The sequence below is a fragment of the Rhineura floridana genome, chromosome 15, assembly GCF_030035675.1.
Source record: "Rhineura floridana isolate rRhiFlo1 chromosome 15, rRhiFlo1.hap2, whole genome shotgun sequence".
In the NCBI taxonomy this organism is placed as follows: domain Eukaryota; kingdom Metazoa; phylum Chordata; class Lepidosauria; order Squamata; family Rhineuridae; genus Rhineura; species Rhineura floridana.
This window is the reverse complement of record NC_084494.1, coordinates 25,955,449-26,094,669: the sequence shown is the minus strand read 5'-3', so window position 1 is coordinate 26,094,669 and position 139,221 is coordinate 25,955,449. Positions and strand designations below refer to the sequence as shown.

Sequence of the window (139,221 nt, the reverse complement as noted above, 5' to 3'; positions counted from 1 at the left end):
AGGTTCTAAGGGCAGAAGTGGAAGGTGTAACTGCAGCAAGGCATCCTTCCTCACCTTGCTGCTTTCCAGAAGTTGCTGGACTCCCCATCAGCCCCAGTCAGCATGGCCCATGGTCAGGATGATGGGGGTTGTAGTCCCAGCGACATTTGGAGGGGCACCAGCTTGGGGACAGCTGCAGTAGAGCAATGTCTGGAAGGCGGTGATAAATAATGCAGCCCTAACTGAGAGGCTCGCTAACCATGATTTTGCAATTCCCCCGGGGCCTATTTGTTGTCTTTAGCAGCTGCAGCCAGGGATATTATGGGGAAGGTTCATTTTGTACTCGTCTGCTGGTGTGTGGGTTCCCAGCCCAGCCAAATGCACAACGCGCTCTGATAAGAGGCAAGGAGTAGGAGATCTTTCTTTTTTTATGGGAGGAAATCGAGCCCTGCCTTTCTTTCCTTTTAAAATGAACAGCGGCAGCTTGAGAGGTGGAAGGGATGAAACTGGCCTTGCAACACGCCTTTGGCCCGGTCCTTCCTACGGTCGGTGCAAAATATTCACACTGTGCTCAGCGTGCTGTTTGAATTCAACCAGGGATGCAGAAGGCTTAGCCCTTTGGATGTTGCTGGTCTACAGCAGGAGTGGAGAACCTCTGGCCCTCAAGGCCTTGTTAAACTCCCAACTCCCATCACCCCTGACCTTTGGCCACGTGGGCTAGGGCTGATGGGACGTGGAGTCCAGTGCCCACTGAGACTCAAAGGGTGGATGGCAGGGAGCCCAATGTTAAGTGGAGTCAGAGCCAATGGCAGGCGGAGCTGGAGCCTATAATAGAGCTAACTAATTCTGGTTCTGTTCCCATAGCCCATCCCAGATGAATTCTACAAAGCCAACACTGAGGCTAAAGAGGATGAGACCGACAGCCAGTATTGCCTACTGGACTGTTAGTAAGTAAGCAAGCAGGCAGATGAGATTCTTCTTCCCCCACCTGCTTGGGGGAATTCACTGCAATTACCTTGCTATTTTCCTTTTTTTTTTTTCAATAATTTTTATTCAGATTTTCATAAAACATACAAGACAAAATCATAAAACATTCAAAGACAAAAAACAAAATCAAAAATAGTTAAACAAAAAGAAAAAAAGAAAAAAAAAAAAACCAAAAATAAAAAATAAAGAGTAAAATATTGACTTCCCATTTGTCAAAGATCAAATCAGTTATAAGTCTATAATATATAACAATCCTGTCTCTTAAGTCATATTATAAAATCACTTTCCTCCAGTAGTTATCTTACTTAATCATCAAATCTCATAAACATTACTTTATTCTTTCCACAAAAAGTCAAAGAGAGGTTTCAATTCTTTAAGAAATATATCTATCAATTTTTTTTTCCAGATAAGCATATCGATTAATCCATCTCATTACTAATTATGATAATCTTATTGTCATAACCATAGTCAAAATAAACATTTCAATTAATCCATCACATCAGAATCTGTTAGGTTCAATAATTTCAGTAGCCATTGTTCTATTATCTCTATTAGTTCCATTTTCCATCTTCCATCTTCAGTAGTCTTGTTAAGTCCAGTAATTTCAATATCCAATCTTCCATTATCAGTATTCCATAATAATCTTGCTGTCAAAGCCATAGTCATATAGTAAGAGTCTGATGGGAATTACCTCTATCCCAAATATTTTCTTGCCATCCATTCTGAATAGGTTGCTGAAATACTGCTGTAAAATCATATCTCTGTTCTTTTTTTCAAAATACACTGGGTCATCTCTTAAAAGTTTTTCCATTGTCACATGGCTGCAGTTAATTCCATAGATTTTCTCTATATTGGGCTCCATCACATCATTCCAGTCCAGAAGATTATCCATGCCATTGATAACTTTATCTCTAGAATCTTCATTCATTTCTTCAGAGATAACATTGAGTTCCAAACAATAGATTTTATTTCTAAAGTCCATAGACTCCAAATCTTGTTCCTGTTCCACGTTGGTTCCAATCTCCGGGATCTCCTCTCTCACAGGGACCCCTATTCCAGTCTCCAGGGTCTCCTCTCTCACAGGGACCCCTGTTCCAATCTCCGGGGTCTCCTCTCTCACAGGGACCCCTTCCAGGGTCACCTCTCTCACAGGGACCCTTATATCTTTAATCTCCTGCTTCATTTTACTCAATTCAATTTTCGTTATCTCAATCTCATCCATTATTTTCTGAAACATAGTTATTTCCAGATTTTCAGCCACTTTCTTAATTGCCATTTTAAAAGAAAAATATAGGAAAACCACTTCTTATTTCAGCAACAATTGGGTTAATACTCCAAACTTGGTGACATCACAGTATAAACAGAGCAGACAGCCTTATCTCTCCAATAGTTAAGTAAACAAAATGCAGTTCCCAGGATCGAAACAATTAATGGCAATCGTCAAGAAACAGATTCGTCAAAATAAAATAGACCAAAAAGAGAGTAGTCTCAAAACAGTATAATATTTTTCAAAATAAAAATCTGGAATAGAAATCCCTCTTCTGTGTATATCTTTAGAATGCAAATCCAGGACAGCTTTTTGCAACAAAAACAGAGATAAGCTATTAATTAGTGCGTAGCAGAGAGAAGTTATGGCTCCCCAGTGAGATGTCAAAAACTGATCAATCTGGCAAATCTCTTTTAAACAGCAACAATTTAAGTCAAATAAAAGAAAAATATAGAAAGAAGGGTGCTTGCCTGTTAGTGCGTTCTCTCTTAGAAGATAAGATGAACGTTCGCTTTAACAGATAGAGCTTGCTGTTGAAAATCCGTCCCACCTTCGTCGGCTGGACCTCGTCCCATAAATTAATGAGATCTGGTCGTCCCAACAAAAATAGGCTTTGAGGTTAATCTCTTCGTTTCTCCCTACCCGGGAGAAGTTTAATCAGTCAAAAAAAAAAGAAAAAACTGACTGATATATCTGAATAAGCTTCTTTTGAGGCAGGAGCCCGTCTCAAAAGCAGGCACAGGCTAAGTCACCCTTCCCGGAAGTCACCTTGCTATTTTCCAAGTGTGGGGCTTTTGCTGGCAACCCACGCTGTTCTAGGTACATCCCCACACCAAATCTACCTTCAGCATCTCTGGAAGCCATAAAAAGATCACTGCTAAGGTCCCGTAAATGCAAGAGCAAAGTAACTATGCTGCCATTTGTGTTGACAGCTAGCTATGCTCCCCCCCAGAGGCAGGCAGGGGGAGGATAGCTGAGGACACTGGTGGGGCACCGTCCCCTTTGCCCTAATCCACCAACCTCTACTGCCAGCAACATCTAGAGGGCCTCAGGTTCTTAGCCACTGGCCTACAGCTCCCATTGTCCGTGATCATTGGCTATACAAGCTGGGGCTGATGGGAGTTGGAGCCCAGCACCATCTAGAGAGCCACAGATTTGCCATTCCTGGCTTTAATCTTTGCCTGTGATACAGCAACGCGGTCTGGCCAGTCTAGCTATGTACACACCATACATTTAAAGCACATGACTTCCCCCAAAGATTTTTTGGAACTATAGTTTGTTAAGGGTGCTGGGAATTCAGCTCCATGAGGGGTAAAATGATGTGATTTTAATATATGGTGTGTATGCAGCCTGGATCTGAAAATCTGTATCAAAACTGGAAATCTAATCCAAGTGAGGATGCACTGCATAATAAACCCAGAGATAGAAAGTAGTTCCTGCTTTTGTCCGTGGCGTTGGGTGTGATATGATAGAAGCATAGTTAGTTGCCCATGGTGTAGGCCCAGTCCTTTGTCCCTGCACAGCCTCTTTCACCAGAGTTAGCAGTAGGCTGCAAGAAATGGATGCATACATTAATTCCTCTGTTGTATTGCCTTCACCTCTGTCAAGAACGACTGTCTCCGAGTTGTGAGAGACCTTGGTGTCACCTATTAGGCTTACCAGCTTTCTTTCACAACAGAGCAGTTTGGTGTCTCTCCAGCAGAGGGCAGTACCGCAACATTGACCTGCACAATCGAGGTTGCAGTGGAGCAGCTGTCGGTGTGACCTGCCAAAGCTTAATGCCTGGTGTTCTCCCTGCTGTTGGTCCTTAGGAAAACTGTCCACCGAGCCTCATTCTCATAGTTTGGCTGACCCCTTGGTGTGTTTCTGACCTTTCTGAGCCTGGCAAGTCTCTTCTACCACATTAAAGTGCTATTTTCTCCAACCGCTGTGAGATGCCAGGTTTTGCTCTGTGCCAGTGTGTGTGTGCTCATGCTTGAGCATAGCTACAAAGACATGGGCAATCTTTAAAGGAATTTTTCCTACACCCACCCTATGCTTATCCCAGTTGCCTTGCTAGAAGCTCACCGGTCTTTTCTCCTCAGTGTACCAAACTGCTGTGGAGAGAGAGGTATGTGCCCATTTCACCATCTGCACCTGAAACATTTGTGTAATTGCTGTTGCTTCCCCTAATGCAGGGATGGATCACCCACAGTTTGGAGGCCTAATCCAACGCCCTAGCCATTTCCACGTGGCCTGTTTATTGAGCATTCATAGCAAGCTGCCTTATACTGAATCAGGCCATTGGTCCATCCAGCTCAGTATTGTCTACACAAACTGGCAGCAGCTCTCCAGGGTTCCAGACTGGGTACATTCCCAGCCCTACCTGGAGTTGCCAGAGATTGAACCTGGGACCTTCAGCACACAAAGCTGGTGCTCTACCATTGAGCAATGGCCTGTCCCCCAAATCATCTTGATATGTTTGCAGGGAGATTAGGTGACATCGACTATATAGTGAACATTGTGGGAAGGTGACACGATGTTGTGTCTTCGCATGTGTTTCCCTATTATTGCAAAAAGTCCAAATGTTTGGAAAAGCAGGTTTTCGTGTGTGCAAGACCTCCAAATCATCTATAATTGTGCAGACTGAAGTTGCTGCTATGTGACTGAATCTCACCCCAAAATAGCGACCGTTTAGAAGAACCCTTGGAAGCCTCCCCTCAGGTTCCTGACTGTGATCTTCAAGACAAAAATGACTTTGGTTACGTGGCTACTGAATTGGGTTTTGCATAGGCATTTTAGTTATTTATTTAAAAATATTTCTATCCTGCCCTTCTACCGTACAATAGGGCACTCAGGGCGGCTACAACAAAATAGCACACATATATAATAAAATACACAATAAAAACACAAACATTACAGTAAATTAAAATGCATTCAATACTATTAAAATGCATTATGCATACACATATATATAGGCATGCTGTGAAGCACAGTGCCAGGAAGACTCCATCTTAATTTGCTCAGAGTTCTTTATCTGCATCTATGCATATTAATTAGCATATGCAAATTTGTGGCATGGGCCTGTGCCTTGAGCCTTTTTCAAGGGTTTGGCAAAACCCCTGAAGCCTGCCTAATCCAGCTGTAACCATCTTTCAAATAGCAGAGTTAATGTTGCGTAGATGCTGTGGACTGTTGAGCTGTGATGCTTGAGAGATGAGCACAGAGCTATGGAAAAAGACAGCATATGTAATAAAAGGGAGGAATCCTCTGTGTGGTGCCTTCACACCCTGGCCTGGCCAGCTTCCCCATTTGATCCAAGCGGTGGCTTGCGGCAACATTTTCAGGATCTCTGATGCATCAGTTTGTGATCAGACCGTGTGACCCCACTTCCCATGAAGCACTGGACAAAATTCATTGGTTCGCACATACTTATCTTCTTTGAAAGCTGCTTGGGCACATCTCTCTCGTCCCAACATGTTTGGTTGGTGTCTACTTTAATCCTTTTTGAGTGAGGGTTAGTGGTGGAAACTCGACACCAGGCTTTCTTAGATGAGATGGATGGTGTAGGACTGTGGCTCTCAGCAGGACCAGCCCTACCATGTCACAGAATGAGGCAATGGCTTCAGACAGCAGATGGTGGGAGCAGCTCCCTGGCTTTTCCTCTTGAGCCCCCTGACTGTACTCTTCTGTTGGAGCTGTGTGTGCCATGCGGCCTGTCCTGCACCCCCATAACTAGTCTACTGCCCTCAGGAGCATTGGAGGACACAATCCCATTGATGCTATTGAAATAAGATTCATTCAGCTGTCAGTTCAGTTGCCTTCTGTACATGGAATCGTGAGAGTGCCATCTTATCCTTTGCCTCAGGCAGCAAAATGTCTTGGGCAAGCCCTAATCCTCAGCCTAATTTCATGCAGCAGTGATGAAGCCTGTGTTAATTGGGGGGGTGATGGAGAGAACTAAAATGAACAGAGGAGGGGGGAAACAGTGAAGGCTGGGGTATTACCATGTATTGCATTGCTGCAAACACCACTCACTTTTTCACACATTTTCCTGTGAGTCAATGGCTGTTTGGAGGAAACAGGTTTAGATCCCAGACTGGGTTCAGGTTTGGTTGGGGTACTAAAATGACCTTGGTTGATAACCTATGCTGGAAACTGGTGGCTCCATTGTCAGTGGGGCAGTGACTCTGCTCCAGGTATTGGTCCGAACTCTCAAGGAGATGTCCAAGGGGCTGAAACCTAGTCCTAAAACAGGTTCAACACCTTGGACAGCTCCTTGAAAGTGCAGACTAAAACCCAGAGCACATTCACTGCCCTTCTGACATCGGAGCCACCAGTCTCCATTGCTACAAATGGAAGCGCACCCTTGTTGGTTCTAGTGGATCTCCAATATCATTGATCATGATATGCTACCAGGGTATCTGGACACTGATCTACTCTTTTAAGGCATCTCCAATCCTGGCTCATTGGACATTGCCAGAAAGTGGTGTACAGGATTACAAGTCTATGGCTACACGCCCTTGGGCTCCCTCGGGGATCAATTCTGTGTGAAACCAATGGAAGAGGTCATTCAGAGAGTTGGGGTTAGGCCAGAAGTGCATCCTGTTCTGGAGAGGCTTTTCACTCTCCACAGGAACAGGTTTGTGGTTTGGGGGTACCCTTTGGTCCAGTGTTGCTCCTGGATTACTCTTGCAAGTACCCCTCCCTGGAGAAAGCAGATATGGCCACAATTACACCTCCAGTCTAGTCACTGCAATGCACTCTACATGGACTCGCTCTTGGAAAATGTTCAGAACCCACGGCTGGTGCAAGGTGCTGCAGCCAGAATAATTTTTGGTCTCTGCTTTTCTGACTGTTGCACCAGGAACGTAAGAAGATGCCTTATGCCAGGTCAGAACACTGGCCCATCTAGCTCTGTATGGTCAACACTGTCCGGCAGCAGCTCTCAAGGGTTCCTTGCAGTTGTCTTTCCCAGTCCTACCTAGAGACACCAGGGATCTTTGGAAGCAAACGTTACATTGCAAAGCATGAGTTCTGCCACTGAGCTACGACCCTTCCCCAAAAGTCTACATTGAAAGTGTGGGTTATAATTTTTATAAAATTACTATTGCAAGAGAAGAGGGTGGGGTAGGATAGTTACATCCAGAGGCTAAAAATGGCCTAGCTGTGTCACTAGTCTCATTTAAATGACATTGACTTGTAATTAATTTGCAGAGCCAATTATTATTGATCATAATAGATGCCTGTAATAGATTGCCTATAAAGCCCTAAATGGTTTATGCCCATGATATCTAAAGGACTGTCTCCTCTCTCATGAACCTGCCTGCCAGTTGTCATCTTTAGAGGCCCTGCACTCATGTCCTGCTTGAAGGTGTCCAGAGGCATCTGGTTGGCCATTCTTACAGTGGAAAGGTGGACTAGATGGGCCTTTGGTCTGATCTTTTGTTGTTGTATGTGCCTTCAAGTCGATTATGACTTATGGGAACCCTGTGAATCAGTGACCTCCAGTAGCATTTGTTGTAAACCACCCTGTTCAGATCTTGTAAGTTCAGGTCTGTGGCTTCCTTTATGGAATCAATCCATCTCTTGGTTGGCCTTCCTCTTTTTCTACTCCCTTCTGTTTTTCCCAGCATGATTGTCTTTTCTAGTGAATCATATTATGTGTTCGAAGTATGATAACCTCAGTTTCATCATTTTAGCTTCTAGTGATAGTTCTGGTTTAATTTGTTCTGACACCCAATTATATGTCTCTTTTGCAGTCCATGGTACACACAGAGCTCTCCTCCAACATCACATTTCAAATGAGTTGATTTTTCTCTTGTCCGCTTTTCTCACTGTCCAACTTTCACAGGGCTCTTTTTCTGTTCTTAATGCTACTGTGAAGTCACAGTTTATCTATATCACTCAAATTGGCCTCTACTGAAATAGCATCATAGACTTGGTAATGTAAAAAAAAAAAAATCTCAAGGGATCTTCTTTTAACCGCAGGTCACTGGGCCTGATTTCTCTAACAAGCTGGAAGAAGATTTAGCAAAGAGCACGATCTGTTCAGAAAGAGTCAACCTGGCTTTTGCATTAAGAAAAGAACGCCTCGGGTTTGTTTCTGGTTAATTAAACTATACAGTATTTGTTAAACTCCAATTACAAAGGAGGATGCTTTATCCAGATGACAGGTGGTTTGTATGCATGATGCTAAGAGGCATGCTGAGCCTCTCAGGTGTGTTGCTCCCCTGAGTGGCAGAAAGCTCCATGGGCAACACAAGCCAGGGTGACAGCATCATCTTATACAGCAGAGATGGGGAACTTGTGGCCCTTCAAGTGCTGCTGGGCTCCTAACTTGCATTGTCCCTGAATGATGGCTGGCCACACTGGCAGTGGCTGATGGGAGTTTTATTATTTTATTATATAGAAATCCCACCTTTCCTCCAAGGAGCTCAAGGTGGTGTACATGGTTCCCATTTTATTCTTGCAGCAACCCTGTAAGTAGGTTAGGCTGACAGACTAGAACTGGCCCAAAGTCACTCACTGAGCTTCATGGCTGAATGGAGATTTGAATCCTGGTCTCCCAGGCCTTGGTCCAACATTCTAGCCGCTACAGCAACAGAGGGGCCACAGGTTGCCTGTCCCTGCCATACAGGTTTACACAGATGGAAGTCCCACTGAGTTCAGTGAAGCAAATATGCCTTGGATCGTAGCCTTAGTTTCTTTTAAGTGAGAAAGGGCACTGGAGTCTTAAGATGCCTTTCTATATTTACATACCACCCTCTCACAAATATCAGGGCATTGCACAGCAATATAAAAACATTTTTAAAAGCATTCAAAGCAGTACAGACAGTGACAGGTGGTGCTCCATGTCAGTGGGGTGGTGGAATCTGCTCTGAGTTTTAGTCTGAATTTACAAGGAGCTGGCCAAGGTGCTGACATGAAGCCACCAGGTGCCACTGAGTACAGAATGTAAGCATATGCAGAATATAAACACAGCAGCATAAGTGGAGGCAAACTGGCACTCCAATCATTTTTATTTATTTAAAATATTTCTAGCCCACCTTTCTGCCTGATAACAGGCCTCCAAGACAGCTGATGATAAATGAGGGTGATGGCATAATAAATCTCAGATTCTTTTTGAAATGTTGAACGTTCCAGATATTTTTCACTTTCAGTCTGCAGCAAAAGCCTGCAGAGATCAACTTGGGCACCTGTCTCCTGAGACTGAACTGCCACTTTCTGCTGAAACAGCAGTGAGGAACGCTTTTCAACCCATGGGCCACATTCACCTCTGGGCAACTTTCCTAGGGCCACTTGCCAGAGGCACAACTGGGGAGAGCAATGAACATTTTTTCCCTTTGTACAGAAGGCTAGTTTCTGCACACATTCCTAACCCCCTCTCTTTCCTCCATCTAGACCAGCAAGAGGCATGATCAGAATGGAAGACACATTCCACCCAGGCAAAAGCCCTCAAGGAGTGGGTGAAGCAAGGCCAGCGGAGGGCATGGCTTGGGGAGATGGTATGGTGTGAGGAGAGTCCCGAGGGCCAAACATAGAGGCTTGGAGGGCTGCTTTTGGCCCCTGGGCCAGAGCCTCCATGCCTCTGTGCTAAACCCACCTAGAAACTTCCACTTTCTTTGTCTCTTCCAAAACCTTCAGTTGCTTTCTGTTTTTCACGTGCACATTGGCACATGGCCCTCCAGCTTCTCAGCTACAGTGGTGTTACCTTCATCAAGCTCCATTGGGTATCCCATTCAAAAACACAGAGAGATTATCAGCTAGCAGGAGACCATCTCTTACTCATGATCTGTCATTGATGAAACCTAAGCCAACCTTTATGGACTATGAGCCACAAATGTGACAAGCCCAGGCCACAAGTGCCTGCAAGGAAGAAACAGTTGAATACAGGCTTCCCTGACCTGATGCCCTCCAGATGATTTGGACTGCAATTCCCATCAGCCCCAGCCAACATGGTGTGCTGGCTGGGACTGATGAGAGCTGTAGTCCAAACCATCTGGAGGGTGTCAGGGCAGAGAAGGCAGGTTCAATTAATTCAGGCCATGAGCTAGCATACAGGGTTTCACATCTGCACAGCTGACAGGGAGAATGCTGCATCAAACAGGCAGGCACCCGACATGAAAATCAAAACTGTTTTGTTCTTCTCCACATCTTGCTTTCCTTCACTTGGACCTCCGGGGCTTGCTGCAAAAGCTTTCACAGCTCCCTAAAGCCTTCAATAAACTGCCCCTCTGCGGCTCCCCGTGCAACTTCCTTGAGCGGTGCTTTGTGTCCAGGACTTGAATGGAAAATAACCAAAATCTCAAGGGGAATGCAAGGTGCAATCTTGGGTTTCCATTTCCTCATGGCTTGAATCTCTAAAACTGGGTTTTAGTGTCCAGAGAGTTAATCATGTTAATCTGCAGCAGCAGAAAGAACAAAGAAGCTTGTGATGCCTTAAAGACCAATTGATTGATTGAATTGTGACTGGAATCCACCATCAAACACATAAAGTATTATCCTCACACCTGTGTACATAAGATGACCCCTACTGGATCAGGCCAATGGCCCATCTAGTCCAGCATCATGTTCTCACCATGGCCAACCAAAGGCCTATGGGAAGCCCACATGCGGGACCTGAACACAACCAGACTTTTCCCTCCTGGGATGTCCAGCAACTGGTATTCAGAAGCATACTGCCTCCGACAGTGGAGATAGAGCATAGCCGTCATGGCTAGTAGCCATTGATAGCCTTCTCCTCCATGAATTTGTCTAATCCTCTTTTCAAGCCATCCAAGTTGGTGGCCGTCACTGCCTCTTGTGGGAACAATCTCCATAGTTTAACTATGTGCTCAGTGAAGAACTTTCTTTTGTCTGTCCTGAATCTTTCAACATTCAGCTTCATTGGCTGTCCATCGAATAGGTTCCACACTGCTATTTTAGTCTCTCTCTCTCTCTCTCTCTCTCTCTCACTCTCACTCTCACTCTCACTCTCTCTCACACACACACATCTCTCCCTTGAAGTTTTCGTGTGTGACAACAAATCAGAGCTTGGAAAAGTTACTTTTTTGAACTACAGCTCCCATCAGCCTAATCCAGTGGCCATGTTGCCTAGGGCTGATGGGAGTTGTAGTTCAAAAAAGTAACTTTTCCAAGCTCTGCAACAAATGTATTGTTTTTATTGCTATTTAAATTTATATACCATCCCTCCTCCCAAAGGAGCCGAGGGCCCCAAACAAAAAGCAATAAAACAATAAAAAACATCTTTAAAAATATTTCCAATCAGATGCAGACGCAGACTGGGGAAGGGCTCTACTTTAAAGGCTTGTTGGAAATAGGGATGGAAGGATTTGCCAATTTTGGTTCTCTTGGTTTATTTTCCCAGTGTAAAATTCCATTCTTCACATTTCTGCTGCGATCTGTGATTTTTTAAAAAAAACAACATGAAAATTCATCAGCATTTTAGTGTGAATTTCTCCTAAGAAACACATTTTTATATGCAGTTTTGACTCATGGACAAGCAATTTCCCCAAATATAATCCATTTTTGTATGTTATTTTCACTAATAGATTTTTATGCACACTTTCCCCAATAAATGCATTTTTGTAAACATTGGCTGGAGAACTACATCACAAAATTCAGATGTGTGAATTTTGAAGGATTACTGTGTTTCTCATATTGTTTTCAAAAGTGCAAAGTTGATAGATTTGCCTTTGAATGAGAACTGAATTGAATTTCTCCCCCATCCCTAGTTGGTAGAAGAAGGTCTTCAGTAGTTGCTGAAAAGACAACAGAGACAGCCCCTGTCTAATATTTAATGGCAGGGATTTCCAGAGAGTAGGTGCCACAACACTAAAGGCCTCATTCCTATATTGTACAGAATGGACCTCCTGATAAGATGGTATCTGCAGGAGGCCCTCACCTGCAGAGCACAGTGATCAATGGTATATAAGGGGTGAGACATTCTTTTTTCCTGGTCCCAAGCAGTAAAGGGCTTTATAGACCAAAACCAGCACCTTGAACTTAGCCTAGACCTAATCGACAATGTAGCCACCTTAACAGCCCATCTAATGGTTGATTCTGAAGAGATCTCTCTTTCAGGCTGACTGCACTCCCTGTCCTAGATCCCAGGTAATCTCTGTTGAAAGAAGTAATTAACATAATATCAGACTTGGCTAGGTTGTGGCTTTCTGATCCTTTCCATCAGCACTGTCTCATCAGCAGCCTTACCTGAAAGATAACCTCTCTTTGCTTGCTCTCTGGCTGGCCATCACATGGCTTCTGGGAGCAAGATGGCACCTGTAAACTCAGTGTTACTGCCGAGACAGGAAGGTCATTATACTTCGGTCATCCATCCTTTCCTGGGCTTTTTGGAGCACCAAGAAAGAAAGAATTTCTGCAGATTATGGCTGCAGCATTTGCAATGCAATCCTAAGCAAGCTGAAATAGAAGTAAGCGCCACTGTATGTAATGATAAGCTTGTAATGGGAGATTTATTTTCCCTAGGTTTGTTTTAAAAGGGTTTCAAAAGTGATACTCCATTATATCACATCTGGCTACAATGTAAATAGATATTTGATCTGAAAATGATGTCACAATTAATCCTGGTCGTCTCAGGGTCGGTGCCAGAGGGTGGCCAGGTTGGGCCCTGGCCAAGGGCCCCTGCAGCCCAGAGGGGCCATGAAGGGCCCCTCCTTAAAGTGGGAGAGTGGTGCTCTCGTTCCATGATCTGCGGAAGCATCCCAGGCACCCCACCAATACAGAAAGTGTGGGCTTCAGTAAGCATGCACACATGCCCCATCTACCTTTCCCATCAGTGTGAATGCTGTGTGTGTTGTGCATGCATGCCTGCCACCACCCAAGAGGGCGGCGGTGGCTTCCCCAAGGGGCTGATTCTCCCACCACCATCTTGGTTGAAGGTAGGCATGCACGCTAGGCACACACACCATTCACATGATATGAGAGGTAGGTGGGGTGTGCAGGTGGGCTTATTAGCCCCGTGGCACCTGTATGGGTGGTGTTGGGCTATGGATCCCCGGGCCCAGGGTAGGCTGGTGCCCAAGGGCCCAGTCATGCCTGGTACTGGCTCTGCTTACCATAATGCTTAAAACAGCTTGAGGGCAAATGTAAATATAACAAAGCCTGCAACAGCCCCCCCCCCCCAAATAATAATACTGTTTTGGCTATACCTTATGTCAGGAGTCTGCTTCGGGTGTTGAGATCAGCAGAGGGGGCCCTTTTGGTAGTTCCACCACCCTCGGAAGCTTGGGAGTGTTGGCTTGGGAGAGGGCATTCTCTGTGGTGGCCCCTAAGTTGTGAAACTTCCTCCCCACCAAGGTGCGTCTGGCAAGCGCACTGTACAGTTTTAGGTGAATGTTAAAAATGCACCTTTTTACCCTGGCCTTTGACTGCTGAGACATATGTTTTTAGGAGCCACCCTATTTCAGGATTTTAGGTCGCTTTTAAATTGCATTTTGTGACATATTTAAAAATTGTTATAAAAGGCCCTGGGACCTTTGGGTGAAGGGCGGGTATCATCACCATCATATAACAACGAACAAACAAACAAACAACTCAGGATGTTCAGGGAATGTCTCTTTATGGGATGCAGTTGTTGGGAAATTGTTTCTTGATTCAGAGACCACTCTGGAATTCTTGCCCTGGGAGACCCAGCAGAGCTTTGGGAAAGTGACACTCCTGCCTCCTTCAGCTAGGAGGAGGGACTGATGCCTTTTCATCTAACGAAACTGTCATTTAGACAGACAAAAAGAGAGCAGGGAAGGGAGAGAATATTTACTGGAGGTTGGAGAACATAAGAAGAGCCTGCCTGCTGGATCAGGCTACAGGCCCATCTAGTCCAGCATCCTGTTCCTGCTGGGGTGAGCTAGATGCCTATGGGAAAACCACATGCAGGACATGAGCATAACAGCTTGCGCTCCCCAACAACAGGATTCAGAGTAGGGATGGAAAGATCTATCAATTTCGGTTCTCTCGGTTTCTCATTTTTCCAGTCTTAAATTCAGTTCTCCACATTTCTGCAGCAATTTATGATTATTTTTTTAAAAAAAAATCCGCATGAAAATTCTCCAGCATTTTAGTGTGAATTTCTCCTAATAAACACTTTTTTGTAGGCAATTTTGACTAATGTGCATATTTTTGCAAGCCATTTCTCATTATACAGTATAACGCATTTTAGCATATTATTTTCACCCATATATTCATTTTTATGCACACTTTCCCCTAACATGCCTTTTTAAAAAAATTGTTTGGTTGGTGAACTCCGTTGCAAAATTCAAGTAAGTACGAATTTTGAAGGATGACTGTGTTTCGTCTCTCATATTGTTTTGGAAAGTGCAAATTTGATAGATTTGACTTGAAATGCAAACTGAATCGAAATTCTCACCCATCCCTAATTCAGAGACATACTGCCTCCAACACTGGAGCTAGTACATCACCATGACAGCTAGTCTTTTCTCCCATGAGAAAAGGGGGATACTTCTCCCCGAGCCCATGAAAATCTTGGTGTAAAGGATGCCTCTCTCCAGAGATCTGGTATGGGTCAGTAGATCTGCAGCAGGGGTGTTGTTGGACTCCCACAGGTGTGATTTGACTTAAACGGCTATCATCCTTACCTATTGGTCATGCTGGCTGGGACTGATGGGAGTTTATCTATTATGTGATTTATATCCCGCCCTTCCTCCCAGCAGGAGCCCAGGGCGGCAAACAAAAGCACTAAAAACATTTTAAAACATCATAAAAACAGACTTTAAAATTCAGTATATTAAAACAAAGAATCTTTAAAAAACATTTCTTAAAAAGTTCTAAAAACATATTTTTAAAAAAGGTTTAAAAACATCTTTGAAAGCAATTCCAACACAGACGCAGACTGGGATAAGGTCCCAACTGAAAAGGCTTGTTGAAAGAGGAAGGTCTTCAGTAGGCACCAAAAAGATAATAGAGATGGTGCCCATCTAATATTTCAGGGGAGAGAATTCCAAAGGGTAGGTGCAGCCACGCTAAAGGTCTGTTTCCTATGTTGTGCAGAACGGATGTCTGAACTTTTCTCTATGGCATGGTGTATGTTTAGTAGGGGCTGGGGAGTCTGAGTTGGAACAGTTCTAAGGGAGCGGAGAGACTCTTGGCCAAATGCTTGCGTCCTCTCTGAGGCTGTATATCTGGGGCCGTTGATCTGTTGCTTGCACCATTTAAACAAGTTGGAGACCAACAACACCTGGACAGCACCACATTGGATAACCTTGCTCCAGAGCACACTAAAAGTGCTTATCCTGCTTGTCTCCACCTGTGCTCTGTTGGTATATTCACAAATAAGCCAAATATTACAGGAATGCCGTTACATTTCCAAGGATATCTTCTCCAAAAGAAACCCAAACCCACACTGCTCCCGGAACATCTCACTGCTCAATAAAGTAGGGAGCGCATACAAAATCATACAATTCATTCTAGTAATTCCCCTTCTTCTTTACGGTAGTGTACTGTAGTGGTTAGAGTGTTCAACTAGGACCTGGGAGAACGGGGTTCAAATCTCCATTCAGTCATGAAGCTAATTGGGTGACCTTGAGCCAGTCACTGACTCTTAGCCTAACACACTTCACAGGGTTGTTGCGAGGACAAAATGGGGAGGGGAAAAACCATGTATGCCACCTTGAGCTCCTTGGAGCAAAGATGAGATATCAATCAATCAAATATAGAAATAAAAAGTATTTTTTTGTCTTTATGATGTGATAAAGAGGTCTGAACTGAACACAACACTCATTGTGTCGAGGTCTGAAGAAACTCATCTGCTGATGAGTGTTGGGATGTGTGCCCAAATGTCTGCGAGCTTCTTCTCTTTGCATAGGAGTTTTCTTGGCCATTGAACAGGTTGGGTTAATGCCATGGCCTTCACACCAATAGCTATGAATTGCTTTTCTGCAGCCATCGGGATGCATTATCCCCATATGAAAATATGGGGCTTCAGCGCTGTTACTCATTTAGGCCAGGCCATTTGACAATGGTCCCCCAAGACCACTGTATAAGCAATCAGTCACCTTTGGTTTCATGCATCTGCATGGCCATTCAAAGCTAAAGGAGCAACTTAAACAATCTGTGTGCTGGGTGTGCATAGGGAGGGCAGCAGGGAGCGGAGCAGTCCCTCAACTGCCTCCATCAGTTTCTGGAAAGTTAAAGAGGGGAAAGCAGATAGATGTGCTCAAGGGTGTTAGATGGTTTCCCAGGGGACCTGAGCCCCAGCTCTTTTGCATCAAGGCCCAGTTCTCTTGTCCCTTCCCCTTATTGATTGATTGATTCATACATACATATATACATACAAACATACCTTGCTTACAGGGCAGGTTTCCTTTCAAAAGTCAGCCTAAGTATACATCTGTACATATAAATCAGCATATGTGGTATGGGGAAGGGCTGTAGCTCAGTGGCAGAGCATCTGCTTTGCATGCAGAAGGTTCCAGGTTCAATCCCTGGCATCTCCAGGTCAGGTAGGGGGAGACCCCTGCTTGAAAACCTGGGGAGTTGCTGCCAGTCCATGTAAACACTGAGCTTGATGGAGCAACTGTCTGGCTCAGTGTAAGGCAGCTTGCTATGTTCCTGTAGAAATTTATGGCATGGGCCTCAGTATTTTAAGGCCCTAGCAACGCCACTGCATATACCCCCCAATTACAATTGATTGTACAGGATTATTTCTCGATTGTTTTCAACAGCAACAGGGTTCAAACAGCTGTCTCTGTCTAGGCGGGTCATAGCTCAGTGGTAGGGCGAGGTTCAGGCCCTGGGCACCCAGTCTATTTGTTTATTAGTTTGTATACCCCGCTCTTCAATCAAATAATCAGGTCAACTTTAGAGAAAAGTTTCTCTCTCTCGTAATGCTAGAATTCAGGGATATCCAAGGTAGCTGAACGATGGAAGATTCAGAACGGATCCAGGAAAGTACTTCCTCATGCAGTGCATAGTTAAGTAATAAAATTCACTCCTGCAAGAGGCAGCGATGGCCACCAACTTGGATGGCTTTTATAATGGAGGATAAGGCGTGTCAGTGGCTACTAACCATGATGGCCACGGTTCTACCTGCACTGTCAGAGACTGTATGCCTCTGAATAGCAATTTGTGGAAAATGCAGGAGGGGAGAATGTTGTTGCAGTCGGGTCCTGCTTGTGGGCTTTCAATGGGCATCTGACTGTTCATTGTGAGAACAGGATGCTGAACTAGATGGGCCTTTTGCCTGATCTAACGGGGCTCTTCTTATGTTCTTATGTAAGAGAAAAAGACAGAATGAAAACACAACATGCAATCAGATTAAAAATGAAAGGAAGCATTGAGGCTTCCTCTTTACAAATAACATCAGGCTGAGGCAGCCATCCTTAAGCACACTTATTAGGGAGGAGGCAGCATTGAACTCGGTGGGACATTTCTGAGCAAACGTACTCGGGATTGCACTGTGGGTATCTAATGCCATTTGGCAGGCTGCAGCCAATGTGTTCTAGAAATGTAAGAGACTCTTTGCTTCTGTTTTTTTTGAAAGCTTACTCAAAAGCGTAAGAACAAAAGGTACTGTGAGTCAGTCAACATAACATAAGAAGAGTCCTGCTGGATCAGGCCAGTGGCCCATCTAGCCCAGCACCTTGTTCTCACAGTGGCCAACCAGATGCCTATAGGAAGCCTGCAACCAGGACCTCAGCGCAAGAGCACGCTCCACACTGCCAAATAACTCTGGAAGTCCCTTAAACTGGCTCTCTTGCTGCTGTCCTTCCATCCGCAGGTGAAGACTTTTCTGTTCCCAAAGGCTTTTGGGAACTGACTGCAAGGGCTATTAGATAGGGTGCTGTTTTTACTGATTTGTATTTTGTGTTTTTTTTAATTGCTATGTTTTAAATGGTTTTAATTTCTAGTTGGTTTAATTACATTTTAATTCTGCACATTTTATTCGTATGTTTTACACGATATTTGTGTTAATTTTTGTAAGCCGTCTTCTGGGGAATAGGTGGGATATAAATGATATATATATATGTAAACAACAACAACAACGATAATGATGATGACGATAATGTCTGGGAGATTTAGCTCCACCTAGTGGATGAATCTGTGGACAGCAGCAACAAGGCTGCTACCTCCAGCTTATTCTGCAGCTCCCTGTCAAGCGATCAGGTAGCCATGGGCTGTGGTTCAGTGGCAGATCACATGCTTTGCAGAAAAGGTCCCAGGTTCAGTCCCTGGCATCTTCAGGTAGGGCTGGGAAATATCCCAATCTGAAACCCTAGAGAAGTGCTGCCAGTCTGTGTAGAAAATATTGAGCTACATAGACCAATGGTGTGACTCGGTATACAGCAGCTTCCCATGTTCCTAGCAGCAGTGGTAGGAAGGAGGGGGATCCATTATGAATGCAGTGTGCCTGAGGATCCCCCCCCTCTAGCACAAACAACAACAAAACAACTGGAGGTCATAAGGACTAGAAACCTTTTTTTCAAAAACAGAACACTGATATTGCCAGGAGGTTGAATTCTCTGTCCAGTTTCACTTTCTGTGCTTTTTTCAGTCCTCCTGTGAAATGATGACATGAACATGGGGAAGGGCAGTAGCTCAGCGATAGAGTGTCTGTGTTGTATGCAGAAAGTCCCAGGCAAGGCCAGCCCAAAATAACTCTTTCTCTCTCTCTTCCGCATACTGAACACAACTGGACTGGCAGTTGAATGAATGTAATGTGTACACACCATACATTTGAAGCACACAGCTTCCTCCAACGAATATTGAGAAATGTAGTTTACCCCCCACAGAGCTACAATTCCTAACACCCCTGACAAACTACAGTTCCCAGGATTCTCTTGGGGAAAGGCATGTCCTTACAAGTGCCTTAAAGGTATGAGTGCACACAGCTTTACTTCAGCAGCAACAGGCCGGAAACTGCATCTGAAGACAGCAGGCTCACATGCGGAATGCCAAGCAGCCTGTGTGGCACACCCAGCTCTGTCCTCCAAAACCTTGCTGCTTTCCTCCACCTCCCAGTAACCACTGCTGAGGCATCCACCTCATTCTGCCTAATGGTAGGGCTGGCCCCTGCTCCCAGGTTCGGTCCCCAGCATCTCCAGGTATGACTTGGGAATGTTCCGCGTCTAAAAACCTCAAAGAGCCACTGCCAGCTGATGTTGACCAGAAGAGAACCTCAAGCCCGGGGACCAAATGCAACCCTCCATGCCTCTCTGTCTGACCCCCGGAACTCTCCCCAGGCCACACCCTTCACTGGACATGCTTTGTACTTAGTGCCTTTGGCTGGCTGAAGCATGTCCCTGCGCTCTGATAATGGCCCTTGTTCATCTGGATGGCGATAGAGAGGGGTGGGTGAATTTGTGTAGAAAGTAGCCTACTGTACAAAGACTGAATTTACATTTATTGCTCCACCCGCTTTTGCCTTTGGCTCCACCCACCATTGGCATGTGGCCCTTGGAAGGTTGCCCAGAAGGGAATGTGGCCCTCAGGCTAAGAAAGGTTCCCCACTCCTGGTGTAGACAATACTGAGCTAGATGGGCCACAATCTGACTCGGTATTTTTAAGATCAGCAACAGAATAAGCTGCCTAGGCAGGTTGAAAATGTTAAGGAGAAAGGCTTTGGACAGGCATCATCTACTGGGGATAACTGCTCCTGCTGCTAGGTAGCGGAATGGATTAGAGAGCCTGTTCAGGCAGCCCTGTCATTCTCATGAGTTTGTGGGCCTCTGTTTTGTGTTTTTGTGAGGTCTGTCAATAGGCAAGCTAGAGGAAAAAAGTGATTAGATCAATGCTTTGCACTTGACCTTGGGCAAGATTGCTCAGTAAAATGTTGATTAGTTCTTGAAGAAAACAAATGCTGTCACTTGTCATTATGAGATGGCAAGCCTTAATCAAGAAAGTCTACGGCTGTGAGCCACATGGAGTCTTGTTAGAATCCTGAAAGTGTCAAAATATTCTCTTTTCCCCAATAACAACAACAACAACAATAATGGTTTTTACCCCTCACAATTTCACATACAGTTTAAGAATGTGATGGACCAAGAGGTAAAGTAAGGGCAACAACAGAGGCAAGTCTTTCCAAATGTAAGCTCCTCAGGACATGGACCTGCCTAAACCATACTCAAGGCAGTTTACAGCATCATAGAATTTATACAATTCACCCAATATAGCCCTTTAGGAGGATAAATTGGGGGCAGGGGGAAGAACCAGGAACTGCAAGTAAATGGAAAGCCATCAGAACCCAAACACAAACCTCAGAGTCAAATTGGTGGCTCCTTATTTTCCCCCCAGAGGTCAGGGCCCTTATCAGCAAGGCCCCCCTGTGCAGCACAAACCCCCCAATCTGCATCCCAGCCAGCCTCTCTATTTCTAATAGGGCTTCCTTTCTCGCTCACCACTGGGTACGTAAGCCCCGGATTCTCTTGGCTTTCTCAACCCTTTCTTACTGCCCTGTGTCTCCACTGGCTAAGTTGCTGCTCCAGTCCAGTCTGTTCCTTCCTTTGTCCTGTTCAGGACTGCGATTTTTAGTATAGAAATGAGAAAGGGGGGGGGACATGACAGAGGTCCATAAAATCATGCATGATGTGGAGAAAGTGGTTAGGGAGAACTATTTCCTCCCATCCTCAGAATACTTGAACATGGGGCCATCCAACTAAGCAGAATGTTGGAAGCTTCTGGACAGACAAAAGAAAGTACTTCTTTGCACAGTGCATAATTAAAATACAAGATATAGAAATGGCTATGAGCTTGGATGGCTTTAAAGGGGTGGGGTAGACAAATTCATGGAGGATAAAGCAATCAGTGGCTACTAGTCATGATAGCTGTGTAGGACCTCAAGTATTGGAGGCAGGATGCCCTTGAATACAGCAGGGTCCCGCTCATTTATTTATTTATTTCATTAAACTTATAGACCGCCCCATAGCCGTAGCTCTCTGGGCGGTTTACAAGAACAAGAACAACATCAGAAATACAATACACATATAACAATATAAAACATTAAAAATTTAAAATGTTAAAAATTAAAACAGTTCCAACACATACTAACTTAATTAAAATGCCTGGGTGAAGAGGAAAGTTTTAACCTGGCGCCGAAAAGATAGTAATGTTGGCGCCAGGCGTATCTCCTCTGGGAGGTCGTTCCACAGTTCAGGGGCCACCACTGAAAAAGCCCTTTTTCGTGTTGCCACCCTCCGAGCTTCCCTATAAGTAGGCACTCGGAGGAGGGTCTTCGTTGTTGAGCATAGTGTACGGGCAGGTTCATATCAGGGGAGGCGTTCCAACAGGTATTGTGGTCCTGTGCCATGTAGGGCTTTGTAGGTTAAGACCAGCACTTTGAACTGGGCCCGGAAACATATAGGCAGCCAATGCAAGCAGCCCAGGACAGGTGTTATATGGTTGGACCGTTTGGTCCCCGTTAATAGTCTGGCCGCTGCATTCTGCACAAGCTGCAGTTTCCGAACTGTCTTCAAAAGCAGCCCCACGTAGAGCGCATTGCAGAAATCTAGTTTTGAGGTTACCAGCGCATGAACTACTGAAGCGAGGTTCTCCCTGTCCAGATAGGGGCGTAGTTGGGCCACCAGCCGAAGCTGGTAAAAAGCACCCCTTGCCACCAAGGCTATCTGAGCCTCGAGTGACAGGGATGATTCTAAAAGGACTCCCAAACTACGAACCTGCTCATTCAGGGGGAGTGCAACCCCATCCAGAACAGGTCGAACATCCCCCAACCGGTCAGGAGAACCACCCACCAGCAGCATCTCAGTCTTGTCTGGATCAAGCCTCAGTTTGTTAGCTCTCATCCAGTCCATTGTTGCAGCTAGGCATCGGTTCAGCACGTCGACAGACTCACCTGTAGAAGATGAAAAGGAGAAATAGAGTTCCGGACCCCCGCTGTAAAGCGAAAACCACTGTAATGTGGATCCCATTGACTTTCAGTGACCAAAATGGCGCCCGGCAGCAAAAAAACACAATAAAAGCGGAACAAGCGCTGTAGAGCGGGGTCTTTCTACAATTCACAACCGCTGTATTAGCGGAATGCTGTAAAGCGGGGCCCTCCTGTACCAGCTGCTGGAAACCTCAGGAGGGGAGAGTACTCTTGCATTCAGGTCCTCCTTGTAGACCCATGGCCATCTGGTTGGCCACCATGAGCACAAGATGGTGGACTAGATGGGCCATTGGCCTGATCCATCACAGCTCTTTCTTTCTCTTTCTTTCTTTCTCTTTCTTTCTTTCTCTTTCTTTCTTTCTTTCTTGCTGGCCCCTTCGCCATTTTTGCTGCCACAATGTGGGAGTATGTCGGGTAACTAGCTTTACCCCCCTCCATGCACCCATGTCTACTTGACTGGAAGTGGCGCAGTGTGGAGGCCAGCACCAGCCACATGTACCTCCTCACACTGTTCAGGCTGCTGATGTGCCTGGGGTGCTTATTGGATGAGGGCACATTGAGTTTTTCCCCCCCTGTTAATTCTGAGCCTGCTTTTGTCTTTGAATGCCCCATTTCTTTAGTCCAAGAATGTTTTGCCCCCATTTTTTTTAAATAAAGGCATGCTTAGGGTTTGTTTGTTTGACTGTTAATTTTTATTTATTAATTTTTATCTTGCCTTTCCTCCAAGGAGCTCAAGGTGGTATACAGACATGGTTCTCCCCCTCCCAATGTTACCCTCACAACTACCCTGTGAGGTAGGTTAGGCTGAGAGAGAGCGACTGGCCCAAGGTCACCCAGTCCGCTTTGGGAACCACTTTGGACACAGGGCCCACACACTGTGGAAAAGCGGGATATAAATTAATCTAAACTCATTTAACACCCCCCCCCCCCGCAAACCTAACTTAAAGGCCAGCGCTGCCTCTTGTTGGGGTGGAGAGAGGAGGTGTGATTTTGGGAGGTGGAACGTTCCCTTGCCTAAGGGGCCTCGAACCTGGCACTTGAAATGTGAATCAAACAGGTCAAAGATCTGAGGTTTCCTCCCCCTCCCCCCTCCCGCGTTGATCCTCCTCTCATTTCCACTGGTCCAATCCCTCCCCACGTGGAGCGAAGAGAGGGGGAGGGAGGGGAGAAAAGGAAGGGGGAAAAAAAACCCACACACCAACCCCGCAGCTTCGCGCCAGTCTTCGTTTTCCCTCCCAGCCGGGCTGTGCCGCATTAGCTCTTGGCTACGGATCGGACCCGCTAAGAGGAGTAGCTGCGTCGCCACATCCAGCACCATGGCTACCCCCGCGACGCTTTTTCATGGTGAGATCCCCCCCCTCAACATTCTCCCCAACTCGAGGGTGACAGAGCAAGGACTGGGTGATGGGGGGCTTCGAAGTCGGGACCTCACAAGCTCATCTAGTCCATCCGCCTCTTGCATAGGATTGAAGGGGGGAACAGGAGGAAGCTTCCTTGGAAGTGAGAGGCAAGAAGGAATTTGGCGGGGGGGTGGCTAGTTGCCCGCTCTCTTGCTTTTTGAAGTGGGGGCGGGGGGGGGTCGGATCATCGAAAACCCGGAATTTTAGACGTCCTGTTCGCACGAGAGGCGGAAGAACGGTGGGTCACTGAGAGGAGACCATCTCTCACAAAAAATCCTCCCCGATCCTATGCGCGTTTTACTCCCAAGGAAGCCCCACTTACCCCTCTCCGGGCAAAACGAGTTGCAGTCTAAAAGAGCCGCGAATCAAGAGCTGCGGCAGCTGCTCCAGAGTCACACCGGAGCGGCGCCGGCAGATGGAGGAAGTTCCGATTTGGCAAAAAAATAAAAAATAAAAAAATGCGCGTCTTTCGCGAGCTAATCCGGGCTGCGCCAAACTCTCCCTTCACCCCACCTCCCCTTCCTCGCAGCTTAAGGGGGGAGAGGGGGGAGAGGGGGGAGAGGGGCGGGAGTGCACCTGCGCCTGCATCTTGAAGGCTGCCGAGCCCTTGGGAGGAAGTGGCTTTGGGAGACAGGCCTATGGAACTCAGCGGGGCTGGAGGCCCCTTCCAAGGAAATCTGCAAAAGGGTGCTGGGATGGGTTGAGGCTCGCTGGTGCTTTGGGGTCCTTCGCTGTGAGACCGCAGGTGCAGTTTGGGCAACGTTCGAACCATCTTTTCCTTTCTAGTAGCTGTAGGGGTGGGGAGGGCTGTTGGTTAATTGGAAACTGCAGAGGCAGGTGCGTGAAGCTGCTTCTCTCCTCCCCCCTCTTCCTCTGTGGTCCCCCCCTCAGCTGTTGCTGCAGGGGCTGAGTGTGTGTGGGGTGTGTGGGGTGTGTGGGGTTGCAGTCACACAGCATGTTGCCCGGCTCACTGCAGTCCTTGGAAGCCTGAAGTAATCAGCTTCTGCAGCTTCTGTTTGACTGACAGGACGGGAAGGACCAGAATGCTGGCCGGCTCAGGTGTGTGTGGGGGGTCCTGGATGCCTTGATGCCTTCCTTTGCAAAAGGAGGGGTGCTGGGGTTGGTTTGATGGGAGGGGAGGAAAGAGGCAGTTTGTGCAGAGCTGACGGGGTCGAGTTGGTTGTGTTTGCGGCAAGGTAACAGTGTCAAGAGTTGTGGCTGAGCTGGTGGTGCAGAGCAGTGTGTGTGTGTGGCCTGAGAGAGAGAGAGAGACACTGGGGAAATTGTTGTAGTTGATATCACTTGTATGTATGACATAAGTATTGGGAAAGTGTGCTGACTGGCTGCATACACACCATACATTTAAAATACACTAAAAGCACATTATTTATCCTAAAGAATCTTGGGAACTGCAGTTTAGTGCTCACAGAGCTATAGTTCCCAGCACTGAAAACTACAGTTCCCAGGATTCATTGGGGGAAATAGTGTGCTTTCAATGTGCTTTCAGTGAATGGTGTGTATACAGCAGCGTGCACACAAATACACACACCCATACACAAAGCTGCTTTATACCATGTCAGGCTATTTATCCATCCAGTTCAGTATCATCAACTCTGACTGGCAGCAGATCCCTATGATCTCCAGCAGAGATTTTTTCCATCACCTGCTCCCTGAGTCCTTTGAAACTGGGAATATTGGGGATTGAGCCAGGGACCCTTGTGAAAGCAAAGCATGTGCTCTATCTTTGAACTTTGGCCCCTCTTGCCCACACATCCAAAGGCTCCATTCAGACACCATGTTAAGCCATGGTTGGAGAACATTTGTCATAGTTTGCCATGATACCCAAATTGAGAAACCATGTTGTGAAGATCAGAATTGGAAACCATGGTTTGAAATGGTTTTGCAAACCATGATGTGCAGAAACTATGGCTTGGTATGATGTCCAGATTGATGAATCACAGTTGTTCCACCTCCAACTGCCACTGCATCTAGAGAGGAAGTACTGAGCAGACAGAAAATGAAAGCAGGCGAGCCATTCTGAACCATAGTTTGTATGTTTGGAAACTCAAGGTTCTAAATAATAGTTGGTGCAAACCATGGTTTGGTGGGAGGTCTGAATGGAGCTACAGCCTCCTTGACATCTCACTCTCCCTAATTACATTCACTCGTCTCTTCCCTCTTCCCGGTAGCCTTCCATTTAAGATGGTCTGGGCTGGTATGTCATTGTCAACTGTAGCTTAGCTGTGTATATGGTGTTCTCCTGGCTATGGGTTGCAGTCAGCTATTTTTTACTCCAAGTAGACTCATTAAAATTAACCTAAGTTTGTCTCGGCTGTCAATGGATCTACTCTGAGTCGAAGTTAGTTGAAAATAACCCATTGTTAATATGCATGAGTCCTATATTGCGTGTGTGTGTGTGTGAAGTTCCAGGCTGTGTGCAGATGGTGTGATTGTGTGTGTATATGCTGTACCATCTGTTATTTGTGTGTGTATGTGTGAATGACATTTTCTTCCTGGTGTGTATGTTATATTGAGTGGGTGTTTGTGAGAGAGTAAAATCTGATATTCTGTGCATGCAAATGTGCATGGTTCTGGTGTCTAGTTTATCTTGTGTATTTTGAGGTTGGTTGTGGTGGATGATCTGCGATCCCATGGGTAATAAGGATAATACATGATCGGAAACCCTATATAGGTATTAGGTGCTAAAGGTAGAACATTTGACAACAGGGGCATGAAGACATTCCCCCTCCCCACATGTATACCAAACACTGAGCACGTCCACTGGCCATGTTCTCCCTTAGTGGCCACACATATGGTGCTACATATGGAGAGGGCCTTTTGCATGCACAGCTGTATGTAGACAAGACTCCTGCACCATGCAGTTGGGCACTTTGGTCCCATCAGATCCACCTGATTCTGACTAGCACTACTCAGATTCCTGGTGGTGGTGGTGGTGGGGAGTAGGGGCATCCTTAACGAAATTAGGAAGCCCCACCGCTGACTTCCTCCAATTTTAGCCCAATCATGCCCCCTCAATAGATTTCTAAAAAGGGAAGCTAAGATGGCCATTAAAAAAGCTAAGGGGGACAAGCTGTCTCCGTCTCTGTAATTCAAGCACTGCCTGTTCTTGGAGTGATATCCATAAATGCTTGGATTTCTGCTTCTCGCAGTTTTAGGGCTCCCTTCCCCAGTTCTGTTCATAATTGCCTTGCTCTAAAACAAGATTTCACCATCACGCCTCTTGTTTTATTGATCTTAAGGCCTGTGACTGGATTGATGCCATACATAGGGCCTACAGGGAACTAACTCTTCTACCTTCACCAAACATACCTCATATATACATTCCCCCCCCCCACACAAATGTGAATAATGATTCGGGAATATCTTCTTGAATGTGTTTTAAGTATGAGGTTTACACTGAGCCCTATCTAGTTACACAATCAAATCAAATCTAAGCTCTTTTCATATGCTTCATCCAGTTTATGATTTAAACCCATTACAACTGTGCATATGTATGGTCCCTTTCCACTAATGTTGAATGCACAACTCTTGGGGAGGAGATAGGCTGGTGTGTGTGTGTGTGTCATGCACACTCTCTCTCCTCCTTCGTATATTCAGATAACACTTGGGGAGTGGGATCATGTGTATAGGGCTAATGTAAAATGTGTATTGCATTCGGACTGTACAATAAAGGGTCTCTGTAGCCCTTGGGGAAGGGCAAGGGCTGTGGTTCAGTGGCAGAGCGACGCTGCACTTTAAGAAGGATGCAGACAAACTGGAACAGGTTCAGAAGAGGGCGACAAGGATGATTAGGGGACTGGAAACAATGCCCTATAAGGAGAGACTGAAAGAACTGGGCATATTTAGCTTTGCAAAGAGAAGACTGAGGGGTGATACGATAGCACTCTTCAAGTACTTGAAGGGTTGCCACACAGAGAAGGCCCAGGATCTCTTCTTGGTCGTTCCAGAGTGCAGGACACAGAATAACAGGCTTAAGTTACAGGAAGCCAGATTTCGACTGAACGTCAAGAAAAACTTCCTAACAGAGCAGTATGACAATGGAGCCAATGACCTAGGGAGGTGGTGGATTCTCCAACACTGGAGGCATTCAAGAGGCACCTGGATAGCCACTTGTCAAGTATGCTTTGATTCCTGCATTGAACAGGGGGTTGGACTTAATGGCCTTGTAGGCTCCTTCCAGCTCTTCTGTTCTATGATTCTGTGCTTTGCATGCAGAAGGCCCTGGGTTCAGTCCCTGTCTGAAAACCTTGGTAGCCACTGCCAGCCAGTGTAAACAATACTGAAGTATGGGGACCAGTGGCCTGACTCAGTATAAGGAAGCTTTCTATATCCCCCTCCTCCACATGATTCAACAGCCGGCGTACCTGCAGTTTCATCAATGGGATAGTAGTCATCAGGCAGTGTAGGTGGAACATCGTGTGTGAAGGGTGAATGAGTGTAGGTAGCAAGCAAGCATGTATTTCACATATAATCAAAATGTGCCCAAATCTCCTGTGATATGTCATTATATTACACTATAGAACTATGACCTTATGTCAGGATATGTTCATGAATAAGCTGTGCTGTGAGGAGGGGGCTTTTTGATCAGCCAATGGTCTGCATGTTGTACCAGGAAAGGTGTGTGTCCATGCAATGAGGCAGGTGTATAGTGTGTTGGGGTTTTTTTCCATGCATGCCTGCCTGCTGCAGTCCACAACGCTTCCCTTCCTCCCCATGATCAAAGAGCCCTCTGCCCAGGCCAAAGCGATGTGCTTTCCTGCACGCAGACTGGGGAGGTGAATTTATATATTTTGTAACAGTCAACAGGGTGATTCAGCCAATCACAGCTCCTTGGCAACTGATCTGACCATTGGTCCATGTAGGTCAGTCTAATGTACTGACTAGCAGCAGCTCTCCATGGGTTCAGACACGAGTTTCTTCCAGCCCTACCTGGAGATGCCAGGAATTGAATTTGGGACCTTCTGTATTCAAAGCAGATGCTCTACCACTGTCCTAGGGCCTTCCCGATGCAAGGGTTTGTTGCATACATTCTTTATATTTTTAGGTATGCATTTAAAACATCTTAGGTGTGCACCTAAAAAAAACTGAAATGGGCAAAGTGATCCCTAGACATAGAAGAAGCATGCATCAGATTCCTGAATTTAAGAATGCAATCACTGGCTGTAGCTGCGTACACACCATACATCTCAAGCACATTATTTTCCCCAAAGAATCCTGGGAACAGTAGTTTGTTAAGGGCACTCAGAATTGTTGTTCTGTGAAGGCTAAACTATAGTTCCCAGGATTCTTTGGGGGAAATAATGTACTTTAAATGTGCTTGAAATGTATGGTGTGTATATACACATGTTTGTGTTTTTCATGAATGCCCAGCTAGATTGTGGCTACTACTCCATTGGTAGAGTCCTCTCCACCCCCACCCCACCCCATGAGTAAAATGTTGTTGTTGTTATGTGCCTTCAAGTCGATGAAACCCTATGAACAGAGTATCCAAAATGAGTAAAATAAATACCACCTTTTGGAACCCTTACAATCCCAGGCTGCCTACACTTTGAAAATTACTTGTGTAAAGTTTGAGAAAGTCCTTCTTGCTCATCCTTTCAGAAGACACTGCCCCCCTCCCCTTGGCACATTTAGTCAGCCTGCAAAACTGTAAAGTCAGAGATTGATCCAAATCTGCATTGGCTAGGGGAAACAGGTAGGAAATAAATTCCATGTGAATTCAGAGATTGACATATACACTAATTTTGGTAGGGAACACTCGTCTGAGGTTTTCACAGGATCATGTTTTGCTTGTTTTTAATTTAGGCTGCAATACTATACCTGCTTACCTGGGAAATGAACTCAATAGGATTTATTTCTGAGTAGAGGCTTGGAATGTGAATTGCCGAACTCCTAGATTTTGTTTTCACAGTTATCATCCATAGCTATTGAACACATAAATATAATTTGTAATGGGGTCAGGACAGGTGCATTCTCAGCCACCTTGATTGTGTGGACAAAAAGGGTGGTATAAAGAGTATTAAAGGTTTTGGAAATTTGCAATAACTGACCGTGAGGACATGCCTTGTGACATCAAAGGAGGCCTCCTCTTGCATTTCTGCTATTTGTTTTTTGCTTTTTTGCCAGCAGAGAAGCCTAGGAGCTGTCACATATGCGTGGTCTTGACAAACAGAGGCACCTTCTTGGAAAGTATGCAAGCTTTTGTGTGTCAGATCTCTTCAATCTGCCTGATGGAGAGTTCTGTCTCACCTGGAAGCATGTGTCCTTATATGCCCACACAAGGTTGCCAGTCTGCCCACCTGCCTACAGTCGCCATGTCATGGAGCCTGTGCAGATGGGTGGGGCAACAAGTGACGGAGTGGGGATGCTGGGGGGTGCTGCCGCCGCCACATCAGACATTCCAGGGAGTGTTTGTGTGAGCCCTGGGTGCTCTGTTATGTCAGGGACTCAACCAAGGCGCTGCCTTGTCTAGCGTCTTGCCTTTCTGCAGCGTCCGTCTGGCTGCTTTTTGGGGGAGCCTACAAGCAGTAGCCTTCTCCCACTGTGGGTTCTCTCCAGCCACTGGTGCCCCGAGTTAGTCTGCCTTTGAACATGGAGTCTTCATATAACAACAGCAGCCATCAGTGGAGACTCTGTCATCAATGCTAGAGTGACAAAAAAGGTTTTCTTATGCTTTTGTATTGGAATGTTATGTGATTATTATTGAAATGTTATATTTATTAATTTGATATTTTTAACTGATTGATAGCTTGTTTTATGATGTTTTTATGATGACTTTAAATGTGATAATGTTTAGGTAATCAACTGGAGTTATTGTTAGATTCTTATGTTTTGAAATGATTTGAAACTATTGTTTTTGAATTGATTGCTATTGATGTCATTTGCATTTTTCTGTTATTGTAAGCCACTTTGAGCATATTTATATGGAAAAGTGGCATATAAATTCAAGTAACAAAGAAACAAATAACAGTCAAATTCCCCCAAATATGTCTGTTCCATAACTGATCCTCTTTGGAACCTATCTAGTAACAATTGTTGGTACTTGTTTATAACATGAAAAATAGGCTGGTTCCTCCACCAAAGTTCTTGTAATATCAACAATCTCAAGGAGACACTATTGTGCAGAATAATATTAATGACTCATAATTTATGTATTACTTATGTGAAGCACTTTGCAATCCATATCTAAGCCTCGTAAGCCTGTAAACTACTTCTTTCATTATTACTCCCATTTTAGAGATGGAGAAGTCAAGCTGTAGTGAGCTCTCCTGGGCCACCTTGTGAACCCATGGCTGACCATTTAAGCTATGAAATATCACGTAAAATTGAAGTTACTAACACGTCCAAATTCATATTTGATTTTTTTTAAGTTCAGATGATCTAGTTTTGAATTTAAAATGCAAATGAAAAGGATATTTAAAACAACTTTAACTTTTGTAAGTGAATTTTAAGGCAAAAACAAGAATTCTTGCTAAAGTATTTTTGCACCTTGAAAACTAAGATCCAACAGTGTCCATAACAGAAAATAATCAGACGGGGGTGTGTGTGTAAACCAATCCAAATTCATGTTTGAGAATAACCCTTCTCCCACTTTTATTTCAGCTCTAACTTGAACCTATTTCTTTAAATCCAAAACTAGTTCCCATACAAAGAATTTGCTTAATTTTAAAATGGGGTCCAGACTCAAGTATGGAGTGCACATTTAAACTGGTTTCAAGCCTGCTTCACTGTCATGATTACCAATCAGTGAATTCTGGGACTATAGTTCAATTTGAAGATGCATTGTCATCTCTAACAAAGAGCTCCTTGCACCCTCAGAAAACTACTATTCCCAGAATCCTTAGGGGAAGCCACATTATTTACAGGCTGGTCTATATTTATATTGCGTAGCTGTGTCTAAAGTCATGCTCTCTGTCCTGGAAACTTTTCCACCTATGCCTACATGGCTGGCTGAGAGTGAGATTAGTCACTGGTGAGGGAAAGGCACTCTGTGCATGCTTAGAGTCACTCTTGTCTTCATTGTTCTAGGGCCAAGCCCTGGCTTTCTGAAAATGAGCTCTGTGGCTAATCACTGGTGCAGTCTAGCTCAGAAAAAAAAAGTGGCAATTGCACCACTAACACCTATTACTATATATCAGTGGCTGTTCTGGCCTGAGGCTGCTTTCAGATTCAGAGGTGCATCTCTACCTGCTCGCAATCCCGAACCATTCCCAACCTGGACCTCTGCCAGTGAGTGTGCCAGCTAGAAAAAAAATATTTTGTTTGCTTCAAGGACTATTGAGGGGCTGGCCTGGAGCCATCCCTCCCCCCACCTTCCAGCCTTCCATCCCATACTCTGAATCAGGTCAGCACTTAAACTGAATTTCTAGGCATCTACAGCACTGCAGAGAATGAGCCTCCCTTTAGAGCAGGGTGGTACTTGTCCAGAGTCTCAGGATGTGTGTCTTAGACCCTTTACTTTTTTGAGAGGAGGGTCCCTATGTCTCCAGCATCCTGTGAGCCAATCAGTATGAAAGGAAGAGTCCTTGTCCTTTCCTGCTGCCTGGAGCCAATCAGAGTGAAAGGAGGTAAGTCAGCCACTGAGAAGACTCTTCTCAGTAGCTAACACGCTCCCTTTCATGTTTATTGGCTTCTAGCAATGTCAGTTATGGGAAAAGGCATTGACAAGGATTTCATTCTCAACAGCAGCAAAAGAGGGGGGAGGGGCATGGTGGTGACTAACATGAAGGGACCCAGCACTTCTGGATTTGCCACTACCCTACTGATTTAGAGACGACTGTGGGCAAGGCGGCGGGGGCGAGGAGGGAGAGCGCCAATGGCCTGCCTTGGCCTGACTGTGCCAGGAGGTTTGCGGTGGGGGGTGGGGGGTGGGAGAGAGCGAGAAATGCCACTCAGCTTAATAAGCATCTCTCTCCCTTTATCACTGCGGCCGTCTCGGTTATTGCCCATCTGCACAGGGTGTTTCCCTGGCCTGCTTCCAGAACTTTCTGGGAAACCTGCTGCCTCAGTGGTGGGCGAGCCTGGACCGCTGCCTCAGGCTCCAGTCTGGCCCTGTCGGTTTCCTGGGTGGGTGGGGGGCGTTGCTGAGGCTTTCTGAAAGCGGGAGGAAAGGGCATGGGGGGAGCGCTGGGGGCACCCGAGAGGGCACCGTCGGAGCCCTCCGGCAACCGGTCCTCAACGGGCGGGGCCGTTTGAAACCGGAGGGGAACTGCGGCTGTTTCGCCGTAGGGAGCAGAAGGCGCCCTGCCCGGGAAAGCTTCCTGGCGAGGCGCCCGCTGGGTGGCTCCCTGCGCGAGCATCCTGTCTCCTCAGCTGCCCCCTCCTAGCCCTGGCAGCGGATTAAGACGCTCCGCCCGGCTATGCAGTGGCCTGTCTCCATGGCAACTTTCCCATCCCCTGCATTGGAGTTTGCATTATTCATCCGCAGTCCCTGCGCCGCCTGCTGCAGCAACCGCCCTCAATCTTGCATCAAGCACTCCGGAGGCCCCTCTCTACCTATAGTCAGCAGATAGATTTAAGTTGGGCCGGGCCCGGGGGCGACAGAGAGAAGGAATCACATGTGCATGTGATGGTGGTAGTTGGGGGTCTTGTTTTATCATGAGGCAGAAGGAAGAGGAACCAGGCCTTGCTTTAAAAACCCAGAATGATGGGGCTGAGCTCTGCTTTTAAGAGGGCATAAGTGGTGTTTGGTGTGTTTTTTTGGGAGGGGGGACTATCTGCCCAGCTCACCTTAAGAATGGGAGAAGGGGGCAAGGCTAATGGAAATCAGGGTGTGTGTGCTTCAACCCCACTCATGCCCATGAAATTCCAACTGTACCAGGGATGCAGCCGATTGCATGAGTATAACGATGTATCAGGAGAAGCTGCAACTGCTGATATTTTCTCATTTTGTATTTTGTATAAATTTCAGAGTTGACTTCAATTATCACATGCCCCATTACTCATGAGTTAATGCGTAACCACTGTGCACCCATGATGTCCGTATATGGTACATATTATTTTGGAAACAGACACACACACATGAGATCTTCATATGCCCCCCAAGGGGGCACACCCCATTGATTGAAAAGCACTGTGCTAGAGGCTGGCAGTCTCCATTTTCCAGTCCTTAGGTGGGGAGGACCTAGACATCCGATGGTGATGGCTCTTGGCACAAATAAATTTGGTGGGTCCCCACAGTGCTCGTGCCAAAAGTAGCTTCTTCTGAGTTCAGGTCTGGCCTGAGACCACCAAAGGAACAGAGGAAACTGCCTTATACCAGCTCAGACTATTTGCCTATTCTGATTGGTAGGGAGCTGTCCAGGTTCACAGGCAGACTGGTCTTTTCCCCTCACCTGCCATTTAATCCTTTTCACTGAAGATGACAAGGACTGAACCTGGGACCTTCTGCCTGCAAAGCAGATGCTCTGCCAGTGAGCAATGGCCCCATGCTAAAGAATTGACTGTTGTTTGTCAGCTGCCCCCCCTTTCCTGGACTCCCTGCTGAGTCAATCTCATTCTGTACTCTCTTGACAGGGCTGTCTGAATCATTTTTAGGGTGCGCCTACATTGCAAAATGAAGGCCTCATTGAAACTGGTTTTTGCTGTTGAGGCTTTTGAATTATTGTGGGAGTTGGCTGGAAGGTGTTGAGAAGTCTGTGTTAAGAGAAGCCAGACCCTTCACAGAGCTACCCTTCACAGAGCTACAGTCCCCAGAGTTCCTTGGTTGGGAGCTATGGCTGTTAAACAGATCTAGAAACTAGTTTTAATGTGTAGTTTAGCTATGTCTCTGCATACGAAGGGTAGGACCTTCACGATCCATTCAAGGTGAAATTAGACTTGATAACAGGTTGCAGTACAGTGGGATGTCCCTTCTGTGTTTTCTTCAAGAGAGCACTCAAACCACAACCAAAAACTTTTCTGTACTCTAGAAAGAGGTACTCTCTTTTAAAGTGTTTACTTCCCCCTGATCATGCACCATACTTTTTCAGGGCATACATGGGACTGGAATCACATTCCCAACTCAGAGGCAGCAACCAGAATGATATTATTAGAAGATACAACCCAATGTGGTCCTAGGCTACTGTTTGGAGAATCAGTGCTGGTCCTACCATTAGGTCCTATCATTAGATGCTGGGGTTTGGTCTGAAGGAACACGAGGTCACCCCATTGCTGAAGCTTAAGCAGGTTTGGGTCTGGAAGTGTTTGGATGGGAGACACCTTGGGTTCAATGATGGTAAAGAAACAGGATAGAAATGTAGGAAGATAAACAAATAAGTAACAATTGGGCAGATTGAGGCAGCTGCCTCAAATTATAGGCAATGCTAAAGGATGTCAAATTGCTAGCTATTCACATGGTTTACCATGGAGAGGGGGCACCATTTGAATGTTCCAAGTCAGGTACCAAAACTTCTTGGGAACAGAAGCAAAAGACTCCCAGCCGGGGTTGCTACACACACATACACACAAAGAGAGCTGGTATGTTTATCGTCATAGTGTTGGGAATTATTGTGTGATATTAGCAGTATATCAGCCTTTCCATGCCTCATGCTCCTACTGAGCATGCATATATGCACACCTCATCATCATAATCGCCAGCCCACCCCAGCAACTCTGTCCAATTTCAGTTCAGTTCAAATATATTATATTGTCAGATTCTTAATGGTAAATTCCCAGAAAAATGTGTTCTTCATCTTACAATGGCAGCAATCACATCCTGGCCTGGAAGTGGTGCCAGATGTCAACAAAGAGAACATGTTTGTACTTTTAAAAGATCCAAAGCAACTGCGGCAATTGCATCTCCCATCCTACTGTCCATTAGTCCCTATACCTGCCCTCTTTTTCCACTTGCTGTGTAAAGGATGACTTATAGCTTTGTTCAATAATGGGGGGGGGGCAGAAGAGTTGGGTGAATGGAAAACCATAGTCAGAAGCACAACTACTATATCAGTGCTTCAGTTCTTATAAAGTTGGAGGAATGGTCTCTGGATAAATACCCAGCAATCCTATTTAAGCCCATTTATGCTAGATTTCAATTGTGTCCTGTTCTGGCCTTGCAGAGTAGACCATGGAACAAGGCGGCAAAGCAGGTCAGTTGTAACAGCGCCATAGAGAGCCCCTGGTGAGCAACTTGTTCCAGCAGCGCCATGGAGAGTTCCTGGTGAGCAATTTGCTGCAACAGCACCATGGAGAGTTCCTGGGGAGCCACATGTTTGAACAAGTGTGGGAAATAAATGGTAGGGCTGTGTATCGGATTTGGCTGAGTCCCAAGCCAAATTGGGCCTATTCAGAAGTTTTTGGGCTTTGGCAGAGTTGGGCTGAGACAGCCATGGATTGCTATGGGTCAGATTTGATGGCCCAGAGTGATCCAGGCCAGGGGATGGGGCATCAGGCAGGAAGAAGAAGACCTGCCTGCTGCATTTTCCCCCCAAGAAGACAGGCCCAATGGTGCAGCTCTCCTTCCTGCCTGAGCATTGCTCCATAAGATCAGTGCCTCTGAGTAGAGGCATAGATCCTACAGAGTGTGGGTGCTGCTTTGCAGGGGGCTTTCTTGCAGGAAACCCTTTTACAAAGCATTACCACACAGACTCGCTCCTTTCATTCAGCAGCTGTTGAGTGGAGGGAGAGATGCTGTGGGTTACTGGTAGTCCCTCGCTTTCCTGCAGGAAAGCTGCTTGTGAAACAGCACCCAGCATAATTGATCTCTGCTCTTGGTCCATTTTTTACCCTAATTCAACATTAGCCCCAACCTTGAACTTATTTGGGATTGGTTCTGAGGTGGGGTATGTGCTTCCCGGGTCAACCCATGGTGGCTCGGCCTGATGGCCCCTTCCCAGATGGGAGTCATGGGGTAGATCAGGGTGGGGCTGTCCACAGCCCTAGTAAATGGAGGCCTTTTGAAACTCTCCTCCAATTCACCCTCTTTTTGAAGAACGTCCTTGCACTGTTGGAGTGGTGAGGATGTGGAGGCACGTTGTACCTTGAACCCAGGGCAAGGTGCCTGTGAAAGTTCTGGTTCTGTGGGCTCTGGTGCTGTGGCACCTGATTTATTAGGAATTCACTCCCACGACATGTAGTGATGACCACCAACTTTGATGGAGTTAAAAGAGGATTAGATACATTCATGGAGGGCATGGCTATCAAGGGTACTAGCCTTTATGGCCATGTTCTATCTCTACTGATGGAGGTGGCATGCCTCTGTATATTTCTTGCTATACAGTGGGGAGAGTGCTGTTGAACTTGGATCCTGCTTGCAGACTTTCCATAGGCATCTAGTTAGCCACTGTGAGAACAGAATGATGGACTAGATGGCCATTTGGGCTTATGTTCTGATATGGGCTTCTACCTGCCAGCTTTGGGTTCAATGATGTCTTGAACACCAGCATCAGATTCAGAGCCAGGAACCTGGTCCATCTTCTTCGGCAGTGAGATTGTAGCTTCCAACTCAGTGTCCTTATCACTGCTGGACTCTGGGGTCATGACAAATCTTGTATCAAACAGATTGAAGGGAACAATTAATTTCAGTGGCACTGAAATGTCCTTCAGATTCACAAGACTTGCTCTCCAAACTGAGAAATGCAGAAGGATTGTCATGGAAGGTGTAGACTGAGGGCACTTAGAGGAAGCTAGACAAGAACTTTATTGTTTCTCTTAAATAAGAAGAGGGTAGCAACAGGAAATTCATGACTCCACTTAGATACAACAGGTCTAGTGCCACTTAGTGACTAAACAGTATAACAACACTATCCACGCAAAGATAAATAACCTATGCAGGAAGGATCTATGTAACATTTATTTAAGCCATTGATTTGTAGTAACCCCATTCTATGGAATGTGACCTTATCCAACATGATGACTTCACCAGCCAACAAAATGCAATACTGTACACATGAGGCTTGGTTATTCACTCTGCTCTCTATTTTCTCCCCAGATAACAGCAGTCACATGGACCCCTTCACCTATGGTGAGTAATGTTGTAGAAACATTGCACAGTTTCTGGGACTGAGAGCCTTTTGTCCCACAGCAGAAGGAGGGGAACTTGGGTATGGATGTGTGTGTTGAGATGTTGGGCCGCAGGGGTGGCAGAGGCTGGGTGATATCAGGGAAGACCAAGACTTGTGGTATGGTTCTGGGCTGGCAACCAAGGCATCTTGACTTGGGTGTTGGGGGCTCCACAAGCATCTCACTTTTGATCCCCCCATATCTCTTCCAGACTATGACACGCTGCGCATGGTGGGTCTGATCTTTGCCATCATCATGTTTGTGCTGGGAATCTTGATAGCACTGAGTGAGTCACTTGTTTTTTCTTGATCCATGCTTTTCTTATGCCTTACTTGGCTCCTACACTGGCCTCCCAATCTGCATCCCATCCCAGGTTTCCTCAGCTCCCATTTCTGCTACTTCATCTGGATCCCTGGAAGAGATATATCTTATATGTATTCCACAAACAGACCATCTTAACCACAGATATCTGTATCACTCAAAGGAATCAGAAGTTTTTTTAAAAAAAACCCGCATCTTTCTTAAAACAAGTTTCTAGCCCTTAAGACTGCTTAAAAGAAAACATGTAGGCAATGCCTTGGGAAATTCCAGAAGCCACAGCTGGCAAGGTGATTGGGTATCTCCAGGCTTCAGGGGCCCTCACAACTCCCAACTAACAGAAACAGCATAAATGAGATACTACAATGGTGCAGCGACTAGCATGTTGGACTTTGACTAGCATTCATATCCCTGTTCAGCCACAAAGCTCACTGGGCAGCCTTGGACCACTCATAGGAAGGTATCTTATACCAACGTTTCCCAGCCTTTGGGACCCCATGTATTGTTCGACTACAACATCCATCGGCACCAGCCAGCATGGCCAATGATCAGGAATAATGGGGATTGTCTTCCAGAAACATCTGGGGGTGCAAAGGTTGGGAAAGGCTGCCTTATACCAAGCCAAGGCTCTTTTATCAATTCCGGTCCAGTGTTGTGTTGTCTAGCCCAACTGGCAGCAATTCTCCAGGATCTCAGGCAGAGGCATTTCCCATCATCTCTTACATCTCTTCGCTAGGCTGGTGCGAACCAGAGAGAGGGCATTTTCAATTGTGGCTCCCACCCTCTGGAACTCCCTTCCTTTCGATCTTCGCCATGCCCCCTCCTTGATATGCTTTCGCCGAGCCTTAAAAACCTGGCTGTTCAGACAGGCCTATGGCACTTCTGGGGAGGGTTAGGTTTTTATGTTGCTGACCACTTGAAAGAGTGGTGTTTTTAATGGTTGAGTATGTTTTTATTGGTTTTATATTGTATTTTATTGGAAATGTACGTCGCCTAGAGTGGCCCTTAATTTGGCCAGATAGGCGACTCACAAATAATTTATTATTATTATTATTATTATTATTATTATTATTATTATTATTATTACATGATCCTTTTAACTGAAGATGTCAGGGATTGAACTCTGGGACCTTCACCATGCAAGGAATGGGCTCTACCTCCGAACTATGATCTCTACACCTGTCATATCCTCTATTTCAGTTTAACCTCACAGGATTGTTGTGAGAATATAAGCCCCCCCCCTCCTATAAACACACATTTAGGCTTTCCTCTGTGTTTCCCTTTCCCTCCTCCTAATCCTCCTCTCCTACTGAAAGGCCTGAACAGCACCACAAGGCTGACTGGATCCCTGAATAACAGCACTCTTCCGGGGTGAAGTTATGCTGCAAAATTTTGTTGCAGGCCCCACTTGTGTTTTAATATTTATGAATTACTCTTGATCCATCACACCCCACAAGATAAGGACGATAGGATAGTGTACGTGGCTTCCCACTCATGCTCTGCTCCTTTTTCTCTTTTTGCAGGTAGAAAGTTCAAGTGCAGAAAATCTGACCCCAGGTAGGGGCTTTCTGCCTACCTCCTCTCTTGTCTTCATCCATCTCCTGAACTCTCCAACTCCCCTCTCAAATGTTGTGCCCTTTGCCCCTGTTCACTTGTTTCTTTTCTGTGTCTTTACTTCTGCAGCCTGTCGGACCACAGGGCAGCAGGCAAGACTCCCAGTAAGTGTGATGTGACATTGGGAGGGTGGGTGGCCCAGGGCAAAGATCTCTTGTAAACCACCCAGAGAGCTTCAACTATGGGGCAGTATATAAATGCAATAATAATGATAATAATAACTTATTATTGTCAACTTATTATTGTTGTTGTTGTTATTCATCTCTTTGGTGTGTTTGTGCATGTAACCCTAGTTGGGAGCTCAGCTTTGTGTGTGTGTGTGTGTGTATGCGCCTAAAAGTGGCCCAGGGGTCAGTTGGAGGTTGACACCCATTGGGCAGTGGCGGCTCCATGTCAGTGGGGTGGTGGTATCCACCCCAGGTTTTAGTCCCACTTTCAAGGCGGTATCTACGGTGCTGAACCTATTTGGGGAATAGATTTCAGCACCTTGGACAGCTCCGTAGAAGTTTGGATTAAACCCGGAGCGGATTCCACTGCCCCACTGACTTGGAGCCACTGGTTGCTACTGCCATTGGGACTTGTGGTGCAGAAGGCAGGGAGGCCAACTGTAGGTGGAGTGAGAGCCAATGACAGACAGAGCCAACTAATTCTGGCTTTGTCCTCCTCCTCCTTCCTGCTGAGTTCTACAAGGGCAACATTGAGTTTAAGGAGGAAGCTGATAAGCAGGCCACTCCCTGGAGCAGTGGCAAGGAAGAAAGCAGACAGGTGAGGCCTGGTTGAGGGCCAATTAGGATGGTGGGGCAGAGCCCCATTTGCCCTTACAGACTAGCCTCCACTCCCAGAGGTCCTCCTTAACCGCCATATTTTATCCAGATTTGTTTGGAGGGAGGTTAGATGATGGCAGCTATTTATTGAACTTTCATTCTGATTTTTTTCTGCAGTGGGGAGGTTAGACAGTATTTCATCAAGCAATCATTACCCCACACTTTCCAGGGCATTGTCCCATTGCTTATTTTTAAAAGTCTGATTTTGGGAGGGAGGCAAGCTAGTTGCATCAGAACACCAAATCCACTTTAACTGCCAGCCTGGGTTTTTGCTAGCACATGATTGAATCCCCCCACCTGCAGAACAGCAACAAGTCTGGAAGCACTCAGAGGGTGTGTTTCACCAAGGCCAGAACAGGCCTTCCTGTTGAACAGGGGCTGTGCTGTGTGTGTGTGTGTGTGTGTTTGCACATGTTAATATGTCTGCTTGTCTGTCCTGTATCTTCTCATTGCTGATGCATTGAGGAAAAAGTATGAGAGCGAGTGGCTTGAAGCTCCCACACCTGAGGTAACCTCCCGCCCACCTTCTGTTACCATGGAGTTTGCTGACGTTGCAGAGGATGCTGAGGACTCTATGGTGATGCCATGGGAACGGAGAGCACTATTCCTGGAGCAGCTGGGAAGCCTGCAGGGAGACATTGTTTGTCAGGGCTCCTGAAAGCTGGGATTTATCTCTCCCCATCTTACCACCATCACCATTTCTCTCTCTCTCTCTCTCTTTTTTTCTTTCCAGCTCCAGCCGGCAATGTGTAGGTGCCATGCCAAAGCTGTGCTGCTCCCAACTGTCTGGGGGATGAACTGCACCCAGGAACATTTCTCCTGAGACCTTGGCACCTTAGCACCAACTGCCCGGGAGGGGGAGGGGCTCTCCTATCCTTGACAAGGGAGGGGCAATTTTATAACCAGTTAGCTCTTGCGCTTCCATTGCATGATGGGGGCAGGCACCTGAGTGGGGTTGGGGTGCCACACAGGCCATGAGGTAGTGCGGTCCCTCTGCCTGTCAGTTTTAGCTGGCATCCACCCTGCTGAAGTCTGGTTCCTATAACCCCCCACCAAAAAGCTCCCTTTAAATTGCAATAACTCTGCCTGATGCCACCCTCTGGGAAATATCCGCTGCCCCCCCCAAAAATGCTCCCTTGCTGCTGGGCATTATAACTCTCCATCGCTGCTGCTGCTGCTTCTTTCTGTGCATCCTGCTGTGCTGTGAAAAAGTCCCATGACCACGATAGCCACAAGAGGAACTGGGACTCTCCTGAGAGCCATCCTGCCTGTGTGCTGGAAACCAGGGTCCTCTTTTTATGAGGAGGGGGAAGGGGTGTTTGGTCACCTGCGGAGCCAAGAATGGGACCAGCCTGGGACTAATCATGAGCCAGGGAGGGCTTGCTTTGGTGGCATACTCTCCTCTTCCCCAAGGGGGCGCTGCCCACAGCTCCTCCTTGCTGTACCATCCACATCTCCGTGTCTCTCATCCACGCATTGAGCAAACTTCAACCAGTCAATAAATGTGGGGTGTTTTTTCTTAACTGTCCTCTCTTTCTTTGTTTGTGGTAAAGGGCTCAACAGTTCCATCTCCAAGAGCTCTTGTACATTTGAAGTTCTGAGACTTATGGGGGTGCGGGTGTGGTGTGGAATTGGAATCTGAAAGACTCACATGTTCAAAGGTCCCCTGTCACTCATCTTCCCCTTCTTCTCTAGAAGTAACTAAGTAACTTCTCTAGAAGATTAACTAAGCACATAGAAGAACAAGCCTTGCTGAAGCAGAGCCAGCATGGCTTCTGCAAGGGAAAGTCCTCTCTCAGTAACCTATTAGAATTCTTTGAGAGTGTCAACAAGCATATAGATAGAGGTGATCCAGTGGACATAGTGTACTTAGACTTTCAAAAAGCATTTGACAAGGTACCTCACCAAAGGCTTCTGAGGAAGCTTAGCAGTCATGGAATAAGAGGAGAGGTCCTCTTGTGGATAAGAAATTGGTTAAGAAGCAGAAAGCAGAGAGTAGGAATAAACGGACAGTTCTCCCAATGGAGGGCTGTAGAAAGTGGAGTCCCTCAAGGATCGGTATTGGGACCTGTACTTTTCAACTTGTTCATTAATGACCTAGAATTAGGAGTGAGCAGTGAAGTGGCCAAGTTTGCTGATGACACTAAATTGTTCAGGGTTGTTAAAACAAAAAGGGATTGCGAAGAGCTCCAAAAAGACCTCTCCAAACTGAGTGAATGGGCAGAAAAATGACAAATGCAATTCAATATAAACAAGTGTAAAATTATGCATATTGGAGCAAAAAATCTTAATTTCACATATACGCTCATGGGGTCTGAACTGGCGGTGACCGACCAGGAGAGAGACCTCGCGGTTGTAGTGGACAGCACGATGAAAATGTCGACCCAGTGTGTGGCAGCTGTGAAAAAGGCAAATTCCATGCTAGCGATAATTAGGAAAGGTATTGAAAATAAAACAGCCGATATCATAATGCCGTTGTATAAATCTATGGTGCGGCCGCATTTGGAATACTGTGTACAGTTCTGGTCGCCTCATCTCAAAAAGGATATTATAGAGTTGGAAAAGGTTCAGAAGAGGGCAACCAGAATGATCAAGGGGATGGAGCGACTCCCTTACGAGGAAAGGTTGCAGCATTTGGGGCTTTTTAGTTTAGAGAAAAGGCGGGTCAGAGGAGACATGATAGAAGTGTATAAAATTATGCATGGCATTGAGAAAGTGGATAGAGAAAAGTTCTTCTCCCTCTCTCATAATACTAGAACTCGTGGACATTCAAAGAAGCTGAATGTTGGAAGATTCAGGACAGACAAAAGGAAGTACTTCTTTACTCAGCGCATAGTTAAACTATGGAATTTGCTCCCACAACATGCAGTAATGGCCACCAGCTTGGACGGCTTTAAAAGAAGATTAGACAAATTCATGGAGGACAGGGCTATCAATGGCTACTAGCCATGATGGCTGTGCTCTGCCACCCTAGTCAGAGGCAGCATGCTTCTGAAAACCAGTTTCCGGAAGCCTCAGGAGGGGAGAGTGTTCTTGCACTCGGGTCCTGCTTGCGGGCTTCCCCCAGGCACCTGGTTGGCCACTGTGAGAACAGGATGCTGGACTAGATGGGCCACTGGCCTGATCCAGCAGGCTCTTCTTATGTTCTTATGTTCTTAAGTAAGGGCTAATATACCCAACCAAGTCCTACACAGGATAGACCCAGCAAAATGAATGGACTTCAGTTAATCATGGGAGTTCATTTCAATAGGCCTGCTCTTGAGTATGACTAATGTTGGACACAACCCACTGTGTTAAATGGGTGGTTGCATTTATTATGCCTTTCAAAATATCAGTTTTGGGTGGGGCTGATTAGGACTGGAACCATGGGGAGGGGTTTAATCTGATTTACATCAATACCCCCCTCCCCAAAGCTGCTAGCTGACACGGGAGAGAAGCTGTTATCTGTGGAGACTGGAGGCTCCAATGTCAGTGGGGCAGTGAATCCACTCTGGGGTTTAGTCCAAACTTTCAAGTAGCTGAATCTATTTTGGGAATAGATTTCATCACATTGGACAGCTCCTTGAAAGGTCAGTATAAATCCTAGAATGGTTACACTGCCTCACTGGTATTGGAGCCACCAGTCTCCACTGACTGTTGTTGACCCCAGAAGTGGCTTCCTTTCTGCCACAAATAGCAGTTCGTGGAGCAGGCTTTTTTGCCTGGACTGCAGCATGACGGGGAAAAGGGTTTAAAAAACCAACTGCTATATGCCATGATAGCTGCTATTGTAAAAAATAAGTAACAGCACAGAGGTGTTTAATGCAATCAGGCAGTTAATGGCAACATTGAAGTTGCAATCATATATTTAACTGCAACTTTTCACAGAGTTGCCATCTCCCCCCCCCTTTTTTTTTACTGGCTACAGGTCCTGCTTCCCCCTCCCCAGCTTGTAACATAGGCTTGATCAGCAGAAATCAGTAAGCGAGCATGCTTCTCTCCATGGTGTGAAATGCTTCACCTGCCGATTGACTGCATGATAAGCTGCACAAGAGCTGCTCAGGGTGTTTTGTTTTCTGGCCAGTTGGCAACCCTAAGCCTTCTGATCAGCATTATTATGGTGATGGGGAGAGAAAGAAAACAGCCATTCATCGTACCCTGGCATTCTAACTAAAGAATGGATGAATTGAGCAGCTGCCTGAAGCATGTTTTGGTCAATTGCCAGAATGAGAAGAAAGAGGCACGCATGCACACACACACTCCCTGCATGCACAAAAGACAAAATGAGCAGCAAAATGAGTGTGGCTGCTGTACAAAACAGGTCTTGGGTCTCAACCGTACCTCTAAATACTGAATATCCACTGTCAGGTGCAAATCTCAGTCTCCTGTTGTGAGAATGCAAGAAAATGATGGCAGTCTCTCTAACTACAAGGGGAAAACAGGATCTCATTCATTTTCCTCTTCCTATTGAACTCCAGTCGCGCTCAGGACTTTATGTTGTGGGAAGCAATCCACAAATTCAACAAACCTAATGCTCCATATTCTGAAATTATGTTATCTGCTGGGCCAGCCACTAGATCTCATTGTCAAAGATTGAAAAACCCACTCTGCAACTGCCCAAGGTGTGCAGAGGCACGTTTGCTTTCATTTTACAAGTGTGGCTTTAGGGGAGCCTGAATACTGCCACAAAGCCCTCCAAATGCCAGTGTCTCTCACACTAGAAACACCATTCTCCTCATCCTGCCATAAACAAGTGAGTCATTACATAGCCAATCAGATCTGGCTAAATGATGACGCTGAGGACAAAAGGAATCTGAAATAGCTTGGTTTGACCTCAGGGATGACCTGTAGTCCACTCTGATCGGCCATGCCAGCTTTCCTTATGCTAGTGCCCTCCAGGAGTTTTGGATTACAATTCCCATCAGCCCTAGCTAGCATGAGCTATGGTCATGGGGGGTGGGAGAGCACCAGGTTGGGGAAGCCTGGGAGATGTGATTATTCTCTTGTTCCAGTGTGTGTCTGTGGGAAGCTATAGAGGAGGCGACTGAAGCTGCAAAGATACTCGCATCTAGAGGCCCGCCGTGCCATTGCTACTAGATCAGAAACTGGGGCGGAAGACCTGGATTTCTGTATATATTGGGGATATTCCACAGACGCAGGCTTCCTTTTGACCCTCCCCCCCAAATTTCTGAATGAAGGTAACTTTTTGAGGAAGAGCACACATAGGGTGGCGATGCATCCTACTTTACAGAGGACAATGCTCTATTTTGAAGGGCTGCCAGAGGACAGTCCTCTAGCAGAAGATCTTCTGTATTTGGGAAGTGTCCAGTGCAAGTCTGATTTAAAGAGAAGAAGCCATAAAAAGATAACTGCAAGTTGCCCACCAACAGCAGCACCTGGTCAACAGAGTGAGCAGGCAGGCAGAAACGTCACTTGGTGTCTTCCTCACTATGGTGAGATGTAGTTCGATTGCTATTCAAAGTGCAATCATGATTTCTAAATTCACCTCTACATAGAAATTATTGTATGGCAATAGTATTCAAATTGGCACTCTTTTTGTCTTCTTGGTTGGTGATGCAAGTCCTCATAACAGATCACCTTAAGCATGCAACATCCCCTTTTCAGCTCAGCTGTCATTTTGAGCGGGGTCTCGGAAGGAGAAAAATAGGCAAGATGCAATGTGAAGGAATTCTGGGAAGGAGTTCCCGTCATATGGGGAAGCGAGGCAAACTGGACAGAGCCATTTCAAAGGGTGGACAGCCTTTGGATAAAAAACAAGGCCTTATTTAGGGCTCCTCCAGACAATCCAATGAATTTCTTCCAATGAATTCATCATAATTTGCTTGTGGGGTGTTCATACATCTTCCCATTCATTCCATGCTTTTAGAGCACTTCCCTAACAGCAGAAAGTCTGATTCTTTTTTTAAAAAATAGATTTGTTTCACTAGGGGAGGAGTGTGGAGAACTGTGGACCTCCCGGTGTGGTTGAACTGCATCTCTCATCTGCCTTGACCCGCTGGCCATGCTGTCTGGGGCTGATGGGATTTGTAGCTCAGCCACATCTGGAGAGTCACAAGTTCCCTGCCCTGACAGACCCCTTTAATCCACTTCCATTGTGCAAACATAGGAAGCTGCCTTATACTGAGTTGGAGCCTTCAGCTCAGTATTGTCTACAGTGACTGGCTGTCCAAGGTTTTCAGCAGGGGATATTCTGAGCCCCACCTAGAGATGCCTGGGATTGAATCTGGAACCTTTGGCATGCAAAGCAGATGCTCTACCACTGAGCTACAGCCTTTCTCCTGCATTTACAGCACAAAACAGTAGCGGTCTGGCAGCACTCTTACTGAAAGAAGGACAAAGCAATTATCGGCCAGTTTATTTGAAGGAAACAGCAAAACACAAGGCCAAAGATATATATATATATAAGTGCACACAGTGGAGGAGTCAGGAGTTCCCAAACGACTCTGGAAAGTGAGAGGTGGTGGAATAGATTAGGTGCACATATGAGACAGCAATTTTACGGGATCTCGTTTTCCTTTTTCAGGGGCTGGCAAGCAGATGGGCTTGTTGGGCCTGAGCTCTGATAAATCACCATGGTCTAGAGAGAACACACACACACATGAAAAGAGAAATGAGATGATGTAGATTCTTTGCAACTCTGTAAACAGGGACTAGGGTTTAGCTTCCTAAATATCAGGTCTGTCATCATGTCTACCTCTTGGTGGTGGCAGAGAAGTCAGCCACACCATGGCCACTTAACATGGATTTCTTCCCTCTTCCTACATCTCTGTGCACAGCTGCACCCTGCGGTACTGTGCTTAAGGCCCACTCATACGGCGCTTGTTCCACTTTTACGGTGTTTTTCAGGTGTTGGGCACCATTTTATTGGTGGAGTTCCACTTTTTGGTGGGTTTCGCTTTTCGGCGGGGGTCTGGAACGTAACCAGCCATATGAGTGGGGCCTTACCGTACATATTTTAATTCTATTTTTTTGCAACCTGCCCTGGGACTATTTGGCAAAGATGCGGGGTATAAATCCTTGCAAACCAACAAAGAACAAGCACACCACCCGGCTGGCACAGCAGCCATCCCTAGCCTCTGGCTACTACATGTTTAAGGTGGGGAACAGCCATGGTTCTGTGGCAGAGCATCTGCTTTGCATGCAGAAGATCTCAGGGCAGCAAGGAACATTGGAAACCACCTTATACTGCAAGGGGGGAATCTTTTCACTCCGCAGGCCACACGCTTATCATAATCAGCCTTGGAGGCCCAAATTGACTGGTGGGCAGGACTGTGGGGCCCTTTTGCAGCTCGCTGTTCCAACGCCTGCGTGGGATGCCATCTTTATACCTCCATGCTCTGGCAAGAGAACTTGGCCCTCCAAGCCCCCCTAACTGCAGAAGACTGGTGGCTGAGGGCTCTGATGTCAGTGGGGCAGTGGAATCCACTTTAGTCTGACCTTTCCAGGAGCTGTCCAAGGTGCGGCTCCTTGGACAGCTGCTTGAAAGTTTGGACTCAAATTTGGAGCAGATTCCATGGCCTCATTGACATTGGAGCCCCCGACCATCACTGCTGCAGAACCATATTCCCCTCCAGTTGGTTTCCATTTCACTGCTGTCAGCACTGCAGATGGTCTTGCATCCAAAGGCCACAGTGGAGATGGAGATGCAAAATTCCAAGATGGTGAACATGAGGATGACAGCAATAATCCCTACTATGACATGCTGACAATGAAAAACAGCAGGAATTACTCTCTAATTCAGTTGTGGGGAACAGTTTTTCAGCCCAAGGGCCTCATTCCCTTCTGGACAACCTTCCAAGGGCCGCATGCCAGTGGTGGGCAGGGCCAGAGGCAAAAGTGGGTGAAGCAATACATCTAAATGTTACCTTTGTGCTGTAGGTTAGTTTCTACACATACTCACACACCCATCTCTCTATCCACCATCCAGGCAAAGAGGTACTACCAAAGTTCACAGACACATTTCAACCAGCCGAACACAATCACAAAGGGTACAAATCAGGGCTGGTTAGGGTGTAGCCAATTAATAATATCTAATAAATAATAATAATAAAATGATTATCTACTATATATTTTGGAAAGTTGTTCGGACACTTCTTAAGATATGATAACCACATTTTCCATTATGGTTCCTAAGATGAAGGAGTAGCTTTTCATCTGTTTGGATACAACTGGATGCAAGTTTGAATCAATATGGCAGACTAAACCTTTCTAAATTGCACTGATTTTAACCAGCTCTCAGTTCCTGAGATCAATGAGGAGCTTTTTGTCTGTGCTTGGGTACAATTGGATGCCACGTTGAATCAAGATGGCAAACTGAACCTTTCTAAATTGCACTGATTTTTTTACCATTGATGTTAAACCTGCACTGATTTTTTTTGTGCTTCATTTGGATTTCTTATACATGAGGTACAAGGCTGCTAGTAAAGAACAATTATAATATCACTGAACTAAATAGCTCTTTCCTAACAGTCAGTGGTGGGTGCATGTAAGTGAGACAATGGGATCTGCTCCTGGTTTTTGTCCAAGGTGTTAAAGCACATTGGACAGCTCCTTGAAAGTTTGGACTAACAGCCAGAGTGGATTCCACTGTCCCACTAACACCAGCCACCACCGCTAACAGATTTTATGACCTCAGTCCTAATGGTCCAAACCACTCACAAATGAGCACCACAAAGCTCTGCTGCAGTCATCTTCTCCATAACTGTAGTCACAGTGAAAACAGCTTATAAACATCACATGATTTAATTGCTGCAATGAGAAGAGGATCCGAAAACCAACTGTCACAGCGCTTACTGCATTCATCCCCAGCAGGACTGTCATCTAGAAGAAGTTAAACAAATGGAAACACTGCGTTACATCCACACCCTGCACTGAAAGTTCGTGTAAAGCACGTGGTTTCCCCCAAAGAATCCTGGGAACTACTACTACTGCCAACAACAACAACAGTAAACCACCATCTGTTTTTTTTCTTTAGCATCCCCTCTTAGACCTCTCCGAGTTTAAAGATTATGTGGAATGTTCTGACCTTGGCTATCAAACAGGCTGGGAACCAGCTTGAACATAAATGGAGGAAAAACATGGGGGCACATGCCAGTGGTGGGCAGGGCCAGAGGCAAAAGAGGGTGGAGCAACAAATGAAAATGTTACCTTTGCACAGCAGGCTATTTTCTACACACACTCACACACCCCTCTCTATCCTCCATCTGGGCAAGCAAGAGGCATGATCAGAGTTCAAGGACATATTCCAGCCAGGCAAAAACACTCAAGGAGGGGGCAAAGCAGGGCTCTTGAGGGGAGTGGCCTGTAGAGAGGGTAGCTGGCTGGAGAGGAGGTGTGGCCTGGGGAAAGTCGCGAAGGGCCAGACAGAGAGGTCTTGAGGGCCACATCTGCCCCCCAGGCCTGAGGTTCTCCTCCCTTGCTCTGATCCATCCCAGGCATGTCCTCAAACAGCTCTTGCCACAGCTGCTTTTCAGCCCTACCAATGTCAGATCACGGCTTCCACGGCAGCAGGGAGGGGGGATCTGACACTGCCTGTCCAAGGCAGAAGCTTTCTCTTTCTACTTTGGCAAAAGAGATCCAGTGCTTCCCATGACCCCTGGGACATGTTCCCAGGGACCCTAGGACTGCTCCATAACAGCAGCAAAGGAGACCTCGAAGGCTCGCTGTGACATGTTCGCAAAGCGCTCGGAGGGCAAACTTGCTTATATTTGCCTCTTAGCTATTATGCCCCTATTATGACAGCCCAGTCTCCTGACATACCCAGAACATTTCTTAATTTCTTTTAAATGGCATTGAATAAGAAGGATTAACCGCTTTTTAAAAACCATTAAAAGCTTGGTGGAATAAAAATGTCTCAGCTGATGAGCTAGAAACCATCAAAGATGGGGCAAGTTGAAGTTCCATCACCACCAAAAAAATGCCTTTGCTCAGATCATGAATCTTTTCTTTTTTAGATTATTTCTTTTCCCCACCATCTAGACAAGATGTATTTTCATTTAAGCCTTTGGATTTGAATGTTTGGACACATTATGCAAAACTTGTATTATGATATGCATGATAGATTATATTTTAATAATTTTAATCAATTTTTATTGGAGGTTTTAATGATTCACAAGCCATTTTAATGTAATTCCACTGCATCTACAATCCTGACCTACATTTACAGATAGTGATGCATTTCCTACCCACCTAGGAAGACATTGGTTAACAGAAATTGGAATAGATAGACTGTGTGTCTTTAAAAAACTAGGAAGTAAATAAGGAAGGAAGGAAGGAAGGAAGGAAGGAAGGAAGGAAGGAAGGAAGGAAATAGGATGAGGTGTAATCTTTTAGGTTTGCAGAGCAGTCCAGAAATAGGAGCCACATTCTGAAAAAAAGCAAGGGCCAGTGTGGCATAGTGGTTAGAGTTTTGGACTACGACCTGGGAGACCAGGGTTTGAATCACACACAGCCATGAAGCTCACTGGGTGACCTTGGGCCAGTCACTGCCTCTCAGCCCCAGAGGAAGGCAATGGTAAACCACCTCTGAATACCCCTTACCATGAAAACCCTGTTCACAGGGTCTCCATAAGTCGGAATCAACTTGAAAGCAGTCTATTTCCATTTTCTGAAAAAAAGGCTTCCCTGCTGTAATAGAGCTGTATTCTGCTTTTTATCCACCAGAGAGCATAAAAAAATGTACTGCCTTCAAGTCAATTCCAACTTATGGCGACCCTATGAATAGGGTTTTCATGAGGCTGAGAGGCAGTGACTGGCCCAAGGTCACCCAGTAAGCTTCATGGCTATGTGGGGATTTGAACCCTGGTCTCCCAGGTCATAGTGCAACACCTCAAACTCAAACAAACTCAAAAAAATAAAATGCTCTCTATTGAAAAGCGTACAAGAACACACTGTATGGCTGTGTACACTTTCCTTTTTACTCTGCAGCCAGTGCACTCTCACCGCTGGTTAGAGAAGTGGTGTACAAGGGAGACTCTCACCATTGAGACTCCTTGATCCCAGGGGATGGTCTGAAGGCACACAAGGCCGCCATCTTGCTGAAGCTAAGCAGGCCTGGGTCTGATCAGGCCCTGGATGGGGGACCGCCTGGGAACCACACGAATGCTGCCTTGGGTTACATGAGGGGAAAAAAATGTGATAGAAAGGTAGAAAATAATTTAAAAATAGATATGAACCGATGTCTAGCTGCGACAATGGACTGGATGAGAGCTAACAAACTGAGGCTTAATCCAGACAAGACTGAGATGCTGCTGGTGGGTGGTTCTCCTGACAGAATGGTGGATGTTCGACCTGTTCTGGATAAGGTTACACTCCCCCTGAATGAACAGGTTCATAGCTTGGGAGTCCTTTTAGACCCATCCCTGTCACTTGAGGCTCAGATAGCCTCGGTGGCTCGGGGTGCTTTTTACCAACTTCAGCTGGTGGCCCAGCTATGCCCCTATCTGGACAGAGAGAACCTCACTTCAGTAGTTCATGCGCTGGTAACCTCGAAATTAGATTACTGCAATGCGCTCTACGTGGGGCTGCCTCTGAAGATGGTCCGGAAACTGCAGCTTGTGCAGAATGCAGCGGCCAGACTATTAACGGGAACCAGACGGTCCGACCATATAACACCGATTCTGGCCCGCCTGCACTGGCTGCCTATTTGTTTCCGGGCCCGGTTCAAAGTGCTGGTTTTAACCTACAAAGCCCTACATGGCACAGGACCACAATACCTGTTGGAACGCCTTCCCTGATATGAACCTACCCGTACACTACGCTCATCATCAAAGACCCTCCTCTGAGTTCCTACGTATAGGGAAGCTCGGAGGGTGGCAACACGGAAAAGGGCTTTTTCTGTGGTGGCCCCCGAACTGTGGAACGACCTCCCAGAGGAGATACGCCTGGTGCCAATGTTACTATCTTTTCGGCGCCAGGTTAAAACTTTCCTCTTTGCCCAGGCATATGTTTAGTATGCGCTGACATTGTTTTAATCTTTTTAACATTTTAAATTTTTAATGTGTTTTATATTGTTATATGTTTATTGTATTTTTGATGTTTTCTTGTTCTTGTAAACCGCCCAGAGAGCTTCGGCTATGGGGTGGTCTATAAGTTTAATGAAATAAATAAATAAATAAATAAAATAAATATGAATTCCACTCTTGAGCCCAGAAATGTTCCTCAAAGGAGAGATGAACTTTTAAAAGACCCCAAACTGTCCTGCAGACAGCGTTTGCAAGAAGATTATCAGGCACTGAGAGGCTTCCTGGTGTGACATTCAAGATTTCCCCTCTAGTTTCTGCCTATAAGTACCTACTGGTGATATATTCTCAGTACTTATGTACGCACTGGATGAAAGAATGTTTTCACTTGTAACTGTCTTTAGAGTGCAATTGTTTTTAGATTCCTTTTTGTTGTTAGAAATGTTGTCTTGTGTTGATGCGTTTACCACCCTGGGCTGCCTGATGGAGGAAGGGCAGGATATAAATCCAATCAATTAATAAATATAATGTTACCCAGCCATCGATTTAAAGACAAGGGAGTCCTGCGGAGTTTGACCCTATATGCTTTTAAACAGGATCCTTTCACGCTGCCATGATAGCCATGTTTTACTTCCACTGTGGGAGGTAGTATGTCTCATACCAGTTGCTGGGAATCATAAGTGGGGAAAGTACTGTTGTGCTCAGGTCCAGCTTGTGGGCTTCTTATAGAGGCACCTATTGGGCACCGATGAGGACAGGAAGCTGGACTAGATGGCCCAACCCAACAGGCTTTTCTTACGTTCTTATAGGCTTCATTCATTTCAGGTTACCTTTTGGTAAAGTCTTTTAATGCTGCTGGTTTAAATTCTTAAGCTGCCTCTAAAATGCTTTTAATATCGTGCTAATCTATTTGTTTTATTCATGCTTTAATTTCATCTGGCCTGCACTTTAATTTTTATGGTTTTTTATTATAATGGATTGAATGATGGTCTTTTTCATGGATTTCATTTGAGGTCTTGGCAGCTGCCTTGCGAGGGCTATGCCCTACACACAGAGGTGGGCAGACTTAATATTCGGCAGACTTTAGGCTTGTTAGGGTTCTAGTAAAAAACCAAACTAGAGCCCAAGATCCACTAACTGGGACCTGGTGCAAAAGCCATACACTTAGGCTGCGTACACACCATACATTTAAAACATATTTAATGCACTTCCCCCCACAACCCAAGAATCATGGGAACTGCCATTTGTTAAAGGTCCTGGGAATTATAGCCCTGTGATGGGTAAATTGCAATTTCCAGGATTCTTGAGGGGGAAGCAGGAAACGTGCTTTAAATGTGTGGTGCATACATAGCCACAGAATAAAACAATTCTGACCCCGGGAATTTCTTTTGATTAACAGAACAGAACAGAGCACAGCTCACAGTCTTTCCGCACAGAATCCATTCCTGATTAGCCAAAGTATTCTTCATTTCTACAGTATAATTGAAGAAAGGGTGGAATCATTTTGTTGTTGCTACTTTTCAACATTTGGGAGCCAGAAATTCTTTCCAATCTATTGCAAATCACCCAGAGATCTACTGTAGATCCAAATCTACTGCTGCCCACCCGAGAGAGAGAGAGAGAGAGAGAGAGAGAGAGAGAGAGACCTAATCACCCAACTCCTACAAACACAGGGTAGTTACCAATGGCATCTTGGGGTTCTTGGCAGCAGCCACAGACAGGGATCCAGAAATGACGTACTGCAGAAGACAGATAAGGAGATAAGAAGCAATCACCAACCCTGAAACAAAGCATCTTGAAACCCTGCCTCCATTTCTGCCAAGCACTAGACCAGAGAACGTCAGGAATGGAACTTTTGGGTCCCTTAGTCACCCAGCCAAGGGCTCTAAAGCTGAGAGGAGGAGTCTTGCTTCACCCACGTCAAGGGATTCCAGCATCAAGTTATGCCCATTACCTAGATTCCAAGGCTCCATCAAATCTTGGCAGGTTTTCTACAGAATGGTGCACTGTAGCACTCATTAAGCCCACAACACAAATGGGAAAAAGAAGTATGCATTTGGAACCTGTATGCCATGGATGATAACAGAAAAAGGGAAAGGGTTGTTTTGTCTAATTAAATATCTGCTAACTGTCCTCATATGTATGGGAAACCTGTGGCCCTCCAGATGTTCCTGCACTTCAGTTCTCTTCAGCCCTAGCCACCATGATCAGCGATCAGGTATGATGGGAACTGTAGCCCAGGTAAATCTGGATGGCCACAGGTTCCCCATCCCTCATATAAAAGGAGGAAGGTTTAAAAAAAAAAAAAGACATAGGCAGTTCAATAGATGTTAGTTACCGAGTCCCTTCTCCAAGAGTGTGAAGTGGAGTGGATCCTGAAATGACCTCTAGGAGCATTAGAAAAGTCACTGGATTATGTGTATACCAAGATTCCATGCAAGCACTGGAAATCTACCTACTGGGCACAGAACTCAAATTTCATGGAATCTCCACAATTTGAAAGCAAATTTCTAACCCCTTTGAGTGAAGACAAGCTTAAAGGAGTGTGTGCCAATGGTTAGTGGAAGCCAAGAAAGCATAGGGATGGCAGAATAAGATTTCCAGCATTCATGGAGAAGGACTTCAGTGCAGCTCTATGCTATCTGTCGATGCATTTCAGCCATGACAGCTGCCATACTGGCATCAAGCTTTATCCTAGGGCGAGGAACCTGTGGCCCTCCATATATTGCAGGGCTACAACTCCCATCCTCCCTGACCTTTAGTCAAGCTGGCTGAGGCTGATGGGAGTTGGCGTACAAAAACATCTGGAGAGCCATAAGTGCTTTAGGCAGCCACCAGCGTTGAAGGCAGGATCTAGAGGACACCACTTTTTATAAGGAAGTACTCTTTCCACACCCAGATGTGAATAATTACCAGGATTCCGGTCCAGATTGGGGCTTCAAAGTGAACACGAAAAAGCTGTACATCTGATGGCAAGTCTATAAAAATGCCAATAGCTATTCCCGCCAATCCTATGAATATCTGGGTGATCTGCCAAGACAACACCAGAGAGTGTGAGACCATCATAACATACATATTCTACAGCCTAATCAAATTCAGGCTGCTTTTTTTTCCTGTGTGGGCAAACACAGACACACTGTCATGTTTGAAGCATGGCATGAATGCACTGCAAGTAGACAGGGCAGCCAGCCAATTCATAGTAGAGTTGAATTTATTGGATATTATTAAATGCACCAAATAGGATTGTTTAATTTGTTGTGTGATATCCTAGGAACAATTCACCACACAGGATGTTCCTAGGATATCACACAACAAATTAAACAATCCTATTTGGTGCATTTAATAATATCCAATAAATTCAACTCTCCAGTAGCCATTGCCACTCCTTTTTAAACATATTGATCTTGAACTAATGTCACCATCCCTTGCATGTTTGCATGGGTCACTATTCTGGTAGTGCCTTCTAATTATAAGGAAGTGAGCCCAGTTCATGAACTCATTGAGAGATACAACAGGGAGCTTTCACTGAGAGGAGAGATAACCCCGCCACATTGCTCCATCAGGAGCAACTGAACAATTCAACCACAGCCAATGCAAAGACACGGACAAGCTCCCATTAAAAGAGGTCATTCTGCGGGCAGCAGTTAATCATGCAGAGAAACATCAAGCAATCTCATCAGCGTTTTGAATGAACAGAGATTGATTAATAAAACTTTAATTAATTTCTCTTGCATAATAGACACTAGAGCACTTTGCAGAGCTTGGGAATGGGCACTTTTTACAAATATCCCCCTTGCCTGCTGTGTACTCACCCCCAGGGCCAGTGGCTCACTCCTATAAAAGGTCCTCAGTGATTTGGGCATGAGAGGGCTCATTGTGTCCCCTGAGAGGGCCTCGAGCGCTCCAGAGTCCCCTCGTCCCATCATGGCTATCTAGAAGGCTTTGGAATGCAAGACTGAGTAGGAGTCCAGAATCAGGCACTTGGATTCAAGAGACAGAAAAGAGAGAAAAATCAGTAATTGGAGCACATATCACCATTTGACTGGGAGCACCGTGGAAGGTGTCAGCACCACTCCTGCATTTGGGTCCAAGTTCTAGGAGATGGAGGAGGTGGACTCTGATGTAGCTAGGCTCTAAGGCAGAGCACAGGGGTTTCTTCCACATCTCACTGGCCGCTGTAAGAACAGGATGTTGGACTATATAGGCCATGGGCCTGAAACAGCAGGCTCTTCTTATGGTCCTATGTTAATCAGTGCAGAATACAATCCCCACTTCATCTATAAGCGCACTTTCCCCCATCCTTTTCCTACCCCGACTTCATAGACTCATAGAGTTGGAAAGGTGCTCAAAGGTCATCTAGACCAACCCACTATCAATGCAGGAAATCTGCTGCTACAGCATCTCTGACAGGTGACCATCCAGCCTTTGCCTAAAAGCTCTCTCTAGGAGAGTCTACCACTATCTTCAACAGTTCTGTTCTATTGTCAAACAGCTCTCACCATCAAGAAGTTCACTGTTTCACTGAAATCCACTTTTGTGTAATTTGAAACCATTGGTTCATATCCTACCTTTTGGAGCAACACAAAGAAAATTTGCTCCATTGTTCTGGCATATGTACAAGATCACACATACAACAGCTACCATCCCTAGTTCCACATTCAATACTAATATTGCCACTAGAATCTGCCAGAGAAGCCTGCAAGGATACAGACAAGGATGAGAAACCTGCAGCTCTCCAGATATTGGTGGACCACACTCCCCATAATTCCTAACTATTATTAATTCTGCCTGGGGTTGATGGGAATTGGAGTCCAGCAACATCTTGAGGGCCACAGGTTTCCCATCCATTAGCTACCCTTTAACCACAAGACTTTCAAATTAATCAAGCTGCGAGGAGCGTCCATTTCTCCCTACCCTTTCAAGGCATGTCGGAAGATGAAGTCATTATCCCCTGCGTCATATGTAATGAATATAGTAAGCAAGGACTGGTAATTAATTCTGACTAATTAACATAGAGTAGAAGGATATGGTCTTGTCTACATGATTTGTGAGCATAAAGGTAGTTTAAACCTTTAAGGCAGTGATGGGAAACTGTGGCCTCCAACTCTCATCAGTCCCATGCAACATGGCCAATGGGCAGGAATTATGGGAGGTGTAGTCCAACAACATCTGGAGGGCCACAGGTGCCCCATCACTGCTTGAAGTGTGTTCAGGGGAAACTAAACTGTATTGGGTCCTACTCCAAGTGAGTATGCAGCCAGTTGTTTCAGGTTCCAATTTTATAGCCATAAAAAAAAACAGGCTTATGGGAGCTCCTGGAATCATTTGCCACTACCACCACCCCATCACAGTTCCTCTGGCCTTTAACAGTTGCACAACTGTCAGAAATTCAATGGTGCGGAAGCACTTCTTCAGTTTCACTTCTGCATGAAGTGCGGCTACCCTAGCCTGGATGGCCTTTTCATTCAATGCGTGCGATTTGAGTCAGAGAGCACACATTTGACAAGAAGTTCCTGTCCATCCAGGCTCTCTGACCTGTACGATAGGTGTTTGCAAATGGGTGTTGGCCACTTTCATATAGTACACTTAAAAACCTTATGGGGGGAGTTATATTTGTCTGTTACAGCAAAAGCATAACCAAAAGGAGTATTATGATGTCTTAAAGACAGGGACACTTATTGCATAAAGTTGGGCAAACACCTGAAAAATGGGAGAAGTCCCATTCAAAGCTGGGGATAGAAGACAGTGGAAGCCTCTGCACACACACAAGCCAAACTTGCAAAAAGGCAGAAACGTGTTTCTGAATATCTCTCAGGAAATGCAACATACTGTTACAAAACATTATATGAAACTTGGAACTTGCTTCCATCCGCTACTGAAGACCTTTATCCTGGCCTTTGAAAATTGGTTAGGTCTTTGTTGTTGTACTACTGCAGTTTTAATTACACTGTGTTTTTATTTGCAATAATCCACCCTGGGACCCCATGTTTACCTGTAGGATCACTTTACCCCATACATGCCCACTCAATCACTACGATCTGCAGAACTAGCACTGTTACAGGTGCCACATAATACTCGTTCTGTGCTTGTAACAAATCATTCTTATAGTGTGGCAGCACCTACACTTTGGAACTCCCTGTCTATTGACATTGGAAGGCGCATTCACTATACTCACTGTACTCTTTCTGGTGCCTGCTAGGTTGCAGGCAGCGAGAGAAGGTGGGTGGGAGTGGTTCTTTGGGGTTTCGCCCCTGAGGCTGTCCCCAGTTGAGACTTACCAACACCGGCGAGCACTGCTGCTTGGAGCAACAGCGCCAGCCAAAACTTTTCCGGCCACCACATACTCTGCAGCGCAGTAGCCGCCTGGCCAGAAATCCACCGCGGAAGGTCGCTGGCTTCCTCCGACCCAGATCCTTCTACTAACAGGCGATCGAAACCTCAGCACTGAGAGAAAGGGGGCTGGACGATCTGCTCCCCCGTCGCCCAAGAGCGAGTCGCGTCAGGCTGGAGAAAGCTTCCCTGTCCGTCTAGGTTGGGTCTTCCCGCTCGGACAGGGGCGGCGGCGGCGCTGCTGCTCCAGTGTTGCAACTTCGGTATTGTTCCCTTCCTTAACGGGAGAGAGGAGGCAGAAAAAGAATATTAAACGGCAGATCCCGCTCCCCGGCAGCATTGCGATCTCACGGCAAGAACAGAAATATCAGTCCAGCTGCTACAACATCATTGGCGACCTGCGTGGACGCTTGAGGTTAAGCAAGGGTTAAAAACCCCCCCTTGGGGGTTATTTTGCAGGCGTTTCAGTGGTCTTGGAGGGGCACGTGGCGCTGCCAGGAAAAATGAGATATCCTGTGTTTTTTTCTTTCCCCCGCCTGCTTCATCCTGCCCCTCCCCCCTCCCCTCCCCTCCCCTCCCCTCCCCCTGCCCCTCCCCCAGCCGCAAAGTTCAAAGGTTGGTAGTACCTTCTCTGCCCCCCCCTTTTATAGCTTTGTTGATTTGTTTACTGAAACGAATAACATTCAGGGCGGGGAGAAAGTTAGCGGTTTAAAAACCTGTTGGAACAAACACCGGATTCATGGGGCGCTGGATTCTTTATTTGAAGGATTGGAGTGGGGTGGGGTGGAGTGGGGTGGGGAGAGGCCAGTGACCTGCCAGATGTTGATGTGAGACGACAATTCCCATCATCCCCGATTATTGGCTATGATGGCTGAGGCTGATGGGGGTTTGTGGTGCGGCAACGTGTAGAGAGCCACAGGATCCTCATCCATGCTTCAGTGCGCTTTAAACTGTCAGTGGATGCTGTGCCCCATTTTTATTTATTTATTCAGAAGATGCATACCCCCCCTCTCACCTCCAATAAGGCAACCTTTTACAACATAGATGAAAAACACAAATGCAAATGTATGCAGTGAAACCCAGGGCTGGCCCAAGATACTTTGCTGCCTGGGGCTAAGGATGGGATTATGCCCTTCTGCATTAAAAAACCAACCAGACTGACAGTTGACTCTTACTTCAACATTGGCAATGGAACAGCACCCTCTGCCGAGGGCAGCAGACTAACGTTTAAGGCACAGGGCAGGCCCCGTTCATGGCCACCCAGCTCTGCCCTCCTAATACTTTGCCACTGCTTTTTGACGCACACAGAGTGAGGCATCTTGCTCTGTACATGCCACACGTAAAAAGCACATGGCTTCTCCCAAAGAATCCTGGGAACTGTAGTTTACCCCTCCCAGAGCTCCATTCCCAGCACCCTTAACAAACTACCGTTCTCTGGATTCTTTGGGGGAAGTCATGTGCTTTCAAGGTATGGTCAATGTATGGTACAGCCAGAGGCGGCGATCACATTCATACACTCAGGAATCTTGTGTGCTTCTCCCATGCTGTCTTAGGATCATTTTGCCCAATGCAATTTTTTTTAGATCCACACCTAAGATGTTTTAAGTGCACATGTATATATATATATATAGATAGATAATGAATGCACTTCATCGGGAAGAGCTCTAGCTCAGGGGTAGAGCGTTTGCCTTGCATGCAGAAGGTCCCAAATTCAATCCCTGGCATTTCCAGAATAGGGCTGGGAGGCCCCTATCTGGAACCCTGGAGAGCTGCTGCCAGAGTGGGCAATTTCAGGCCTGGAGACTGAATGCAGACCACTCTGTCTGACTCTTGAGGCCACACGCCCTACCCAGGCCAGACTTCTTATCAAGCCTGCTCCGCACCCTCCTCAATCCTTGGCTGATGTTTTACAGCGGCTGTATTTTGTACTGTTTCAAATAAATAAATAAATAAAAACTTGCTGTTTTTGATGTAGATGTGTGAGCCTGGTGATTTCGATTCACTAGTACAATGAAACAAGCGCACTTGAAATGTTAATGTGCTATGACCACCCTGTTCTACGGTTTTTCTGCATCTGGACGATAACAAGTGCTTGTGTTATCTTGTCCAAGATGTGTATTGGATGTCAGGAAAAGTATAGGATATGTACGAAAGGTCCCAGGTTCTGTCCCTGACATCTTCGGGTAGGACAGGGAGAGACCCTTGGCTACAATCTAGGGCTGTGTACTGGATCTGGCTGAACCCGGAACCAAACTGGTCCAATTTGGGCTTTGGTCAGATCAGGTCAAGACAGCCCTGAATCACCCTGGGTCAGGTGAGGGGTGTGGCAAGAAGGAGAAGCAGGCAGCCTCTGCCAAGAACAATATGGAGCTGTTTAGCAAAAGGGCTTTCAAACAGCCCTGCAGCAGTCAAACTGAGCACTTACTGAGCTGGTGAGTGGGGGGTTCGATCCTGCTGTGGTTTCTGGTCACCAAATTGTGATCAGAAGGTTTAATCCTGCTTTCTACAGAGCAATCAGGAAGGGGGGGGAAGGAGACATAGCATCTTCTTCTCCTGTCCCCTTCCTGATCGCATGTTTCATAGGGTTTAAAACCCTAATTAAAATACTAGAGCTGTTCCCCTGAGTCGATTCGGGCCCCAGTCCGATCCAAAGTGACAGATTGGGCTTCAAATTGGATTGCGAGAGGCAGACAAAGTCCTGCTAAAACTCTCTACCACTCAACAGGCCCAGTGTCACAGGGTGGCTAGGTTGGGCACTGGCTGAGGTCCCTTGGTGCTGAGAGGGGCCCCTGTTGTTGTGGCTCGGTGTGTGTGGCTCCCACTCTGCAATTCGTGCTAGCATCGGGTCACAGAGCATGTGGCCCATGACCCGACACTGGTGCAGATTGCGGAGTAGCAGCCATCCTCAACACCCTCCCCCCCGGCTGGCCATGAAACTTCCGATGGCACTACATCAGCATGTGCATGCTTGCCATCACCCAAAATGCCAGCAAGGGGCATCAACATGCGCCCACCATCTTGGGTGATGGCAAGTGTGCATGCACAGAGCACTAATTTGCTAACGTGGCACAGTGTATTTACATTTCCAGCAGCGGCCCACGCTGTTCCTGCTGCCACTGCCGCCCCACCGCCACCACCACAGCTGCCAAGGGTCCATTGCAAGCTGGTGTTGCCCCGTCAGTCAACTTAGACAACATTAAACTAGATGGACCAGTGGTTTGACTTGATATAAGGCAGCTTCCTATGTACCTAGGTATTTTCTTACTGCCTCCTTTGTCAATACCATTTTGTTCTTCGCAGTTGCAGTGTAGCATTCATCAATGCTGATATGCCTTTCTCCATGTGTGGGCCACATGTGGAGGAATTGCTCGCATTGCCCCTGAGCCAAAAAGGGCCAGGGTTCTTTCTGCAGGGCCTCATGGAGACATAAGTTTAACAACAACAGCAGTATGACTTGGAGCTGCAGTTTCAAGTCCTGCTACCTCTCAAAGATCTGTTGTTTTATCCTTTCTGCCAGACTGACTTTTTACACCAGCTAACCATTCCACCGTTCTCAAGTTTCATTTGAAATGTTCTGCCCCAACGAGATGGCCTCATCTTCTGGGCAAATTATGCGAATTAATGTCTGTGAAGGATCTGGGGCCTTTGCTTCGGCTCTCTCCTGGCCATGCAGAACAAAAACGTCTGGTTTCATTTTTGTTCCTCTCTCGTTCGCTCCTCTAGGTTCGGCTACCATGTCATCGTTTTACAAAGAAGCCTGGGACTTCCAAACAGTGTGCCGACACACTCTGAAATCCACACACACATACACACATGCATGCATGCTGCTGGACTTGATGTATATATACCCACACACTCAAATGTTTGAACACGTGCCCTATGACTCACACCCGCTCCCCAGGGCCAGGAAGTGGCAAGAGGAGGAAATGACTGGTGGGGCCTTTCTTGCTCTTGCAGATGCCTGGCATACTGAACGCCTGGTGCTGTGGAGCATCCGCCATGAAGGTGAGTGACCCTCTTCCCCCCACCCCCCAGCACAGACCATCCAGCTCTCCCTTCTAATAATAACATTTTCTCCCCCTACTTCCTGTCTCTGGAACAATTTGCTGGCCAGCAAAGTTTCCTACCAGGGATTAATCCCTTTGGACTTGGAACGATAGGCGAACCGGATCCTTTGGCTCAGGGAAAATGAAAACCACACGTCCAAAATGAGAGTGGGATGGGAGGGAGAAGATCTGAGTAAGTGAAAGGCTTGGGAATTAGGATATGTAGTCCAGAATCCAGACAAGCAAACTGGCACCTTCCCTGGGTGTCAATACCACCAGATTGCCTCCTGTACTCCATTCTTGTTTGGATCTCAGGAAGTTTTTTTCCCCTTCTTCTTTCTGTACATGAGCTTTGGCCTTGTATAGTTAGTGAGCTGTCTGCCTCTGGCTAGGGATGTTCAGCTTGCAAAGTTTTGCTTCTCAAAGCAGAAGTCTGGAATTAGCTGGAAAGTAACAAACTTTGGAACGTTGGGTGTGTGTGTGTGATTGTGGGACAGAGACCAAAAAGAGCATTAGGCTGCCCAAAGGCAAAGCATGGGGAGGACTGTTAATGTTGGTGATGTTGGGCCTACAATGGACTGGAAAGAATCCAGTAGGAGAGGCTTAAAAAAAAAAAAAGCAAGCCAGGCGATTGAGGCCCCGCCAGGTTTTTGATAAACTCCACCAAGCTCCTCTCTAGGACTTGGCGGGCTGACAGCTCAGAGCTGCCTTCTCAGATGGCTGCATCATGACTCTTGCATCTTTTGGAGCGTCGCTCCGACAAGCCACAACGGCTGTTGGAGTCAAAGAAGAGCCGGGCCTTCCATTGAGGGGAAATGTTAGTGTCTTTCCAGCTCCGCAGACCGGATGCACAGAGAGCCAAAGACCTCAGCAGAGCTTCCGAGTCAGAAATGCCCATTGGCTTGACGAGATGGTCATCTAAAACAGTGGTGGGCAATGTATAGAGTAGGGTGCCTCTGTGTGTGTGTGTGTTTATATTTGATAGCATTGCAGCATTTTTTTTTAAATGGGGGGTTGTAATTGAATGTATCTAATGCTATCTTATATGTTACGTTACGTTATGTTAACTTCCCTCAGACCCCATAGCTGTTTTCTTCGGAGATCTAAAGGGGGAAATGGTCATTATACTGGTATCCATACAACAGTTGTTTCATCTTGTATAGATATTTAAGAGGCTATCATATCTGATTGTGCTGATTAAATGTGGAGGGGTTTTACTGTATTTTTTGTACTTGCTGTTTATTTGTGATATTTTTAGGTTGTTGTAAACCACTTTGAGATTTTATTTGAAATATGAAGTGGCACGTAAATTACCTAAGTAAATAAAAAAATTAATTGAAATTCACAAGATATATATATGAGAGAGAGAGAGAGAGAGAGAGAGAGAGAGAGAGAGAGAGAGAGAGAGAGTCTGTTGATTGTGTAATTATTTTATGCAGGTTTTTTTAATACTCATATTATTTAGTTCTTGAGACCTTTGGAAAAGGAATTATATACACCTAGCAAAATAATGTAAGTTTTTCTTGGCCCATAGACTAAAGGAGGCTATAAAGAAGGCTGTGTGTGTCCTGCACTAAAATGATTAAAATTTGGCACCTAGGCAATTGACATTCTGCACCCAGGCAAGCTGAAACCTGTGACTAGGGATGGAAAGATCTGTCAATTTCAGTTTTCTCAGTTTCTCATTTTTCCAGTCTTAAATTCAACCCTCCACATTTTGCAGCAATTTGTTTTTGTTTTGTGTTTTAAAATCCTCATGAAAAATTCTTCAGCATTTTAGTATGAATTTCTCCTAATAAACACTTTTTTGTATGCAGTTGTGACTAATGTACACATTTTTGCAAGCAACTTATAATATAATGCATTTTGAAATGTTATTTTCACTTTCATTTTAAGATATACTTTCCCCTAATATATGCATTTTTGTAAACATTGATTGGAGAACTGCATTGCAAAATTCAGAGAAATGTGAGTTTTGAAGGATGTCTGTGTTTTGGTTCTCATATTGTTTCGGAAACTGCAAATTTGATAGATTCAGCTTTAAATTTGAATTGAATCATGCTGGATTTCTTCCCCATCCCTTTCTGTGGCCCACACATATTATATGAATAGAGCCAATCTACATACTTTTTGCATAATTTTACATTATTTTCAAATGTTTCCTTATTTGCACATTTTATTCTGGACTTACTATCATAAGAAGAGCAAGGACACTGAATTCCCAACTTCATCCATCAAAGTCTTATTCACAGCCACAACTTGGGATTCAGAGATTTTAGCTGGCATTGCCTAAACATTATGTACATCTTTGCTGTCATAAGGGCTAGAAATGTGCTTTTTAAAAAAGGGAAGCAAAAACTGATACTCTTAGCAAAAAAAACAAGAAAGAATGTTGCAACAATTGCCAACTACCAAAACAATTTCCATAACAATTGTGTTATGAAGGATCACTGTGCTCATTTTGCACGCATTTAAGCTCTAACTGAATTGTCAGACTGTACTTTCTGTATTTCATTGTCATTCATCTCCAACCTTTCCATTCCACCCCCCATTACACCCACTGTTTGTATATAATTTCTGCAGAGAATTATTCTTCATGCATGTGATGACGTGGGCTCTAGTCCATGAAAGCTTATGCCTTAATAAATGTGTAAGCCTTTAACATGCTGCATGACTTCTTGTTTTTGCTACAACAGACTAACACCCCTCTGGAAATTGACATTCTCTGGAAGTCGGGTTCTGCAGAGTCTTGACCAAATGCAGCCCTGCAAACCACTCTGTCTGGCCCTAAGGACTTTCCTCACACCGCACTTCCTCCCCTGCAACATCCCCACCCTGGCCTTGTTTTGCCCCCTTCCTGAGCGTTTGCCTGGCTGGAACATGTCCTTAAATTCTGATCATGCCTGTTGCTTGCCTGGATGGTGGATAGAGGTGTGTGAGTGTATGCCGAAACTAGCCTCCTGCATGAAGGTACAATTTACCTGCTTTGCTTCACCCACTTTGCCTCTGGTCCTGCCCACCACTCACACATGGCCCCCAAAACGTTGCCCAGAAGGGAATGCAGACCTCGGGCTAAAAAAGGTTTCTCCTGCTATAGAGGGAGAGAGGTGGGCAAAGGCAGCAATAAGCACCTGTTCCAGCTGGAGGTCCACTCTCCCACAACGGGACCATTTAACAACAACAACTCTGTAGGAAGGACCATCAGCTTCTGCGCCAGCAGGGCCGATTGTTTTTGTTTTGTTTTGTTTGACATGTGTGGATCTTGCTGCATCCTCTATATTCTTATAAATGGTGTTGAGCCTCTTTGAGGACTTTAGTCATAAATGAGGATGTAAATAGTAGCAGCTGATGCCCATTGAGACTGATGGGGCGGAAGGCAGGGAGCCCTACAGCAGGTGGAGCTGGACCAATGACAGGCGAAGCCAGAGCCAATGCCAGGCAGAGCCAACTCATTCTAGTTTTGTCCCCATCCTGCTAAGTTCTACAAGGAGCAACCACAGACTACAGAGGAGGAAGCTGGCCTGTAATGTCACTCCCCGGGCTGGTTGTAAGTAAGAAAGCAGGCAGGTAGGAGCTGACTGAGGGCAGACTGAGACTGGTGGGGCAGTGCACCATTTGCCCTAATGGACTAGCCTCCGCTGACTCTACTGCAATCTGTCAATCGTGCTTGCTCACAAGTGCAATAAATATATACCCAAACCAGAGCTTGGAAAAGTTACTTTTTTGAACTACAACTCCCATCAGCCCCAGCCGGCATGGCCACCGGATTGGGCTGATGGGAGTTGTAGTTTAAAAAAGTAACTTTTCCAAGCTCTGACCCAAACCCATGCCTCTCAAACACTGGCATGACTCTGCTGGCTTCTGTAAGGGTAACTGACTCAGTGTTTGATGTGGGTGGATCTGTACCTCATTTACAGTTGTGACATTGCCCTGTTTTGGTCCACACAGTGGAAAGGTAGTAGCTATTTGAGGGATTCAGCGTTGGAGATACAGGAAACAGTCTGAACTAAGGACATGATGGCTGAATCATTTGTGTGTGTGTGTCTTTTCCAGCTCTTAGGCTTTCTGCTGCTTGCCTATGTGAGCCTCACTGCTCCTGTGGATGCCCAAGGGATGATGCTCCATCGTCCTGTTCCAGGTGTGTGTTTCAACTCTTGCCTCCATGACAACAGCCAACTGTGGGTTCACACTTCAGTGTTCTCCATGAGGTGCAGTCTTTGTCCCTAGCACCTACTGCCCTCCAGGTGTTCTGGATGACAGCTCACATCAGCCCCAACTAAAATGGCCAATGCCTGGGATGATGCCCTTGACTTATTAGGAGTTATGGTTCAGCAAACCCATCACTTCTACCTGTTTCCCTATGCTGACTTTTAACTGGTAGATTTCAACATTGGTGCCATTAACTATCTTTTGGAGACAGACAGACACACACACACACACACACACACACACAGAGAGAGAGAGAGAGAGAGAGAGAGAGAGAGAGAGAGAGAGGAGGACAAAATAATTATGTAAAATTTATCTACAAATGAGTCCCAAGCTGCATGTTGGCAGGGCTGGTTCTAAAGGGCGGCCAGGTTGGGCACTGGCCCAACAGCCCCTGGAGCTACAGGGGGCTCTTCAGCCGCCCCTCTGCTCCCCTTCCGTGATCCGCACCCCCATGCCCCCCCACCCCCACCTACCTGCCTGCTGTCTTTTACCATAGTCCTTAACGAAGATGGCGGCTGCAGTTTCCCTAAGGTACTGAAGCCCCTACTGCCATCTTAGTTGATGGCAGAGATGCGCATGCGTAGCTTGCATGTCTGCCATCAACAAAGATGGTGGCAGAGGCGTCATCCCCTTAGGGAAACCGCGGCCGCCATCTTCGTTAAAGGCAATGGTAAAAGACAGCAGACAGGTAGGTGATGCCCAAGGGCCCTGGCAGTCCTGGAGCCGGCCCTGCATGTTGGGGTTACATTTGGATGCCCAGTTTGAAAGCTGAAGACCACCACTGAGCCAAATTGCATTAGTGGATCTCTGGGGGCTGGTAGGTCCTCCTGGCTTTGGAGAGGGTCTGGGCTAGATGGCCTTGTTTATTCCTTCCAGTTTCTTCCAGTTTTTATTCTTTCCAGTGATGGTAACTGGAACCACCATTCAATAATCTACTAGGGAAAGTAGGCAGAAGTGGACAGATACGGACTACTTATGAACCTTTCTGTGACTTTGGCTTGTTGTCCTGTTTTGTTAACTGGTATTAAGCCAGAGTTCCCTGGTTTGTTGGGCAAAGCCAGGATGTTCATGCCAAAGCCACTGCGTGGTGAAAGGGGAAGGGACAAGGGAGGAGTGCTTAGCCTCAATGCTGATTCTTGCTTTTATAAACCATGATTTATGATGCAGGAATGATTGTCCAACTCTTGCCCTAAAGTATATATGAGGAAGCAGGAGATAAGGAGATAAGAGGGAGAGGACTTACACATCTTTCTAACCTAACCTTTCTTTCCCTTATCTTGGTCTTGTGTGGCAGAGGACCTAGAGAGTACAAGTATGACAATGAGCACTCCGTACTTCTTGCAACGGCAGAATGCATCAGTGAGCGGTATGTGGTTGAGAACATCTGTAGGTTGGAATCCTTCCATAATTCCTTTCACTGAGGATTTATGGGCAAGATAAATAGGATAAGACCAGAACTTTCATCTGCCAAGAGTGGCAGTGGCAGTTTTTAAAGGATTTTTAATTCTCCCCATTAATACAAAAGGCCCCTTCAGACTGGGCTGTATTATTTATTATTTATTTATTTTATTTTATTTAATTTATATACCGCCCTAAGCCCGGAGGCTCTCTGGGCGGTGTACAAAAAGATAAAAACAAGCGCAGTGTATGAATACAATAATACAATAAAACAAGAAACAAAACAAACAAACAATAAAAAGAACCAGACAACATCCAAAAAACAAAATAATGATGAAAATGCTATTAAAACACGCTTTAAAATGCCTGGGAGTACAAAAAGGTTTTCACCTGGCACCGAAAAGATAGTAGCGTCGGCGCCAGGCACACCTCATCGGGAAGGCTATTCCACAGTTCGGGGGCCACCACGGAAAAGGCCCTGGTTCTGGTCACTACCCTCCGAGCTTCTCGATGGGATGGCACTCGGAGGAGGGCCTTAGATGTTGAGCGCAGTGTCCGGGTAGGTTCATATTGGGAGAGGCGTTCCACCAGGATGCCTTTTATGATGCATAAAAAGATTAAAGTTTGGGCACAAATATAAGAGGAAGTAAAGGAAGTGCCCCTTGCCAAGCTGTCCAAAATGTCCCTTTAAAATGCTGTGCCAAATAGCTGATAATGCCACCCTGTCAAGCCAGCCAGTTGTCTGAGAGCACAGGGGAAGGTTTGTTATGAAGTCACATTATGTGATAAAGACAGTGTTTCAGGGACAGTGGGGGGACATATTCTGCAACATGTCATTGATGCAATAGCAATAGCAATAGCAATAGTGGTGGATTTATACTGGTCCATCTACACTTGATTCCACTTTGTTTGTTGTTCTGTGATGCGTCCCCAATGTTACTGCATTATTGCCATCTGGAGGAGCACTCTTGTGCTGTAGCCCAACAAAAGCAGGATTAAAAAAAACAAACCCTGGAACATTTGTGGTATGAAAAGTTACAAGATGTCAGTAGGAAGCGACAGGACATGCACCAATTGGAAACGCAGTAAGTCCGCCATGAAACAGATGCAGATGCAAACAATATTGAAAGCAGAATTGCATATTACTGCCCCAATAGCATAATGAGCACAAATAATCATGAATACACAATAAAAAGGGCATCTGGAGGGGCCCACCAACAGCTCTGTTTTTTTAAAAAAAATGTAGTGGAAGGCTACCCATTCCCTCCTCCGGCCATGTCCAATCATTTAAAGATCGCTTTAAAAATGCCTTTTTAAAAAATAAGTAAGCAGGCTTTATTCCCTAAATTATGTTTAGTTACCCTGCTGGAATTGAAATTGGATTGGAACTACAGCACCCATGTGAACAAGCTCACAAAAGTTACTAGCCTGCATAAAAAAGAATTTTTTTTTACTAGCTTGCTGAGGGCTGTCAGAGGAGGGATGGAGGATCTTAGTTCTTATTTGCACTTCTGTTCACACTATCTAGGAATCTTTGGATGAAGGAAGGCTGGACAAAAAAAGTAAATATATATATATTTATAAATATATATATATGCCAGCCACTGCCTCACTTACTGGCATGGTATTCCATGTGGTCAGCTGCAAGCAGTGCCTTGTCCCCTGTGGCAACTGGGCTAGTGCTTAAATATGAGGCTGAGCTAGAGCTATCGTAGCCACTGAGAGGGGGAAATTCTCAGGCAACATTTATGTTTATATACAGCAGGGATGTGGAATCTGAGGCCTTCCTACAGATGTTGCAGGATGCTAATATCAGCCCCAGCCAGCATGCCCTAGGCTGAAGGATGATGGGAGTTGTACTTCGACCACATCTGAGGGCCACAGGCTCCCCATCCTCTCAGCACGTGTGTGCATGTATGTTGTAATTCATGATGTAATTGTGAAAATGGCCTCCCAAAGTTCTCCACTCTTGTCATGAGTAGAGAGTAGGGATGGGATCTGTCGGTTCGAAAGCATTCCATTGACCTAACGGTCTGGTATCTATTCAAGTTCGTTCTTTGTCTGCTATCTGCTGCTTTTATTGGTCAGGTGTTTTTTTTCCTCACCAAAAATAGTGATATTAATATTGATTTTTTTAGAAAATATTGATAAAGTTATCATTCTTAATATTGATATTTTAGCAGTGGAATTTCTTGGGAAAACATCATTTTCAAAAATAGACATGGAAAATTGGTAAATATCCAATCCACAATGATAGAGAATAAGTGAATTAATGGAAAATTAATTGGGCAGAATTCTAGCACATCCCTAGTGGAGAGGGAACATTTCACGTAACATTCTCCATGGATTGGGCAGAATTCTCTAACTGCTAAAAAAATGTTCCTGCCTCACCCCAAAAATTGTCTCCTAAAACATTTTGGCTCAACTGAATTGAACTAACAAGATAGTGTCTGCTGGTGGAACCTGAAGGCAGCAATAGAGCTAAAGGCCTCCTCTTATCAAGAGGAGGACTGGAAGGAGGAGCGGTCAAGCCCATTACTTTCTTCAACAATGTTCACATAATATTTAACAATAATATTAAAACTAGCTCCGGAGTTGCTCCCCAAATTCTCCTCCCAATTACCATCAAGGAAGTTGGGAGGGGGTGAGGAGGTTGAAATATCGTAGGATGGAATTTGATCCCAGCTTTTTAAAAATTATTTATTTATTTTATTATTTGATTTACATCCCGCCCTTCCTCCCAGCAGGAGCCCAGCTTTAATTTCTTTCATTTGCAATAGGTGTGAAGTCTGTAGCTGAAGTGACAACAACCAGAGGCACACACCCCAGCAGTGTGAGCTCCACCAGTGCTGCAGGTGAGCATGAGAATCTAGGACCACCCATGAGTAGAACAGTGATGGCACATGGGGCACTGCCCCACCAACTTTGGTTATCCCCAGTCTGCCTCCACCTGCCTGCCTTTTTACTTACATCCAGTCCAGGGGGTGGCCTTGGCTGTCAGCTTCCTCCACCTTAGTCTTTGTGTTGCCCTTGTAGATCTCAGCAGGGAGGAGGATGGGAGCTAAACTAGACTTAGTTGGCTCTGCCTCTCATTGGCTCTGGCTTCACTTGCTGATGGGCTCCCTGCCTTCTGCCCCACCAGTCTCAGTGGGCACCAGCTGCCGCTGGAGTGTGGGAGAGCCAGAACAGACAGAAGGGAGTGAACTTTTTCTCAGCCTTGTCTTCTTGAACAATCTTTTCCAGGCGTTATCTCAACTCAACAGCCAGCAGTTAACCACGAGAGGAAAACAGGTATGTAGAAGGGTCAGGGCTGGTCTGAGACTTTCCCCCTGCCTGATGCAAAAGATAAGGTGGGTTCCCCTCCCAACTCCTTAATCACAAACTGACTTGACTGGCAGTTGAATCTTACTTCAATAGTAGCAAAAGGACAGTGATGGTGGCAGGCTAATTATCAGGCCTAGGACAGGGCACACTCACGGCTCTGAACTCTGACAGGATACAACCAGGGGGAAGGAGAATTTCCTTCCCAAGCATTTGCCACCGGAAGCTGTTGCCTCATTCTGCCTAATGGTAGGGCTGGCCCAGAGTAAGCTAGAAATTATTAATTATTAATTGAATTTATATCCTGTCTTTCCTCTCAAAGGAGACATGGGCAGCAAACACATCAACAAAACAAGTGAATAGCAAAATAAATACTCCCCCCCCCAAAAAAAAAGCAGTTTAGAGTTAAAACCATGCTTTCATCCAGTGATCTCCAGGTTGCCAGGCACAGTCTCTTTCAGCTATCAAATGCCTGAATAAACATGAATGGGGAAGGCTAAGCTTGGCTGAGTTTTTGATACATATTCCTTGCAGGAATCTGTTTTTCTTGGTTTTGTCACCTAGCAATATTCTCTCTCTCTGTGCGCATATGCGTATACGCATTGCCTTTCTTGTAATAAGATGGATGTGCAGGGGTTACATTGCACATTGCAAAACTTTCTGCACAGAAGCAGCCCCAGACAAAGATCAGTGTAGAGAAGAAATAAATGCAACTGTTCAGAAACAAATTGCATACATACACTGCCTCTGTAGAGTTGTTTTAGTGCCATTTTACCTAACTTGCAAGAGGGCATTAAAAGCTGCCTTCTGTGAAGTCATTAGGTCCTCTAGCTTGGTATATACAATTACCTGGGAGTATGTCCCATGGAACTTAATAGGATCTACTTCTGAGTAGACATGTATATGAGCATTGCACTGCATGTTGCTAAATAAGACATCTGCATTACAGAAAATATAGCCTAAGGCGTAAGGAAGATTATGTAGAAATGGATGTGTTGGAAATTGTGGTGGGTGATGCAATTTCAGGAAAGGGAAGAACCTTTAAACTTATTACCCACCCTATCTCAAAGACAGAGGGCTCATTCACACAGGAGCTCAACTTCGCAGTAAAGACGCAGCTTTTGCCATCAGGATAGATTTGCAAGGTTCACACTTCCTACCTTCAAATCCGCTGTTTTCCTTTCACACTAGTAGGCATTCCTCTAGAAAGGTTTAGTTTCATGTTTCCTTGTGGCCCTGCCCCTAATTTTACATGTTTACACCCTCCAGGGTATCCATATTACTAATGGAGAAAGGGAGGGTTTTTTTGTCAGTTTCATTGTTTCTTGTAAATTGCACACCTCTCTGCTGAAGCCTGGAGTGGGAGTGCAATTGACACTAAACTGTATGCAACTGAATAGAGGGGGGAGTGAGTGAAAGGCCAAGTAGGCAGCAGCTGCCACAGCTTTTGCGGGCAGCAGAGAGAGAGAGGGAGCTGGTGATGGGGCATAAGAAAGCCCTCCCACTAAAAAAAATTGAGGCAAAGCGCCTACATGGAGGAGAGCAGTGAATTTGAGACAGTTTTTCGTTTCCTTTTCGCATTATAATTGGATTGGGTTGATATGGGAAAACTGTGTGATAGCTGCTGATTGCCTGCAACATTATGTGAACCATACAAATTAAACGGGGATACAAGTAGCACCAATCTCACAGTAAGTTGCCATGTGACGAGCCTAGAGATTGTCTTTTCAACAAATGTAAATGCTGTTTAAATTTGGATATTAACAAATATCCATATGTAGGAGGGTAACTTACCCATGTGGTATTAGGAACTGCTTCTGATTCACTACCAGAGCCACACTCTCTTCCAGGGTCTGCATGCCAGTGATGGGCAAGGCTAGAGTTAAAAGTCGGTGGGGCCACAAGCAAAAGTGGGTGGAGTAACATATAAGAGTCTCACCATTGTACAATAGGCTACATTCCAGCCATGCAAAAACTAGAGGTTTCCACACACACACCCCTTCTCTCCAACCTTCATCCAGACAAGCAAGAGGCATTATCACAGTTCAAGGATATATTCGAGCCAGGCGAACACACTCAAGAAGGGTGTGAATCAGGGTAGGAGAGGGTTGGGGCCACATTTGGCTGGAGGTTCCCCACCTCCGATGCAGCAGGAGGATCAGGCGTGACATCCCCCCTCCCATGGCAAAGCTTGGATATTCTCATCAACCATCTCATGTTACTTCCCTTTTCGCAGATGTTAAGAAGACAGATTGTCATCAGGATTTTCTCTGTTATGGTGAGTCCCAAACTGGAGACAGAGGAACAGATTTTTTTTTTCCCCAGAGACCTAGAGAGGCTGTGAATGAAGGGTGGTTGCTGATGGAATGTCCAGTCATCCTGCTGTTGTCTTGGAGGTTAGGCAGACATTTGCATGTCTAGAAAACCTAGACTTCTTATTTGATCAGAGGAGAGAGTAAGGCAAAAGAAATATTGGGTGTACAGTGCTTTTTTTGCAATGGTACTCCCCGGAAAGGAGTCCTGGCACTTATTCTTTTCTACTGTTGGTAGCCATTTTGTGCTGATGCACACAACACTTTTATAAAGATATGAGTACCGGCACCTCATTTTTTAAAACAACAAAAAATCACTGGGTATACACAAAAAGAGGCAGAGCTCTCTTAAACGTTGTTCAATTCTCTTAAAAACAATTATCTGTCTCCAGTCCCATATGCGCCTGTATAAGGGGAACCACTGTTGCAATGTGGAATGCTCCTGTTCACTTTTGCAGCCAGCCGTGCCCTCCTACACAATACTCCATTCCGTTCCCCATCCTAGTTTTCAGGTGTCCTGTCCCACTACAAGGTCAGTATTCCATGGACACTGAGCATGCTCAGGGATGCATCCTTCTAAGTCCTCCTCAGAGGAGACCTATTGAAAGTAATGAATCTAAATTAGTCATGTCCGTTAACTTGAATGGGTCTACTCTGAGGAGGTTTAGCACTGAATAGCATCTTCTGTCTTCATTGGACTGTTTAGGGTTTCCTTTCCCTTGAGTTATTTCCCCTCGCCAGATTTTTGGGTACTTCTGCAAGCATTGAGACTCCCCCATGCCTGCTTGTATTTATTATTATTATTATTATTATTATTATTTAATACCCACCCTTCACCAATAGGTCCCAGGGCAGGTCACAACAATATATAAAACAAATTACATTCACAACTTGAGTGGATCCATACCCCCCCCCTCGTCTGTATGGATGGTACAGTTTTGACTACTTGAGGAACAGCATCCACCTCTGAATTCACCTCTGAACAGCACTCACCTCTGAACTCTGGAAACAGAGGGAATGATTCTCACATCTTAATACCCTGCTTGACACTTACAGTAGAGACACACTTACTGTCTTGCCGGTTCCAGTGCGCCTGCCTCTGTTCTGAAAATGGGGGCACATGATGCAAGTCAAACCCTGCCCCTTTTTACTGTAAAACCTGGTGGGATCAGCTTGGGTGCATTTTTAAAATTCAGCTTCAAACAGATTTCACAACTGATCAGCACATCAACCCGTTGCCCCTCCAGGTGTGGCCAATGGAAACACTTTGCTGTAGGCAACTAATGTGCTCACTGCCTTATATTAAAAGCCTGTTTTTCTACTCCCTTTGCAGATTATTACAACTTGCGGAAATGGGGCTTGATAGCTGCCGCCATCCTCTTCATCCTTGGTATTCTCATTCTCACCTGTAAGTGTGGGCAACTGGCATGAGTGGAAGCTGATTTGAGGTCTGGTCTTAATTGTGGGTGGGAAGAGAGTGAATTAGCAAAAGTATAGTTGTGCCAGGATATTCACATCATTATGTCTCTATTCCCGTCTTATGAGTGCACTACTGATAAGTGGGATCTGCAGAACTATAGGTGAGTTGAGCCTGTAATGCATATTATAGCAGATGTACCTCAATTACTGAAATTTCCAGCTTTAATATATTTTTTTTTAAAAAAGAAAACCTCTAGTCCCAATGATCTAAGCCAAGGGTGAACGAAAGGTAGATTGGGATCTACTAGTAGATCTCTGACTGATTTGCAGTAGATCAACAAGGATTTATGACTTCCAGTTGTTGAACAGTACAAAAAAAATATTACTTCCTCCCCAAATTATACTACTGAAATGAAGAAAGCTTGGGTAACCAGGAATGGATTTTTGTGCAGAAGTATCAGCTTATTTCTGGTACCCAAAACAAATTCCTGCATTCAGCATCTGCTCAGATGTGCTATTTTTTAAAATTCTAAACACATGTCTTTTGCATCTGACTCCCATTTGATAGATATTTGGGGTTTAGTAAAACAAAAAATAGATCCTGCAAATCTGAAGTCTGCCTTCTGCTGAGGGTGATGAGAGGAGACCCTTCACAGAGCAACTGCTCTCAGCATGCTTAACAAATTGCAGTTTCCAGAATTGTTTGGGGGAAGCCATTACTGTTAGCGTGGTGTAATAGTTTTTTAGATGTATGGTATGGATGTGACCAAGGCCTTTGCTCTCGATCAGGTATGGGGAACCTTTGGCCCTCCAGATGTTGCTGAATTACAACTCCCATCATCCCTAGCCATGCTTGCTGGGGCTGATGGGAGTTGTAGTTCAGCAGCATCTGGAAGGCCAAAGGTTTCCTGCATCTGCTCTATATGGTTAGGTATTCCTGACAGCCTAGTTTATCTATTCTGTCCCTGGCTCTAGAAAGGGATGGTGGGCCTTTTTCAGCCCACAGGCCACATTCCATTGTGGGCAACCTGCCAGGGCCCATATTCTCGTGGTGGGCAGAGTCGAGTCCCAAAGTGGCCAGAGCAAAATATTTGACTCTTACCCTTGTACAGTAGGCTACAATCTAGCCACACGAAAGCCAGAGCTTTCCATACTCCTCATCCTCCATCCAGTTCATGGACACATTCCAGCCATGGAAAAGCACCTGACGAGGGTGCGCAGCAGGAGCGGTGAGCGGCGTAGCCTGGGGTGAGTCTTGGGCAGAGAGGCCCAGAGAGGGTTGCATTCAACAAATAGGTGGCAGCTCTTCGCCCTTACTTGAGAAGGAAGAGTTCAGAAGGCTCTTTGTTCTCTCTTTACTTCCAGGTGGTAAACATGGGAAATCCCGATGCCGAGGGAAGAAGCGGGCAAGGTGAGCAAGCAATCGCAGCGACTTCAACGTTCCCCTCTCCCTAATTCATTCCATCTTGTGAAAGGCCAAATGGTGGGATATCAGTGCAGCAGGCATATAACTGAGGGTGCCTCCAGACTTTCACTATTATGCAGGAGGGCTTCAAGCACATACTGGAATTTTCGGTTTGTAGAGCTAAAGCGGATGAAAGTGCTGTGTTGCCTCAGCACAAGAAATCCACTTGAAACAAGAATCAGACTTTTGCGGTTAGGAAAGGTGATGGGGAAAATGCCTTGAGAAGTGTGAAATGAACGAATGACTAACTAATGGGAAGACTTATAAACACCCTGCAAGTAAATCAGGATGAATGCTCGTTGTCATATTAACCTCCCCCCAAACCAATGAGGATGAATGCTCAATGAAGACCATGTGCAATCTAAGGGCATTTCCAGACTGTTGCTTATTTCAAGTGGGATTCAGTTGCTTACTGGCACATTCAGGCTGTGCAATGATAGTTGACTGGGAGATCTAGCAACCCCCTTCTCCAAAAGTCCAAATGATTTGTGATAAGTGACAGGAAAATGGACTGGAAAGTATGGGATAACACTTGCTTTGACGCTATGCCATCTAACCTCCCGCAAACAAATCAGCATGAATGGGTGTTAAATGGCCAAAGTGGTCTAATCTCCCTGCAAACAAATCAGGATGAATGCTCAATACATAGGTCATCTGGAGGAGCCCTGAGTATATTCTCATATTCCCTGCTCTGATCCCTGTTTGTTTTCTTTACAGAAACTACGATGTGACACAGGCCTGAAGCCATTTTGCATCCTCCCAAGGACTGCACTGATTGGAAGGATTGGGAGAACGGGCTGCTTTCATCTGCATGTAAATAGATCATGTGATCTATTCTTCCCAAATGGAGAAGTGGTCTCTTAACTTTCCCCCAAAACCATCCAGCCTCTGCTGGACCTCCCAATTTGTCCTCTATCTGCTCCCACAACCTCCGCCCATTTTTCTTGCCCTGCAAGAAAAGTTGGATTTTCTTGTGCAACGGCAAGGGAAGTTGTATTTACATTATATTAAACCAGTCCTGCTAGAGAACAAGAACATTTGTGAATTATTTGCTCTTTTCTTTGTTCATCCCAAGGTCTGGGGTAGACTCAACCTGCTGCCTGGATTTCAGGGCAAGGCTGTTGTCACTCTAGGCCAAGAAAAACCCCTCCATCCTAATTCTGGGCCAAGAAGTTTCAAATTCTGTACTCACAATAAATTTTTGGTGTGGCTTGTTTTTTCTAATTTTTCTGATTTGATTTGATTTCTTGCTTTCATTGGCCTCCTATATACAGCCATGTTTTGAAAGACGTTATCATGCCAGAGAGTTATTACTGCCACCATCATCATGAACTGTCAGGGAAATATTCATGGAGTTACAACCAGCTCCATTTACATGTGAGAAGACCCAAGTCCGTCACTTAGAACTAGTATTGCACTGCTGCTATTTATGTTAGGTCTCTTGATCACTTACATTTATTACTTTCTTTATTATTGCATTTGTATCCTGCCTTTCCTCAAGGAGCTCAAGGTGGCATGCATGGCTCTCTTGCACACCAGATTATCCTCATAACAACCCTGTGAGGTAGCTTAGGCTAAAAGTTGGTGACTGGCCCAAGGTCACCCAGTGAGCTTCATGGCTGGGTGGGGATTTTAACCCTGATCTCCCAGGTCCTAGTCTGACACTCTAACCACTATACCACACTGGCTGTCAACATGAGGCCTATGACTAGGGATGAATGGGTTCTACCAGCCCCATTCTGATCCTTCATTGTCTTTTGGGTTTGCTTGTTTATTTTTATTTTCTTACATTCACATCCCACTTTTCTTCCTTCATGGAACTGAAGGTGGAATAAATGTCTGGTGTGGATGTGGCCAAGCGACTCTAAGTGCTGCATGCTTTCAGGGACAGGTGGCTAAGATGCTGGAACAGTCTCTCTCTCTCTCTCTCTCTGCTGTTGCAACCAGGGGTGTAGTCGTCCAGGGTCTTAGACCCTTTACTTTTTTGGGAGCAAGGTCTCAGCAGGGTCCCTATGTCTCTAGCATCCTACGAGCCAATTAGTGTGAAAGGGGAGTGTGTTAGCCACAGAGAAGTCTTCTAACATGCTTCCTGGTCCATTCCTGCTGATTGGAATCAATCAGAGTGAAAGGAGGTGTCAGCCACTGAGAAGACTCTCTTCAGTTGTCAACACTAGCCCCTTTCATGCTTATTGACTCCTAGGGACGTCTGTTGTTGTGGCAAAAGGCATTAACAAGGCTCTCATTCAGCAAAAGAAGGGGGAGGGCCCCTGCACTTCTAAATCTGCCAGGACACTACTGGTTGCAACATTCACCCTGCAGCCCGTTTGCGCAGGGCAGCGCTATGGCTCGCTGGCTCAGTACAACGCAATGGTTCAACAGCCGTATCGTCTTCGTCTCTATCCTGGTAGGACCTACCTAGAGGTGGTAAAGGGGAGGTGGGAAAGCGCGGGGGCCTATGTCCCGTGCTGGGCTCTTACGCCACCAGCGCGCTCCGAGGCAACTTGCAAGATGCATTTGCTGGATTGTTCTCTCTCTCACACACACACAGACCTCTCTCTCTCTCACACACACACACACACGGTTTCCCCCCCAGATGCAATAACACACCTTTAAGGGAGGAGCTGCAGAATGCAGAGTCTGGGGACATTTGGGGGCGGGGGGCGGGAGGGCTGGATCTGTCCTGGTTTTAAGGAGGGGAGGGTAAAGGCCCTCCCTCCCCGTTTCTAAGAAACGCGCAAACATTCTAGGTTGACGACGACGACGCCTTCGGTGCCGGGTAGATCATTTTAGTATCGCAGTTTGGTAATTTTAGACTCGGGGCGGGGTTTATTTATTGATGCATTGTTATTTGATGCCTTTTTCCTCTTCCCCTTCGCCAAAAAGGCTCTCAGAGCGGCTGACAAAAAATCCGTGTCTAAGATGGTCCCTCCCTGCCCTCAGACTCGCGATCTACTAAGACGAGGCACACGAGGAGAAAGGAAAGGCGAAGGGCGGAGAAAAAAGCAAGCACAAGTTCTTCCAAGTTACCAGTTAATATGATGTAGTAGTGATATCGGTTCCGCAGGTCCTTGATTAAGAACGACTCCTCATAGGAACATAGAAAGCTGCCTTATACTGAATCAGACCAGTGGCCCAACTTGTTCTGTATTGTCAACTCTGACTGGCAGCGGGTTTCAGGCAGGTTTCCCCAGGGCTTCAGGCAGGTTTCTCTTCCACCTGTACCTGGAGATGCTGGGCACCGAACCTGGGACCTTGTGCATGCCAAACGAATGCTCTACCACTGGGCTCTGTCTCTCCTCAAAACACCCTATCCCCCTACCCCAGATCAGATTCAGGAGCAGAATTAGTCCCTGGCCAGTGTCAGCGACAGTTCTGGCTGTGTTGTCCAGAGGGAAGACCCCTCTCCACCCCAACCCCCGATGCAGGAGCAGAGGGCATGGCAACATCCAGGCCTGCTGCATTTCGTAATCCTGCTCTGTGTGTGTGTGTGTGTGGAGGGGGGAGCGTCCCTCCTGCTCATGAAGCTGCATGGGCCCTGGACTCCTGCCCTGACAGCACTGCTTGCAGCAATGTGTTTTTAACTGCAGCTTGATCCCTGGGCATGGAGGTAAACAGTAGCCTCTACTACATGGTGTAGTTCAAGTTGCTCTGAAAGAACACAAGATAGGGGTCAATAGCAGAGCAAAACAGCAAGTCCTCTGGCTCTAATTACGTGGGGGCAATTTTCAACTCCTTACACAAAGAAGACTGGCCCTACTCTGCCTTTCCGGACAACTGGACACCTAACTACACCTAAGGTTAAATAAATGTATCTTTTAAAAAATGCAAATTGCAACCATTGGCAAATGTATGTGTGTGTGGGGGGGGGCACCAATGCAAATAGCAGCTTCAAAGGAGCAGTTTTATTTTTCCCTCCGTCCCCGTCAGGAGTGACCTGGACAGTTTTCCTATACTCCTTTTAGAGCTGCCTAGAAAGGAGAATGCAGCCAAAGGCAGCTTTTCCCATCGCTCTGTTGCAGTCACTGGGGAAGAGATGTGGCTCAGTGGTAAAGCATCCACTTTGCATGCATAGGGTTCCAGGTTCAATCCCTGACATCTCCAGGTAGGGCTGGAAATGTCACCTGCCCCAAACCTTAGCTGCTGTCAGCCAGTGCAAACAATACTGAGTTAGATGGACCAATGGCCTGACTCAATATAAGGCTGCTTCCTATGTTCCTAGGAAAAAGTATGGGCTGGAAGCTTTCCATCCTTGCCAGTAAATTTCCCACATTTTCACTACCACCATCAGAAGACCTTTGCCATTAATAACTGCAGAGCAGGCAGAAATTCAGCAGGTGTGATTTCTGCCATAATTCATTTCATGTGGCCAAAGTAAGGGATTTTGGAGCTCATCCTGTTATTCATTTCAGGTGCATGCTGTTACGTGCTTAGGATCTTTCTCTGAAGGAAAGGTGAACTACACTGAGGCTATGCACACATTGTCAGCTTAAAATGCAGCCAAGTTGTTCTTTTTCTCAATTTGATTTGATGCTGTTGGGAGAAAACTCATAAAAACACAGTATTTCATATAACAAGATAGGTACAGGATAGACATAGATTGTGGCTAATAACGTCGCATGTACATTGTTTTCCAAACCAGTGGTGAGAATACACTGGATGCAGTAGACAGGAGGGTGTCCTGGATCCACAATCTAAATACTCTGTAGTGATAGCTCTGTCCAAAATGTGATTATTTCCCATTTATATCTCTCCGTGTCCCTTCCCTTCCTCATTCCAGCCTTTTATTTCTTACCTTCTTTGCTCAACAGTGCGGCAATTAGACAGAAATTGGCCTCCATAGATCCAGGGGGTTCTGGAGCTATTATTTCAAGTCCGGTTGTGCCCCACAACTCTTCTTTGCCCATCATGGGTCCAGGAGACTCTGCGTCAGTATCTTCAGCTCAGATTGTGACCCAGCAACCTCAGCTTTTATCAAATGCTGCAGCAAGCCATTCCATGCAAGGAATGTTGAAGAAGTTCTATAAAGGAGAGCCACTGGCCCTGGGGGTGAGTCCAAAATATAAGATAAGCAATGTTTGAATCCACAGTGGCTATCAAATGCCACTCTGCCCCCCTCTGGAGATTTCCTCCCCAATCAATTTGAGCAGTGCTTTTCAGACGGCATTCAGGGCACCTTGGGGTTCTTCCTGAATCAATTCAGAAATGGTGTATAAGCTTTCAGCACGTCAGAAAATGGTCAAAGCTGGGATGGGGAACCAGTGGACCTACAGATGTTGCTGCACTACATCATGACCATTGGCCATGCTGGCAGGGGCTGATAGGAGTTGGAGCCCAACAATATCTGGAGGAGCACAGGCTCCCCAACCCTGATTTCAAGGAATGAAAGGGAGAAATGTGTTTCCAAATATGCAATGGAAATTGCTAACAAGTGGGATTGCCAGTTCATGAAACATCTGGGTGGCCTTGGGCAAAGCCATCTGACTCAAGGGATGGAGCCTATTTTGTGTTTCACCCCCCCCCCCCAAGTCTTGGAGTTCGGTAAGACAATGGGGTGAATGTCATGGCGACAGGGCCTGCAAAATTATGTATGGTTGGAGCCAAGCATTTTGTGGGTCTGTGGGTAGATCCCAATGAAAATGTGCCTGTTCACCTAAGGTACATGGCAGAGGGAGGGAGAGATAATACGGACTGGAATAAGAATGTCCACTTAAAAGGCCAGTGTGGTGTAGTGGTTAAGGTGTTGGACTACAACCTGAGAGACCAGGATTTGAATCCCCACATAGCCATGAAGCTTACTGGGTGACCTTGGGCCAGTCACTGCCTCTCAGCCTCATGAAAACCCTATTCATAGGGTCACCATAAGTCGGAATCGACTTGAAGGTAGTACATTTTTTAATGGAAAATGAAGGTCTTCAACAGGTACTGAAAAAACAAGATATGGTACCTATCTGATATGTAATGGGAGGGAATTCCAAAGGATAGATGCAATTCTTCCATCATATGGAATGGGCTTCATGATGAAATAGTATCTGCAGGAGGCCGTCTCCTGCAATGCACAGTGATTGGTTGGGTATATAATGGGCAAGACAATATTTTAGGTATCCTGGTCCCAAGCTATATAGGGTTTTGCTCATTAGTACCAGCACCTTGAACTTAGCCCAGCAATTATTTGGCAGCTGGTGCAATTAGTTACCTATTGCTGTATGGACAAAGCCTGAGATGAACTCTGTTGCAATTGGTAACCCCAAGCATTAAATAGACCTTAACTTGACCTGCTGCTAACATCCTGCTTAATCTGTGCATTGGTTTACCAACTAGAAAATCCAATAATTTTCAGAGGGTCAGTTGTGTTTACGTCTACTGCAGCAGAAATACAAGCATCATGGCACCTAAAACACCCATTTATTATGGCATAAGCCTTTTGTGGCTTCAAACCTATGCCATAATAAAGGTGTTAAATCTTTAAGGTGCCCCTAATCAAAAAATGTTTCCATATTTCAGATGTGAAAATGTCACACATCCCCCTGCCAGAACTGTGGGAATGCACCTGGGCTTGGGTTTGCATGTCTGAAGGGAGATAAGAGAGGAGTCCTCCAAGTTGCTAGGCTGCCTGTCCTTTGTTGATCAGCCAATCTTCCTTCCTGTAGAATGATACATCTTGGGGATGCTGATCATATCTTCCAGCTCTCCTTCCTGCTTGGAGAGAGGAGACATCTTTGCTTTGTCTCTCTCACCCGTAGCATGACTTAGCTAATGACACAGAACTAGAATCCCTTTCCTATCTATTATGCATTTCCTTCAATAAAATTAAGGTTTACTTATTTTACCAAGTCTGAAGCCTCAGTGATTGTAGCAAACGTCTTTTCCTTTAAAGGTGAAGTCACACATACACACTCAGTCTGCTCTGCTGCTGATCTAAAACCTAAGGATGTAAACAAACACACTAGTTGCCAGATCAAAGTGTTTCCATTAGCCACACCTGGAGGGTGAATGGGTTGATCTGCTGATCAGTTGTGAAATCTCTTTGAAGCTGAATTTAAAAAAAAAGCACTCAAGCTGTTCTCACCAGGTTTTACAGGGAAAAGGGGTGGGGTTTCCCTAGCATTGGGCGCCCCTGTTTTCAGAAGAGAGGTGAAGACTCAATGGAACTGGCGCAACAGTGAGTGTGTTTCTACCCTACTTCTGCTAATACCACCGTCTCTCTCTCTCTCTCTGTCACACACACAGAGTTTTATCTGTAGGGAGCTTGTTCTGTGCAAAGTGCAAGGATGTACAAAGCAATATAAGAGTAACATTATGTTTAATGCTCTCTTTGCAGATCACTCAGATTCTCATAGGCTTTACGGGAATATCTTTTGGCCTTGTGATGAACATTGTGACTGATTACCATTTAATTTATGCAATAATAATGACACCTTATTGGACAGGAGTGCCGGTAAATCTTTATATCTGGATGTAGAAAAAGTTTGACAGGATTTAACAATTGCTCAGAAAAAAATAATTTCTGGGCTGCTGCCATGCTTTGGAGTCTGTCCTCTACCCCAATTTGGCTGCCCAAAGTGGGCAGGTCTAATAAAGGACATGAGAGCCTTGCTGGATCAGACCAAAGGCCTGTTTACTCTAACATCCTGTTGGCATCATGACCAACCAAATACCTCTGGGAAGCCCACAAGCAGGACATGAAGGCAATAGCCGTCTCTGTAGGACACCAGAGTCCTAAACCATATAGGAGTTTAAAGACCAGCACTTTGAACTGTGCTTAATAATGTTTAAGAAGGGTTCAATCAGTGGGGGCTGCTCCATTAGGGCAAGTGGGGCACTGCCCCACCAACCTCAGTTCTGTCACCAGCCAGCCTCCACCTGCCCTGTGTTCTTATGACCAGTCCAGAGGGTGACCCTGCCTGTTGGCTTCCTCTTCCATAGTTCCAGTATTGCCCTTATAGAACCCAGCAGGGAGGAGGATGGGGACAAAACTAGAATGAGTTGGGTCTGCCTATCTTTGGCTCCAACCTCACCTACTATTTGGGCTCCCTGCTTTCTACCTCTCCATCCCAGACGGCACCAGCCCCCATTGGGTGCAACATGTTTCATTTGGCTAGTCAACAATCTAGCAGCAGTACAACATTCTTTCAGAGAAGCTGAAGTTTCTGCCAGGTCTTCAAAAGCAGCCCAATGTCAGATGATGTGCAATCTAATAGTCCTCTGTTTACAATCTAGTGAACAGAACCTATTAGGGACTTGTTCATTGCCTCTGATCTCCTTTTTCATCTCTTGCAGTATCTCATTTCAGGATCCCTGTCTGTGGCAGCCGCTAGGAACCCCAAGAAGCCACTGGTAACTAACATCTTTGGGGGTTGTGTGTTGTGATGACACAAGAGGAGTCTGATGACAGGAGACCTCCTGATAAGGAGATCAGAATTTGTGGCTTTTGTTGCTTGTCATTTAAGGCCACTCCTAGACTTGCAGTTCTGAGGCTGTCTTGTAAAATGCAGCTTATTAGGACCTGGCAACTGGGATGGACCAAAGAGACACACTGGATTGATGTAGGTCAAGGCTGGAGAGCCTATGGCCTTCCAGCTGTTGTTGGATTCCAACTCACATCAGCCCATGTCAGATATGATGAGTTGAGTCCATCAACATCTGGAGGGCCACAGATTGTCTGTTCCTGATATATACAAATGCACACAGATTGTGCCAATTAAAAGTCTCTCGTTCATCTGTATATGAATAACCTGGTTTCATGAGTAATCTAGTTTAGTGGGTACAGATACAACCGCTCTCCACAGATACAAAACCTCTCCCAAGTTTTTGTAAGCCAGGAACCAAAAAGACCTCCTTTGATATCCCCGCCTCCCCATGTGCACAGACAGAGGTCCTGGATAAAATATGTTAAGGTAGGAGTCCTCAACCTTTTTTTGACCTGGAGGCATATTTAAAAATCTGTGGTGGACGCTACAAAATACCCATTTCACAGACACACTCCCTCAATAACAGTCAATAAACCTACACTCCAAAACAAATGAAACAGTGACTAACACCCCCCCAAAAAACAAAAGAAGTTCCAACAACACCCGTTCCCAACTGAATAAAAGGCCCCAAAAAGCTCTATTAAATATTTCGAGGGGGAGGGACAGGGGGCTTTGGAGGGTACCAACAAGGTGTCCTGAGGGCACTGTGTGGACCCAGCTTTAAGGCCATTATTAAGACTCTCTGAGGGGTCTTTGGCCTATTATCGTAACAGAGACATAATATATTCTTCTTCATCGTCTCTAGGTGAAAAGCATGCTGGGAATGAATGTAGTGAGCGCTGTAGCTGCTGGCTTTGGGATGATCATCCTCTCTTTGTCTTTGGATATTTACAGCCCAGGGTCTACTGCCGAGTGCAGCAACCTGGATACAGAACTGGCCCGCAAGTGTTATAACACCAAAGTCATCCCTGAGGTGAGTGCACATCCTGGCGAGACTGGGCCGCCTGCAGACCATTCACCCAGAGGAAAAAAGGCTGAAATGGCCTGGAAGGCCCAGGGCGGGGAGAGGCAAGCATGGTGTCTCTAGTACAAATCCTCAGGGACATGGCCAGAGCAGTGCAAAGAAGTGTGTGGGGAATCAGCGGAAGTTGGTCTATGAAGGCAAATGGAGCAATGCCTCACTAGCCCTAGTGTGCCCTCGTGAGCCCTTACCTGCCTGCCTTCTTCCTTGCCATCAGTCCAGGGAGTGGCACTGCCTGCCATCTTCCTCCTTTATCTCAGGGTTGCCTCTGAAGAACTCATCAGAGGAGAAAATAGAATTAGGTGGTTCTGCCTGTCATCGCCTCTGGCTGCACGCACCCTCGGTGTTCCGGCTGTCCGCCCTATTACTCCCAACAGGCACCACAGGAGTGTTGATAACTTTGCCTTGGGACAAACTGCATATGATGCTCATCACATAGTTTGCCCTTCAGGTACAATTTTTCTTTTCCAAAATAGTCAGCTGGAAAAATCCAGCTCAGGACCCTGGCACTGAGGATGGGGCTTTAGTTCTTTGTCTCCTGCTGCACTCCTGCTCTAGTTTGCCCCACCCCACACACCTGCAATTTGCATTGGTAAAAAGCTCCCATTCATTCCAATGGAACCTTTTTTCCCCTATGCAAATTGCAGGCACGTGGTTCCTGATCTGTGTGGGAGCCACAGCGGGGGCAAAGGGCTAAATCCCCCTTCTTGCATGCCAGGAACTTGATCTAAATAACCCCCTCCACACTGGCTGAAATAAAAATTGCACACTCAAAGGCAAAGCATGGGATTAATGTAGCATGTAGTTTTTACAGTAGGCAGGTAGACTAGATGTGTTTCTCCTTAACCCTCTTGGAATCCTAGAGGTGGCACCAAACCAGGTAGCTCTCTTTACTCTCCCACAGGGGAGAGAGACAGAGATGGGACTGGAGAGTGATTCCCTATGGCCAGGCTACCTTTTTCATTGACAGAATATACTGTTTGGAATGATGGCTGTTCAGCTGGCATTCACCATCCTCGAATTCTGCATTGCAATCTCCACTGCTGCCTTTGGTTGCAAGATTGTGTGCCAGGACACCTACGCCGGAACGGTAACATTTAAAATGGAGTGGAGTTTGGTAATCCAAGCAGGGATTCAGGAGGTGGGATTGCTCTTGTGTACCTTAAGGGGCAACCTGTTGTAAAACTAGCATTTTGCATCAAGGTCGGAGCTCTGCATCGAGGCTGTTCGCAGCATTTACTTTTAGCTTTCTACCCCTGACTTGCCATTGCAGAGAAGCTGGCATCTAGGCAGAAATAGCTGGCTTTATTATCAGGACTGTGGAAGGTAAATCCTCCCACCTGCACTTTTGCACACGAGTCTGTTTGCACACATTTTAGACAAGACGGGTGATTGATTAAAATGAAGGCATTTTCGTTTGTCCTTCCCAAATCCTCTTTCCAGGGAAAAATAATATTTGACACTTCAAGCACATGCCAACCCTCTGAGTGAATTAAAGTTCTGCAAGCAGCTTTCTTGGCAGCTACTGGCGATCAGCTGATCATCCATGTGGGCAAAAATGGGTCACCTGAAATCATTGTGACATCAGGTGATTGACAGGTGGGCAACCTCACCCACCTCTCAAACCTATCCCACAGGGGTTGGGGGAGATGATCCAGTTCCCCACCCATAAGGCTGCCTAGATATGACTAAGGTTGTGCAAGTAATGCTTAATAAATCCTCTGAAGCTAGAAATGTGGCCAAATAAAATTTCTAGTGTTCAGAGGTAGGGTGTTAGTGCTCCGCCCAGTTCCTTGCCTCTTCCCGTTAACAGCAAAAATATGGAATATTATACAAAATCTAAGAAATTGTTCAACACCTTTAGTTTTCATAGGCCACAGAAATAATCTCCCTCTCCCCATTCAGAATGTAGACTTTTTGGGGGGGCAGAATTTTGAAATTGTTTAGTGCATAGTCTGGATACCAGCTTCAAGATTTTCACATGATGATAAATATAATGTTCAGGGCTGGCCCTGCCATTTGGTAGAATGAGACAGCTGCCTCAGGTGGAACCTGCTGGAGAGTGGCAGTGAGGTGGTGGAGAACATGGCTATATGGGCTGCATGGCCCGCTCCTGCATCTACTAAGCTACCCTACTCCTTCAGAAGAATTGTCAAACACTGGTCCATTATTCACAATCTGAGCAGAAGACTAACTACACTCCGAGGCTGATTTCATTTCTTTCTTCAGGTGGTGGTGGTTTACCAGAACACAGTTACAGACAATGCTAGTACTGTCAATCTCTCAGCTTCTTGCAAGGATGCAGGAAACCTCTGAATTATTGTTCCTTCCATCCATTGCTCCTGGACTCCTGCCTCCAAATCAAGAGCAAAAAGATTCAGACTTCTTCATCCACATGTACATATATACAAAAGAGGTTTCGTAACTGATATCTGATTAAACAGATAACCTGTCAAAGACAAAGTATATCATGAACTGTATAAAACACCATAAGTAGGTATGGAGAACATGTATGATAGCACAGAATGTTCCTTTTTGCTTGAGCCATCAGAACATTTTACTTTTGGACCACAATTTTAAGATTACGGTGATATATATTACATGCTGAAAGTCTAACTTGGGATGAATGGAGACCTTTTAAAGTAATTCATAGCTACCAAAAGGAACCTGGCAAAGCTGCCCTTCCATTTGCAAGCTGCCTTCAACCATTAGCAATTGACTTTATAAATGATTGTACTGACAATGTTGCACTGACTAGACCATAGGAAAAACAGTGGAATTCTAAGAGAAGCTGCCTGTTATTGCAGGGGTAGGGAACCTCAGGCCCAAGGGCCAAATATGCCCCTCCAGGTCTCCCTCTTTGGCCCTTGGGACTTTCCCCAGGCCACATACCCCTTCCCAGGTAACACCGGTCACAAGCCTTGCTTCACCCCTCAAGTGCTTTTTCCTGGCTCTTAACGTATTGTGGACTGTGATAATGCGTCTAGCTTGACTGGAAAGAGGATAGAGAGGAGTAAGTGTGTGTAGAATCATCCTACTTTTGCATGCCTGGAATGAAGCTTACTGGACATAGCTAAGAAACATGCCCATTATCTGCCCACTTTTGCTTCTGGTCTTGCCCACCAGTGCCAAGTGGTCCCTAGAAGGTAACCCACAACAAAATGCAGCCCTTAGGCTGATAAAAAAAAATGCACATTTAAATCTTAATAATCAATTAGAGATGACTATGGGGGAGTTTAGTAAACTGTTTCTAAACTTACATTGTCACTAAGTTTGCTACTATGTCATTGCTGCCATTTTTTTCTCTACGATTCTAGAGAACTGTAAATTTAGCTTAAAAGATCTGTTCCCTTCCTTTTTAACCAGACCTTTGGCCCTTTATTTGAACGGCTTCAGGTACTGGTGGCCTCTTAGTATAGCAGGTTTTGTAAGACCTGCCTTTTATCAGTACTGATGTGTTTTTAGGTGCTTTTTATTATTATTATTGGTTTGTTACAATTTAGTGTAACAAACAGTTTTAGTGTTTTCTTGTTGTTGCAAGTTGCTTTGGGTTGCATTTGCGAAGAAACTGACTAATAATAATAATTTCTATGTATGATTTAATCAAGGCAGAGATCCACTCAAATATTGTAAATAAGTTGCATATTACAATAAATGTTAAAATTTGGAACAGATACTAGATCTCTCTTTTGTTACTTCATCTTGAATTATTATATTTTGAACTCTGCTTTTTCCCATATGAAATCTGACATCACATTTTGCCATTGTTACTTAGAAAATAAATTTTTAGTTGTGGGAGAAATAGCTGTATCACTTTTAGGCAAGGAAGAGATTACAGTGTTGATATATGCATTCATATGGATGTATATACTGATGAAGGAGCAAATTATATGTGATAGCAATCCTCTATGGCAGGGAGTACCTGTGGCCTTCTAGATGTTGTTGGACTCCCATCAGCCCCAGGCAGTCTAGGCAATAGTCAGGTGTAATAAGAGCTGTAGTCCAGCAACATCTGGAGGGCCACAGGTTTCTCACCTCTGCTCTGTGGTAGGAATCATATTTAAGATTAAGACTAGACTTTTTCATATGAAGAAGTTAACTAAATATTAGGGATGGGTGAGAATTTTGATCCAGTTCATATTTCAAGCAGAATTTATCAAATTCGCACATTCTGAAACAATATGAGAACCGAAACACAGCTATCCTTTGAAATTATTAGAATTTTGGGATGAAGTTCACCAACTAAACAATATTTACAAAAATGCATATATTAGGCGAAAGTGTGCATAAAAATGAATATATGAGTGAAAATATCATGCAGAAAGGTAGATGATGAGAAATTGCTTGCAAAACGGTGTACCTTTGTCAAAACTGCCTAGAAAAATGTGTGTACAGTAGGGCCCCGCTTTACAGCATTCTGCTAATGCAGCGGTTGTCAATTGCAGAAAGGCCCCATTCTTACAGCGCTTGTTCCGCTTTTACGGCTTTTTTTGCCATCGGGTGCCATTTTGGTCAATGTTAGTCAGTGGGTTCCGCTTTACAGTGGTTTTTGCTTTACAGCGGGGGTCCGGAACGTAACCCGCTGTATGAGTGGGGCCCTACTGTATTTGGAGAAATTTGCATTAAAATAATGGATAATTTTCATGAGGATTTTTTTTTTAAATTGAAGTTTGCTGCAGAAATGCAGAGGACTGAATTTAACATCAGAACAGTGCGAAACTAAGATAACTGAAACTGACAGATCTTACCATCCCCACTGAATATATATACTGAATGTGTCCCCTGAACAGCGAACACAGTCTGAGTCCTATGGATTGTGGCTGGGGTGGGGAGCCTTCTTCAGCCCAAAGATCCAAGATTTAGTGATGGCTACCAACTTGGGACGACTATTAGTCAAATTCATGGAGGATAAGGCTATCAGTGGCCACTAGTCATGATGGTTGTGCACTACCTCTAGTACCAGCTGCTGGGATTCATGAGCTGGAAAGTGCCATTTGTGTTCCTGTCCTGTCCTGCTTGTGCGCTTCCCATAGGCATCTGGTTGACTACTGTGAGAACAGAATGCTGGGCAAAATAGGCCCTTGGTGGCCATCACAACATCTTGTGGATACCATCGTTTATGCACTGTTTGAAGAAACGTCCTTTTGTCTGTCCAGAAATCTCCCACCATTCAGCTTCACTGGCTGGTTTCGGGTTCTAGTATTAGTATTCTTGAGCATTGCACAGGTGGAAATAGGAACATACTTGCAACAGCCTGATTCTTGTGCCACATGAGGCACTTTGTAAGTCCCATTTACACACTGCCAGAAACTCTTCCCCACCAGTTGGATGATGCATTGATTTACACGGCAATAGCCTGTCATCCTCCAATTTAAAAGCCTAAAGGGCTGATCATTCTTAAGATACCCAAGTAAAACCTAAGAACGTAAGTAGCTTCCAGCGCAGCATCCCAGCGTGTGCTTGGCAATGGGCTCGCGCGTCGCGGGTGGGAGGGCGATCCGACCTCTCTACAGGCCAAGCAGGCCAGGGCTCCACGCAATGGAGGTGGGAGTGCGTACAAGGGGCGCTCGCGGAGCGGAGGGCTGGCTTGGCAACTGAGGACGTGGCGTAAGCGCGACCCAGTCTCCCTTCTCCAGACTGGCTCTCCCAGCCGGAAAGGAAAGCTCGACAGCGTCCCTCTTCCTGTCTGTTCCCTCGGTGGAGAAAAAAAGCAGCGGCGTCACTAGCAGAAGTGCGGGGGGGGTGCGGACCTCCGGCGCGCGCCCTCCCAGGGGCATGGACGAGGAGGCTGGGCCTGCGCGCGCGCGCTCTCGAGGCCAGCCACCCCCGTCCATGCCCCTGGGAGGGCGCGCGCCGGAGGGGTACCCAGCCGAAGAAGGCCTGGGAACGCCGGCGCGCCTCCCTCGCCCCTCTGACGCTGCTCCCGATCTCGCCCGCCCGCCTCCGAGGAGGGCGCAGCCTTGCCGGGCAACGGCGGGGGGCGGGGCGGCTCTGGGTGTCACCCCCCTCAGGGTGTCACCTGGGTGCGGTCCGCACCCTGGTTGTGACACCCCTGGAAAAAAGAGCCGTTATTAGCTGCCGAAGAGCCGTCTTGCGAGAGGGGAAAAAAAAGCTCCCCAGTGGACGGCCTCCCAGTTTCCGGGACAAAGCCTCATCTTGCCAACTTTTTTGTGCCGCTTCCAGTTACAGTTGTCAGTGGCAAGCATAGCTTCTCAGAATTGAAGCTCATCAACACCTACTTGCGATCTACCATGGCAGATGAGAGGCTCAGCTCACTTGCTAAGCTAGCCACCAAGGATGACATTGCTCAAAACCTTGGTCTCTGGGCCACTGTGCTACAGTTTGCCCATGCCAAAACTTGAAAAGCTACATTCTGAGTAGTGGCAGCGCACTAAGCAACAGAGAAGTATCAACTTTTAATGGTTGATTTTTTTTTAATGTTAATAGTTTTTGTTTTGTAACAGTTCCTATCTTTTAGGAAGCATTCTTTATTTTAGAATATCCATTATTTTTATCTTTTAAAATAATCAAAACAAGTTACAAATAAAAAAGGTGCCCGTCTGACCTTTTCCTGCTTACGGCTTTATTTTATTATTTATGTAGTGTTCATAGTGTTTATCGTATCTGAAGTGCTAAGTGCTTGGTAACGTTGCCTCGAAGTAAAACTGTGTTCCACCGATTTTCACCTAGCAGAAATGATATCAAAGTAGAAATTAAAAAAGAGACAGCTTTAAAGTTGAAAGTTTAATTGAAGGAAGATCATTTGTGTCGTTAGTACCCAAACAACCTGCAGAACCTTGGGGGGAAAAGGTTGCAGGCACTTGCTTTTTGCCACCCCAGCTCACTGCAGACAGTATATTAAAAAAAAACACAGCCACTGAGCTCTGCTTGGTACTCCTCCAGGTCAGCTTGGCACCCCAGGAAAACACCCAGCTCACCCATCCCTAAGGCCAGCCCTGGTGGGAGTGGAGGCCAGTAATATCTGGAAGGCCAAAGGTTTCCCATCCCTGTATTACACCTTGTTAATCCCATGGTTCACGTTATCTTTATTGTCATCACACACACTCTCCGAAGACAGTGATGGGCAACTTGTGGCCCTCCAGATGTTCATAGAATCATAGAGTTGGAAGGGGCCTTGTAGGCCATCGAGTCCAACCCCCTGCTCACAGCAGGAAATCCACAGCTAGAGCATCTCCCGCAGATAGCTGTCCAGCCTCTGCTTGAAGACATCCAGCGAAGGGGATCCCACCACCTCCCTATATGGAGGATATGTTGTTGGACTCCAGTTCTCATCAGCTTCTGCTGGCATGGTCAGTGGTCGGGGATGATAGGACAGGAAGGCAAATAACACGGGGCATCACAGATTTAGTAGATATTATCATTATTATTTATTAGTTAATGCAGCTATTATTTGCCAAGGTGGCGTCAAAGTTGTTTACAAGTATATAACCAGTTACAAAGAAATGTGTCTGTATGATTAAAATATACATTAAAACAGTATCATCAAAACATTAAAATAAGCACCCACAATGAAAATGTATCTGGAAGGCCAAAGGTTTCACATCCCCATTGTACACCTTGTTAATCCCGTAGATCGAGTTATCTTTATTGTCATCACACACACCAGATGCTGTTGGACTCCAACTTCATCAGCTCCTACCGGCATGGTCAATGGTTAGGGGTGATAAGACAGAAAGGCAAATAACACTGGAGGGAGCACAGATTTAGTAGTTACTATCATTACATTATTTATTAATTAATGTAGTTAGTACTTGTCAAGGTGTCTTCTAAGTCATTTACAAGTATATAACCCGTTACAAAGAAATATACAGATGCATGATTAAAATACACATTAAAACAGTATCATCAAAACATTAAAATAAGCACCCACAATGAAAATGTACAATAAAACAAGCCCATTACAGCAGTTTAAACAGTTTTTATCTTCCACATACACCTGGACAGCCAACTTTGACAGCTACCCACCTGCCAATCGTCTGATGTCATGATGATGTCAGGTGACAGGTGGGTGGCCTGGCCCACCTGTAAAAGTTGACCTGTGGGGTAAGGGGAGGGGCTGCCTCACAAGCCTGTTCCGCACTAGGAATGCACTGGCAAAGCAACACTTAGAGGATTACAGAAACTCGTGGAGAATATACTGTAGCTATCAATAAATACTAGCGACTGTTTCTGAAAGTTCCTGCTCTGCCTGTGTTCCATAAATTTCAGAGAAGTATGATGCTCACGTTTCTGCAGAAATTTGTGCTTCCCTAAGAACTAGCTACTGACAACTGAGTCAGACTATTGGTCTATGTGGCTCAGTATGGTCAACACTGACTGGCAGTGGCTCTCCAGGGCTTCACAGGAGCCAGCCCTACCTGGAGATGCTGGGGATTGAACCTGGGTCCTTCTGCATGCAACGCAGATGTTCTACCACAACCCTGACTATAAGGCAGCTTGCTTTGTTCAATCTCTCTATAACATCTGAGCAATTCTGCTTTGCACACACATGCACACCCAGAACTTGCTTGCCTTCCAGTTTCCCTTCTTTATTTCTAAAGGGAAGTTGGTGCAACATCTCATTAATGCCAGAATTGCATAAGAGGACTGAATGCAATAGTATGCACAAAATTCGCTTTCCAAAGAATCCCAGCCTTTTCTTCTTTCCAAGGGTAAAGCAAGCTTCTAGTCCTGATGGCTGAGAAAGACCCTGGATGGTGTGTGGTCAATATGGCTGAAACCTCAAAAACCATAAGGGTAGGCTCTGCAAGATTTCCTGTCGCTGGTGAGCAGGACGTCAGTGACCTGCATTCCCTTTCTCTTCCCAACTAACTAAAGCCAGAATAAATTATCTGGAATAGGAAAAAAACAGCAAAATTATGCAAAATAGGGGCAAACCCCACGACCCCTAATGTGTAAGGTTTAAATGAACTGGACAAAGGGAAAGGATGTTCTTGATGCAATGCAGATTGGAATGGTTCTGCAGGGAGAAAAAAAGTCAGTGAGTTTGTGTCCCATGGGAAACGTCAGCCTCAATAAACAGAGACACTTTAAAGTCAGTGCATTTCCTAAAGTGGACATGAGCTAAATCTACACTGTTGCTCAATCTCTGTCCTCTGTTTTACAAACTCCCTCCGTCCCTTGTCCTGCCCAGTTTGGGCACTTGTTTCTCTCAGGAAACAAACCTCCTATTTCTTGTGGCCATGGATCCAGTCAGGCGGTAACCCTGTGTCCATTTACCTGGGATTAAGCTACCATTGACCTCTGTGGGTCTTCCTTTTGAACAGGCAGGCACAGGAGTCCAGTGCCAGTCCCAGTCAATCTCAGGGATCGGCAGCCACGTGGAAAGGAACAACACCCGGGAAGAATGGCAAGCTTCTAGACCTGAAGGGTGGGTGACAAGTTTGCTGAATGCGGAGTGGGAGGGGAGGTTATTTTGGGCTCACTTCCTTTTTTTGCCTCTCTTCCCAATGTTCAGCCTTCCCAATTCACCAGCCGCTCACTTGGACGGGACAACCGTGATCGCAGCAACCCTCGAGTCCGGTGACGCTGTTGGGCCCTGCGTACGAGGTAGGGGTGTGTGTGTGTGTGAGAGAGAGAGAGCACTGGAGGGGTCGGCCAAAGAGCGCCTTAGCTGCAGAGGAGGCTGACGGCTGTCTTTGCAAATAGGAATTCCTCCCCCCGCCGCTGCTACTTCACCCTGGATCGTAGCCAGAGGTGCCACCCTCCCTTTCTCCTGGCAGGAAGAGTAACCTATAGTTGGAGGGTCACAGGTCTCCCATTCCTACATTAAAAAGATAGCGCCTCTGTCAGGAAAACCACCACCACCACCCTAAATTCCTCTTGCTCTATACTTCTTGATCCAGAATCTAAACAGTTCTTTCTCCCTCTCTCTTGCTTATTTTCCCCTGCCCATCTTTGATCTCCTCTGTCCAAGAGAATTGCTGTTTTGCAAGCCTGCAGAAGACTGCCTCCCCAACACCATGATGGATTCAAGTCCCATCGTGCCCCCACCATCCCAGTCCTTCTCGAGGTCTGAGTTGGATGCTTCTTCTGTGCCAAAAGCAGTGAAAAAGTTTTATCGGGGCCAGCCGTTGGCACTGGGGGTGAGTACAGAGTATAGGGGAAATCATGTTTGAAAGTACAGTGGCCAACTAAATGACCATCTGCCCCCTTCTGGACTTCCTTCCATATGTCTGCATTAAGTTCAACATGACTTATAGGGAAAGAGGTATTGTACTGGACATTTTGGTTTTTAAAAAATGTATACTTTTGACATACGCCTTCCTCAGCGGCATTAATGCTGAAGTGATATGGAACTTGATTATGCTATCTCATAGCAGGATGTATTGATCTCTAAAAACATAAGAAGGATTCTGCTGGATCAGACAAAAAGTCCATCTGGTCCAGCCTCTTATTCCCCACAGTGGCCAGCCGGTTGCCTATGAGCAGCCCACAAGCACAATAGCCGTCTCCCACTGTTACTCCCCAGAGAGGGGTATTCGGAGATGGGCTGCAGGGCCGGCTCCAGGAATCCCGGGGCCCTTGGGCATCAGCTTGCCCTGGCCCCCAGTGGCGCCCCCCACACCCCACCTACTTTTCTGCTGTCTTTTACCATTGCCCTTAATGAAGATGGCAGCCGCGGTTTCCCTAACGGGATGAGGCCTCCGCCCCCATCTTTGTTGATGCCACATGTGTGTGCTATGCGCACACATCTCTGCCATCAACTAAGATGGCTGCAGGGGCTTCAGTACCTTAGGGAAACCGCGGCTGCCATCTTCGTTAAGGGCAATGGTAAAAGACAGCAGAAAGGTAGGTGGGGGTAGGTGGGGGTAGGTGGGGGGCCTGTGGATCGCGGAAGGGGAGCGGAGGGGCAGCTGAGGGGCCCCCTGTAGCTCCAGGGGCCATTGGGCCAGTGCCCAACCTGGCTGCCCTTTAGAACCGGCCCTGATGGGCTGCCCCAATACTGGAAATAGTATGTAGTCCTCACAGCTAATAACACTTTGACAGTTCTGGCTTCCCTGAATGTGTCTAATCTCTTTGTAACAACAATCATAAATATTGTAGCACCTTGCTAATGAGTATTCTCAGCCTCCAACTCCCATCACCCCAGCCAGCATAGCCAATGATCAGGCATGAGAGCTATATTCCCACAACATCAGGAGGATCACAGGTTCCCCATCCTTGATCCAAACATTTCTAATATTTTGGAGGAGCAGGACTGTTGTTTATATCTCTCTCTACTTATGTCTTGATTCATGCAAGAAATGCTTTGCCACCTTCCTTTAAACCAGGGGTGAGAAGCTTAAGGCCTGGGGCACCAAATGCGGCCCTCCAGGCCTCTCTTCCTGGCCCCTGGGACCCTTTCCAAGCCACCCCCTCCCTATCTACACCCCAGGCCTCCCCCCTCAGCAGTCCTGTTGTGCATCCTCCTTGAGAGTTGCGTAGAAGGGAATGTGGCCATCAGGCTGACAAACCATTCCCTGTTCCTGCTTTAAGCCCAGGGATGTGACACTGTCTTGTATCCCTGGTGCTTCTTTATACAGATCTGAATAATCATATGATGTCACGAGTCGGTTGCTCTAAAATCCAAGTCTGAGAACAGGGCTGCTAAGGTGCACCAATGCAGTCAGAGTGTGTCCTGCTTTTTCTGCTTCCTGACGAGCTTCTTTAAAAGGCCTTGCTGTGACGGCAGACAGTTACAGCTGGTGGTTGTTCATGGCTGCATTGCGAAGCACAACGGGTGCTTAAAGACTAAATGGCAGGAAGAACGCCAAGCTCAAGTCACACAAGCCGGTGACCTCATGAATTGCCCCAGCAGCTCAGCCAATGCCTGGCACAGTAGTGTACCTTACTTGGCAGGGCTGTGAGACCTCTCACCTGTCTCACGCTGGCCATGGGGCCAGCACTTCTTCTCCCTCTGCTGAGCAGGACTCCCCTCCCCATCTGCATGTTTTGGCTGACAGAAAACGTTTTGCTTCGTCTTGGGCGACTGCTGCACGAGCATGTGTCATTACAATTTGAAGCTTGCTGTGGTGCCCCTGTTCCCTTTAAAGGGCAATCCCCTGATTTTCCAGGCCTTTGCCCGCAGCCCCTCGCTCAGCAGGCTACACCTTCTAACCACCAGTTTCGCTGCCACCAGGACCTTTACCTTAGGCCCCAATGCATCTTAGATATGTGGAGATGTATTTGTGACTACCACTGTTTGTGTGGCTTGTCGCTCCCTTGGTAAAATAGCCAAGGCATGGGATGAAGAAAAGCAATTGCTGATTAATACAGGAGATGAATATAATATTACAGAAGCTGTTCATTCTAAACTACACTATCCAACTAAAACGCCGAGCCCCTCACTAACACTAAGCCCGATACTTTAAATCCCCATCAAATGCCACTACTCGCAAACAGACCCTGGCATTATTATTTACCCCATATTTTAATGGTTGATTCTTGTATATTTCTGATTGACACTTGTGGACATTCGAGGAGGCAGTCTTCACGCCTCTTTGCTCCACCCCCACCCCACGGGGACTATTTCTATGCCAGGAGAACATCCTGTGTGAAGTGACTTTCTGGGCGTAGAATGTGTGGTGACGATAAGACCTGGTTTTATGCTGTCTTTGCAGATCACGCAGATCCTCATTGGAATGATGCAAATTGCTTTTGGCATTCCGATAAGCATAGCAGCTGTTTACAGAATCGATTACTTTGCTGTGATGGTACCATATTGGACTGGGATTTTGGTAATTCAAAATACTTCTGTGTGTAACCCCCTCCCCAAACAAACCTCATTTCCTTCAGGATTTCTCTTTGAAGGAGGCAGAGATGGAGAACGTGTTGCTGCCCACATGTTGTTGGCAAAGATGACGTCCCCACTGACTCCCTCTTTCCCCTCTCCCTCCCAGTAAGCAGCATAGTCTCCGCAGCAAGGAGGTCTGATGCGCAATGGCACTCCTCCCCACCAGCCACTATGGGTGAGAAGTTCAGCTTTAATTTTGTTTAGGAAAAGAACATTTCTAGTCTCTATAGGTATGAAGATAAGCTTGAAAACATGTGGGATGGCCAGTGAAAATTTTAGAAGCTGGAGGATGGCTGGTAATTATGAAATGGGGCTTCATTGTTCTGCATAGGTCTTTGACCTTCTGTATCGCTTGCAGAAGCAGAATGCATATCCAACTTTGCATACTCTCTTCACACATAAGAGTGTATACGCAGCCCTGACCAATAACAGTCTTCTGCTGTGGCCTCTGGGACCACACTGGAACCACCATCGGCATTAATTAATTCATTTTGCATTTGTATCCCACTTTCCTCTCAAGAGCTCAAGATGGTGTGCATGGCTCTCCTCTTTTCCATTTTATCCTCACAACAACCCTGTGAGGTAGGATAAGCTGAGAGAGAGTGACTGGCCCAAGATCCCCTACTGAGCTTTATGTCTGGTGGAGATTAGAACCCTGGTCTCCCTGGTCCTAGTCCAACACTCTAATTGCTACCCCCTCCTGTGCTTCTGTGTGCATAAGGAGGGAGGGGGTACCAGTTCCATGATGCACTGGACACTAGATAAGTGGTTATGGAGCCTCAAACTTGTCCTGTTGGACAGAATTGGGATGGACACACCTCCTGATTATTATGGATCTATCCACCAGAGCAGGTATCTTGGCTTTGGTACCTTTGCTTGAGAAACATCAGATAATGTCTAACCTTATAGATCTCTGGCTATGATCTCATAGACTGAACCGAATGTATATGAAAAAGTCCCTCTGCATCTTGTCCATTGATTCTGTCCTCCTTTTCCATCTCTTACAGTACATCATTTCAGGATCTCTATCTGTGGCAGCTGCAAGGAACCCCAAGATGCCAATAGTAAGTAACTTGTTTGTGGAGGGAGATGTGTGAAGTGATAAGAGATGGAACACAGAATTCATGACATACGATCCTTGTCATATAAGACCCCCTCCAAGAAATTCTGGTCTGAATCTCTTATATACAACGTTATGGATCTCTTTATGGGATCTGGTGACTGGAGTAAGGCCAGTGGCTACATTCGATTGACACACAGTTAACAACACCTGGAGAGCCAGAGATTCCCCATCCTTGGTATAACGAGGCAGCCTCATGGTTGCCACGAAGTCCTGAGCCAGATAAGACAGCCTTGGGCTGTGGGCACACTAGTTGTTTGAAAAGCAGCCAGAATGGCCTTCTGGTTGTGTTTTGATGCGACTCTGCCCTTTGCTGGCCATACCCCCCTTTCCCATGGCTGACTTCAGATCTTTTAGGACAGCAAAGCATTGTGCCAATCACCGTCTCAGACTACAGCAAAGCATTTTCCATTGACAGCACTTGGAGGGACAAAGGGTTGATCTACCAATCAGTGGCAAAATCTGCCTGAAGTTGATTTCCCCCCCAAAACACACCTCTTTATCCTGGCCTTTGGCAATTGAGCCACCCTATTCCTGTGAATGTAATGTGTTTAATTGTTTGTAGTACTGTATTTTAAATTCCTGTAACCTGTCCTGGGACTTACTGGTGAAGGACAGGCAATAAATAATAGCAATAGTAATAATTATTCATCAGGCTACATATCCTCTTCTCGTCATCCAGGAAATAGACATAGGAGATTAGCACTGTGAACACTTTCTTTTCATTTATTCCAAAGTTTTCAGCAATGCTTCCAAGGCAATTTATAAAAACAAGATAAAAACCTCCAGGTTGCTTATTCCAGGTTCAGAGTCTGGAAACTTCATCAAGAGAGGTCTCTAGGGAAACCTTCTCCAGGCTACTTTAGGCTGTTTCTAGCAGATCCCATAGCAGGGCAAAATACCGGGTGGATGCCTCAGGGTTATTTTTGCTATTGGAGAGGACAACGGAGCCACGATCGCTGAATGAAATAATAATATATCACTGTTTCTCACCATTAGGTGAAAGGCATGCTTGGAATGAATGTGGTGAGCACCGTGGCAGCCGGCATTGGGATCATTTTCCTCTCTTTTTCAGTGGCTCATTTCTATTACAATGTACAATGGGAGGTAAACTATAGATGCCGTGATAGTAATCCAGATGTGGCCGTAAAGTGTTATAAAACTGTGACTATCCCTTGGGTAAGTGCAGGTCTCACCAAGATTTAGGCCCTTCCAGGCTGTTGCTCTTTTGGGGGTGGAATTCAATCACGTCCGGGCAGATTTGGGTTGGAGCACTTGCTCATCTATTCCACTTCCCCAACAGATCAGAGTTTTTGCCGGTGCTTGGAAAAGTTACTTTTGTAAACTACAACTCCCATCAGCCCCAGCCAGCACAGCCACTGGATTGGGGTGATGGGAGTTGTAGTTCAAAAAAAGTAACTTTTCCAAGCTCTGGTTTTTGTGATATGGCAAATAATGGGAAAATGCTCTGTAAAATGTGGGATAAGGGAAGGGCCATAGGAGGTTAGTAGATCATCTGCTTTGCATGCAGAAGAGTCAAGGTTCAGTTCCTGATAGGGACAGGCAAGAAATTTGATTCAGTTCACATTTGAAGCCAAATCGGTCAACTTTGCACTTTCTGAAACAATATGAGATCTGAGACAGCAATTCTTTGAAATTCACAGTTTTGCAATGCCGTTTGCTAGGGATGGGATCCGTTGGCTTGTGCCAGTTCAAAAGCATTCTGGATGAAAGGACGTGTCCCAGCTCCTGGAGGGCCTGTCCCTGAGGAGAGAACCTTCTTTATTGCATCATCGATATAATTCCTTATGATGAGGCTGTGACGTGATGAGAGCTCAGAACTGTGTGGGCATTAGGAGGGGCGATGACTTTGCTTTGGGATTGCTGCAGCCGGTTAAGACTGCTGCATTCCTCATTGTCCTGAAAGGGTCCTTAAGACAACCACAACCCCCATATGGTCCATGAGGGTGGCAGCCAAGTTAGGCAGCTCTGCCTGGTCTCTAACAGTGCCCAGGGGACATTGCGTGTCTGTGTGTATTGTTATTGGGTGGTATTCAACTCAGCCCTACTCAGAGTAGACCCAGTGAAATAATCAACCTAAGTTAGTCATGCCCATTAACGTCAGTGGGTCTGCTTTGAGTACGACTAGCGAATACCACCCGTTAGAAGTATTATATCCCACCTTTCCTTGAAGGAGCTCAAGGAGGTATACATGGTTCTCCCCTTCCCGATTTTATCCTCACAACAACCCTGTGAGGTAGGTTAGGCTGAGAGGCAGTGACTGGTGCAAGGTCACCCAGACCATTTCATGGAAGAGTAGGGATTCGATCCCTGGTACTGGAGAGTGATTTCATTTGCTGGGTTGTCTGCTTCATTGGCAGGATATAACACTTGGAACCTTGGCTATTTTCCTGGTTTTCAACATCCTGGAGTTCTGCATCACTATTTCCACTGCTGCGTTTGGGTGCAAGACTGTTTGCCGGGACACCTACACCGAAACGGTAACATTGAAAAGACTGTCGAGTTTGGTAACTGGAGTTGACAAAGAAATTTAGCGGCATGGCCTGTTCTCTTGCCTCCAGATAATATGTTTCTTCTTGAAATAGCATTCCATGTTGGGGCTGGAACTCTGCCTTTAAGAGGTTTGCAGCATTTCATCTTAGCCTAGGTTCTCCCTTCCCCGCAGCTGAGCTCAAAACTTTTAGGACTGCCCACAGCAATCTTTGAGCCAATCACTGTCTCTGCCTAACCAACAGCAAAGCGTTTTCATTGGACACACCACGGAGTGGTAATGAGTTGATCCAACAAACAGTTTTTATTTTGGCGCGAAACTGATTTCATGGAGAAACGCACTGGTGCTGCATTTCCCCCGGTTTTGGAGTAAAAAGGGGCAGAGTTTGACCAGTGTCGTGTGTCTGCAACTTCAGAAAACAGAGCTGGAGATGCACTGAAGCACAAACACTGTGTCTCTGGCCTCAGTGCTAGGCTGCCTCCATGTTTCTAGTGAACGCCACCTAAAGAGATCTCGAACTGGTCTGTCCTAGCAATCTGGGCACCATTCCTTGGCTTTTGCTCCATACGATGGCGGTGCTGTGTTTTGCACAAGGAGAAGGACAAGAAATCTAAAATGGTGCTGTAAAAGATTCAGCATGTTTTGAACTTGGATTGTTGGGAACACGGGAGGTTGCCTTATACCAGGTCAGACCCTGGTCCACTTGGCTCTGTACTGCCTGCGAGAGATGGGGGAGAAATTACATTCGATTTGCATTTAAAGGCAAACTTTGCACTTTCCGAAACTGTTTGCGAACTGAAACCCAACCATCTTCTGAAGTTTTCACTTCTTCAGTGCAGGTCTCCAGCCAAGTAATGTGTGCAAAAAAGCATATATTAGGGTCAGAGTTCCTGAACGATGGTCCATGGGTCCACAGTGGTCTGTGAGCTTCATTCAGGTGGCCTGCGGCATGTCTGTGAAGGACACTTACAATATGAATTCTATAGATTTCTATGGAGTTCAAGTTGTAACACAATAAAATAAATGTATGCAATAAAAAAAACAATGAAAATGCAGTTCAAAACCGTACAGCATCTGGTGCAGTGCAATTGCTACAAGAGGCAGGGGAAAAAATAATTCAACCATCTGCGAAGACCCTCAACAGTTTTCAAGTGATCCCTGGGGGGAAAAGTTTGGGATTCACTGTACTAGGTTAAAGTGTCGATAAAAATGCCTGTATTACTGGAAAAAACACAAAAACACATTATATTAGGGGAAATTGCTTTGCAAAATTGTGTATATTAAGCAAAATTGCATACAAACTTTTGCATCGTAGGAAAAATTCGCACTAAAATGCTGAAAATGTTCATGAGGACATTTTTTAAAAAAATGCAAACTGACGTGGAATTAGACATGGAGACAAATCAAGCTGGGCCTGTTCTGCCACCCCTAGTGTCTTCACTGACTGGCAGAGGCTCTCCCAGGTTTCAAGGAGATGCCAGGGAATAGACCTGAGACCTTTTGCATGGAAAGCAGATCCTCTGCCCTGAGCCACAACCCTTCCTTTATCATCAATAACGACCCACTCCTGTTCTTGCAAAGCTGAGCAGCACAGTAAATTCACTGCAAGACTGATGTTATTTCTCGTGTGTTCCTTTCTTCAAGGTTGTGGTGGTTTACCAGAACGTAACTCCGGGCAATGCTGTTAGCCTCCCTGCTGCTGTCAAGGATCCTGAATACCCCTGAAGGGCTGATTTTCAATCCACTCTCCTCAACGGCCATCTCCTTCTTCAAAGTCAAGACCAAAAGGCTAAATCTGTACCAGTGGACCAAGCCGCTTTCTTAGCTAGTCCCAGGTTATCTTTTTAACTAGCCGTCGAATACAATGGCTCTCAGGCACTATGCAAATAAAACAGGGATTTTGCTAACGCAGAGTGGACTTTTTTTGCTTGAAAGACTGGCAGCTTTTGGTTTGGGGGGGTGACCTTTTAGAAGTAGATTAGGGGAATATGACAAACCTATAAATGGAAACCGTTGAAATAAATGGGATCTTAAAAATAATAAAGGTCTTTTCCCCAACAAACTATAACAAGTATGATAGATCACTAAGCAATAACACACGAGCGCAACTGAGGAGCAGGAGGAGAAGTATTTTGGTTAGTTGGCAATGATAGAGAGGTAAAAAGCAAAGATAAAGATTTGAAAACAGATGGGGAAATGAGGAGAAATGAATTTAAGATTGGGACATTGAAACCGAAATTGATAGATTTGTCCATCCGTAGCAGATGAAGGGTGCTGAGAGTTGTTAGGAAACTCCTGTGCCCCTCACAGAGCTAGAATTCTCAGAATGGCTTAACAATGAATCCCTCTTCCAAGAGGACTCTGGGAACTGTAGCTCTGTGAAGGGAATAGGAGTCTCCTAACAACTCTCAGCACCCTTCACAAACTACACCTCCCAGGATTCTTTGGGGGAAGCCATGACTGTTTAAAGTGGAATATGAATGGAATAAATGTATGGCATAGTGGTTAAAGTGTTCACAACCTGGGAGACCAGAGTTCGAATCCCTACACAGCCATGAAGCTCACTGGATGACCTTGGGCCAGTCACTGCCTCTCAGCCTCAGAGGAAGGCAATGGTAAACCTCCTCTGAATACCGCTTACCATGGACACCCTATTCATAGGGTTGCCATAAATCGGGATCGAATTGAAGGCAGTGCATAAAATGCATGGTGTGAATGTGACCTGAATGAGGCTTGAAATAAATCATACCAGCAAGGCATCATTTCATCCTGTTGTTGTTTTTCATAGATAAGGCTTTAAAAAAAAAAACACCACACCACAAATTCTTCCTTTTCTTATTGAATTTTCATTCATCTGCCTGCTGATATTTTTCAACTTGTTCGTTCTCTGCACATGGTACTTTTGTGAAGGCCACTGTGGAAACCGGGTGGCCAGGGTGGCTTGAGTGATATAGTTCAGGATTCGGGATGGAAAGATCGTTGGAAGGAGCATTGAAGAGGTTTTATACAGGAGAGCCACTAGCTGTGCACTAAGCAACAGAGGAGAAGTATCAAAGGTATTACTGTTAATAGTTTTTGTTTTGTAATAGTTCCTATCTTTTGGGAAGCATTCTTTATTTTAGAATATCTATTATTTTTATCTTTTAAAATAATCAAATCAAGTTACAAATGAAAAAGGTGACCATCTGACCTCTTCCTGTTTACCGACGCCAGCAATATCTGGAAGGCCAAAGGTTTCACATCCCCATTGTACACCTTGTTAATCCCGTAGATCGAGTTATCTTTATTGTCATCACACACACCAGATGCTGTTGGACTCCAACTTCATCAGCTCCTACCGGCATGGTCAATGGTTAGGGGTGATAAGACAGAAAGGCAAATAACACTGGAGGGAGCACAGATTTAGTAGTTACTATCATTACATTATTTATTAATTAATGTAGTTAGTACTTGTCAAGGTGTCTTCTAAGTCATTTACAAGTATATAACCCGTTACAAAGAAATATACAGATGCATGATTAAAATACACATTAAAACAGTATCATCAAAACATTAAAATAAGCACCCACAATGAAAATGTACAATAAAACAAGCCCATTACAGCAGTTTAAACAGTTTTTATCTTCCACATACACCTGGACAGCCAACTTTGACAGCTACCTACCTGCCAATCGTCTGATGTCATGATGATGTCAGGTGACAGGTGGGTGGTCTGGCCCACCTGTAAAAGTTGACCTGTGGGGTAAGGGGAGTGGCTGCCTCACAAGCCTGTTCCGCACTAGGAATGCACTGGCAAAGCAACACTTAGAGGATTACAGAAACTCGTGGAGAATATATTGTAGCTATCAATAAATACTAGCGACTGTTTCTGAAAGTTCCTGTTCTGCCTGTGTTCCATAAATTTCAGAGAAGTATGATGCTCACGTTTCTGCAGAAATTTGTGCTTCCCTAAGAACTAGCTACTGACAACTGAGTCAGACTATTGGTCTATGTGGCTCAGTATGGTCAACACTGACTGGCAGTGGCTCTCCAGGGCTTCACAGGAGCCAGCCCTACCTGGAGATGCTGGGGATTGAACCTGGGTCCTTCTGCATGCAACGCAGATGTTCTACCACAACCCTGACTATAAGGCAGCTTGCTTTGTTCAATCTCTCTATAACATCTGAGCAATTCTGCTTTGCACACACATGCACACCCAGAACTTGCTTGCCCTCCAGTTTCCCTTCTGCATTTCTAAAGGGAAGTTGGTGCAACATCTCATTAATGCCAGAATTGCATAAGAGGACTGAATGCAATAGTATGCACAAAATTCGCTTTCCAAAGAATCCCAGCCTTTTCTTCTTTCCAAGGGTAAAGCAAGCTTCTAGTCCTGATGGCTGAGAAAGACCCTGGATGGTGTGTGGTCAATATGGCTGAAACCTCAAAAACCATAAGGGTAGGCTCTGCAAGATTTCCTGTCGCTGGTGAGCAGGACGTCAGTGACCTGCATTCCCTTTCTCTTCCCAACTAACTAAAGCCAGAATAAATTATCTGGAATAGGAAAAAAACAGCAAAATTATGCAAAATAGGGGCAAACCCCACGACCCCTAATGTGTAAGGTTTAAATGAACTGGACAAAGGGAAAGGATGTTCTTGATGCAATGCAGATTGGAATGGTTCTGCAGGGAGAAAAAAAGTCAGTGAGTTTGTGTCCCATGGGAAACGTCAGCCTCAATAAACAGTTTAAAGTCAGTGCATTTCCTAAAGTGGACATGAGCTAAATCTACACTGTTGCTCAATCTCTGTCCTCTGTTTTACAAACTCCCTCCGTCCCTTGTCCTGCCCAGTTTGGGCACTTGTTTCTCTCAGGAAACAAACCTCCTATTTCTTGTGGCCATGGATCCAGTCAGGCGGTAACCCTGTGTCCATTTACCTGGGATTAAGCTACCATTGACCTCTGTGGGTCTTCCTTTTGAACAGGCAGGCACAGGAGTCCAGTGCCAGTCCCAGTCAATCTCAGGGATCGGCAGCCACGTGGAAAGGAACAACACCCGGGAAGAATGGCAAGCTTCTAGACCTGAAGGGTGGGTGACAAGTTTGCTGAATGCGGAGTGGGAGGGGAGGTTATTTTGGGCTCACTTCCTTTTTTTGCCTCTCTTCCCAATGTTCAGCCTTCCCAATTCACCAGCCGCTCACTTGGACGGGACAACCGTGATCGCAGCAACCCTCGAGTCCGGTGACGCTGTTGGGCCCTGCGTACAAGGTAGGTGTGTGTGTGTGTGTGAGAGAGAGAGAGCACTGGAGGGGTCGGCCAAAGAGCGCCTTAGCTGCAGAGGAGGCTGACGGCTGTCTTTGCAAATAGGAATTCCTCCCCCCGCCGCTGCTACTTCACCCTGGATCGTAGCCAGAGGTGCCACCCTCCCTTTCTCCTGGCAGGAAGAGTAACCTATAGTTGGAGGGTCACAGGTCTCCCATTCCTACATTAAAAAGATAGCGCCTCTGTCAGGAAAACCACCACCACCACCCTAAATTCCTCTTGCTCTATACTTCTTGATCCAGAATCTAAACAGTTCTTTCTCCCTCTCTCTTGCTTATTTTCCCCAGCCCATCTTTGATCTCCTCTGTCCAAGAGAATTGCTGTTTTGCAAGCCTGCAGAAGACTGCCTCCCCAACACCATGATGGATTCAAGTCCCATCGTGCCCCCACCATCCCAGTCCTTCTCGAGGTCTGAGTTGGATGCTTCTTCTGTGCCAAAAGCAGTGAAAAAGTTTTATCGGGGCCAGCCGTTGGCACTGGGGGTGAGTACAGAGTATAGGGGAAATCATGTTTGAAAGTACAGTGGCCAACTAAATGACCATCTGCCCCCTTCTGGACTTCCTTCCATATGTCTGCATTAAGTTCAACATGACTTATAGGGAAAGAGGTATTGTACTGGACATTTTGGTTTTTAAAAAATGTATACTTTTGACATACGCCTTCCTCAGCGGCATTAATGCTGAAGTGATATGGAACTTGATTATGCTATCTCATAGCAGGATGTATTGATCTCTAAAAACATAAGAAGGATTCTGCTGGATCAGACAAAAAGTCCATCTGGTCCAGCCTCTTATTCCCCACAGTGGCCAGCCGGTTGCCTATGAGCAGCCCACAAGCACAATAGCCGTCTCCCACTGTTACTCCCCAGAGAGGGGTATTCGGAGATGGGCTGCAGGGCCGGCTCCAGGAATCCCAGGGCCCTTGGGCATCAGCTTGCCCTGGCCCCCAGTGGCGCCCCCCACACCCCACCTACTTTTCTGCTGTCTTTTACCATTGCCCTTAATGAAGATGGCAGCCGCGGTTTCCCTAACGGGATGAGGCCTCCGCCCCCATCTTTGTTGATGCCACATGTGTGTGCTATGCGCACACATCTCTGCCATCAACTAAGATGGCTGCAGGGGCTTCAGTACCTTAGGGAAACCGCGGCTGCCATCTTCGTTAAGGGCAATGGTAAAAGACAGCAGAAAGGTAGGTGGGGGTAGGTGGGGGTAGGTGGGGGGCCTGTGGATCGCGGAAGGGGAGCGGAGGGGCAGCTGAGGGGCCCCCTGTAGCTCCAGGGGCCATTGGGCCAGTGCCCAACCTGGCTGCCCTTTAGAACCGGCCCTGATGGGCTGCCCCAATACTGGAAATAGTATGTAGTCCTCACAGCTAATAACACTTTGACAGTTCTGGCTTCCCTGAATGTGTCTAATCTCTTTGTAACAACAATCATAAATATTGTAGCACCTTGCTAATGAGTATTCTCAGCCTCCAACTCCCATCACCCCAGCCAGCATAGCCAATGATCAGGCATGAGAGCTATATTCCCACAACATCAGGAGGATCACAGGTTCCCCATCCTTGATCCAAACATTTCTAATATTTTGGAGGAGCAGGACTGTTGTTTATATCTCTCTCTACTTATGTCTTGATTCATGCAAGAAATGCTTTGCCACCTTCCTTTAAACCAGGGGTGAGAAGCTTCAGGCCTGGGGCACCAAATGCGGCCCTCCAGGCCTCTCTTCCTGGCCCCTGGGACCCTTTCCAAGCCACCCCCTCCCTATCTACACCCCAGGCCTCCCCCCTCAGCAGTCCTGTTGTGCATCCTCCTTGAGAGTTGCGTAGAAGGGAATGTGGCCATCAGGCTGACAAACCATTCCCTGTTCCTGCTTTAAGCCCAGGGATGTGACACTGTCTTGTATCCCTGGTGCTTCTTTATACAGATCTGAATAATCATATGATGTCACGAGTCGGTTGCTCTAAAATCCAAGTCTGAGAACAGGGCTGCTAAGGTGCACCAATGCAGTCAGAGTGTGTCCTGCTTTTTCTGCTTCCTGACGAGCTTCTTTAAAAGGCCTTGCTGTGACGGCAGACAGTTACAGCTGGTGGTTGTTCATGGCTGCATTGCGAAGCACAACGGGTGCTTAAAGACTAAATGGCAGGAAGAACGCCAAGCTCAAGTCACACAAGCCGGTGACCTCATGAATTGCCCCAGCAGCTCAGCCAATGCCTGGCACAGTAGTGTACCTTACTTGGCAGGGCTGTGAGACCTCTCACCTGTCTCACGCTGGCCATGGGGCCAGCACTTCTTCTCCCTCTGCTGAGCAGGACTCCCCTCCCCATCTGCATGTTTTGGCTGACAGAAAACGTTTTGCTTCGTCTTGGGCGACTGCTGCACGAGCATGTGTCATTACAATTTGAAGCTTGCTGTGGTGCCCCTGTTCCCTTTAAAGGGCAATCCCCTGATTTTCCAGGCCTTTGCCCGCAGCCCCTCGCTCAGCAGGCTACACCTTCTAACCACCAGTTTCGCTGCCACCAGGACCTTTACCTTAGGCCCCAATGCATCTTAGATATGTGGAGATGTATTTGTGACTACCACTGTTTGTGTGGCTTGTCGCTCCCTTGGTAAAATAGCCAAGGCATGGGATGAAGAAAAGCAATTGCTGATTAATACAGGAGATGAATATAATATTACAGAAGCTGTTCATTCTAAACTACACTATCCAACTAAAACACCGAGCCCCTCACTAACACTAAGCCCGATACTTTAAATCCCCATCAAATGCCACTACTCGCAAACAGACCCTGGCATTATTATTTACCCCATATTTTAATGGTTGATTCTTGTATATTTCTGATTGACACTTGTGGACATTCGAGGAGGCAGTCTTCACGCCTCTTTGCTCCACCCCCACCCCACGGGGACTATTTCTATGCCAGGAGAACATCCTGTGTGAAGTGACTTTCTGGGCGTAGAATGTGTGGTGACGATAAGACCTGGTTTTATGCTGTCTTTGCAGATCACGCAGATCCTCATTGGAATGATGCAAATTGCTTTTGGCATTCCGATAAGCATAGCAGCTGTTTACAGAATCGATTACTTTGCTGTGATGGTACCATATTGGACTGGGATTTTGGTAATTCAAAATACTTCTGTGTGTAACCCCCTCCCCAAACAAACCTCATTTTCTTCAGGATTTCTCTTTGAAGGAGGCAGAGATGGAGAACGTGTTGCTGCCCACATGTTGTTGGCAAAGATGACGTCCCCACTGACTCCCTCTTTCCCCTCTCCCTCCCAGTAAGCAGCATAGTCTCCGCAGCAAGGAGGTCTGATGCGCAATGGCACTCCTCCCCACCAGCCACTATGGGTGAGAAGTTCAGCTTTAATTTTGTTTAGGAAAAGAACATTTCTAGTCTCTATAGGTATGAAGATAAGCTTGAAAACATGTGGGATGGCCAGTGAAAATTTTAGAAGCTGGAGGATGGCTGGTAATTATGAAATGGGGCTTCATTGTTCTGCATAGGTCTTTGACCTTCTGTATCGCTTGCAGAAGCAGAATGCATATCCAACTTTGCATACTCTCTTCACACATAAGAGTGTATACGCAGCCCTGACCAATAACAGTCTTCTGCTGTGGCCTCTGGGACCACACTGGAACCACCATTGGCATTAATTAATTCATTTTGCATTTGTATCCCACTTTCCTCTCAAGAGCTCAAGATGGTGTGCATGGCTCTCCTCTTTTCCATTTTATCCTCACAACAACCCTGTGAGGTAGGATAAGCTGAGAGAGAGTGACTGGCCCAAGATCCCCTACTGAGCTTTATGTCTGGTGGAGATTAGAACCCTGGTCTCCCTGGTCCTAGTCCAACACTCTAATTGCTACCCCCTCCTGTGCTTCTGTGTGCATAAGGAGGGAGGGGGTACCAGTTCCATGATGCACTGGACACTAGATAAGTGGTTATGGAGCCTCAAACTTGTCCTGTTGGACAGAATTGGGATGGACACACCTCCTGATTATTATGGATCTATCCACCAGAGCAGGTATCTTGGCTTTGGTACCTTTGCTTGAGAAACATCAGATAATGTCTAACCTTATAGATCTCTGGCTATGATCTCATAGACTGAACCGAATGTATATGAAAAAGTCCCTCTGCATCTTGTCCATTGATTCTGTCCTCCTTTTCCATCTCTTACAGTACATCATTTCAGGATCTCTATCTGTGGCAGCTGCAAGGAACCCCAAGATGCCAATAGTAAGTAACTTGTTTGTGGAGGGAGATGTGTGAAGTGATAAGAGATGGAACACAGAATTCATGACATACGATCCTTGTCATATAAGACCCCCTCCAAGAAATTCTGGTCTGAATCTCTTATATACAACGTTATGGATCTCTTTATGGGATCTGGTGACTGGAGTAAGGCCAGTGGCTACATTCGATTGACACACAGTTAACAACACCTGGAGAGCCAGAGATTCCCCATCCTTGGTATAACGAGGCAGCCTCATGGTTGCCACGAAGTCCTGAGCCAGATAAGACAGCCTTGGGCTGTGGGCACACTAGTTGTTTGAAAAGCAGCCAGAATGGCCTTCTGGTTGTGTTTTGATGCGACTCTGCCCTTTGCTGGCCATACCCCCCTTTCCCATGGCTGACTTCAGATCTTTTAGGACAGCAAAGCATTGTGCCAATCACCGTCTCAGACTACAGCAAAGCATTTTCCATTGACAGCACTTGGAGGGACAAAGGGTTGATCTACCAATCAGTGGCAAAATCTGCCTGAAGTTGATTTCCCCCCCAAAACACACCTCTTTATCCTGGCCTTTGGCAATTGAGCCACCCTATTCCTGTGAATGTAATGTGTTTAATTGTTTGTAATACTGTATTTTAAATTCCTGTAACCTGTCCTGGGACTTACTGGTGAAGGACAGGCAATAAATAATAGCAATAGTAATAATTATTCATCAGGCTACATATCCTCTTCTCGTCATCCAGGAAATAGACATAGGAGATTAGCACTGTGAACACTTTCTTTTCATTTATTCCAAAGTTTTCAGCAATGCTTCCAAGGCAATTTATAAAAACAAGATAAAAACCTCCAGGTTGCTTATTCCAGGTTCAGAGTCTGGAAACTTCATCAAGAGAGGTCTCTAGGGAAACCTTCTCCAGGCTACTTTAGGCTGTTTCTAGCAGATCCCATAGCAGGGCAAAATACCGGGTGGATGCCTCAGGGTTATTTTTGCTATTGGAGAGGACAACGGAGCCACGATCGCTGAATGAAATAATAATATATCACTGTTTCTCACCATTAGGTGAAAGGCATGCTTGGAATGAATGTGGTGAGCACCGTGGCAGCCGGCATTGGGATCATTTTCCTCTCTTTTGCAGTGGATCATTTCTATTACAATGTACAATGGGAGGTAAACTATAGATGCCGTGATAGTAATCCAGATGGTTTTTGTGATATGGCAAATAATGGGAAAATGCTCTGTAAAATGTGGGATAAGGGAAGGGCCATAGGAGGTTAGTAGATCATCTGCTTTGCATGCAGAAGAGTCAAGGTTCAGTTCCTGATAGGGACAGGCAAGAAATTTGATTCAGTTCACATTTGAAGCCAAATCGGTCAACTTTGCACTTTCTGAAACAATATGAGATCTGAGACAGCAATTCTTTGAAATTCACAGTTTTGCAATGCCGTTTGCTAGGGATGGGATCCGTTGGCTTGTGCCAGTTCAAAAGCATTCTGGATGAAAGGACGTGTCCCAGCTCCTGGAGGGCCTGTCCCTGAGGAGAGAACCTTCTTTATTGCATCATCGATATAATTCCTTATGATGAGGCTGTGACGTGATGAGAGCTCAGAACTGTGTGGGCATTAGGAGGGGCGATGACTTTGCTTTGGGATTGCTGCAGCCGGTTAAGACTGCTGCATTCCTCATTATCCTGAAAGGGTCCTTAAGACAACCACAACCCCCATATGGTCCATGAGGGTGGCAGCCAAGTTAGGCAGCTCTGCCTGGTCTCTAACAGTGCCCAGGGGACATTGCGTGTCTATGTGTATTGTTATTGGGTGGTATTCAACTCAGCCCTACTCAGAGTAGACCCAGTGAAATAATCAACCTAAGTTAGTCATGCCCATTAACGTCAGTGGGTCTGCTTTGAGTATGACTAGCGTTGAATACCACCCGTTAGAAGTATTATATCCCACCTTTCCTTGAAGGAGCTCAAGGAGGTATACATGGTTCTCCCCCTCCCGATTTTATCCTCACAACAACCCTGTGAGGTAGGTTAGGCTGAGAGGCAGTGACTGGTGCAAGGTCACCCAGACCATTTCATGGAAGAGTAGGGATTCGATCCCTGGTACTGGAGAGTGATTTCATTTGCTGGGTTGTCTGCTTCATTGGCAGGATATAACGCTTGGAACCATGGCTATTTTCCTGGTTTTCAACATCCTGGAGTTCTGCATCACTATTTCCACTGCTGCGTTTGGGTGCAAGACTGTTTGCCCGGACACCTACACCGAAACGGTAACATTGAAAAGACTGTCGAGTTTGGTAACTGGAGTTGACAAAGAAATTTAGCGGCATGGCCTGTTCTCTTGCCTCCAGATAATATGTTTCTTCTCGAAATAGCATTCCATGTTGGGGCTGGAACTCTGCCTTTAAGAGGTTTGCAGCATTTCATCTTAGCCTAGGTTCTCCCTTCCCCGCAGCTGAGCTCAAAACTTTTAGGACTGCCCACAGCAATCTTTGAGCCAATCACTGTCTCTGCCTAACCAACAGCAAAGCGTTTTCATTGGACACACCACGGAGTGGTAATGAGTTGATCCAACAAACAGTTTTTATTTTGGCGCGAAACTGATTTCATGGAGAAACGCACTGGTGCTGCATTTCCCCCGGTTTTGGAGTAAAAAGGGGCAGAGTTTGACCAGTGTCGTGTGTCTGCAACTTCAGAAAACAGAGCTGGAGATGCACTGAAGCACAAACACTGTGTCTCTGGCCTCAGTGCTAGGCTGCCTCCATGTTTCTAGTGAACGCCACCTAAAGAGATCTCGAACTGGTCTGTCCTAAAAGATTCAGCATGTTTTGAACTTGGATTGTTGGGAACACGGGAGGTTGCCTTATACCAGGTCAGACCCTGGTCCACTTGGCTCTGTACTGCCTGCGAGAGATGGGGGAGAAATTACATTCGATTTGCATTTAAAGGCAAACTTTGCACTTTCCGAAACTGTTTGCGAACTGAAACCCAACCATCTTCTGAAGTTTTCACTTCTTCAGTGCAGGTCTCCAGCCAAGTAATGTGTGCAAAAAAGCATATATTAGGGTCAGAGTTCCTGAACGATGGTCCATGGGTCCACAGTGGTCTGTGAGCTTCATTCAGGTGGCCTGCGGCATGTCTGTGAAGGACACTTACAATATGAATTCTATAGATTTCTATGGAGTTCAAGTTGTAACACAATAAAATAAATGTATGCAATAAAAAAAACAATGAAAATGCAGTTCAAAACCGTACAGCATCTGGTGCAGTGCAATTGCTACAAGAGGCAGGGGAAAAAATAATTCAACCATCTGCGAAGACCCTCAACAGTTTTCAAGTGATCCCTGGGGGGAAAAGTTTGGGATTCACTGTACTAGGTTAAAGTGTCGATAAAAATGCCTGTATTACTGGAAAAAACACAAAAACACATTATATTAGGGGAAATTGCTTTGCAAAATTGTGTATATTAAGCAAAATTGCATACAAACTTTTGCATCGTAGGAAAAATTCGCACTAAAATGCTGAAAATGTTCATGAGGACATTTTTTAAAAAAATGCAAACTGACGTGGAATTAGACATGGAGACAAATCAAGCTGGGCCTGTTCTGCCACCCCTAGTGTCTTCACTGACTGGCAGAGGCTCTCCCAGGTTTCAAGGAGATGCCAGGGAATAGACCTGAGACCTTTTGCATGGAAAGCAGATCCTCTGCCCTGAGCCACAACCCTTCCTTTATCATCAATAACGACCCACTCCTGTTCTTGCAAAGCTGAGCAGCACAGTAAATTCACTGCAAGACTGATGTTATTTCTCGTGTGTTCCTTTCTTCAAGGTTGTGGTGGTTTACCAGAACGTAACTCCGGGCAATGCTGTTAGCCTCCCTGCTGCTGTCAAGGATCCTGAATACCCCTGAAGGGCTGATTTTCAATCCACTCTCCTCAACGGCCATCTCCTTCTTCAAAGTCAAGACCAAAAGGCTAAATCTGTACCAGTGGACCAAGCCGCTTTCTTAGCTAGTCCCAGGTTATCTTTTTAACTAGCCGTCGAATACAATGGCTCTCAGGCGCTATGCAAATAAAACAGGGATTTTGCTAACGCAGAGTGGACTTTTTTTGCTTGAAAGACTGGCAGCTTTTGGTTTGGGGGGGTGACCTTTTAGAAGTAGATTAGGGGAATATGACAAACCTATAAATGGAAACCGTTGAAATAAATGGGATCTTAAAAATAATAAAGGTCTTTTCCCCAACAAACTATAACAAGTATGATAGATCACTAAGCAATAACACACGAGCGCAACTGAGGAGCAGGAGGAGAAGTATTTTGGTTAGTTGGCAATGATAGAGAGGTAAAAAGCAAAGATAAAGATTTGAAAACAGATGGGGAAATGAGGAGAAATGAATTTAAGATTGGGACATTGAAACCGAAATTGATAGATTTGTCCATCCGTAGCAGATGAAGGGTGCTGAGAGTTGTTAGGAAACTCCTGTGCCCCTCACAGAGCTAGAATTCTCAGAATGGCTTAACAATGAATCCCTCTTCCAAGAGGACTCTGGGAACTGTAGCTCTGTGAAGGGAATAGGAGTCTCCTAACAACTCTCAGCACCCTTCACAAACTACACCTCCCAGGATTCTTTGGGGGAAGCCATGACTGTTTAAAGTGGAATATGAATGGAATAAATGTATGGCATAGTGGTTAAAGTGTTCACAACCTGGGAGACCAGAGTTCGAATCCCTACACAGCCATGAAGCTCACTGGATGACCTTGGGCCAGTCACTGCCTCTCAGCCTCAGAGGAAGGCAATGGTAAACCTCCTCTGAATACCGCTTACCATGGACACCCTATTCATAGGGTTGCCATAAATCGGGATCGAATTGAAGGCAGTGCATAAAATGCATGGTGTGAATGTGACCTGAATGAGGCTTGAAATAAATCATACCAGCAAGGCATCATTTCATCCTGTTGTTGTTTTTCATAGATAAGGCTTTAAAAAAAAAAACACCACACCACAAATTCTTCCTTTTCTTATTGAATTTTCATTCATCTGCCTGCTGATATTTTTCAACTTGTTCGTTCTCTGCACATGGTACTTTTGTGAAGGCCACTGTGGAAACCGGGTGGCCAGGGTGGCTTGAGTGATATAGTTCAGGATTCGGGATGGAAAGATCGTTGGAAGGAGCATTGAAGAGGTTTTATACAGGAGAGCCACTAGCTGTGCACTAAGCAACAGAGGAGAAGTATCAAAGGTATTACTGTTAATAGTTTTTGTTTTGTAATAGTTCCTATCTTTTGGGAAGCATTCTTTATTTTAGAATATCTATTATTTTTATCTTTTAAAATAATCAAATCAAGTTACAAATGAAAAAGGTGACCATCTGACCTCTTCCTGCTTACCAACGCCAGCAATATCTGGAAGGCCAAAGGTTTCACATCCCCATTGTACACCTTGTTAATCCCGTAGATCGAGTTATCTTTATTGTCATCACACACACCAGATGCTGTTGGACTCCAACTTCATCAGCTCCTACCGGCATGGTCAATGGTTAGGGGTGATAAGACAGAAAGGCAAATAACACTGGAGGGAGCACAGATTTAGTAGTTACTATCATTACATTATTTATTAATTAATGTAGTTAGTACTTGTCAAGGTGTCTTCTAAGTCATTTACAAGTATATAACCCGTTACAAAGAAATATACAGATGCATGATTAAAATACACATTAAAACAGTATCATCAAAACATTAAAATAAGCACCCACAATGAAAATGTACAATAAAACAAGCCCATTACAGCAGTTTAAACAGTTTTTATCTTCCACATACACCTGGACAGCCAACTTTGACAGCTACCTACCTGCCAATCGTCTGATGTCATGATGATGTCAGGTGACAGGTGGGTGGTCTGGCCCACCTGTAAAAGTTGACCTGTGGGGTAAGGGGAGTGGCTGCCTCACAAGCCTGTTCCGCACTAGGAATGCACTGGCAAAGCAACACTTAGAGGATTACAGAAACTCGTGGAGAATATATTGTAGCTATCAATAAATACTAGCGACTGTTTCTGAAAGTTCCTGTTCTGCCTGTGTTCCATAAATTTCAGAGAAGTATGATGCTCACGTTTCTGCAGAAATTTGTGCTTCCCTAAGAACTAGCTACTGACAACTGAGTCAGACTATTGGTCTATGTGGCTCAGTATGGTCAACACTGACTGGCAGTGGCTCTCCAGGGCTTCACAGGAGCCAGCCCTACCTGGAGATGCTGGGGATTGAACCTGGGTCCTTCTGCATGCAACGCAGATGTTCTACCACAACCCTGACTATAAGGCAGCTTGCTTTGTTCAATCTCTCTATAACATCTGAGCAATTCTGCTTTGCACACACATGCACACCCAGAACTTGCTTGCCCTCCAGTTTCCCTTCTGCATTTCTAAAGGGAAGTTGGTGCAACATCTCATTAATGCCAGAATTGCATAAGAGGACTGAATGCAATAGTATGCACAAAATTCGCTTTCCAAAGAATCCCAGCCTTTTCTTCTTTCCAAGGGTAAAGCAAGCTTCTAGTCCTGATGGCTGAGAAAGACCCTGGATGGTGTGTGGTCAATATGGCTGAAACCTCAAAAACCATAAGGGTAGGCTCTGCAAGATTTCCTGTCGCTGGTGAGCAGGACGTCAGTGACCTGCATTCCCTTTCTCTTCCCAACTAACTAAAGCCAGAATAAATTATCTGGAATAGGAAAAAAACAGCAAAATTATGCAAAATAGGGGCAAACCCCACGACCCCTAATGTGTAAGGTTTAAATGAACTGGACAAAGGGAAAGGATGTTCTTGATGCAATGCAGATTGGAATGGTTCTGCAGGGAGAAAAAAAGTCAGTGAGTTTGTGTCCCATGGGAAACGTCAGCCTCAATAAACAGAGACACTTTAAAGTCAGTGCATTTCCTAAAGTGGACATGAGCTAAATCTACACTGTTGCTCAATCTCTGTCCTCTGTTTTACAAACTCCCTCCGTCCCTTGTCCTGCCCAGTTTGGGCACTTGTTTCTCTCAGGAAACAAACCTCCTATTTCTTGTGGCCATGGATCCAGTCAGGCGGTAACCCTGTGTCCATTTACCTGGGATTAAGCTACCATTGACCTCTGTGGGTCTTCCTTTTGAACAGGCAGGCACAGGAGTCCAGTGCCAGTCCCAGTCAATCTCAGGGATCGGCAGCCACGTGGAAAGGAACAACACCCGGGAAGAATGGCAAGCTTCTAGACCTGAAGGGTGGGTGACAAGTTTGCTGAATGCGGAGTGGGAGGGGAGGTTATTTTGGGCTCACTTCCTTTTTTTGCCTCTCTTCCCAATGTTCAGCCTTCCCAATTCACCAGCCGCTCACTTGGACGGGACAACCGTGATCGCAGCAACCCTCGAGTCCGGTGACGCTGTTGGGCCCTGCGTACGAGGTAGGGGTGTGTGTGTGTGAGAGAGAGAGAGAGCACTGGAGGGGTCGGCCAAAGAGCGCCTTAGCTGCAGAGGAGGCTGACGGCTGTCTTTGCAAATAGGAATTCCTCCCCCCGCCGCTGCTACTTCACCCTGGATCGTAGCCAGAGGTGCCACCCTCCCTTTCTCCTGGCAGGAAGAGTAACCTATAGTTGGAGGGTCACAGGTCTCCCATTCCTACATTAAAAAGATAGCGCCTCTGTCAGGAAAACCACCACCACCACTGTAAAAATCTTAAAAATAATAATAATAAAGGTCTTTTCCCCAACAAACTATAACAAGTATGATAGATCACTAAGCAATAACACACGAGCGCAACTGAGGAGCAGGAGGAGAAGTATTTTGGTTAGTTGGCAATGATAGAGAGGTGAAAAGCAAAGATAAAGATTTGAAAACAGATGGGGAAATGAGGAGAAATGAATTTAAGATTGGGACATTGAAACCGAAAGTGATAGATTTGTCCATCCGTAGCAGATGAAGGGTGCTGAGAGTTGTTAGGAAACTCCTGTGCCCCTCACAGAGCTAGAATTCTCAGAATGGCTTAACAATGAATCCCTCTTCCAAGAGGACTCTGGGAACTGTAGCTCTGTGAAGGGAATAGGAGTCTCCTAACAACTGTCAGCACCCTTCACAAAGTACACTTCCCAGGATTCTTTGGGGGAAGCCATGACTGTTTAAAGTGGAATATGAATGGAATAAATGTGCGGTGTGAATGTGGTCCGTGTGTGTGGCAGCCCTAGGGGAACGGTTGCAGTAGATATGTTGCTTACATGCAGGGGGGCAGTAGGGCTCTGTCCTAGCACAACCAGTTGTTGGAGTGGAATTAAGATTCTGTTGGGTGACTGTGCCTGGATTCCTGAGGCAGAAGACCTTTTATGATTCTAGGAGTAGTATTTAGCAAAATGCACAGGATCCACTGTAATCTCCAGAGATAACTTTTTTCTTTCTTTTTCTTTTTGGCAAACTCCCCTTTGTCCGTGTAAAGTGCACACCTTTTTGTGCATAGATCGGAGTAGTTTATTTGTATCCTATAATCAGACCATCACAAAACATGAATTTTAACATTAAGCAACACAAACTAGCATCAAGAAAAAGCTGCCTTGGGCTGATGGAAATTGTAATCCGAAACATCTGGACAGCAGGGCTGGCAAAGGCTGCTCTAGGGCTTATTCCTCAGGTAAGTGGGCCTAGGATTGCAGGCTTATGGTATCACAGCCATAGAAGAGAATGAGAAGATAGCACACTGACTGAGGGTAGAAACACATCTACTGTTCCGCCGGTTCCCATGCATCTCCCCCTCTCTCTTCTGAAAACGGGGGCACATGACGCTAGTGAAATGCCATCCCTTTTTACTATAAAACCTTGTGGGATCAGCTTGAGATTTTTAAAAAAATTCAGCTTCAAGGAGGTTTCATAACTGATTGGTAGATCAACTTGTTGCCCCTCCAGGTGTGGCCAATGGAAATGTTTTGCTGAAGGCGACTAGTGTGCTCACAGCCTGAGCCACCATTGGCTCCTGTGGCATCTGCCACATTCCTGGGCTCCTGCTGGGAGGAAGGGTGGGATGTAAATCAAATAATAAATAAATAATAAATAAAATTCCTTCTCCCGTTTCCCAAGTTGCATTTCTCACCAGTGTCCAGTAAGTGGCACTGTCTCATCACAAATAGATTGTGGCTAACTATTTTGTTTCTTTCGCGGAGGCGCGGTCAACAAGAGTGATAGGCTGGCTTATCTCCCCTAGAGCAGTTCCTCCACAGGCGATTGCTTTTGGGTGGCGGCTTTATCTATTTATTTATATATTTATGGGCTGCACTTTTCATTAAAAATACAGAAGGCAATATATAGCATACACTGTTACAATAGCTTTGCTAAAAGCATCCATAAAAGGTGACTGAGCAAAAGAAACTTATAGTTCAAAGTCCTGTCTAAATAACACAGTTTTCATCTGAAAATAGGCAGGGGTGGTTCCTGCCGAGCCTCTACTGGCAGGGAGTTCCACAGGGTAGGGCGTGCCATACTGGAGGTTCGGTCCAATGGCCGACCAAGTTGCAGGGGCCTTGTGGGGAGCCACTAGCAGGGCCCCATCAGAGGATCTCTGTGATCAAGGTGGAGCCTAAGGAATTAGGCGGTCCTTCAGTTAACAAAGAAAAAACCCTAGAGAACCCACCACGACTGTGTCAGGATACAGGCAACTGGAATAGCTGGTTCATGATGACCCCAAGGCAGCTTCAACATAAGGCTGCCTGTTCTCAAAATCCTCCAGTAAACATAAATAGGGAAGGGGGTGTAGCTCAATGGTTGGGTATATGGTCTGCATGCTGAAGTCTCAGGTTCAATCTCTGGCATCCCAAGGTAGAGTCATGCATGCCAGGAGTCATGCATTTCTTGACTTCATTAGAACAGCACGCCCAGTCGGAAGGAAAGCAAAAGGGAAATGCTGCACTATTAGCACATGTGACTCCAGAATTTTCCTTGACTTTAGCAGGCAGCAGCAGAGAGATCCCTGTATAAATACAAATATAAGGGAAGGGTGGTGTGGGGAAAGAGGGATGAGCTGTAGCTCAGTGGTAGAGCACATTGCTTTGTATGCAGAAGGTCCCAGGTTCAATCCCCAGCAGGTAGGGCAGGGAGAGACTCCCTGCCTGAAACCCTGGAGAGTCCCTGCCAGTCAGTGCAGACATTACTGACCTAGATGGACCGGGGGTCTGACTTGGTATAAAGTAGCCTCTTATATTCCCATCACCATTGCTGAGACTTGGCTCCTGCAAAACTGGGATTAATTCCTGCCTCCTCCAAAGCACCCAGGTTTCACAAGGGCCATCCTCTGGTGGCACAGGAAATTGCAATCCCAATCTACTGTTGCAGTCTGGAAAGAAGAATGAAGTGAAGTAGGGGCCTCAAATGCTTGTTATCCTCCAAATACGTCTATAGCTTTTGCTTTTGCAGTTGTTGACCAGTGAATACAACCATTTCCTTGACCAGTAAATACAACCGTTTCCGTTGAAGACACATCCCACTGTGATTTCATAGCCGTGATCCAGAGTGGATGCATGCCAGGAAGCAAGATTCCATGCACGTATCGGGGACTGCAACCAGTTAGGCATCTGCATTACTTGCTACACTGCATTACTTAAATTGGGGGTGCCCATTGGGATCCTAGTTTGGATGTGCATTGACCCGTTCAGATGTGGACTGACCAATCCGGATGTGTATCAGCCTCCAGAAACGCACATTGCTTTTTTCATAAGCTAACCACTGCACATGCATACACACACACACAGACAGCCATGTGTTTTTTGCCTTCATGGGACAGCATGCCCAGTTCCCATCAGCCTGGGAATGGACAAAGAAAGTAAAAAGATGAGTGCATTTGCATTTTTTCTCTCTACTCCCCGCCAACTGTAGCTTCCAGAAGCCTACACTGAGGATGTTTCCTTAAACTGGGATTATCAACTCACTTTATAATACCAGGCTTCTCATCCATCCCCCTTTCTCCCACATAGCCTTTGGGTGATCCTTCTTTTTCCATAGAGTGCAAGGAGCTAGAGGTGCTTTTTGCATAGGCCTGATTGTGGTCTCTGATTGTTTGTCCCATGATCCCCCCCCTTTAAAACCTTTTTAAAAAACTTTTTTTATAGCAGGGAGCCAGTGGAGGCTGGTCCATTAGGGCAAATGGGGCACTCTTCCACCAACCCCAGTCTGCCCTCAGCCAGAACTTTCCTATAACCAATCAGGGAGTGATTCTGTCTGCCCTTGGTTCTGGCTACATCTACTGTTGCTCTCCCTGCCTTCCGCCCTATCAGTCCCAGTGGGCACTATCCACCACTGGCAGGGATGTGGAATCTCAGGCCCCAGAGGTCAAATGAGGCCCTCCCAGCCTCTCTGTTTGGCCCTCAGGGCACAATTCTTTGAGTGCTGCAGCTTTTGCCTGGCTGGAATGTATTGTGATAATGCCCTTTGCTTGCCTCTCTCTCTCTCTCTCTCTCTCTCTCTCTCTCTCTCTCTCTCTCTCTCTCTCTCTCTCTCTCTGTGTGTGTGTGTGTGTGTGTGTGTAAACCTCTGACTTTGAAAAGTAACCTACAGTACAAGGGTAAGGTTCACATCCATTGCTCTGCCAGTTTTTACATCTTGCCAACATAGGTATGTGGCCCCTAGAAGTTTGCCATCCAGGTAATGTGGCCCTTGGGCTGAAAAAGGTTCCCCTGGTTTATAGGGTGGCTGTGTGTGTTGCCAAGTCCTGTGCTGGTGAGGTCCCATTACCCACCATCTTGATTTCTCAGGGGCATCTCTGCATATAAATTAGCACATGCCAATTTGTGTCTTGGGCCTGTAGAACACACACACATACACACACACACACACAGAGAGAGAGAGAGAGAGAAAGTCATCTGGACAAAACAGAAAGGCAAGAGATCCAATATAGGTTTATTTTTGTAAATTATTTTAATAGTATGTTGGAATGATCAGTACAGTTTTCCTTCTCCCCCCGATTTGAATCTGCATATACGTGTGTATATCTCTATAGTCATATCTCTATAGCCTTCCTTCCTTCCTTCCATCCTTCCCTTCCCTTCCCTCCCTCCCTCCCTCTCTCTCTTTCTTTCTTTCTTTCTTTAACCTATATTTCTGTTTGGAAGGAATTTAGGTGGACTTTCACAAATTTCTCAGCAGCAGGTTCCAGGCGGGGCTGGAGTTCTTGCCTTTGGAGGTACATTGGTTCCTTCTTGTGTTTATGACCATTGGTAAACATTATTCATTTCCATATCACTTTTTTTTAATTACAAATAAGGTTGCTGTCTTTAACTTCACTCTTCTATACTACTGATTTTGCTTAATGACTAGAGGTGTTTCCAGACTGTGGCTATTTTCAATTACATATCAGCAAATGCAAGTTGCACCATTAGAGTTGATTGGGAGGTCTTGTGCAACAAATCCATCCCCCCAAAAGACTGGGCTTTTTGCAATAAGGAAAGGAATAGGAAAATACACTGGAAATGTGGGATCACCCTTCCTTTGATGCAATGTCATCTAATCTCCCTTCAAACAAATCGGAATGAAGTCTCCTTAAATAGCCAGAGTTGTCTAATCTCCTTGCAAACAGATCAGGAGGGCTGATCTATAAGCAGGTTGCCTGGAAGCACCTGGAATTATTGTTTTATCGTTGCATTATTTTTTATCATATTTTAATATAGTGTGGTAACCTTGGAGGTTAACAGGCACTAGTAATTACTGACTGCTGGAGATTACCTCAATGGCCCTGTCAAGTATCTCCTTTGTTAGGGAAAGTCTGGACTGATGGCTCTCAATGATTAGGAAATATATGAACCAAGGCATGCCTTCCCCATACAGTCCTTAGCCAGCCTCTAGAGGGCTGGGTGTTTGTGTCCAAAATGAACAATAGCTTGCAATTTGAGTCAGAGAGAGGCAGGCTGATGGAAGGATCAATTTCAGTTCTTTTAGTTTCTTATTTCTCCAGTCTTAAATTCAGCACTCCACATTTCTGCAGCAATTTATGATTGTGTTTTTTAAAAAAAAATCCTCATGATTTTTTTTTACATTTTAGTCGGAATTTCTCCTCATAAACACTTTTCTGAATGCGATTTTGACTAATGTCGTTCTTTGCAAGCATTTTCTTCTAACATAATGCATTTTGTATGTCATTTGCACTAACATATTCCTTTGTATGCACACTTTCCCCTAATGTATGCATCTTTGTAAACATTGTCTGACTGGTGAACTGCATCACAAAATTCAGATAAGTGCGCATTTTGAAGGATGGCTGAGTTTCGGTTCTCATATTGTTCCAGAAAGTGCAGACTTGATAGATTTGGCTTGAAAATGAGAATTGAATCAAATTTCGTCACCATCCCTATTTGTTAACACTGTTATGGATTGCTGTCTGTCTCCCTACAGCAGGGATGAGAAATCTTTTTTCATCCCAGGGCCACATCTGGTGCCAACTTCCAGGCAGAGTTAAAAGGATCTGGGTGCAGAATTCAGCTACAGCTTCTCTACACAGCAAGGGCAGGTGATGTCATAATCGCCACCATTGGCTTCAAGCCTGTGAGGTGTGGCTCACATTTATCTTAACCAGCTTGTCTCTGGTCTTTACATAGGGGCTGTAGATCCTGCTTAATCTTTCCATGCTTTGCAATGTAAATGTTAGTACATTGGTGACATTAAAACACACAGAGAGGTCACATATTTAATTCAAGCAGAATAAAAGGGTTTGAGTTTGCAGATTCCATTGGGACTGACTCAGCACTTGGAACCAATTTTCAAAGCCAGTGTTCATACTTGGAAGCAACTGGGTCTTCTACCTTTTTTGCGCTCACACACATGCACCCGCACACACTTATGTATTTCTTGACTTCCTCTGACAACATGCTCTGCTCCAATCACTCAGGAAATGGACAAGGAAAAGTAGCAAGGTGAGCACAGTCATTTTATTGCTACACTACAATCAGCCGTGGTTCCAGAAACCACATTGGCTATAGGGGGCAGCAGAGAAATCTTTGCAAAGATTTGAATGCATCCTGTCTTGATGAAGGTGGATGAGGAGGAAGCCCTCTGAGTTGCAGGTGGTCTCATCTACTGAAAAGAGACAGAAACATTCACGTCAAAAAAGAGGTGACATCCCCACTCCTTCAGACACTTTTAGTAATTCACCAAAACTTTTAAAACAGTCCCCCCTCCCCACCCACACATTATTAATGGAAGGTTGGCAGCTTGAAAGACAAACATGAAGACCCAAGTCTTTTGGTTTCTTGCTTGGTCACATAGAATAGAATCTTATGCAGCACAAAAGCAACCAAGTAAGCTCATGTGGACTAGAGTCTACTTTACCAAATGCATGCATCTAATGAAGTGGACTCTCGCCTATGAAAACTTAAGCCAGCTTTCCCCACCCTGGTGCCCTCCATGTGTTTTGAACCACAGCTCCCATCATCCTGAGTCAGAGTGTCCAACAGCCAGGGAAACTGGGAGCTGTAGTCTGATGACAACTGGAGGGCACCAGGTTGAGGAAGGCTGGCATATGCCATAATAAATCTGGTGGGCTTTAAGGAGTTACAAGGCTCTTGATTGCAGCAATCAATAAATACATCTACTGCAACCATTATTCGCCTCTGAAAGTTGTTAGTCACCACAGCTGATTAGGCAAAGCAGAGGTGGGGAACTTTAAGCCCGTGGTCCAAATTTGTCCTGCCAGGCTTCCCTGTGAGGCCATTTCCCCCAAACCACTCCCACCTCCCCCACATCTGATGCGCAGGGAGTTCAGATGATGCGCGTGGAGTTCAAGCCTGCTTTCTGCAGGGCTCAAGTGCACACTATTGTGATCCCTATGGGGAACTCATTGGAAAACCCAAGGCAAACATGACTGCCCATGCCTCAGCTGATGTGCAGGGAGTTCAATCCCGCTTCATCGCTATCTCTCCCTGTCCCTGCAGGCCAACTTTGACATGTGGCTGGAGCAACCATTCTGTCAAATAGCTGACATCATTAAGACATCAGATGACTGACAGATGGGTGGTCCTGCCTACCTGTCCAAGTTGGCCCCTTGGGTGAGGGAAGATAAAGATGTGGCCTACTGGGCCAAAAGGTTTCCCTAGCCCCAAAGCAAAGTCCTGCCACCTCAGGAAAGATTCTGAGTCTGATACCCATAAAGCAGTTGTGGAGAACCTTTGGCCCTCCTGATGTTGCTGGGATGATGGTCAGGGATGATGGGAGTTGTAGTTCAGTGACATCTGGAGGTCCAAAGGTTCCCTGCACCTGCCATAAACGCGCTGAGTACTTGCATCTAAAGTGGGTTAATGGCAATTGAGATCCACTGCATGGTGAAAAATGCCCTCACTTACGTGGCAGTTTCTTGTGTTCCCAGGTTGCCTTTGAAGTGCGCAACCTGGAGCACAGGGATATTCCTGGAAATGGCAAGTAAACGGTGGTTTGGTGTATTTCCAAGGGAAATACCTCATCTCTTTCTTACTTTTGTCTTCCCCTTTAGCAAGAGCAACGGGAAAAATGAGAAAGAAGGGGAGATTAGCAGTTCTGCTTGGTTCCCAGACTTTGCTGCCTTGGCCTCCTTCCTGCATTTCTAAGGAGAAATCCATTACAGTTTGACCCACAAGAGAATTTAGCCAAAAGAATCAAGCAGCAGCACATGGCGGTGGTGGTGGTGGAGGACCCTTCTCTATTTCTTCTCTACCCTTCTGAAGAAATGCCGCCAATCACAGCAGGCAATAGTATCATAGATGGGCAAGTTGTCTGATCAAGTATAGGCAGCTATATCTTGTATCCATAAGTATAAGGGGCAGTACATGTGTGTTTTTTTGCTCAAAATGTTCTATTAACTGTTCACATAGATAGCCCTCTTGAAGAATGACAATGGCTTGGCACTTACACCAAGCAATCATTTTTCTCCGTGGTGACTCCGATCACAAATTCATCCACTTGGAACACCCAGCACCCAGGGACATTCACATTGCTGGTTCCCCCAATATTGAGCACATCAGCGGTGCGGGAACCTGGGATGGTGTAAAAGTTTTTCTTGTCTCCACTGTCAAATCCAGCCTGGAGGGGAGAGAAAGGAGAAGAATCATGTCATGCCCAATCCTACAGCATAGCAAAAAATCTCTTCAGTGGTTCATCTGGTTCACATATGCACAGTGTGGAAATTTTGGATAGACACCCCCCCTTTTTTTTGCAGTGGGAAACACACAAGAGTTTGCACAGGCAGAACTGCCTCTTGACACTTGCAAGCCTCACACCTCAGGTGTACAACCTCTATGCACAAGAACATAGGAGACAAAAAAGCCATCTAGTCCAGCTTCCTGTTCTCACAATGGCTGGCAAATGCCCATGAGAATCCAGCATGGAGCAGGACCTGAGCGCAAGAGCGCTCCCCTGTCCTGCAGTTTCCAGCAACTATTTGCAAAAGTGGAGGTAGAACATAACCATCTACGTGAGTAGCCATTGATAGTCTTATCCTCCATGAATTTGTCTAATCCTCTTTTAAAAGGCATCCAGGCTGGTGGCCATCACTGCCTCAAATGGCACCTTGTATGTCACCTGAGGAAGGGCAGGATGTATCTGTAAATAACAAGTACATAAGTTCTGGATCAAGGCAAGTATCTGTGTGATATAGAGATGGTGGGAGATCTGCAGCAGAATCTTCAAGATGGGTTTTTAAGGTTCTTACACACACACACGCCCCTACCTCTCTCTGAAAGCTTATTCAGCAGAATTCTGGCTGCAGAATTCACTTATTGAGAATCTCAGCTTTCATTGTTTGAAAAATAAATAAAACCTCAACTTTTTAGTTCTTATTGTTATAGGCAAAAATACGCGCATGCCTGCCATCAACCAAGATGGCAGCAGGGGCATCAGCCCCTTAGGGAAATTTTGGATGCCATCTTGGTTGATGGTAGGCATGCACCCGCAATGCAGCCAGCATTTACTACAAGGGAAAAGTAGGTGAGGTGTGCAGGCCAGCATTGCGGGCTGGTGCGGTAGTAGGGGGGGTGCCTGGAAGTGCCCTCTCTGTGATCCATGGCAGGGTCAGGAGCCGATGCTGCCATGGATCATGGAAGGGAGCACTACCCACCCTAAGGAGAGGCCCTTCAGGGAACCCTTGTGCTCTAGGAGCCCTCAGCCAGGGCCTAACCTGGCTGCCCTCTGGAGCCTGCCCTGGATAGATCATTCTATTTCCAGTCCATGTCAGTTTCACATGTGTTCATTCCTAATTCAATTCCATTATGGCCCCACCTGTACTATACATTTAAAACACTATCATACTACTTTAAAGAGTCATGGCTTTTCCTAAAGAATCTGGGTGACTGTTATTTGCTAAGCATGCTGAGAATTACTCCTCTCACTCAGCTACAATTCTCAGAGTAATTTAACTATCAATCCCCCTTCCCAGGAAACTCTGGGAATTGTAGCTCTGTGAGGAGTCTCCTCTCAGCACCTTTAACAAACTACACTTCCCAGGATTCTTGGGGGGGAAGCCATGACTGTTTAAAGTGGTATGATAGTGCTTTAAATATATGGTACACATCAGCCCCTCTTGTTTCTGCATTAATCTGTCCATTTTAAAAACAAAAACAAATACTTAAATATATATTTTGAACATATTTTTTCAGAAAACACATATTTGTAAACAGCTCATTCTAAAATACACATTTTTATATGCATTTTCTGAATCTAAAACCTCTACTGCAAAATTCAGAGCAGTGTGAAACCTGAAGGATAACTCCTATTCCACACATTAGTCATGATTCACACCTTAGGCCGCAAACCAACTCATATTTATGCTAGGCTGAGGGGAGTTGGATATGGTGGATCTCCAGCTGAGCCCTAGCTCAGCTAGACTATGCTAGTGTAAGTTTCTGAGCCCGGCTCAGCTGGCTGGGGCTTAGCCACCTCAGCCAAGACTGGTGTAAACTGTCATAAGTCCTGAAAAAGGGGCATTCTGGGGACATGTTGGAGGTGTGGGAGGGGAGGGGCCAAGATGAGGGGACTTAGGCCACATCCAACTCATGTTTAGAATGCTCCTGCAGGTCCCAATTAGGCAAAAGTTACCCCGGGAAAAAGATCAGGCTAAGAAAATAAATACAATAGAAGTCAATGGAGGGGGCACACTGCTTGGGAGGGGTATTTGGGAGAACAGGTTTTTACTTTCTGGTCCCTGTGCACAGCTCCCAGCTGAGCCAGCGTCCAGCCTACTCAGAGGCTCCTGAATGACAGCTGGAAGCAGCAGAACTTTACACCAGCACCACTTAACATCAGCATCCCCTGAGTTGGATCGCTCTGTTAGTCGGGGAGGCAGAGACCAAGTTAGTTTATCTCAGAATTTGCAAAAGTTCAAAATCCTCCAGTGTCCCAATCCAGAGCTACCTGTGCAGGAATTCCTCCAAGACCCGTCCTGGCATTCCCACCGCTGGCTATCCCAGTCGTCCACTGAATGTCGTAATAATTCAAAATGATTAAAGATATTTTCTCATTGGTGGTCAAGACAGCTTGGAAAGTGTTGACCTGCAGCAAAAAGGAAAGAGGTTTGTTTGTTTGTTGAGAGCATTTGTACCCCACTCTTCACCCAAAAAGACTCCCAGAGTGGCTTCCATACAAATCAATTATAACAAGATAGTCCCTGCCCGCAGACTTACAATCTAAGAAAACACAACACACAAGGGAAAAGGAGCAGGAAGGGAAGAGGGGGAAAAAGCAAAGTTGGGCACCCATTCTTACTTAGCTGATTTTATAATGACCAGCTGGCATAGAAACACTTTCAGGGGTAGGAGGTCCTGATGGAATGGCTGCTGCCGGTGGACAGTTGAGAGAGAGGAGGTGAGAACTGTAGCTCAGTGAGGGGAATGTAGGTCTCCTAACAACTCTCAGCTCCGTTAACAAACTTCAGCTCCACATAGGACTATGCAGCTGTTAAAAGCTCTGTCTCCAGATCACACAAAAGAGCAGACCACATGCAGGCATATTTTCCACATGCAGCAGGAGTGGGGGACCTTTGGCTTTCTACACGTTGCTGAACTACAACTCCTAGCCTCCCTGGCTATTGGCCATGCTTTTTGGGGCTGATGGGAGCTGTAGTTCACCAACATCAGGAGGGCCAAAAGTTCCCTCCTCCTCTCATGCAGGGACAAGGAAACCTTCAGGTGGAGAGTGGAGAACCTGTTTCAGATGTTGCTGGACTCCACCTTCCGTCATCCCTGATGATGTCATGAAAAAAATGGCAATCAAAACACACATTTTAAACCAGCAAACATCATGCAATGGCCACAACAGAGATAAACTCGATGGATTATAAAAACAAAGGGTATATAATAAAATGACATGTCTGGGTAGGCTTGCCTAAGCAAAAAAGTGTTAAGCAGGCCTCGAAAACAGTACATCAAAAGGCACCTGCCTCATATCAATCAGTATCATGCTGTTGCTTAACCCCGTCTGAGAGATACCACAGGCGCCTTTTGAAATGTTTCCCCAGCAAATGTGGGAGTAAACTGTGAACAGCTTCCCACCAGGCTAAGAATATGTTTTTTTAGTTGCCTCTCTCACACAGAAGCTGAGAATGTCTTAAATGGTGCTGACTGCCACAAGGAGGACCACGCTGCATCAGCAAAAGGTTTTCCTAGATCAGCTTCCCATAATAAACAGAGACTTTGAAAGAGCCCAAATGTAGCATCTAAAAGAATGTAATAAAAAAAGTGTTGAAGTAACCCCTTTTCAAGCAGAGCCCTTTGAAGAAAAGGTGTTAGCAGGTGAGAAAAATCATATTGGCACACAGTATCTTAGCAAGACTGCGTAACTGACTAGCATGTAACCATTGCCTTTGTGGGTCTTGAAATAAGAACGTAAGAAGAGCTTGCTGCAACAGGCCAGTGGCCCATCTAGTACAGCATCTTGTTCTCATAATGGCCAACAAAATACCCATCGGAAGCCCATAAGCAGGACCTGAGCTCAAGAGCGCTCTTCCCTTCTGTGGCTTCCAGCAACTGGTTTTGTCTACTCTTCTTTCAAAGCCACTCACGTTTTGTAACATAGTGTACCACAGCATACAGGTCAATGAAAAATAGCCTGATGCAAAAGAGAACAGGGCTCCTGCACCTTGAACAGCAGAAGAGGCAGTTTCAGGAGGTGTAACTTGCAAGCTTCACCTACTGAAATTCCCTCTTCCACACAACTATGAAAGGTGCAGAGCCCTATCGTCTCCTGCATCTGGCCATCCTAGGTCAACAAGAGGCCTACCTTTTTTGAAGCAGTTCCAAAGTAGGCTACTCGGTCCCAGGTAGCAATGAAGGCCCAGTGAGCTGTGAAAGGGACCTCTGGAAAGTACTTGTTGATATCTGCGGTGCAGCGACTAAGCACTGCTGGGTCTTGAGTCTGTCTCCAATAGACATCCCCACCTAGAACATTGTTGACATCTCCCCAATAGGGGGCGACAAAGGGTGATCCACCATCCAAGGGGAAAGGATCAGGCGTGAACTGGGAGACATTCACACCAAAGGAGATCACCCCATTGTTGTTGACCTGAAGAAAGGAGGTAGAAGGAGATGTGAATCATGGTAGGTACAATGAAGGCTGGTCCGTTAGGGTGAACAGGTCACTGCCCCACCAACCCCAGTCTGTCCTCAGCCACCCCCAACCCGCCTGCTTTCCTACTTACAACCAGTCCAGGGGGTGGCACTGGCTGTCAGTTTCCTTCTCCTTAATCTCAGGGTTGCCCTTGTGGAACTCAGCAGGGAGGAGGATGGGGAGAAAAGGAGAACTAGCTGGCTCTGCCTGTCATTGGTTTTGGCTCCACCTACTGACTGGGCTCCCTACGTTTCACCCTGCTAGTCCCAACAGCCTCCACTAGGCAGGTAGGTATAGAGAGAGAGATACAAGGCTGATGCCCAGCCAGGGTCAGCATGGTTGGACTCTTGCCAAGGGGCCACACTGACCAGAGCTTCAAGACCTTCTTCTTCAGCATTACAAATGTCTTCTTCACTCACAACACAGAAGAGGCGAGCAAGCAAACAACAGTAATGGGAAGCAGAAGTAACTACCACAGCCTGCTCGGCTGATGAATCTCTGCCTGACAAGCAAGCAGGCCGTAGACATGAGGAGAAGCAGAAGCTGGCAACAGTGATGGTGAGAAGGCAGACTTTCCGGGAAAGAGGGGCATAGAGGGGTATTGCCCAAGGGCCCCTGGAACCTGGAACCAGCATGGGATGAGTGTGTGGATGGATAGATAGATGGGCAGATGGGTGGGTTGATGGATGAGTAGACAGATTGACTGAGCTAGATGGAGCAATGGTATGATTCAGTTATCATGCTCCATCTGCACTAGACATTTAAAGCACTATGATACTACCTTAACAGTCATGACTGCTCCCCAAAGAATCCTGGGAACTATAGTTTATCAAGGAGGCTGAGAGTTGTTAGGAGACTTCTATTCCCCTCACAGAGCTCCAATTCCCAGAGTGGTTTAACAATCAATCCTTCTCAGGGAGTCCTGGAAATTGTAGCTCTGTGAGGGGAACAGGAGTCTCCTAATGACTCTCAGCCTCCTTAACAAACTACAGTTCCCAGGATCCTTTGGGGGAAGCCATGACTGTATACATAATACAGCTTTAAATGTATAGTGCAGATGGGCGCTAAGGCAGCTTCCTATAAGAGACAGGCAGAGTTTTGTGCCATCCTCCCTTCTAGTCAAGAAAGATGTGGACTCATTCCGATGCCAGGCATTACTTACATAGAGAGAGTAGTATTTCTTGCCATAAAAGGTGAAGGGCAGTGCAATGGAGACCTCTGGAGATGTCCCATCATCGGACTTGGGGTTCTTGGAGTCACCCTGTGCTGTCCCATAAGGATACATCAACAATTCTAGAGCAGGAACAATAATCTTGTTACGTCCATAGAGCCCTTGTCAGCAACTCATTTTATGAAAGGCCACTTTGAGGAGGGAGTCTAATGTGTTGGGCCAGGACCTTCTCCCTCTTACCCCTGTGGTAGACTGGACAACTGATGTACCTTAGGCCAGGTCCGCACTATATATTTAAAGCACCATGACACTGCTTTAACAGTTATGGCTTCCCCCAAAGAATATTGGATACTGTCATGTGTAAAGGGTGCTGAGCGTTGTTAGGAGACCCTGATTCCCCTCACAGAGCTCCAGTCCCCAAAGCGGTTTAACAATCAATCTGTCTTCCCAGGGAATTCTGGGAGTTGTAGCTCTGTGATGGGAATAAGGGCCTCCTAAGAGCACCCTTAACAGCCTACGGCTCTTAGGATTCTTTGAGGGAAGCCATGACTGTTTAAAATGTTATCATAGAGTTTTAAATATACAGTGTGGCTGTGGCCTTAGCATGCTTAAAATCCTCCCTAGGGTTAGGAACCCTGCAGAACTCTCCTTCAGACCTTATTGCTGAACACGGGAGCCAAGGATAGAGCTGGTGGGGATGGAGATGTCGAGGGCAGGGCTCAGCATGCCCACAAATTATTTCAATGCATGAAGGAATAATTCCTGAATGGGGCTTATGTTTCATAAGCATGCCATCTTTCTTTTGTTCAGGATAATTCCTCAGCCCAAATTCGGGGTCTCAGGTCAACTGCACCTTACCTTTTGGGTTATTGACAGGGGACGTCAGTGCTGACCCTAAAGAGCAGAAGGAAAAAGAGAGAGAGAGAGCCCATCATATCTATACCATCGTTCAGGTACACAGAGAGACAGAGTTCTTCATGTGAATGTCAAGAGCTTCCTGCTGGCTCAGCTGAGTTATAAAACCATAGCTGGAGATGCTATAAGAAACATCGAGAGCTGTTTTGCACATTTCCACTGTAATGTCCAAAGGGAGACCTGATGCTGGGGATGGGAGAGAAATTTGATCCAGTTTGCATTTAAAGGCGAATCGATCAAAGACACTTTTGTTGTAAAATCTCTTCAGGATGTTTCATCGGAAGTGATTCATAGATGAAATGAAAGAAAAATAAGAGGAGTCCCATCCCTCACAGGGTTAAAACAGGCTTTAAAATCTCTTTACTGTGGCCATTAGCAATGAATTTGATCTGAGTTGATCTGAGTTGAAGAAGTAGTATTTTTGCCTGTCTTTTGATAATTATATGTTATGCCAGATTTGTGTTAAGAACATATATCCCTTATATATCCAGTTGATCACTGCACTCTGCAGGTGAGGGCCTTCTACCATCTTATCAGGAGGTCCATTCCACACAATATAGGAAGCGGACCTTTAGTGTTGTGGCACCAACACTTTGGAATTCCCTCCTCTTAAATATTAGACAGGCGCCATCTCTTCATCTTTTCAGCACCTATTGAAGACCTTCCTGTTTCTTATCCAAGTCTGCATCTGTGCTGGAATTGTTTTTTAAGATCTTTTAAAAGATTCTCTTAAAAGATGTATTTAAGATGTTTTGTTTTTAAAGATGTTTTAAAGATTTTTTAAAAATATTTTTTCCTAACATGTTTTATAGATGTTTTGATTGTTGTATTGTCTGTTTGCTGCCCTGGGCTCCTCTTGGGGGAAAGGGAGGGATATAAATTTAATAAACAAACAAACATAAGAGGAAACCTGTTGGATCAAGCCAGTGGCTCATCTAGTCTGCATCCTATTTTTACAGTGGCCAATCAGAAGACTATGAGGAGCCCACAGGCAGAACGTTGAGTGCAATAAAGTTTTCCCCACTTTCAATTCCCAGTAATTGGTATTCAGAAGCACGCTGCCTCTGACAGTGTTGGCAGAACATAGCCATTGTGGCTAGCAGCCACTGATAGCCTCATCCTCCATGAATTTGTCTAATCCTCTTTTAAAGCCATACAGCTTGGTGGCCATCAAGCTGCAAAGGAAAAAGTGTGACCTGACATCATGGTGATATCAGGTGTTGAATGTGCGTGGCCCCACTCACCAGGGGTGAGGGGAGCGAAGGATCTGGCCCACCAGGCTGAAAAGTTTCCCTGACCCTGCTTTAAAGACTCCTGATTTGATTCCTGCTTCTACTATGTTGCTTTTTTAAAAAGTTGTTCTAAAAATAAAAATATATAACTCGGCTTGTACATTTTTATTTGAAAAGCACAGCACAAATATTTAATCAAACAGTTCACATTTCAGTTCTTCTTTCTGTGAAGGCAGCTGTAGTAGACCATTAGCAGACAGAATCGACCCAAATCTGAACCTCCTTTTACAGTAAGCTAAAATCAGGCTTGATCCACCGTTTGTGGGCAAAACACCCTAAAAGCAAAGTGTTGGCTTAGGAACATCCTACTTACCCACTGCCAGCAGAAGGAACGCACAGAGGGTCTCCATCCTGGCTGCTCTTTTCCCCTTGAACTGGAGTGTCTAAGTGTCTTGAAGAGGCCTTCTGTGCCTCCTCCGTAGGCTGTTCTGCAGCCAGAAAAGATGTGTGGGGTAGATTTACACCTGATATTTATCCCTGCCTCCCACACCCACCTTTACAAAAAGAGAGCAAACAGTTCTCATAAAGGAAAGGGGACATTAACCAAATAAGAGGTGATTTCAACATTCTAATTCCAGTGCATTTCTTTCCACATCTTTTGTGAGAAATGGATCAGCGCCACAATAGACAGGTGGGGCAACCTCCTCGGATGATTCAGAGCAAAAGGGCAAATGACCCCAACTGTGTGTACAAACAAATTGAGCACCAACAGCGCTCTGGCCAAATGATGTGGGCCATTCTCATAGGAAAGACTTACTTTTGATGGGCAGGAAAATGATGGTGATGAGGTAGTGATCCCAACAGAGATTTCTCCCCCTCCCACTCCTCCAGCTCAGTTAGAAGACTTAACTAAAAAAATCCCCATTGCTACCAATGGGGACTTTTCCCCCTGAGGTCTCTAGTCACACCGGGGAAATTGATGATCTCTGTTCTGAACATGGTGGTGGTGGTGGCGGCGGCGAAGAGCTAAGCATCCCTACCAGGACACACTTTGGCCATAACTCAGTGTGTTAGGAGCATCCACTTCTGGTGCAGAAAGTCCCAGGTTGAATCCCAGGTAAGGCTGGTCCTGAAACCATTGAGAGCCATTGCTAGTCAGTGTAGACAGTACTGAGCTAGCTGGATTGATGGTCTGACTCCATATAAGACACTTACTTATGTATCTATGCTCTGCCTTCCCAGTAAGAATCAGGATCCTCATGCTTTACTTGGCCCTTGCATGCAGCATTTTAGCCCAACTGTTCCTTTTAACTGCCACCAAGCCCCAATTTCCAATTAAGAACATAAGAACACAAGAAGAGCCTGCTGGATCAGGCCAGTGGCCCATCTAGTCCAGCATCTTGTTCTCACAGATGCCAATCAGATGCCCGTGGGAAGCTTGCAAGCAGGACCTGAGTGCAAGAGCACTCTCCCCTCCTGCGGTTTCCACCAACTGGTATTCGGAAGCATACCACCTCCATCCATAGCCATCATGGCTTTTTGCCATTGATAACTTTATTCCCCATGAATTTGTCTAATCCTCTTTTAAAACCATCAAATTTGGTGGCCATCACTGCCTCTTGTGGGAGCAAATTCCATAGTTTTAACGGTATGTTGTGTGAAGAAGTCCTTTCTTTTGTCTGTCCTCAGTCTTCCAACATTCAGTTTGATTGGATGTCCACGAATTCTGGTGTTATGAGAGAGGGAGAAAAACGTCTGTATCTGCCTTCTCCATGCCCTGCATAATTTGATACACTTCCATCATGTTGCTTCCAACTTGCCTTTTCTTTCAACTAAAAAGCCCCAAAGGTTACAACTTTTCTTCACAGGGGAGTCACTCCACTCCCTTGATCATTTTGGCTGCCCTTTTCTGAACCTTTCCCAACTCTACAATCTCCTGTTTGAGGTGAGGTGACTGGAACTGTACACAGCATTTCAAAAGTGGCTGCACCAGAGACAATTCCTCCACCCCACCCCCCTTGCTTTTCTCAGTGTCAAAATTCTTTATTTTATTGTGTTTTTTAAAAAAATATATATTTTTTTCTGTTTACTATATTTGCCCTATATTGCCAACACGCTCAGAACATGTGTGTGGAGAACCAAAATAATCCCACCTCCGTGCCGTGGATTGGTGGGAGTGGATTTGACTGTTGCAAACTGATTGGTTGGGAGGGGAACAACGGCTTCCTCCTCTCTAGCAGGTTGGTCAGTGATGTGAGGAGGGGGAAAACAGAGATTAGACGAAGCTGCGCAGGAGCTTGACAGGACAGCAGGAGATGCTGCCTTTCCCCGGACCAAAGGAGGGTGGTTTGGTGAGTGCAGGACTCTGAAGCTGTGGAAGCAGCAGGAGGTTCTATCAGAACTGGGTGGCAAGGAGAGGCCTGGAGGCCTCATAGACCTTTCCCACCCTTTCCCTGGAGCCTAAAAAGCAGAAGGGGAGGGTTAGTTGGATCCCTCCATGCACTGAAAGTTAGAAGGGCAGCCCATTCATCTCTCTGTTTGGAGATGGTGTCCTTAGATGACATGAAGAATGTAGGAGAAGCAGGGTCTGTGTTCCATGGTGTGAACAAGGATCTATGCAGTTGTGTTTTCTCTATATACTATATTTGCCTATCCCAGCCAAATACCCACCCAGGGGTAGGTGGGCAGCATGAATGGGGGGGCAGACTATAGATTTATATCCTGCCTCCTCAAAAAAGTGTGAGGCAGCTTGCATCATAAGCACAAGAGTTTGCAATTGCAAAACGGACCTACACAAACTAAAAAAGGAATTGCAATTTTGCAGAAGAACTTGTAGGTTTGTTAATGTGAATCGATGCTTATTATTATTTTTTTTCCCATCAGGCCAAATCTTTACATTTGAGGATCCTGTCTATTCATACTTTAATTTCTATCATTTGGGTCTGTTTGCCAGAAAAGTAAATTTGCCTGGTTTCTTTGCAAAAGAAAAAGACTTGTTTGATCATGTCATTACACGTTTTTAACACATCATTAGTCAACGCTGAAATATTTGCCCTCATGTCTCACCTGACATCTAGACTTCAATCTCCAGCTTCTTCTTTGCCTTGCCTTTATGCAAATCCAGACTAACACCCTGAAAACTGGTGGACGTTATCTCCAGCTGAGCCTTAAAACTTGTGTGCTAATATTTACAGTTATACTTCACTTAAC

The 139,221-nt window shown here is 45.7% G+C and overlaps 6 protein-coding genes and 2 long non-coding RNA genes across 21 annotated transcripts; 4 read left to right on the top strand and 4 right to left on the bottom strand.

Moving 5' to 3' along the window:
* Positions 1 to 23,296: 23,296 nt before the first annotated feature.
* On the top strand, positions 23,297 to 41,729 carry LOC133370546 (sodium/potassium-transporting ATPase subunit gamma-like). Its single transcript, XM_061597009.1, has 6 exons — positions 23,297 to 23,417; positions 37,404 to 37,436; positions 37,686 to 37,760; positions 39,316 to 39,349; positions 39,476 to 39,510; positions 40,964 to 41,729. The coding sequence occupies exons 1-6, from the start codon at positions 23,390 to 23,392 to the stop codon at positions 40,981 to 40,983; spliced, it is 225 nt and encodes a 74-aa protein (XP_061452993.1). The 5' UTR covers positions 23,297 to 23,389; the 3' UTR covers positions 40,984 to 41,729.
* Positions 41,730 to 46,570: 4,841 nt separating this feature from the next.
* Positions 46,571 to 71,353, bottom strand: LOC133370544 (membrane-spanning 4-domains subfamily A member 15-like). Of its 4 annotated transcripts, none has more exons than XR_009759150.1 (7): positions 58,469 to 59,047; positions 56,003 to 56,170; positions 55,104 to 55,220; positions 53,873 to 53,929; positions 51,210 to 51,337; positions 48,889 to 49,050; positions 46,571 to 46,807 (listed from the first exon to the last, which is right to left on the bottom strand). XR_009759150.1 is itself a non-coding variant. In XM_061597005.1 (7 exons), exons 3-7 carry the CDS (start codon positions 56,114 to 56,116, stop codon positions 46,727 to 46,729), a joined length of 531 nt encoding a protein of 176 aa, XP_061452989.1. In that variant the 5' UTR covers positions 56,117 to 56,170; positions 58,469 to 58,797; positions 71,144 to 71,353; the 3' UTR covers positions 46,571 to 46,726. The 4 variants fall into 4 exon arrangements, 3 of the variants coding, with proteins under 3 accessions (XP_061452989.1, XP_061452990.1, XP_061452991.1); XM_061597005.1 differs by lacking the exon at positions 51,210 to 51,337 and adding an exon at positions 71,144 to 71,353 and having other exon boundaries at positions 58,469 to 58,797; XM_061597006.1 differs by lacking the exon at positions 51,210 to 51,337 and adding an exon at positions 59,147 to 59,161 and having other exon boundaries at positions 58,469 to 58,797.
* On the top strand, positions 62,416 to 77,914 carry LOC133370543 (FXYD domain-containing ion transport regulator 5-like). 3 transcript variants are annotated; one of them, XM_061597002.1, is made up of 9 exons: positions 62,416 to 62,525; positions 66,620 to 66,704; positions 68,070 to 68,141; positions 70,954 to 71,028; positions 71,417 to 71,464; positions 73,731 to 73,772; positions 75,140 to 75,214; positions 76,591 to 76,636; positions 77,408 to 77,914. In XM_061597002.1, the coding sequence occupies exons 1-9, from the start codon at positions 62,478 to 62,480 to the stop codon at positions 77,430 to 77,432; spliced, it is 516 nt and encodes a 171-aa protein (XP_061452986.1). In that variant the 5' UTR covers positions 62,416 to 62,477; the 3' UTR covers positions 77,433 to 77,914. The 3 variants fall into 3 exon arrangements, with proteins under 3 accessions (XP_061452986.1, XP_061452988.1, XP_061452985.1); XM_061597001.1 differs by lacking the exon at positions 62,416 to 62,525 and adding an exon at positions 63,275 to 63,495; XM_061597004.1 differs by lacking the exons at positions 62,416 to 62,525; positions 68,070 to 68,141 and adding an exon at positions 63,269 to 63,495.
* A 557-nt stretch (positions 77,915 to 78,471) lies between these two features.
* On the top strand, positions 78,472 to 104,514 carry LOC133370538 (membrane-spanning 4-domains subfamily A member 4A-like). 5 transcript variants are annotated; one of them, XM_061596987.1, is made up of 8 exons: positions 78,486 to 79,094; positions 79,574 to 79,719; positions 81,499 to 81,736; positions 84,009 to 84,125; positions 84,968 to 85,024; positions 85,964 to 86,131; positions 87,150 to 87,269; positions 88,409 to 89,811. In XM_061596987.1, exons 1-8 carry the CDS (start codon positions 79,032 to 79,034, stop codon positions 88,493 to 88,495), a joined length of 996 nt encoding a protein of 331 aa, XP_061452971.1. In that variant the 5' UTR covers positions 78,486 to 79,031; the 3' UTR covers positions 88,496 to 89,811. The 5 variants fall into 5 exon arrangements, with proteins under 5 accessions (XP_061452974.1, XP_061452971.1, XP_061452972.1 ...); XM_061596988.1 differs by having other exon boundaries at positions 78,487 to 79,094; positions 79,574 to 79,692; XM_061596992.1 differs by lacking the exons at positions 84,968 to 85,024; positions 85,964 to 86,131; positions 87,150 to 87,269; positions 88,409 to 89,811 and adding exons at positions 99,983 to 100,039; positions 101,095 to 101,274; positions 102,477 to 102,596; positions 104,252 to 104,514 and having other exon boundaries at positions 78,989 to 79,094.
* LOC133370549 (uncharacterized) lies at positions 101,531 to 106,789 on the bottom strand. The gene is made up of 3 exons (XR_009759153.1): positions 106,272 to 106,789; positions 105,798 to 105,941; positions 101,531 to 103,560 (listed from the first exon to the last, which is right to left on the bottom strand). It is a non-coding gene; the product is annotated as an uncharacterized LOC133370549 (long non-coding RNA).
* A 617-nt stretch (positions 106,790 to 107,406) lies between these two features.
* LOC133370541 (membrane-spanning 4-domains subfamily A member 8-like) lies at positions 107,407 to 117,089 on the top strand. Of its 3 annotated transcripts, XM_061596998.1 has the most exons (8): positions 107,407 to 107,670; positions 107,758 to 107,849; positions 108,191 to 108,385; positions 110,903 to 111,019; positions 112,083 to 112,139; positions 113,195 to 113,302; positions 114,287 to 114,406; positions 115,967 to 117,089. In XM_061596998.1, the coding sequence occupies exons 3-8, from the start codon at positions 108,263 to 108,265 to the stop codon at positions 116,045 to 116,047; spliced, it is 606 nt and encodes a 201-aa protein (XP_061452982.1). In that variant the 5' UTR covers positions 107,407 to 107,670; positions 107,758 to 107,849; positions 108,191 to 108,262; the 3' UTR covers positions 116,048 to 117,089. The 3 variants fall into 3 exon arrangements, with proteins under 3 accessions (XP_061452982.1, XP_061452983.1, XP_061452984.1); XM_061596999.1 differs by lacking the exon at positions 114,287 to 114,406 and having other exon boundaries at positions 107,409 to 107,670; XM_061597000.1 differs by lacking the exons at positions 107,407 to 107,670; positions 107,758 to 107,849; positions 108,191 to 108,385; positions 110,903 to 111,019 and adding an exon at positions 111,039 to 111,250.
* Positions 112,915 to 118,504, bottom strand: LOC133370547 (uncharacterized). Of its 2 annotated transcripts, none has more exons than XR_009759151.1 (3): positions 117,987 to 118,504; positions 117,513 to 117,656; positions 112,915 to 115,275 (listed from the first exon to the last, which is right to left on the bottom strand). It is a non-coding gene; the product is annotated as an uncharacterized LOC133370547 (long non-coding RNA). The 2 variants fall into 2 exon arrangements; XR_009759152.1 differs by having other exon boundaries at positions 117,527 to 117,656.
* A 7,545-nt stretch (positions 118,505 to 126,049) lies between these two features.
* Positions 126,050 to 136,613, bottom strand: LOC133370540 (sushi, nidogen and EGF-like domain-containing protein 1). Of its 2 annotated transcripts, none has more exons than XM_061596997.1 (7): positions 136,385 to 136,613; positions 134,723 to 134,758; positions 133,856 to 133,986; positions 132,367 to 132,648; positions 130,504 to 130,641; positions 128,009 to 128,178; positions 126,050 to 126,201 (listed from the first exon to the last, which is right to left on the bottom strand). In XM_061596997.1, the coding sequence occupies exons 1-7, from the start codon at positions 136,419 to 136,421 to the stop codon at positions 126,198 to 126,200; spliced, it is 798 nt and encodes a 265-aa protein (XP_061452981.1). In that variant the 5' UTR covers positions 136,422 to 136,613; the 3' UTR covers positions 126,050 to 126,197. The 2 variants fall into 2 exon arrangements, with proteins under 2 accessions (XP_061452981.1, XP_061452980.1); XM_061596996.1 differs by having other exon boundaries at positions 126,050 to 126,204; positions 136,385 to 136,612.
* Positions 136,614 to 139,221: the final 2,608 nt, after the last annotated feature.

Coding starts and splice junctions, on each gene's coding strand:
- LOC133370538 (XM_061596992.1), top strand. CDS start 79,032: ATGGCTCGCTGGCTCAGTACAACGCAATGGTTCAACAGCCGTATCGTC. Junction 84,126..99,982: donor CTTATTGGACAGGAGTGCCG/GTAAATCTTTAT, acceptor CATCTCTTACAG/TACATCATTTCAGGATCTCT. Junction 100,040..101,094: donor GGAACCCCAAGATGCCAATA/GTAAGTAACTTG, acceptor TCTCACCATTAG/GTGAAAGGCATGCTTGGAAT.
- LOC133370543 (XM_061597001.1), top strand. CDS start 63,382: ATGTTAGTGTCTTTCCAGCTCCGCAGACCGGATGCACAGAGAGCCAAA. Junction 68,142..70,953: donor GCAGAATGCATCAGTGAGCG/GTATGTGGTTGA, acceptor CATTTGCAATAG/GTGTGAAGTCTGTAGCTGAA. Junction 71,465..73,730: donor TAACCACGAGAGGAAAACAG/GTATGTAGAAGG, acceptor CCCTTTTCGCAG/ATGTTAAGAAGACAGATTGT.
- LOC133370546 (XM_061597009.1), top strand. CDS start 23,390: ATGGCTACCCCCGCGACGCTTTTTCATG. Junction 39,350..39,475: donor TGCAGAAAATCTGACCCCAG/GTAGGGGCTTTC, acceptor TTACTTCTGCAG/CCTGTCGGACCACAGGGCAG. Junction 39,511..40,963: donor GGCAGCAGGCAAGACTCCCA/GTAAGTGTGATG, acceptor TTTTCTTTCCAG/CTCCAGCCGGCAATGTGTAG.
- LOC133370544 (XM_061597005.1), bottom strand. CDS start 56,116: ATGATGGGACGAGGGGACTCTGGAGCGCTCGAGGCCCTCTCAGGGGAC. Junction 55,221..56,002: donor GTGAGCCACTGGCCCTGGGG/GTGAGTACACAG, acceptor TTGTCTTGGCAG/ATCACCCAGATATTCATAGG. Junction 49,051..53,872: donor AGAACCCCAAGATGCCATTG/GTAACTACCCTG, acceptor AACTTCTTCTAG/ATGACAGTCCTGCTGGGGAT.
- LOC133370541 (XM_061596998.1), top strand. CDS start 108,263: ATGATGGATTCAAGTCCCATCGTGCCCCCACCATCCCAGTCCTTCTCG. Junction 111,020..112,082: donor CATATTGGACTGGGATTTTG/GTAATTCAAAAT, acceptor CATCTCTTACAG/TACATCATTTCAGGATCTCT. Junction 112,140..113,194: donor GGAACCCCAAGATGCCAATA/GTAAGTAACTTG, acceptor TCTCACCATTAG/GTGAAAGGCATGCTTGGAAT.
- LOC133370540 (XM_061596996.1), bottom strand. CDS start 136,421: ATGGAGACCCTCTGTGCGTTCCTTCTGCTGGCAGTGG. Junction 134,759..136,384: donor GTTCCTTCTGCTGGCAGTGG/GTAAGTAGGATG, acceptor TCTGCTCTTTAG/GGTCAGCACTGACGTCCCCT. Junction 133,987..134,722: donor CCCTGTCAATAACCCAAAAG/GTAAGGTGCAGT, acceptor TTCCTGCTCTAG/AATTGTTGATGTATCCTTAT.